The sequence below is a fragment of the Salvelinus namaycush genome, chromosome 1 (assembly GCF_016432855.1).
Source record: "Salvelinus namaycush isolate Seneca chromosome 1, SaNama_1.0, whole genome shotgun sequence".
Lineage (NCBI taxonomy): Eukaryota > Metazoa > Chordata > Actinopteri > Salmoniformes > Salmonidae > Salvelinus > Salvelinus namaycush.
The window spans coordinates 53,855,386-53,999,564 of NC_052307.1; the positions used below are offsets into that span (position 1 = coordinate 53,855,386).

At 42.3% G+C, this 144,179-nt stretch overlaps 2 protein-coding genes across 2 annotated transcripts in view; one reads left to right on the forward strand and one right to left on the reverse strand.

Annotated features, from left to right (window-relative positions):
* LOC120045752 (lysosomal acid phosphatase-like) overlaps window positions 1-12,403 on the reverse strand; it is a 13,818-nt gene extending 1,415 nt beyond the window's left edge. Inside the window, exons 1-10 of the mRNA XM_038990691.1 lie at window positions 12,233-12,403; window positions 11,564-11,659; window positions 11,004-11,090; window positions 10,574-10,726; window positions 10,331-10,429; window positions 9,195-9,284; window positions 8,413-8,545; window positions 5,114-5,202; window positions 4,471-4,577; window positions 3,961-4,136 (exon numbers count right to left, since the gene is read on the reverse strand). Of these exons, the coding sequence (XP_038846619.1) occupies window positions 3,961-4,136; window positions 4,471-4,577; window positions 5,114-5,202; window positions 8,413-8,545; window positions 9,195-9,284; window positions 10,331-10,429; window positions 10,574-10,726; window positions 11,004-11,090; window positions 11,564-11,659; window positions 12,233-12,319 (1,117 nt within the window). The 5' untranslated portion in view covers window positions 12,320-12,403. The remainder of the gene's footprint in view (window positions 1-3,960; window positions 4,137-4,470; window positions 4,578-5,113; window positions 5,203-8,412; window positions 8,546-9,194; window positions 9,285-10,330; window positions 10,430-10,573; window positions 10,727-11,003; window positions 11,091-11,563; window positions 11,660-12,232) is intronic.
* A 17,382-nt stretch (window positions 12,404-29,785) lies between these two features.
* On the forward strand, window positions 29,786-118,561 carry ambra1a (autophagy/beclin-1 regulator 1a). Its single transcript, XM_038990697.1, has 19 exons — window positions 29,786-29,958; window positions 30,659-30,856; window positions 30,963-31,021; window positions 31,133-31,316; window positions 33,241-33,413; window positions 33,564-33,630; window positions 33,713-35,226; window positions 40,397-40,483; window positions 48,915-49,091; window positions 52,810-52,890; window positions 53,570-53,673; window positions 70,704-70,814; window positions 84,685-84,873; window positions 87,695-87,849; window positions 93,005-93,144; window positions 105,869-105,979; window positions 106,300-106,496; window positions 114,390-114,524; window positions 116,646-118,561. Exons 2-19 carry the CDS (start codon window positions 30,725-30,727, stop codon window positions 117,278-117,280), a joined length of 4,251 nt encoding a protein of 1,416 aa, XP_038846625.1. The 5' UTR covers window positions 29,786-29,958; window positions 30,659-30,724; the 3' UTR covers window positions 117,281-118,561.
* The last annotated feature ends 25,618 nt before the right edge of the window (window positions 118,562-144,179 follow it).

Here is a 144,179-nt window from a genome sequence, read left to right on the forward strand (position 1 = left end):
TCATATTTAATAAATATATTGTCCTCTTTTAAAAAATATTTTCTAGCTGGTGGCTCAGCTTTAACATTGATGGAAGCTACAATCTATCTGCAATGTAATTGTCTGCATCATTTCCAATCCCCCATATATTTTTTAGGGGTAAAAAAATAAAATAATAATATACATACATTTGTTCAAAAGTTGAGTCACTTAGAATTGTCCTGGTTTTTGAATTTTTTTTTTTTGTTTTGTTCCATTAAAATATCAAATTGATCAGAAATACAATGTAGACATTGTTAATGTTGTAAATTACTAGTGTAGCTGGAAACAGCTGATTTTTATGGGATATCTACATAGGCGTACAGAGGCAAATTATCAGCAACCATCACTCCTGTGTTCCAATGGCACGTTGTGTTAGCTAATCCAAGTTTATAATTTCAAATTGATCATTTGAAAACCTTTTTGCAATTATGTTACCACAGCTGAAAACTGTTGTCCTGATTTAAAGAATAATATAACTGGCCTTCTTTAGACTAGTTGAGTATCTGGAGCATCAGCATTTGTGGGTTCGATTACAGGCTCAAAATGGCCAGAAACAAAGACCTTTCTTCTGACACTCGTCAGTCTATTCATGTTCTGAGAAATGAAGGCTATTCCATGCGAGAAATTGCCAAGAAACTGAAGATCGCGTACAACGCTGTGTACTACTCCCTTCACAGAACAGCGCAAACTGGCTCCAACCAGAATAGAAAGAGTGGGAGGCCCCAGTGCACAACTGAGCAAGAGCACAAGTACTTTTGAGTGTCTAGTTTGAGAAACAGTCGTCTCACAAGTCCTCAACTGGCAGCTTCATTTAATAGTACCCGCAAAACACCAGTCTCAACGTCAACAGTGAAGAGGCGACTTCATATATATATACATACACACACATCTGTTCTGAAAGGCCCCAGAGTCTGCAACACCACTAAGCAAGGGGTACCACCAATCAAGTGGCACCATGAAGACCAAGGAGCTCTCCAAACAGGTCAGGGACAAAGTTGTGGAGAAGTACAGATCAGGGTTGGGTTATTAAAAAAAAAATCCAAAACTTTGAACATCCCACGGAGCACCATTAAATCCATTATTAAAAAATGGAAAGTTTATGGCACCACAACAAACCTGCCAAGAAAGGGCCGCCCACCAAAACTCACAGACCAGGCAAGGAGGGCTTTAATCATTGAGGAAACAAAGAGACCAAAGATAACCCTGAAGGAGCTGCAAAGCTCCACAGCGGAGAATGGAGTACCTGTGCATAGGATCACTTTAAGCCGTACACTCCGCAGAGCTGGGCTTTAATGAAGAGTGGCCAGAAAAAAGCCATTGTTCAAAGAAAAAATGTAGCAAACACGTTTGATGTTCACCAAAAGGCATGTGGCAGACTCCCCAAACATGTGGAAGAAGGTACTCTGGTCAGATGAGACTAAAATTGATATTCTTGACCATCAAGGAAAACACTATGTCTGGTGCCATCCAAACACCTCTCATCACCCCGAGAACATCATCCCCACAGTGAAGCATGGTGGTCGTAGCATCATGCTGTGGGGATGTTTTTCCATTGGCAGGGACTGGGAAACTGGTCAGAATTGAAGGAATGATGGATGGCACTAAATACAGGGAAATACTTAAGCATACTGCTAAAGCAACACGAGTGGTTTAAGGGGAAACATTTAAATGTCTTGGAATGGCCTAGTCAAAGGCCAGACCTCAATCCAATTGAGAATCTGTGATATGACAAAGATTGCTGTACACCAGCAGAACCCATCCAACTTGAAGGAGCTGGAGCAGTTTTGCCTTGAAGAATGGGCAAAATTCCCAGTGGCTGGATGTGCCAAGCTTAGAGACATACCCCAAGAGACTTGCAGCTGTAATTGCTGCAAAAGGTGGCTCTCAAGTTCTGTTCTTTTGTCTTAAATCTTGTTCGTTTCACAATAAAAAATATTTAGCATCTTCAAAGTGGTAGGCATGTTGTGTAAATCAATTGAAACAAACCCCCCAAAAAATCAATTTTAATTCTAGGTTGTAAGGCAACAAAATAGGAAAAATGCCAAGGGGGGTGAATACATTCGCAAGCCACTTTACATCAAAAATCTCTCCAACTATTTAGCAATTTATATGACATAGCTGTCCATTTTTTGGTCCTTAAATGAAACTGGTATATTTAAATGTATCACCATTTTCTTTAACCAATTTTGGTCTTTAATGCAGGGCCGACAGATGAATTCCTTACTTTTTCCCCCTTCCACTTGCCTCTTCCATTTTTGAGGTAATGCTGCAATTAGTAGGTTGTAATTTTGGGAAGAGCAGACATTTCCATATATCTGTGTTAGCTGCATGTGTGACGTAACTCCACCAGTCCTATTTATGATAATAATTTTACTAAGATACTTTCCCCCCCCAAAAAAACAAAATTTTATCAAAAAATAGTATATTTGAGTTTAACCACAATATTTGTTGTATTATTTGTTCTCTTTTCAGGGGGATTGCAACTTTCTATGGCTTGTTAAAAAATAAAAAAAGTCATTTTGGAGATTATTTCGTTTTCAAATAATCGAAAGTGAGCGGTTATAATCTGAATAAAGGGAAAAAAGGCCATTCTTGAACATGGGGTGAGACATACTTACTAATTTGCTAGAGAACCAGTTTTGATTTAAGAATAACTTTTGTATGACTGATGCCTTTAGTGAGAGGTCTAATGCTTTAATATTTAATAATTTCTGCCCTCAGAATTCATATTCATTATATAAATAGGCCCGTTTAATTTATGTCCCATCATACATACTGGTATTAACAGGAATTTATTGCAGCTTTGAACTTGCTCTTTAAAGTTGTAATAGTAGAACGCAAAAGGTGCAATTCCGAAAATGGGTAGTGCATCATCTGTTTCTCGTGTCAGTCATTACATACGTTAGAGAGCCATTTATAACTTGTCAGAAATGTAAAAATCAACTAGCTCATGCCAGCTAACGTTTTTTAGCTAGGTTTTTTAACCCATAGATTTTGTAATGTTTGAGTCACTCAAACATCCCATGAATACACACATGGCAAAATGTATAGAATTGCAAAAACAATGAGCGTTTAACCTGCAAAATGTTCTCTCCACCAACAAGAGGGGTGTGAACAGTGTGTCATGAACCGTGCTTAAGCAGATAGAAATAGACGAGGCGTGTGCAGGGGGGGGGGGGGGGGGGGGGTTGAATGTTCCCCAATGCTGGAAGGGGGGCCTGAGTGAAAGAGTTTGGGAACCCCTGCATTAATACATCTCAAAGAAAAATGCATTCTGGTTGTTGGGGGGGAAGGGGGGGGTCTATAGGAGGCTTTAGACAATTGTTTTGAATTCCTTACTCATTGGAAGGAAGAAGTTTGGTCCAAGTTGGATGTTGGGTACTATATTGAATATTATATGAAACCTATAAATTAAAATTGCCAATTTAGGTGCAATTTAATTAGGCTAATTTCTCAGAGATCGAATGACATTTCAACAAAATAATGTTGACTGAATGCTTATCTTCTCCATTTCTAACTACAGAAACCATTTCAGAACAATCTGAGACAGTGGGTGTCAATCTTCTTTCTTACATCTTTTTAATTTAAAGGGATACTTCGAGATTTTGTCCCTTTATCTATTTCCCCAGAGTCAGATGAACTCGTGGATACTATTTTGTGTGTCTAGTATGAAGGAAGTAGGAGGTAGTTTCGCAAGCCAATGCTAACCAGCGTTAGTGCGACGACTGGAAGTCTATGGGTAACGCTAGTTAGCAACTTCCTTCAAACTGCACACAGAGACATTAAAATAGTATCCACAAGTTCATCTTACTGGGGAAGTAGATAAACGGCTTCTGCCAAAATCCTGAAGTATCCCTTTAAAAGTGGAATGACTCTTCTTCAACACATTCTATGGCTTCAAGGCTCTTTATCAAACGGCCCTTGATACTACCATCATACCTGTATCCTTTGTAGGAGACTCCACCATGCACTCCTTGTCCCAATCCTCTGGGATGGATGGTTTGGTGAGGCGCACAAAGTCCTCCAGGGGGCAGAAGAGGTCACAGCTAGGTACAGCCAGTTGGTAAGGCGCTCTTCTGGTGTCATTGCGGTAAAACATGGCCACTGTGAATGATCTAAAGAGGAGATAAACTTTCTATATCAGACTGACAGCAGATCTCAAAATCGGATATATATTTATTTTGACTGAATTTAGCTTATCCGAGATTTACATTTTACATTTAAGTCATTTAGCAGACGCTCTTATCCAGAGCGACTTACAAGTACATACATTCATACTTTTTTGTACTGGCCCCCCGTGGGAAACGAACCCACAACCCTGGCGTTGCAAGCGCCATGCTCTACCAACTGAGCCACACGGGACCGAGATACGGGACCGAGATAATACAGTATAACTTCACAAAGCTTGGAATAGCTATTTGGGTCTTATTCCATCACAGTACAACCTACCCGTTGTCTTCCTGATAGAGTTCAAATATGTGGCAGGAGGCATAGGGCGGCTGCTTTCCATTGAAGACACTCAAACTCGACTGCAAAGCCACAATGGTGGTGTCATGCTGAAAAGTAACACAAAAGACTCATGCATTCGATTAGGGATAGGCAACTTTGATGGGGGTGGGGGCCACACACACACAACAACAACAAAAAATCATGAGGGGCCACAGTGGCTCGTCGGTATGAGTACCCACATTTACACTGCCCCCCCTGCAATTCTACACATTTTGCCATGGGGCAGAGCAATGGCCCCACCCCGGTCGATAATTCGGCCATGCTTACTACAAGTTTAGATGACTGGCCACTAGACTAAATTACCACAAAAAAAATTTGCTAACATGGGCTAATTGAGTGACCGCTGATGCACAACCAAATTTCAAAAGTCCACCATGTGTATTTTATTATTCTAACTCTAAACAGTAAGATGAGACCCCAATTGAGTTCTCCTCCCCCAAAATTGAAATTGATCCGCGGGCCTACAAAACAGGGGCTGCATGGGCCACCAGTTACCCGTCCCTGCATTAGATGAACAATTTCCAGCAAACAGGCTAAAGCATCCACATAAAAAGGAGATCATGCACAAGATTTAAAAGCTTACCGCAGAGAGCATCATCATCTTCAGACGGCGATTAGAGTCGGGAAGTGCAGACTCTGAGATGTTATTTACAATGCTACCCAATAGGACACCTATTTGATGGAGTAGTAAAAGCATATAAGTGAGCAGTTATCTAGACAATTTGAGAAGATTTACCATCTCTTATCTCATTCCTTCAGTGCTATTGGCATTACATAAAACATCAGATGACATCAAATGGTGGGTGTGGGGTTACTCTTATCTCGATGATGTGCAAAGTAGTTTAACCGTTTGGCTTAGTATGCTCAACTCAAAGATGTATGAGTGCATATTCAAATCTCTAGTCACTCTTCCAAATATTTGATGGCCATACGAATAATTGCAATAACTAAACGGAGTGGCTGCCGATCCAACTTTTATGGACCCCTCTTCCCGACAGATAAAGGTCCCGAAGCTTCTGCGCATGTGCAGGACCCTCTACTTTACGCACAGTCTGTGCTCTACCCGTAGAGAACAGGCTACTCTGGCAAATGGTGCTTGTTTACTAAAGTAAGATCAAAGCTGAATCAATGTCTGCAAGAGCACAGAATGATAGTATTCTACATAACAATTTAATACCATTGTATTGCAGTTACTGTAAGACAACAAACACAACCTCATTTCTTTTGTGATTTTAGGATGATTGTGCAAATAGTCACATTTCTCTCATGTTGCCAAGGATTTGTGTGAGGGCATTTTCTGTTAAACCTTACCAATGCTTTTGTACTAAAATAACTGTCTTTAAGCCTAGGCATTGTGCTTGAGTTCATTTCTTTAAACTCATAAGATAGAAAAGAGTGTGCGCATTAATAGAGGCCTGTTCTAACTGTTCTGTGTGTCTAGATTGACCCCATGATGTCTGGGCACTCAGCCAAGAATTGACAGAAACAGACTGGTTCCTCTTAAGTTAACTGGCGACAGTAAAGGTTATATCCTGCACACCAATGATAAAGCTATTCTGTTTGGAGCCTGTTTCAGGGCGAAATATTCATGTTTTGTGTGTGTGTGTGTGTGTGTGTGTGTGTGTGTGTGTGTGTGTGTGTGTGTGTGTGTGTGTGTGTGTGTGTGTGTGTGTGTGTGTGTGACCAGTACAACCATACATCTGGACCGACAGTGAAAGGCACATGCTTTCCCAATTTGGGGGAACCGTTGAGCTACTGTTAGGAAGTAACTCCAGACATACTTCCTCTGTCATTCTGGTCTCTACCTTTTCACCCAGTTGTCTCCCCTCACACACACATAGTGGCTTGTGAAAGTATTCATCCCCCTTAGCATTTTTCCTATTTTGTTGCCTTACAACCTGCAATGAAAATAGCTTTTTTGGGGGGGGGGTTTGTATCAATTGATTTACACAACACGCCTACCACTTTGAAGATGGACATTTAAAAAAAAATGTGAAAAACTTGAGCGTGCATAACTATTCACCCCCCCAAAGTTAATACTTTGTAGAGCCACCATTTGCAGCAATTACAGCTGCGTATCTCTTAGGGTATGTCTCTATAAGCTTGGCACATCTAGCCACTGGGATTTTTGCCCATTCTTCAAGGCAAAACTGCTCCAGCTCCTTCAAGTTGGATGGGTTCTGCTGGTGTACAGCAATCTTTGTCATACCACAGATTCTCAATTGAATTGAGGTCTGGGCTTTGACTAGGCCATTCCAAGACATTTAAATGTTTCCAACTTAAACCATTCAAGTGTTGCTTTACCAGTATGCTTAGGGTCATTGTCCTGCTGGAAGGTGAATCTCTGTCTGTCTCAAATCTCTGGAAGACTGAAACAGGTTTCCCTCAAGAATTTCCCTGTATTTAGCGCCATCCATCATTCCTTCAATTCTGACCAGTTTCCCAGTCCCTGCCGATGGAAAAACATCCCCACGGCATGATGCTGCCACCACCATGCTTCACTGTGGGGATGGTTTTCTGGGGGTGATGAGGTGTTGGGTTTGCGCAAGACATAGCGTTTTCCTTGATGGCCAAAAAGCTACATTTTAGTCTCATTTGACCAGAGTACCTTCTTCCACATGTTTGGGGAGTCTGCCACATGCCTTTTGGCAAACACCAAACATGTTTGCTTACTTTTTCTTTAAGCAATGGCTTTTTTCTGGCCACTCTTCCGTATAGCCCAGCTCTGCGGCGTGTACGGCTCCAATCTCCACTGTGGAGCTTTGCAGCTCCTTCAGGGTTATATTTGGTCTCTGTTGCCTTTCTGATTAATGCCCTCCTTGCCTGGTCTGAGTTTTGGTGGGCGGCTCTCTCTTGGCAGGTTTGTTGTGGTGCCGTATTCTTTCCATTTCTTAATAATGGATTTAAATGGTGCTCCGTGGGATGTTTGTTTAGGAATTATTTTATGCTTTTTTTTTATAACCCAACCCTAATCTGTACTTCTCCACAACTTTGTCCCTGACCTGTTTGGAGAGCTCCTTGGTCTTCATGGTGCCGCTTGATTGGTGGTACCCCTTGCTTAGTGGTGTTGCAGACTCTAGGGCCTTTCAGAACAGGTGTATATATACACACTGAGATCATGTGACACTTAAATAAAAGTCCACCTGTGTGCAACCTAACTAATTATGACTTCTGAAGGTAATTGGTTGCACCAGATCTTATTTAGGGGCTTCATAGCAAAGGGGGTGAATACATATGCATGCATCACTTTTCCGTTTTTTAATATTTTAGAATTTTTATAACAAGTTATATTTTTCATTTCACTTCACCAATTTGGACTATTTTGTGTATGCCCATTACATGAAATCCAAATAAAAATCTATTTAAATTACAGGTTGTAATGCAATAAAATAAGAAAAATGCCAAGGGGGATGAATACTTTGCAAGGCACTGCACATAGGGTCACGTGTTTTTGCAGATGCTTGAATGGGATAACTTGACTATATAAGGCTGGGTACTCTTTGTACAGGAGGCTCTCACTCCATTTCACCTGTGTGGGTGGTGCAACCAGCCTCCTTATTATAATACGTTTTTAATAAAAAAGTGATATTTTGATTATTGACTTTGCCTCTCCTCATTATTAGTTATAGATAGAATTTCCACCACATGTCTGTTCTATTCATTCCATTTCTATGCATTTAAACCTATCCGACAGGTGAAATCCAGATAGAACTTTTGAAAAACTGGGCCCAGGTGTGGGGAAAAGGAAACCAGAGAGGTGGGACAGGACAGTTACCTACAGCTCCGCAGCCTTGGCCATCACTAAATAGCACATACAAAGGGAATGTAGATAGCTAAGCTAAAACAAGTTTCTGCCCTTCCCATTCTGACAGTTGGCATTACCTCCTTGGAGCCGGCTTTTCTCCTGATGCTTGTAGACCTCAAACATGATTTCAAAGCCAAAGTCCTTGAGCTTCCTCAGATCATCCATGATGTTAGGGGTCACCCAGTCAGGAGCGGTCATGTTGTGCCTTGCCTGAAATTACATGGATGGAGAATGAAAACTAAAGCCCAATATAATCATGACATTGCATCAAGGTGAAATTACACAACTATGTTTGTAAGATAATACAATTCAATCTACATGCTGTTGTCTCTAAAGTAAAATAGCATGATATTGCTACCATTACAGTGTAGAACATTGAATAAAACAAGGTTACCACCAATAAAATGAAAGTAGAGGCTACATTTCTTATTGAACACATTTCTTGATATACAAATAATTGTTTTGATCTGTCCGGAAACAATCTATGACCACATTGCTGCATTTGTCTCCCCAACCAGTTCCAAATGTCTTTACATGGCAGGTTGATTTCAGCTGACCAGAGTAGACTGACATATGACTTCCCGCACCTCTCAACAGTCTTAAGGCTGAGTAGCACCAGCTCACAGTTCTGTTTTCACTTTCATAAACCACTGTGGTTCCTCGCTAGCAACATTTTTGCCTGTGGTAACATTTCACATACTAACTTAAAAGTTTAACATTCACTTAATCTGCATGATTTATGGCAAACTGTACGGTGGAAATTCTGTAACATTTCGCAAAATATATTCTGCATGGATAGTAAGCAAAGTGATAAAACTGTAAGGAATTATAGCTATTATAGCTAATATAAGCTGCTTACCTCACAGAAAAGGGTGTCATAGACACTCCAAACAGTCTCAATGTTGGTGTTCTTCAGACCAGTTCTCTCCTGTATCATCGTTATTAAGTCCTGTAAGAGCAAAGGATCAAAAATTGATAATCTAGACAAGGGGCATTCAAAGTTAAGATTGATGACCTGTGTCAACATGTGTGGTTGGCAAGTGATGGAGAAGAAATTCAAAACAAGGTAAAAACAAGGCAACAGCAAACATGCCGTCCCCCACAAATTATGCAGCGCCACCAAGGCCAATCAGTGTAATTTTGTAAATGACGGATCTCTATGGCAAGACGCATTATTCACCCAAGTCTCGTCAAAATCGGGCAAGTGGTATCTGAAATATCACGTGGGTTAGCTAGACTTGTATCCCTGAGCACGTGTACCGAAATTAACACTCGGAGTCAAACAGATCAAGAGATGTAAACGTGCCCATTCTAGCGCCACCTTGTGGTCGATATGAATGTTATTGTATATGTTGAGTCTTGACAGTGTTTGAAACGTGTACTAAATTTTGTTAAAACACGAATATCCTTGACTGATTTATATGAATTTATGTGACAGACCACACCCATATGAATGTTTACTGGGCAATAGCGGCCATGTTGTTTTAGGTACTAGTCTGGAAAGTATTGCGTTGAGAGACCTTTGTCCATAGAGGCCACATATCATGTTTCGTGCTGATCATCAATCGGTGCCAGAAGAGTAGCGTTTTTCAAAAATGTCTTAGTGGCAGAAAATTCATCTTAGGTCCCTGAGGCAAATTTGATCCTTGTGAGGAGAGGCACCCATGTCCAGAATTTCATGACTTTAGGTCAAACGGGGTTAGAGACGTGACCTTTTAAAGTTAGCATTTTTCAATCACTTGTTATAGCGCCACCATCTGGCCAATCAGTTTAATTTTGTAACTGCAGATCTGGCAAGATGCATAATTCACAGAAGTTTCATCAAAATCGACCCAGAGCTGCCTTTGATATTGCGTGTGACGAACGAAAATACAAATGTACTAACGGTTTGTGCCTCACAAACCATAGACAGTTAACGAAAAGGTAATCACTTTTCATAGGAATAAGTCTCTAGCCTCATTAGCCAGTCTTCACCTTAATTTCAGTGACACTTACTTTGTATAGAAATGTCACGTTGAGGTACTTTTCTGAGCGTTCCGTCTCATTCATGAGGATTTTATAACGAGGGCAACCCGGAATGGGAAACGACAAAAGCTGAAATATAAATACATTTTAGATGGAAACATTAGTATGGAGGTAGTCAATAACTTACTCTTTAAAACAGAATCATATTCAGAATGTATTTTGTGGCAGCAGTCCATCTTTGGATGTCACCCAAGACCTCAGCACCCTGCTCACCCTCTCCTCAGCCTGGGGTACAGTGTGAACAGGAATAGGCTGCCACTCCAGTGTTGGGTTGAAGACCTGTGATCCATTGGGAGGGTACAATCCAGCCAAGTTGGCCTCTGCACTCATCAAGGTCCGGTCATAGTCTGTGCTTCTCACAGAAATCTAGACAATGAACAATAGGAGGGTTAGTGGTTATCACTGAAACAAGATACTTATTTTTGCAGTTGTGGCTACAGCCTAGAGCTGGTTTTACTTACTTCAAGATCTAGTGCATTACTGGAAGAGAGTCCATTATTTGGACAGAGTGCACAGTTTGTTTAACATGGGCGATACAGACAATACAATTTGCAAATCTTTATCTTCACTTTTCTCATTGAAATGATTGTGTGACAGAGATAGTACCATCATAGTTTCAACAAGGAACTAAACCATAAATTACCTCACGTCGGTCATAGGTATCATTAAGAAAACCCTGATAGCGTTTCTGCAGCGCCTGTCCCAGCTCAAAGTGCTGCCTCATTCCTTCCTGTAGGGATCATAGAAACGGTGTGCTATTAGTACAACAAGAACCACACCCGTCAGTGCATCAGGATCCTTCCTCAACACTCATTCTAGCTTAGGTAAAAGTTAGTTTGAGGTATCATTCCACTCCTTATCAAGTTGGCAGGTAGCCTAGTGGTTAGAGCGTTGGGCCAGTAACCGAAAGGTTGCTGGATCGAATTCCCAAGCTGACAAGGTACAAATCTGTCCTTCTGCCCCTGAACAAGGCAGTTACCCCACTGTTCCTAGGCCATCATTGAAAATAAGAATTTGTTCTTAACTGACTTGCCTAGTTAAATAAATAAATCAAGGTTAATGGACTTGCCTAGTTAAATATAAAAGATGAAAAGCTAAAGATGGCATTAGCATGACACTGAGTACAAGTAGTGGAATGTTAGCTAAACAAGTTCTGAAATTTAGGCTAGTGTTATTCAGTCAGAATACATTATTGGCCTTTACCTGCGAGAGCTGTCCAAAGCCCTGAGGCCAAGAGCTCTCCTGGTAGCGATCAGTAGGGTAGGCTTTGACAGGTGATCGGTCACCATGACGGTAAAGCTAGGTACAAAATGTAATAGGATACAGACAAAGTTCAACATTTAACATCTATTAAAGTCACCCAAACATGATATTCTAGGCAAGTGACAAACTGGTTGGACTAGCTGTTCCATTTCCAGCACAAGCAGCATAAAGAAGTTCAGCGAAACCCACACCACAATTAGGCTAAACTCAATAAATGTGTATTTTGTCTTGCATTAACATCGCCACACTTACTAAAGCAAACTCAACATAGTAACAATCCAGTATCGTGGTTCATCCAATAAAAAAAGTAAATCTTATTTGTGACCTTATTAGTCAGTTGGTTAACGTTACGTGAAATAGTCATTGGGGTCACACAATTAACGTTAGATTGTACAGACCTAAAACAGGCAACGGTGAATCCTTATTAGCTTAACGTTAGCTAGATACAAAGCACTAACTGTCCAGACTCGATATTGTTTAACAGAGCCAAGGCTAACCAACAGCAAAACATGTTTTGCTAGCTAACGTTATTTCCTCTTGCTGGCGAACTTCATCTAGACAAGTCATCTTGCATTTCAACTATATACGCTAGATAACTAGCATACTCACCACAGTTACAAATGTCAGTCTTCTGTCTCCAACAACTTTGCCTAATACAACGAACAGTGTCAATAATAGCAATACAGTGGAGTTCATCTTCAACGGCTGGTCGGTTAGAAACTGTAGCTATAAAACAACCATTCAGAACAGAGTTGTAGGCACAAACAAGCTAGAGATTAACTTCTTCGGTGGGGTTTATCGGCGGTTGGCATCCAACGTTATGGTGCGTTACCGCCACCTACTGTACTGGAGTGTGGGCCAGAGACAGGGAGAAACGAAATCCTACCTGCAAGCCCCGTTGCTCTTAAAAAAGACAACATATTTTAGACTATATCTAATGATGTGCCTACTCAATATACTCTTTAAACTAATTTCCTGTATCCCCTTCTCCCTCATACCCTTCTCCCTCATATCTCATGCTCTCCCTTTCCCTCCAATAAATGTCCACACTGTATCAATTCATGCTCCACGGTCTCTGTTTCCTGGCAATACTCACATTTTCCTGTTGGATGCTTTCCTATCACATGCAAGGTCTTATTAAACTGGCTGTGTCCCACCCTTAATCTTGTAAATATAGCCTCCTCTCTTCTGTCCCTTCCTGACGTTCTCCCCTCCCCAACTTTTCTCTGTACTTGAAATAAATGCCTGCCATTAGTATCTCTATTCCACTGCTCCTGCCATTTCGCCACCATCACTGTCCATATCATTCTTTTTGCCTCTGCCTTGCTCATTGAAACTACCACATCAACATCCTCACTACTTAGTGCTTGTTAAGCCAGTACATCGTCTGCCTCGTTCCCCTCCACTCTCACGAGCTGGGACCCATGTAAATATTATCTGTATACCCATTTGTTTACTCCTGCCATGGGTTTGTAGCACCTCATAAAGCAGTTTGTCTGCTACATGATATAAAGGACTGGAGACTCCTTAGCACTGTACATGAATCTGAGCAAATAACTACCCTTTCTGGCTTAACTTCCTCCACCCACTGCAAGGCCAACAGTATGGCCATCATCTCTGCCGTATATACAGCCAGATGATCTGTAATACGTTTCCTAACTCTCACCCCACATTCCTGCACTACAAATGCTGACCCAGTACGTCCTGTCCTTGGATCCTTTGAACCATCTGTGTATATGGCCACAAAAGTCTGATACACAGTATTCAGACGTCTCTTAAACAAATCAAATGGATCAACACCCTCCCCATCTTTCCCTAGTCTCTCCAATACTGCTAGATCTACTACTGGAGGTGGGAGTAGCCATGGTGGATTCACAGGGATAGCTACCGTTGGATTAAACTCCCTTCCATACAGTCCCATCTCCTTCGCCTGGGTATTACCCACCCACCCAAAGCTCGTTTTCTGTCTTCGCTCATGTTTCCAGCATGCCTGAAATCCCTTTCGCAGGATGAGATACCCCATGTCCCTGTAGGCTGACCCAATAATTCATTGCCAGCTGCTGTCTCCTAATCTGCAATGGCATTTCCCCCATCTCCACTTGTAGTGCAGCCACTGGGGACGTCCGAAACGCCCCACTACATATTCTGAGTCCTTGTCGCTGTATGACATCTAGTCTTTCCAATGATGTACGGGCTGCCAAACCATACACTATACTTCCATAGTCTAATATGGTCTTCAATGAGGCACACCCAGCCCCCCACTCTTTCCCTGTCAGACAGCGCATCACATTTAGTATCTTCTTACACTTCCCACCACTCTCTCAATGTGTTCTGCCCAAGTCATTCTAGTATCAAAGTATACCCCAAGGAACCTGAAGGCCCCCACCCTCTCCAAGTTTCTCCCATATAACCTCAAGCATACATCATCTCCCACCTTTCTCCTGGTAAAGAACACTGTCCGAGTTCTCTACAGAAAACCTGAATCCCCACATTAATGCCCACCGCTCGACCTCATCAATTGCTTCCTTTACCTTCCTGACTATATATGGCACATTTCTTCTAGCTCTTCCATAAGGCCCCATCATCTGCAAATAACGACCTCCCAATATCCAGCTGTGCCGGAGAGTAAACACCATTGATCATGATTGAGAACAACAGAGGACTAATCACACTCCCCTGTGCTGTACCATTATCCACCATGTAGCTGCCTGAGAGACTTCCCCACCCTCACCTGGATAGACCTTCCAAACAGGAAATCCTTTATCCAGTTGTACGTTCTTCCTCCTACCCCCATAATATCAAACTTGATTAACAACCACTCCTTCCACATCATACACTTTCTACACATCAAAAAATACAGCTACAACGGTCCTTGTTCACCTGAGCCTTCCTGACCTCTGCTTCTCAGCAGAGCACTGGGTCCATTGTTCCCCTACCCTTCCTGAATCCGCTCTGATGTGGCGATACTAACCCCCTGCTCTCCAGGAAGTAAGTTAGCCTCTCCGTTATCATACGCTCCATAATCTTACATACATGTGATGTTAAGGCTTTTGGCCGATAGCTTGTATGCCTCGTTGGGTCCTTCCCCGGCTTCCGGATTGGTACCACTACTGCCTCCTTCCAGCTGCCTGGTAGTTTCCCCTCCTCCCACACTCTGTTGTACAACACCAATACCTTATCCAGTACCTCATCACTAAGATGGGCCAGCATAACACAGCACACCTCATCTTTCCCAGGTGAAGTTAACCCAGCCTTACATATTGCCCTTTTCACCTCTGCCATTGTAAATGGTGCATTCAACGCATCATTTACATCCTCCCTCCTATCCAGCACTCAAGGATGCTTCTTTCTTGTTCTCGCTCTGCCCCTCTGACAAATTTGCCGAGATATGCACTTGGACAAACGCTTTGGCCATCATCTCTGCCTTCTCATCTGTTACTGCCACATCCTCCCCACTCGTCAACACTGGATAATCCCACTCCCTTCTGACCCCACTCATCCTCTTAAATCATCCCCCACACTTCTACCACTGGTGTCGCCCTTCCAATGGTGTCACAGAACCGATGCCAACATGACCTCTTTGCCTGACGAATTGTTCTCCTCAGAGCCTGGGCCTGCTTATACTGAATCAGATGTTGGAAGTTGTCCTTTTCAGTGCTCTAAATGCCCTGTTCCTACTCCTCACCATTGCCCCACACTCCTCCGTCCACCGTGGGACTGCTTTCCTCCTCCCTGAACTCTTAGGTATCACCTCAGTAGCTGCCTCCACTAAAGCTGCTTTCACCCAGTTATTCATACTATCCACTTCCCCTCACAAATCCACCCAAGCCATCACCCGCTCACTTAACTCCTGAAACTGATCCCACTTTGCCCTTTCAAACACTACTCCATCCACTGATACCTCCTCCTCCCTCTGGCTTACTGTGCATACTATGGGGTAATGATCACTTCCTACTGTCGACTCCTCCCATACCTCCCACTCACAGATTCCTGCCATCGCACTAGATACCAGAGTGAGGCCCAATGCAGACTCTTTCCCTGTAACTACATCAATCCTAGTCCCTCGGCCATCATTCAGGCACACCAGATCTTTAACTTCGATCAGATTTTCCATCACTTGGCCATTTCCACCCATCCAGAGCGTGTTGTCCGTCCGTCCCCCCAGAGTGTGTTGTGGGCATTAAAATCCCCACATCACATGACCTTACTTCTATCCTGGCTCTCCACCCTCTCCAACTCTTCTAGGTCCAATACCTGACACGGATTATAGTAGTTCACTACCACTATCATCCCTACTCTCAACCACACCTCCACCACCACATATTCCTGTCCAATACCTTCGCCTAGCATCCTGTAGGGAAGTCCTTGCTTTATGAAGGTGGCACCCCCCCCCCCCCCCCCCCCCAGAATATACAGGCTATCTGCCCTAACTCCACCCCTTGTTGCTTGCAATCTATGAACATTCACTAGAATGCCTCCTCTCAAATGGTCTCTTACCTCTTGAATGCTAATGCTCACAGGCACTCCTGTTATCACCCCTTCAATCCACTGCTTCCCTGTTTGATCATTCCATCTGCTCGACACCACTTTACACTTCCCTATTTGCTTCACTCCGAGAGCTTTCTCCCTCTGCGTCATGTCGTTACAGAACACCAACTCCTATCTCTTAACACTTTAGCATTTACAACTTCCCCTATCAACTCCTTTATCACAGCCGTCAACCTTTATCGTACTCATCGCCCCTACTCCCCCTTCCTCCCTAAATTCAGAATCACTTGATGCTCCTCCTCACCTCCATGCTCCACTCGCGTCTGTCTAATCTTCCCCTTACTCTACACGTTCTACCCCCAGCGTTAGAAACTATGTTGCTCTTCTCAAACTTCCTTTTCTGTCTCCATAGACCGCTCGCTCCCCTACTCTCCCGCTTTCTTTTTCTTACTCCCTCCTTTATTTGTACCACTATGCTCCATATTTGCTTCACTTTCTTCTCCATCACTATCTCCTACCATCTCTAACCCAGTCACAGCACAGCTGTGCCGAACCGCCGCCACACGAGTAAAGTTTGATTGTTTGTTTTTCCTCCAATTCTAACTGTTCACACAACGTAGTTTAGAAAACGCCGTCCCCAGCGAGTCTTCGTTCTTTGCTCGCAACTAGAGATTAAGAGAAGGGGCGGGTGAATTATGAAAAAACTATGGAAGGCCCTTCCATAGATTTCAACCTTTTAGACTTCCATAAAAAACATGTATGTAACATCACACTTTTTACTGGAGTCTTGACCAATCCCCATTATTTGACTCGTCAAATAAATAAGCTTTTAATTTGACACGTCAAATAACACAATTATATTATAGAATGTTGTGTGTGATGAATTTGCATGTGCAAGCCAAGCGCCACCACTACTATCAGTAGCACTGTCAAAGCTGTACAAAAAAAGTATGTAAACAAGCACACACTGGCCACGAACGACGTGTTATCAATACCGCGTTGGTACCTAGCTAGCACCAATACAACAAGCCTGAAAACAATGACCAGTAAAAACTGCAGTCATTTTCATTATTCTTAACAATGATTTAGGAATCCTTGTGAGTAAGTATTAGTTAGATGACCACTTATTTGTTCGCCAGCTACTTAACCCTGTTGCCCAAAGCTAACGTTATAATCAGCCAGCTAGCTTCATCTGGCTAGTGGGAAATCCTATGCATTAACATTACTTGTATATTTCCTCAGCGTAAACAATCTACTGAGCAAATAGGCTTTTTACCAAATTACCATACGACAGAACACGTATTCACCCTGCACACCCTAATTGACAAACCAAAACAAAGGCAAAGTCTTCATGATTTGTTGATTTCAACTCAATTTGGTATGAGGGCCTGCTATACAAATGGATGGAAAGTGCTGTTGGGGGCTTAAACACAAATCCATGTAGACAAACAAGTGTACGGTTACAATTGGCAAAAAAGCACTTCTTTCCACAGGGCCAGGGGGGGGGGGGGGGGGGGGGGAGACATGGATGCAGCTTATGCCCCACCCTCAACATATATCAATGAATTGGCGAGGGCACTAGTACCGTCTGCAGCACCCCGCCTCACCCTACTAGAATCTGAAGTCAAATGTCTGATGATTTGAGGCTTCTGTCCCCAACCAAGGAGGGCCTACAGCAGCACCTAGATCTTCTGCACAGATATGGGGGATTTTCCAGTGCATGTGTTGTGCGTCTGAGTGGTGAACACAATCAATGTGGTCTTGGGGGGAGGCCATTGTGTGTTTGTGTGACTGAGCCATTGTGGGCTTGAGGGAGGCCGTTGCCTAGTCCTGTGATTGTCCTTGGACATGCATTATGAATGTCTATTATCATTTGTATCGTTGCTATGGTTACGCCACCAATATAATCTATTCCCTGAAGTATGTGCCAAGAAGAGGAGGAGACCAAGTAAAGCTGGGCGCAGACAGACTAGAAGTAAGATTAGGAAACAGTGGCGGCAGACTACCAAAAGATGTGGATCATTTACAAAGAGAAGTGAATATGTATGTTGTCTCAAACTGAAACTGTATATAAAGTGATCCGAGTCTGGTAGCGGCAGTTGCTCCATGGACCAGCTCGGCTTGTTACTTTGTAATAAAGTCTATTGAATTCACAAGCTCTGGTGTCAGATGTTTTTAAGAAGTATTTCCATGACAGATTGTCAGACCTGACAGTAAATCTCAGTAAGACAATGGTGTTCCAAAGGTCCAGTTGCCAGGACCACGAATACAGATGCCATCTAGACACCGTTGCCCTAGAACACACACACATTCAAAAAAACTATACATACCTTGGCCTAAAGATCAGTGCCACAGGTAACTTCCACAAAGCTGTGAACAATCTGAGAAACAAGGCAAGAAGGGCATTCTATGCCATCAAAAGGAACATCAAATTCAATATACCAATTAGGATCTGGCTAAAAATACTTGAATCAGCTATAGAACCCATTGCCCTTTATGGTTGCGAGGTCTGGGGTCTGCTCACCAACCAAGAATTCATAAAAAAAATGGGACAAAATTGACTATATGCCGAATTTTGCAATAATATCCTCAGTGTACAACATAAAAACACCAAATAATGCATGCAGAATTAAGCCGATACTCGCCAATGATCCAAATCCAGAAAAGAGCCGTTAAATTCTACAACCACCTAGGAAGGAAGCGACTCCCAAACCATGCATAACAAAGTCATCACCTACAGAAGATCCCCCTAAGCAAGCTGGTCCTATGTTCACAAACAGACACCAGAGTCCCAAGACAGCAACACAATTAGATCCAAACAAATCATGAGAAAACAAAGGGAATTACTAGGCACATTGGAAAGAATTTACAAAAAAAAAAAAAAGAAAGTCAAATCAAATGCTTGGAACGGAGACGATGGGAGTCGAGAAGCTGGTGGTGAGTTTAATGCAAACATGGAACTAAGGATGCACGATAGACCGATTAGCTAAAAATGACAACATTAATATCGGCCGATGTCTAGTTTAACGCTGATGTGCAAAACCGATGTCAAATCTGACATGCATACCTATATAACGTAGGTACGTGACAACACCCTGTATACTCCACCACGGCCGCACTGCTAATGCACGCACATACACACACGACCAGCCCCGAATACAACCACCTAGCTGCATCACAACCATTGATCACTACTGCAGTACTACTTTAAAAAGGCTGCAGAACACAAACACTGCACATTGTTATAAAACTTCTACAGAACACACTGAATTTGTCATGATTGAACTACCTCACAAGAAGGCTAGAGTGAAAAAGAGATTCTAAAATATCCACAAAACTCACTGAGACAGAACTGTCCAACTGCTGCTCGGGGTCAGCTGGCTGGCTTTAAGTCATGGGAGTACACCTTTAAAAAAATTAAAAAACAATGGTTGAACACCTCTCCAAAAATAGAAAGTAACCTGTAAGAGAGCAGCACAAGCCATCACGAGTCATCTACATCACCTGAAGCCTTGAGAAAAAGATGCTATAATATCCACAATACTCACTGAAACAGAACTGTCTAACTGCCGCTCAGGGTCAGCTGGCTGGCTTCACTCTGTCAAAGTACTGGACAGCAACATTAGACAGGAAAAAGTGACATTAGAAATATAGGAGTAAAATAATGGTAAGTAAGCAAGTTATAAGACATGTCTCAACTTCCTTATTGGAGGAGCAATTTTCTCAACAGCTCGCTTTTCTCTGCAACTCTATCGATCACCATGTCAGTATCCAGGGCCATTAGGAAGTCCTTCTCAGTGGCCATCAGCATGAAGGCCTCTAGGTGTTCTTGTGAGAGAGTACTCCTGAGTCTGCTCTTGATATACTTTAAGGTAGAGAAACTCCACTCACAAGCTACCTGGGTAACTGAGAGGGTGAGTAGGAATCTCAGCATCTGGTAACACATTGGACATTATTTGCAGGATGAGCAGCATGTATTATTCATTTCCACCACATATTAATTTCCATTAGGGCCATCCTCCACTGTTCCTGGTCATGTATTCCTCAAATCCTGAACTTTTCAGTCGTCTATTCAACTGCACAGCGAGGCTTCTCAGCTCACACTGCAAATTGTCAGTTGCTCGGCTATCATATCGAAGCAAACATTTGCTGAGTGTCACGCCCTGGCCTTAGTTATCTTTGTTTTCTGTATTATTTTAGTTAGGTCAGGGTGTGACAGGGGGGATGTTTGTGTGTATTTGTCTCGTCTTGGGTGGTTGTATTGTATAGGGGGGTTTGTAGAGTTTATGGGGTTGTGTTCAGTGTAGGTGTCTAGGTATGTCTATGGTTGCCTGAGTGGTTCTCAGAGACAGCTGTCTTTCATTGTCTCTGATTGGGAGCCATATTTAAGGCGGCCATAGGCATTAGGCTGTTGTGGGTAATTGTCTATGTCTAAACGTTAGTAGCTTGTGTGTGCACTTTCGTTTTGTAGCTTCACGGTCGTTTGTTGTTTTGTTTGTTTGTAAAGTGTTTTGTTTTTCGTGTTCATCTTCTTCGTAAATAAAAAGAGGATGTATTTATATCACGCTGCGCCTTGGTCCACTCTTCCTCAGAAAGACGATCGTGACACTGAGCTCTTGAAGACCATTGGATGTTATTTGGGAGAGGTTTCTAGGGTCCAGAAGGGTGTCATGAGACAGAAATCACCTGTGGATACTATCTGTGACTTTATCCATAATTTGATTGTGGACCTGAACTTTATAGGTACTATCTGCCTCTGTCAAATTTTCATCTTGAGCCATCTCTCCAGACATGATTTTCTTCTTTCTTGCCCTTTTCTGTGGCAGAGTGGCTTCCACCTCCTCCAGCTCTGTGTCCTCATCCTGTTCTTTGATCTTCTTATTTGCAAACTGAACAAATGTGTCTGTGGCTGCCTTAAGGGTGTCAAAGTCACTTGACATGCCTTTCAGGGTTCCTGTGTAGCCACAACCATTCGATGGGCAGACAGGATGTCCATCCCACTTGTCTGCAGGTATTTGGACAGCGGTGACGTGTTCTCAAATATCCAAAGAAATATTTGAGCCGTCAGTGTCGTCTCATACCGGAGAAGAGCCTCAGTAAATCCGCTTTCCTTCACCCAAACAGTTGTCTTCATGTTGGCATGTCCTTATATGGCTGATAGTGTGAGGAGTACTTCAACATAGAGACCCTGGTCTGGTTTTCCAAAGACCATCAAAGCATCCATCCGTAGCATTGCCAATGCACTTGCTCATGTCTAATTTGATTTTATCCACGACATCTGTCAACAACCAGACAAAGTACTGTCCAGTGGATGCCTCACACTTCACAACAGCCACAAGCCTCTCTTGTACGACATCTGTCACATCTCAATGACAGAGCACTGGTCTTGAGAAGTTATGTCCTGAGTTGTGTCGATCTGGGCAGAGAACATTCCAGCTTGCTCAATTTCACTTAACATGGTCTCTTGGATAATGCTCTGAATTGTGTGAATGACAGTTTTTTTGAGAGGAGTGTGACTAGAGAACCTCTTGCCCCAGACTGATGTAGGTTCTTGCTTTTCTCAATGAATTCAGTGAGATGTTCTTTCAAGCACACGTCATACTTTCCCAGCAGTATTATCATCTCCAGGGAATTACCGTGATCGATACTGGTGTCCTCTAATGCATACGCAGCCTCAGACTGCATCCCCCTGTAACTGAGCCCCCTCTTGCCAATGACTTTCACTATGTCTACGACAGGTTCCAGCACTGCTTCCCCTGCGTACCTGCTCTCTGTGGGCAGACACCTGACTGTCACTGAGCAGACTTTGAATGTCTGCTTTGGAGGACCTTAAAAAGTATGCCTCTGCACTACTTCTGTGGATGTTGCTCTTCTCAAGCTCTTCTACCCTTTGGGGAACATGTTTCCAATCCGTCATTCCACTCATAAAAATACTGCTGTTAGTAGGCATCGCAAATGCCATACAAATTGAACAGGTTTACACATAGCTTTGATTGTATGACAGCCATTTTCGATTGGTACCGTCTTTAAAACAGAAAACCCTCTGTACCACAGAATTTTTGGATTCCTGCATAGGGTAGAAACAATGTTTAGGTCATCTGACTTTGGTCTCTTGAAATAATCAAAAGTTGGTCTAACCTTCCCTGGCTCCCTCTTCCACTGAAACGGACCTATCATCAACCTGGATATGAATAAAATAATATAAAAGGCCCAATTTTGAAAAACTAAAAACACAGCCCCACTATTTCATATCAAGTGATTGAATGACAAACACACAATTTTTTTGTGTGACTTCACTCGCCATTCACACCGTGAGTTTCAATGCATTGTCTAGAAAGAGGGGAAGTGGTATTAACCGGTGGCGATGAGGATCATAGTTAGCAAATCACTGTTACCATATTCTCCCGCACAAAATATGAATTTGAGAGGGAAAGGACTTGATTGGTTTTACAATATGTACACTATTTGCAACCAAAGTTGGCGAAATCTAGGGATCCAGAGCGTTGCTAGGCGTCAAATTGAGTTTTTCCGCTATCCGGTTTTAACACCCAGTTACTGAACGTCTTTACCTCAATTTCTTCTGGTACATTTACACAGCAGTAGCTGACCAATAGTATTTGCATTTCACTCAAATTCGGATATAACATGTTGTATTTGGAACACATTTAGTGCAGCCGAAACGGTAGATATGTGCCCATCTTTGGCTTCGCTGTCCTCTGTCTACTCTTTCACCCGCAAACCGGGTTGTGCCATCTTCCTCTTGCCGGTCTAGCACTTCAATGTTAGCGTCCGTGTCAATAGTACTACTACCACCGAATAAGTCGGTTCGTTTTTTTACATTCACTTGCATTTGAGTGAAGACTTGACTCGTCTCTTAAAACCTGTTATGGCTGCAAGGGGCAGTATTGAGTAGCCAGTTAAATCGTGCCCATTTCAAACGGCCTCGTACTCAATTCTTGCTCGTACAATATGCATATTATTATTACTATTGGATAGAAAACACTCTCTAGTTTCTAAAACCGTTTGAATTATTTCTCTGAGTGAAACAGAAGTCATTCTGCAGCACACTTCCTGACCAGGAAGTGGAATGTCAGAAATCGATGCTTTGTTCAACTTCCTGCCTATACATGGGCATGATACGTAAGAGTCTACATACACTTCATACACCTTCCCCTGGTTGTCAAGAGGCGGTGAGAGAAAAAATTTCGTGTTTATCTTGGTCTGAGGTGGAATTAAAGCTCTTTGTTTGACGTGACCGTCCACTTCCTGTTTCTGGAGCGCGCGAAAGAGGACATGGATTTGCCTTCTGTTTTGCTCTCGTTATGGACGACTAACACCTCCGTCTTAGATTTTATTTGATACATGTGACCATATCATCGTAAAGTATGTTTTTTCAATATAGTTTAATCAGATTATTTAAATTTTTTCGGGAGTTTTGCCGTGTTCCGTTCTCTGACTTTGTTGATGTTGGAGAGATCCGTAGCACTTGGCAAGTGCCCATGCTAAATGAAGAGGGAAATTTGCCGTTCCAGATCCAAACAACGACTGTTCTGGACAAAGGACACCTTGTCCAACATTCTGACGGATTCTGACGGAAACATTTTATGATGCTATTTCTAATATCTGTCGTGCATGTGAACTGGTCGTCGGCGCCCAAGTGTTTCTGGCTATTGTGGCTATGCTAATATAACGCTACATTTTGTTTTCGCTGTAAAACATTTAATAAATCGGAAATATTGTCTGGAATCACAAGATGCCTGTCTTTCAATTGCTGTACACTATGTATTTTTCAGAAGTGTTTTATGATGAGTAATTAGGTATTTGACGTTGGTGTCTGTAAATATTATGGCTGCTTTCGGTGCAATTTCTGACTGTAGCTGCAATGTAAACTATGATTTATACCTGAAATATGCAAATTTTTCGAACAAAACATATGCTATACAATAAATATGTTATCAGACTGTCATCTGATTAAGTTGTTTCTTGGTTAGTGGCTATTTATATCTTTATTTGGTCGAATTTGTGATAGCTACTGATGGAGTAAAAAACTGATGGAGTAAGAAAAGTGGTGTCTTTTGCTAACGTGGTTAGCTAATAGATTTACATATTTTGTCTTCCCTGTAAAACATTTTAAAAATCGGACATGTTGGCTTGATTCACAAGATGTGTACCTTTCATATGCTGTATTGGACTTGTTAATGTGTGAAAGTTAAATATTTAAAAAAAATATCTTTTGAATTTCGCGCCCTGCACTTGAGCTGGATGTTGTCATAAGTGTACCGGTGTCGGGCTGCACCCCAAACAGGTTAACTTCTCAGCCCCACCCTCACATTATTCACTCTGCTTTTCCATTTTCAAATCGTACCTAGTTTGAGCTGTCAGTGTCAACGTGAGCGAGACAAAAGGGGCGTGGCTAAGGTTTGCATAGACGTTCGTTTGGAATAGACCAACGGGCCCGTGTCGCTCAACCTTCTGCCAACTTTTTGACAAGTAGTATAAATATATATATATTTTTTAAATAAATCCGGCCCAGAGGATGACTTGCCCACCATAAATTCTCCTGGGGCTCAGTCCGCTACTGCTTGGTACCTAGCTAGTTTCATCTGGCTAGTGAGGATCGACCGGGTTGTGAAGCTAGCCACAATAAGGATAAGGCACAAGTGGAATTTGCTTAATGCCTTCAAAATAAAAGTATTGTAACGACCCTGGGTTTACAAGCGCGGATATCGACTCCGCCGCAGGAGCATGCTTTTGGGGCACAGTCGATGGCGCGCTGGACTTCGGGCTAGAAGGTCGATGGTTCGAGGCCTGCTTCCTGCCCGTTTCATTACAGTATGTAATTGACAGTAATGCAAATAGTAAAATTATGCCATACTTTTAATTTGAAGGCTAACCGCAAAGTCCACTATTGCGTCTAATCCTTATTGTGGCTAGCTTCACAGATGGGTCCGACCACCATTAATCAAATAAGAAATATCTTGTAAATTAGGGTTATTTTAGATGACACCTAGCTATATAGTTGCTAACTAAAGCTACTGTAACAGATGTAGTTTTGCTGTGTTTTTGGGAAAGAACATTGTTTGCATCAAATCCATCAGCTTGCTAGCTTTTTTTACGACCAGCACTGTTCAGAGCTTGAGGAAGGGCAGGTGCGCGCGAGAACTTTACCAGCATCATAGCATACGTATCGATGAATCGTTGCGACATGAAATACGAGTGATAATTTACGTAGTTACACTAATGAACGTGTTAAATTATGTGACGTGCAGTCAGTCAAGATCCTGATTGCGTGTCAAATAACACTTGTTGACCAAAGACCCAAACAGCGTCCCATAGAAGTCCTGTTTGAGGATGAAACGACTACGAAACAGCACAGCAAGTAAGTGAAAGAAATAGGTTTTGATTATGTTTAACTTGTAACGGGGACATACAAATGCCAAGAAAATACTTTTTTTGGTTAGTATGGTGTGTGTAACCTTTAACTAGGCAATTCAGTTAAGAACAATTTCTTATTTACAATGACAGCCCAGATGATGCTGGGCCAATTGTTCGTTGCAATATGGGATTCCCAATCACGGCCGGATGTGATACAGCCTGGATTCGAACAAGGGACTGTAGTGACGCCTCTTGCACTGAGATGCAGTGCCTCAGACCGCTGCATCTGTGTTTTAACTATACTAGAACACTTAACTGCCCAATTTTAAAATAGGTATCGTTTTTTGGCAAGGAAAATATCAGTAAAAAAATGTAATATCAGTGCATCACTACATGGGACAGGAGTTAACATGGCGAGGGATGTGATTCACTAAGGTTGGCCACCAATACTTCTTGGAGATGGATTGAGTAGTACGAGTAAAACCTGGATATCCAGCGACAACGTCACTCCTTGCGGGTGGTTCTGGTTGCCTAGAAAAGAGACAGTTCCTGATGAAATTGTCAATGCTCTGCCTTGACATATAGTTGGTTGGCCAGGAGACGTTCCAGGACTACTCGGATGTGAGCCGCCAAGGTAGCCGAGCAGACCAGGATGTCGTGGATATAGACAACCACCTGGCGTCCGAGCATGTCCCGGAACACCTCGTTGACGAATGCCTGAAAGCCGTCTTCCATTCATCCCCCTCCCGGATGCGGATGAGATTGTATGCACTCCGCAGGTCCAATTTGGTAAAGAACCAGGCCCCGCAGAGCTGTTCGATAGCTACCGGCACCAACGGGATAGTATTGGTACTTGGTGATCTCATTCAGTACTCAAATCAATACACAGGTGTAATCCTCCACCACACAGCAGCAGGAGAGGTGGACGTGTGGATGAAACCTTGGTGGATCGCTTCACAGATGTAATCCTCCATGGCCTAAGCCACAGACAGGATAGATGCGTCTGCGCAGAGTCCGCAAGCAAGTCAATGGCACAGTCACAGGGACGATGAGGGAGACAGGTGGTGCGGGTTTTGGAAAAAACCTCCCACAGGTCCTTGTATACCTCCAGGATGTTGGGCTAAAAGGCAACCACAGGACTCAACCGACATGGAACGGGAAAGCAGGTCCTCCAGCATTCGGGTGCCCAATACGTGATGGTCATCCTCATCCTTCACTAATGAAGGGAATGTTCTCATGATGGACTCCACGGTGAGGGGTCCCAGATCCTAGTAGATGCGCCGATCATCAAGGTCTTGAACTGGAAACAGAGGAGAACGGGTATGAGGTGACATTCAGAGAGGGACTGTAGTCAATAAAGATCCTGGGCACCGGAATCCACTAGCACTGTATTTTTAAAATACATTTTTATTTAACTAGGAAAGTCAGTTCAGAACAAATACTTATTTTCAATGACGACCTACACTGGGCCAATTGTGTGCCACCCTATGGGACTCCCAATCACGGCAGGTTGAGATACAGCCTGGATTCAAGCCTCTGGCACTGAGATGCAGTGCCTTAGACCGCTGCGCCACTCGGGAGCCCTCTAGAAACAGTACATGAGGGACAGCCAACTTGTGGGATTGACACAAAAAAAAGGGGTTTGGTAGAAAGCGATAAATGGAATACTCACACCTGCCCCAGGAGGTGGAAGAGCACACGTTCGTCCCTCTGCTCTCGTGGATCCCGAGTTGGGACGTACCGGACACTGTTGAAGCTCCCCTTAACGACAATAGGGACAAAGCCCAAGCGGTTGCCGTCTGCATCACTAAGCCGCGGGGGAGGCGTGTGACCACTACCTCCAAGGGTTCAGGCTCTGATACAGAGTGGTCACTGAAGGAAGGACAGAAGCAATGGCACCGATGCTCCCGAAGTTAGTTATCCAGACTGATGGCTATTGCAACGAGTGCATCCAAGGAGGTTGTCTTCCCGACATGCAAGTTCCGTCTGGACCTCCTCATACAGTCCTCTTCTGAAAAGCATACGGAGCGCCGGCTCATTCCATCTGCTGAATGCTGCTACTGTCTGAAAGGTGAGCGTGTACTCAGCAGCGGTCTGGGCATCCCACCATAGTCGGAGTGAAGGTTCCTCTGAACAGTGCCATGAACCCCTCATAAGAAGCCAGCGCAACTTCTCTCCCAGATGGCCGTAGCCTACACCCACCCAGTAAGCAGAGAAATAACAGTGGCAACCGTCGACCTCTGTGGTGGGGGCTCCCATCTGGTGCGCAAAATAGAGGGAGCACTGGAGTAGGAAGCCACAGCATTTAGATGGGGGGTTCTGCCATTTGTCAGGGAGGGACAAACAGGCATCGCTGACCTGGGCAGACTGTTGGATGGGCTGGTGTGCTGGCTCAACTGGTGGTACAGTATCCTCCGCTAGTATCCTCAGGTATGTTTGAGATGTTGAAGACCACAAAGAACCTCATCCATAGCTGTCCCCAGTTGCACCAGCTGGTCATGGTGTTGACAAAAAAAGAAGAGAAGAAGAAGAGAAGAAGAGAAGACATGACAATGCTTTTTGGCCCTAAACAGAGAGTACACAGTGGCATAATACCTGACCACTGTGACTGATCCAAAATTAAGGAAATCTTTGATTATGTGCAAGAGACACTTATATTCCTCATTACACAGACCCACAAAGAGTTTGAAAACAAATCTAATTTTGATAAACTCCCATATCTATTGTGTGAAATACCAGCGTGCAATCACAGCAGCAAGATTTGTGACCTGTTGCCACAAGAAAAGGACAACCAGTGAAGAACAAACCCCATTGTAAATACAACCTATGTTTGTTTATCTATTTCATTTGCTTAGGCAATGTAAACAAATGTTTCCCATTCCAATAAAGGCCTTAAATTGAAATTGAATTGAAAGAGCACAGGGGTTCCAACTGACTCAAACAGTTGAATTTGAGATGAGGAAGACTGTTTCAGGCCAACCAGAGTTACTCCTAACAATACAATGCTTATCTTTATAGAAAATATTATGATCGAAAATTAACTAATTAGCCTCTTGAATGTCTATAACTGTATACCAGACAAAGTGACCATCTCACATAAAGAAATGCATGTCGATGTCTGCTTATTTATATCTAGCTCTCTGGGGTTAGGCCTAAGCTTATCTTCTTTCAAATAGGCTATATATAGGCTATACATTAAAATGTAATATTATACAGTGGACACCGAAGCCCTGATACATGTAGTGCTCAAATCCCTAACAGCTGAACCGGAAGGTGCAAAATTATTGTTTTAGGAAAGTAGCATAAAAACAATAACAAATAGGCTATAACGTTTTGCATCGATACACAAGGAATAGTATTTTGGTAATTTGTTATAGGCTGTTTTTAACGACACTTAAATGTGGCTCATTTGGCCAAAATCTTCCCTGTCACGTCCGGCGCTAAAATTTCCTAAACGAAACTCTGAAATATTGTTTTTAAGAAGATTTTACAATATTCGCATGAAAATCTGTCGCCAATTGGATGGAAACCTAGCTAGTGCACTAATCCAGTGTCACTTTGACCATGTATGCACATCATGGCTCACCAGCAGCCCCAAACATCTCAAGAATAAGCTACCAGCCAAACAAGCTTGTAAGAATTGTATGTTAACTCCTTTGATACTCATCTGGAGGTTGAGCATTTTTTCATCTATATCTGTAATTTGTCTGTATCTATGTAATTGTATATGTATTTATGTTAAAAATAGGGACCACAATGGAAATAAATCCCCGACTATATTGTGCAATACCGGTCACTTTTACAAATCTTTGTGTATATGTATTTTTTTTAACTGTCAAATCAATCAATCAATCCAAACTGTGCAGCAGCTAAAAGGTTATGCTAGATCAGCGTCCAGTGTTTTAGTAGAAAACGTGTTCTCTTTGAGATTAAAGCTTTTTATAAATCATTATAGCACATATGACAACCATAAGGACCATTATTGTATATTGTATACACCGTTTGGATGAGGACCAGGATCCTATGGCCCAGACCCAGTTTGGAAAACGCTACGTTGTATAATCATGAACTTATATGTATTCATGTTTTCTGTAAAACATATAGAAATAGCGATACATGTAGATTATAAATACATTGCTTACTTTAAAGCAAAATTGACCCTTTGTAAGCTAGCTATTTCTTGCACTGCAAAAAAGCTATCGGTTTTGTGGCACCCAGCTATGTTCCTGTGTTCAACTAGTAATGCCTGATGAGCTGTGGCTGGTCTGGCCAGCTGGCTAATGTTTTGGAGAACATAGCTAATAGCTAGCCTAGCTACACTGCTAGCTTGTTAACCACAGTTGGTCAACACAATATAAAACATCGGAGAAAATAGACCAGAATTATACGAGATAGTTTCAGGTGCTAGTAAAAGTCGAATATATGTAACTTGCTAAGTCGACAAGAACATCCAACCGTAGCAGTGGGAAAAGGTAGGGACATGGTCGAGTATCGCTAACGTTAGCTAGTTATGTTAGGCCAATGCAATGCCTTGATGGGGTTGGTTGTCAACGCCAGCTCTTGCTTGTGTTGGACAAACGCTGGCATGTTAGCTAGCTAGTTTATTGGGAGACGGGTAGCTACAGATTGTAACACAAGATAATGTGATTTAACCAAAAAATATATTGGTAGTTAGATGCCTGGTTGTACAAAACGTTGTCATATTTTTCAACTAATAACCAACCTGTTATTGTCGATACTATCTTCGTCTTCCAGTATAATGGCCCACATTTGTTGGGTTAAATCACATTATCTGGTTTTACAATCTGGAGACAGGTAGTTAACTATCATTTTTAAGTTTCATGACAGCCTGTTTTGGTTGTGGTTCTCTGTATTTCGGGTGTTCTGGCTGAACCCACACCACCACAGTTGTTTTGCCATTAACGTTATGTTATAATTGTGTAAAACTAAAAGATTTTCATTATTCATGCCACTTATGGCAACGTTTTCATCAGCACCTCATGGCTGTTAACAAATGAGAACTGCAGTGATTAGGTAACTAATAATAAACAATTATTTTTAGCTAGCTAGTTAGCTACAAACATGGTTATGTCATCAACTGCTGGATTTGGCAAGGTAAAGGTGTAGACTACAAGCTAGCCACAGACACACTTTCATATGGCTTTTGCTTAGACCCTTTGGTGACTGAGCCCAACAAACACCAGTGTGAAGGAGAGGAATGAAGGTCTGATCTTTGAGATGACTGTCTACCCAAATAATTCGGTGCGGATCTTATCTGCCCGGGAGCGTGGGGCCCGTGGTCTTGGCTCCCAGCGCCTCCTGCAGCAGCTTGTTGAGGAGAAGACCCGGCGGATGAAATGGCAGAGTCAGGTAAGGAGCATCCTTTGCGAGGCATGGATGGAAATCGTGCAATGTAACAAGTTTAACTGACATGAGTGGGCACTGTTTTGATGTGCTCTTATTTTATTTTCCTCAGAAAGTGGAGTTGCCGGACAGCCCTCGTTCTACCTTCCTGTTGGCTTTTAGCCCGGACAGGTCAGAATGTCATCCTATAAAATGTTGTATACATTTTTTGTCTGGAGGAAGTAGAAAGACACCAAGACTGGAAGATTGTATGTTAACTGTTAATGTTTTCCTTTCATATAGGACCTTAATTGCCTCCACTCATGTCAACCACAACATTTATATCACCGAGATTAAGACAGGGAAGTGTGTTCACTCTCTGGTGGGCCATCGCCGCACTCCTTGGTGTCTGACCTTTCACCCTACCATCCCTGGTTTGGTGGCTTCGGGATGTCTGGATGGAGAGGTTCGCATCTGGGACCTGCATGTGAGTGGCTGTCATCTTCTCATGCAAAGGAACCTCAGGGACTACATGTGCTACCATAGACTTAATTAGACGACTCATCTTTGGGAGATTCTCCTAGACTCCTCCGTCCTCCTCTCCTCCGTGAACTGGAAACCGATATGTGGTTGAGGACGGTGTCAATTAATTAGTAGGCGAATGGAGGAGTTTGCTCACTTCCTTGATACACAAGAGTATTCCACTCAGCAGCTAGTGCAGAAGTGTTTTAAAATCCACCACACCCCCTTTGAATCAGCTGTTTTCTCGAAGGAGAAAGCATGCACACATTTAAAAAGGATACGCCACTTATTTAATCTTCAAAATGTCTTCCACAACTAGCTGTATTTGTTATTTTGGGATTTCACCCCTGTAAATGTAATTTGCCTTATGGAGTGGGGAGTCTCATTTCATACAAGCTCATTTGTTTCTTCTCTTTGCCTCCACTCCTCGATTACCTTTTACATTTTTCAAAAGCAGGACAGAGGAGTTGAGCAAAGCCAATTGAGAATCTCTAATTTTATCTGTCCCATTATGGCACCTGTAAGAGCATGTGCAGCGCCATTGAGGCCATCTCCATTTTGAAGTAGTCTATTTTCATATTTTTTGTGTGTTTGAAAATAGCATACAACGTATATTGGTGTTTTACGGCCACCTGCAGTGCAGGAGTCCTGACCCAAATCTTGTCATTCATTTATTGTGGCCACAAGATGACGGTGATACAGCTTAAAGCCATTTACAAACCAGGTAACCCAATTTGAAGAAGAAGCCTCTGAATGAAGAAGAATGCTTTGAGCATTGGCTGATCACTCCCAGCCCATATGAATCCTCATCCTGTTGACTACTTTAAAGTGGTGGAAGCCCTCTATAGAGTACCACAATATGAGTCATAATACCCATAAAACCTAGAGGTCAAACAGGAAAATGGGTCCAATTTTTTTATTTTCTCCATTACTTCATTTTTCCTATAGGGGATTTTAGAAACACTTAAAATAAGGGATGTTTTGTTTAGGCTTTCCCCGGTGTGATGTTTTGATAACTAAATCTCTCAAAGACAAAGTCACTTGTATCAATATATTGGCCTGTATTTATCCCCCAAAAATGTAATACTAATGTGGCTATCATAAAGAACTACAAATGGCATGATGATCTGGATTAGACTGCCGAATCGAGGCAAAGGTAAGAATCTCTGGATTAACTATCTAATGTTAGCTAAATGTAGTAATGAATAAATTGGTAAGATTTCTTTCAATTGACAATTCTGTGAACTGTCTTGTGCAAGTTTTAAGTTGTTATAATACATGTTAGCAAAGGTGTCAGCTAGAGATAATGTGCAGAAACTTGCAGGGATTTGTAGTTTTGCATGATGTCTACTTTGATGCTAATTAGCATTTTCGAATCTGAGCATAAATGGAGCAGAATATATTGATAGAAGTTACCTTGTCTGAGAGAGATTGTCTGAGAGAGATTGTCTGAGAGAGATTGTCTGAGAGATTCTCTGAGAGAGATTTACACGGTTATCAAAATATCACACTAGGGTAAGCCTACACGAATCATAGCCCTTTAAGTGTTTCTAAAATTCCCTATGGGAAAAATTAATGATGGAAAAACTTTAAGAACCATTTCCCTGTTTGACTACTAGGTTTTATGGGTACTATGACACCTCCACTGTGGGGCTCTATGGCAGTGTCCATGCAAAAAGGGGTTATATCCAACTAGAGATCTCTAACTATCTCTGTGTGGTGCTGGTGTAGGTAACATGTCCTCTCTTGCATCACAAGTTTTATAATTTACCAATCGATTTCTGTGCATTCTTTTAAAAATAGTTGGATGACATTCTGGGTTTTTGTGCATGTGCATAATATTGACACTAATCTTCTTTTGAACATTGTGTGGCCCCTGTGATGCCCAGGGTGGCAGTGAGAGCTGGTTCACTGAGAGCAATGTGGCCATTGCCTCCCTGGCCTTTCACCCTACTGCCCAGCTCCTTCTCATAGCAACAAACAATGAGGTTCACTTCTGGGACTGGAGTAGGAGGGAGCCATTTGCCCTGGTCAAGACTGCCAGCGAGACAGAGAGAGTCAGGTCTGACAAAAAGCTCCACCTTCTCGATCTCCCTATCATTTCCACAGTGTTCGATTATTTGACTTGTTGAAACTTTGCTGCAATATCTGAATTTGGAAACCGAGTCAAAGCCAAACGTAGCCAATGACACATGCAAATGCTCTGTTGCAGACTGGTGAGGTTTGACCCACTGGGTCATTACCTGTTGACTGCTATAGTGAATCCCTCTAACCAACAGGTGAGACTGTTTAATACTTTACATTATTTGAGGTCAGTTGTGTCATATCAAGAACATTGTGTTCCTGTTGTGTGCTTTTCAGCAGAGTGATGATGACTCTGAGGTCCCCATGGATAGCGTGGAGATGCCCCACTTTCGCCATCGATCCTTCCTACAGTCCCAACCGGTCCGCCGTACCCCCATTCTCCACAACTTCCTGCACATCCTGTCATCGAGGAACTCCGGCTCACAGTCTGAGGAACAGCATCCTCCTGCACCCGCTGCCAATAGTGCTGCTGAGTCTCCTAGTCTTCCCTCTGGACGTTATTCTGCCCTGCAGAATCGCTCCCGACCCCCCTACCAGGGTTGTGTGCAACACCTTGGTATGGTTTGCTTCTGCAGTCGGTGCTCTGCCACCCGAGCCCCTTCACCATCTGGGGAGGACCCCTCTGACCCTGAGAGCCTGGAGGCCCAGTCTCATGCCTCCACCTTCTCCTCTGCTCGCACTGAGCCCCGACAGCCCTCTGAGCCTCGCTCCTCACACCGTCCCTCTGCCTTCAGCAGTGTGTACGGCAGTGCTAGAGGACACTCTTTACGCACTCCGTCTTCAGGCCTTGGCCAGCGCAGCATCCCAGGCCTTATAACCAACCAGGGCCACCAGCAGCCAGGCCGGGAGTGCTCTGGGCGACTGGCGGGGGCAGACTGGATGGGCAGTATGCTCAACATGCGGCCTGAGCGTAGTGGGGGTCTTGGGGTATCTCCACCCAGGACTAATGCATCCTCTGTCAACCTGCTGTCTGTGCTGAGGCAGCAAGAGGGCTCCTTTCAGTCGCCTGTCTACACCTCTGCCACAGAGGGAGGAAGCTTTCCCCCAGCAGTAGTGAGCCCTCACACCAGTGGAAACAGCTCTGTAGATGGACCCAGCACTAGTAGTGGACACCACTCTCTTGGGGAGGGAGGGAGCAACAGCCCCACTTCTATCCGTAACGTGCTGCAGTGCAACTTGAATCGCTACTTCATGGAGTATGATCGCATGCAGGAAATGGAGCAGTCAGGTGGTGCTGGTGGAGAGAGCAGCCAAGAGCAACAGACACGGGAGATGCTCAATAATAACATAGACTGTGAGCGGCCTGTCACCCCCCATTATCAGCCCCCCAACAGCAGTGATGGTGGTTCTGGTCCCTCCCGTGGCCATATGAACCGCTGCAGGGTCTGCCACAACCTGTTCACGTTTAACCAAGGTACGCAGCGCTGGGAGCGCACCGGTCAGACCCCATCACAAGAGGGGAGCACCTCATGGCAGCCCCCAAGCCCCAACCCTGCCTTTCACACAATGAGGCAGACGGTGCTACATGTTCCCCAGACCTCTGACAGGAGACAGTTAGCACAGCCACAGGCCAGTGCTGATGAACCTGGAGGGGACACAGCCTTCCCTCACCGGGGAACCCCTAGCTCACAGAGAGAACAGGCGGTGGGGTTGGTGTATAACCAGGAGACAGGCCAGTGGGAGAGAGTTTACCGACCGTCTGCCAGTCCAAGTCCAGCGGTGAATGTACCACAAGAGGCCTTAAACCAAGAAATGCCTGACGAAAACCACGATGACGATTACCTGAGAAGGTGAGAGAATCAGGTGTTAAGTTCTGTGTTATTGATATTTTGTGCAATTTGTGAAATGAAAAATATAATTGATAGCATAGCTTTTTCCAATATGCTGGAAGTAGCATGAATGGCCTGATGGCTGAACTCTGACTTTGAGGCAGTACCAGATGCAACATTCAACACATCTTATAAGCTTCCAAGTCTGCCCTACCACAAGACGTACACATCATCCCAAGTCACCCCATGCTTGTCATTAGTCTAATCATACAGGCAGACTTTGCATGTCTTGCTTTTGTGCTCATTCAACTGTGCATCTCACATCAGTATCCCAGATTATTATTTTTTTGATTATATCCCTTAATATGGTAATATTTCCCCCTCGTTTTAAATGCTTTTTTTTTTTTTTTTTTTTTTTTGGATATAAGGCGTTTTCCAAACTTGTGCAGTCATTAGGGCATTTTTTTTGGTAAGTATGTTGGACAATTAAAGTATGCTGTACCAGTCAAAAGTTTGGACACACCTTCTCATCCAAGGCTATTTCTTTATTTGTACTATTTTCTACAGTGGAGAATAATAGTGAAGACATCAAAACTATGAAACAACACACATGGAATCATGTAGTAACCAGAAAAGTGTTAAACAAATAAAAATATATTTTAGATTTTAGATTCTTCAATGTAGCCACCTTGATGTCAGCTTTGCACCCGTTTGGCGTTCTCTCAACCAGCTTCACCTGGAATGCTTTTCCAACAGTCTTGAAGGAGTGCCCACATATGCTGAGCACTTGTTCGCTGCTTTTCCTTTACTCTGGGCTCCAACTCATCCCAAACCATCTCAATTGGGTTGAGGTTGGGTGAATGTGGAGGCCAGGTCATCTGATGCAGCACTCAATTACTCTTCTTCTTGGTCAAATAGCCCTTACACAGCCTGGAGGTCTGTTGGGTCATTGTCCTGTTGAAAAACAAATGATAGTCCCACTAAGCGCAAACCAGATGGGATGACGTATTGCTGCATAATGCTGTGGTAGCCATGCTGGTTAACTGTGCCTTGAATAAAAAAACACTGACAGTATCACCAGCAAAGCACGATCACACCATCACCTCCATGCTTCACATTGGGAACCACACATGCCGAGATCTTCTGTTCACCTACTCTGCGTCTCACAAAGACATGGCGGTTGAAACCAAAAATCTCAAAATTGGACTCATCAGACTCATCAGACCAAAGGACAGATTTCCACCAGTCTGATGTCCATTGGTCGTGTTTCTTGGCCCAAGCAAGTCTCTTGTTCTTATTGTTGTCCTTTAGTAGTGGTTTCTTTGCAGAAATTCGACCATGAAGGCCTGATTCACGCAGCTCCTCTGAACAGGGGATGTTGAGATGTGTCTCTTACTTGAACTATGTGAAGCATTTATTTGGCCTGCAATTTCTGAGGCTGGTAACTCTAATGAACGTATCCTCTGCAGCAGAGGTAACTCTGGGTCTTCCTTTCCTGTGGCGGTCCTCATGAGAGCTAGTTTAATCATAGCGCTTGATGGTTTGAGCGACTAATGATGGACTGTCATTTCTCTTTGGTTATTTGAGCTGTTCTTGCCATAACATGAACTTGGTCTTTTACCAAATAGGGCTATCTTCTGTATACCCCCTACCTTGTCACAACACAGTTGATTGGCTTATAGAAGGAAATAAATCCCACAAATTAACTTTTAACAAGGCACACCTGTTAATTGAAACACATTCCAGGTGACTACCTCATGAAGCTGGTTGAGAGAATGCCAAGAGTGTGCAAAGCTGTCATCAGGGCAAAGGGTGGCTACTTTGAAGAATCTCAAATATACCATATATTTTGATTTGTTTAACACTTTTTTGGGGGGGGGGGGGGGGTTATTACATGAGTCCATATGTTATGTCATAGTTTTGATGTCTAAACTATTATTATACAATGTAGAAAATAGTCTAAATAAATGAATGTGTAGGTGTCCAAACTTTTGACTGGTACTGTGTGTATGAATTTACTTCTGCCAAAATGCCTTTAGTGAAGTTATTACACCGAAGGCCATTGGGCTAAGTTTTTGCAAATTGAATACCATTCAAAAAGCCTACAAAAGTTCAAAAACTACAAGGTCGACAATGTGTCGCTTTTCATACAGTTTTTTTGCGTAGAGCTTTCTTTTGGCTGATTGTGATACTTAACAAGTGGGAAGCTCGGACCTCATCTTTCCACAAGTTTCCAAGTTGGAAATGTCACAGTTGTATTGAATGCAGCATTACCCTCAATCTCGTTAATGCTGAGTTCCAAGCAGGGACGCATCGGGTCCCATTTTTACAGTCTTTGGTATGACTTGGCCGGGGATCGACTTCCCATTGTTCCAATCAAATGGTGGACGGACACAAGCTAATTTGTAATGGACCTGTAGAAGCAGGACTGTCTCCGTGTTGCTTCTCAGTTTTACACTTGGTGGCAGTATGGTACTGACTAGATATTTAGAGATGATTGCCCAGACAGCTCTGCCTCTCCTGTGGCAACTACCATTGACAACTTTCTAGAATAGGAGTAGTTAGACACAGGCTATTAGGATTGGTTTGGGAATTAGCATAGGTATTTGCTGTGAACACTTATAAAAGCTATTTAATGAGCAAGTCATTTTATTTGTATTTGCACAAACTATGAGGATATGAAGGGCTCTGCAAAACACGACACAAACTGAATTCTTCCGCTGCTCTATTGTTCGCAACATAATTCAGTCTTTGACTGGTTTTATCTTCATTGATGGCAGTGAAGTATTAAAGACATTGACAAATTTTCGAAATGCCACTTTACCCATGTGTGCGCTGGCCCAACCCATCAGTTTCTGGAACCAATCAGATGGTCTAGAATGGATTTCCATTCTACAAATCGTCTGGAAGGTACTCAGATCCAGACTCATTGCGGAGAAGAAACTAATGTCCTTGGGCGTGGCGTTTTGGTGGAGCAAGGAGTTTGAGTAGCCAGGCAAGAAAGTAATGCCTATTTTAGGAAACAGTGAAATATTTGATATCTTAATATTTGCATAACATTTAGCTACAGTCATTGAAAACACACACGGTAATTGTTTTTTTTCCCCTCTCATTTTCCTTCTCGCTTCAATCCCAATCCATCCCCTGTGCCCTGGAAGGTTGCAATTAGCCTCTGTTTCAAGGGCAGTGTTGTGAACTTTAACAATGTGAAGTTGCCCTTCCTGCTCAACCCCTCATTATCTAGCCTAATACTGGGGCTTGTTGTGTGGAGAGCTCTCCAGCATCCTGAGGGTGCTGCTCTACTTTGTCTGACACGAGGCCAAAGCATTGGGTTTAATCTGTAGGCCGTCAAGAAGCGTCTGGAAAGCAAATGACCAAACTGAAGTTTGGTTCTCTGTTTTGTTCACGTCTCTTTTAGATTCCAGTCTAACTCAAAGACTCACAGCTGCAGGTTACCCTAAATGGAATATGTTCAAGGTTTTATGTGACTATATTAATGATATTTGAGCTTTAGGCTACTTTGTGTTGTTGAGCCTACATGGGCACAATGGGTTCTTTCTTGTGTCCACATTCTGAAGTCAACCTTCTTTGGGCAAGGCATTGATATAGCAGATTTAAAAGTGATTTAACAAAATGAATAGGCCTAGGCTTATATTAGGCTGCATTTATTGCAGTAATTGCTTTTTCAATGAGGTGTTGGCTACTGTATTCTTAGACATTTTCTGACTTGTTTTGAGGACAAAAGACTAGAGCAGTTGAGGTTATAATCTAACAATTCAATATTTAGTGCTTTTTTTGCATACCAAACTTTCTTCAAAGCCACAAAAGTATAAAGGCCATTTGTTATATTAGTTGCCTCACCATCCTCTGTATAGGAATGGCATTCAAGTCCCGGCTCAGTAAAAGACTGGACTAATTTAATGGGTTGTTAGACAGGGCTGTGACATTTCACATCACTATCATTTTTTTAACTTGATGTGCTGCCGATAATGGGCAAATTAATGTCCCTTAGGAATTGAATGAGTCTTTTTAATGACTAAAATGGGGGTTATAAAAGACTATCCTCCAATGAGCAAGCTGGCGAGGATGTAAATAAATGTGAATCTCAAGGAAGGGAATGCTTTCAGTTATTCCAGTAATTTGGCAATTGTATCCCTCACGGTAATGAGCACGTTGTTTTGTGACTTTGGGGTAAGGATTATGGCAGGAGGGTGGGAACTGCATGTTCTGTCTCATTAACATGTCAACCACACAATCATTTACAAACTTGTTTTAATGTTGACAATGTTGGGCTAGCTCTCCAGCCAATCACTTGAAATAGTCTGCACTGCATATGTGCTATTTTAAAACACCTTTTGAATCCAACAATATATATATATATATATTTTAAACTTTGCATTCTAAATCTGAATAAATGATTGCCGCCTTTCCATATTTGGAGTCACTTTTTGTCTTAAGGGACACAAAAATGTCAAATTCAAGATTGAAATTGTCACGTCGTGTCTCCGTTGCCACACACACGTCCCTGAGCTTTTCTATATTCACTCTATTTCAAACGTTTCAGCTTTAATGGCCTGAATAACACCCTAAAGCCAATCTTTCCCTATGAAACATCCAGTTTCATCCAAACTCCAAACTGAAAAATAAGAACTGGACTGCAGAATGCAAGTGGCGAATTGAAATGTTGGCATTGTTCATGGTCTTTGCAACATCCCTAGTGTGGGAATACTGGGTCTTGATACAGGTTCAGTGCGTCGTCACATGTTTTATTGCTGCCATTATCAAGCATAGTTGATCGGGCTGTTCAGCTGTAGTGCAATGACTCCCATTGTAAATCTATCCCCCAAATCAGCTGTCCCTGGACACAGGTGGTTATAATGAAGAGCTAGGAGACATTCGTATCCATTGAGGAACCTGATATGTAAGGCTCTCTGGTGTGTGTTTTCATTGGGGAGGTATTCATTCTCTTAATTATACCTCTGAAAAGTAATGAGATAGGAGAGAAACATTGTTTGGTTGCGTCACTCACAGAAATGGATCATTTTTTTCACTGGAAAGCGGTTTAGACTAGTTGGTGATAATGAATATGGAAAATATTTGAGCTGCTCATTAAACAACAGGTACAACAACTTTGTGGTGTTTTCATTAGTGGACATGAAAATCTAACCATCCCTTTTGCTCGGTTTCATAGGAGGCTTTTGGAGTCATCTCTTATGTCGCAGTCTCGATATGACATATCTGGCTCCCGGGACCATCCTATTTATCCAGATCCTGCCAGGTGAGTCTTGTGGTCAGTGCTATTGATGTCTTACTTGTAATACGTAATTTATGAGAATACAAAAAATGTCCACCAAGCATACTAGATTAGCATATAGCACACACAACAAGGACCAACAATAATTTGCCACTTCGATAAATGGGGGTGTAAAACATAGTCGATTTGCCCTCAGGTGGTTTGAGTAAAAATAAATCGAAACTGCAGAAATTATATTGGACCTAAATTTATACAGTCTCTTCATTTTGTCTTCTGTCTAACAATCACTGAACATAAGGGATACCGTCAGGGAGCATTGACAATTGTAAAAACAATGGATAGAGCACCATTTTATGGCAAATATTGATGCCAAGGAAATATGAGACATTTTCAGTTCGGACCTCGGTGTAGTGCTCTAACAGGTGCAGACATGCTAGCAAACAAATGGTAAATGGTCCCACTATCAACATCATCATTTCACTAGCCTCATAGAGAACCAGGCTTCCCTAATCCTGAAGTCTGGCCTAAATTAGCTAAAAGGGGGTGGAGACTTGGTCTAAATCTGATGCCTCACAACACGTCAAACCAATCCAATGCCTTGCTTTGGTTGAGCTGAAGAAGCAGCACTCCCTCAACAGTCATGTGGGGAGGGTTCTTGGAATGTAACGTCCAATAAAAATGGAGCTACTGGAAGCCAGCGGACCATTCAAACCGTTTCGGCTAATACAAAATTCTTCAGACCTCCAAAGGAGGCGTGACGAGAACAAAATGTTTGGAGGACTAACATTTCACTAACCTGTGCACACTTGTCTCTGTGGTTCTCAGTCAACAGTATGTCATAGCATTGACATTATATACTGTAAGACAAACTAGACAGTTTAGCTTCAAGCATATGATGCTTACATGAACTCTTGTCAAAGGTAATTTCCCTTTAACATCTGCCAGTAGGCCAACCGTGTAGCATATATTAACTTATTCTAATGCATGCTGTTCTTTGAAATCCATTATCACTGCTATAAATGGAATTGTAACTGGTCGTCGTTAAATATAAATGGAACTAGGACATGGTGTTTTCATGGTAATACATTTTTATTCATTGCAGCCCCACACAAGTTGTGATGTTTCTTAGACCTTTGAGCGAAGTGGTGACGTTATTAACATCTATCTGTGTCTTACCTTTCTGATACTGCCTTGCTGAAGAGTGATTCATTACACCGGGTCTGCTCTGAGCCTAGAGGTTTTGAATTTAGTGTCTGGGATTGAATGCCAGCTGACCTCCAAGGTGGTGCCTTGTGAGGTGGATAGTAGGGCCTAGTCCTCTCAGTAAAAACACATTCAACTAGGGACAGAGCTGCTCCGCTTAGAACCAAGGTGCTATATAGAAAATCAATGTGTGACCCAGAGCAGGGACATAATGATCAGTACAGCCAATTTTTGTAGAGAGTGGACAATTGACTACTCACTCTCTGTCGTCATTTGCTTTGACCTTTGATCTTAAACGCCTATCTAGTGGCGAGGATAGCGCCGACACTTCCCTCTCACCTCGTTATTCTCTCTCTCTCATGTATTTATTTCAACTTTATTTAGTCAGGGTGGAGTCCCATTTAAGACCAACGTGTCTTTTACAAGGGAGCCATGCATGACTAACGCTTACACAATCAAGTCAGCATAGGCGCATAGAAAATACAGAACCTTCAAAAACACAATCATAAAAAAACAACCACATTCCTCAGTTAAGAGGTCCTCAACCAACAATCAGAATTTCCCAAAAGGCATATTCAGACTGAATATAAGGATCCGTTAAAGGTTTTCTACTTTGAAAATCCAAATCTAGTTCCTCTTCCATTTTAATATCCTCAAACATTCAAGAGTAAGAAGTAGCCTAGGCCTATCTGCAAGAGTAACAGTTACAAATAGTTCCCACATGAAAACATTTCCCATGTGTTCTGCCCATGAACATTTTCTTACATGCTGTCAACCATTCAATACATTGCATTGAGACCGCTGAAGTATCTGAGGTGAAAATGGGTCCTTTTTATGGCCAGTTCCTAGAAAGCCTTTTCTAGGGAATTACAAAAAATAATTTCCATTGAACATTGTGAGAAAGCTAGTGGGGCTTTGTAGGTGCTTTGTCATTTTGTAATTTGCCAGTATGGCTTGCATCCAGGACAGAACTACATTGAGAGTAGGTAGTGTCCAAACTCCGATATTCTCTGCTGGTAACCTGTTTCAGCGCTTGACAGTGTCTTTGATAGTGTTTCCTCGTGGACAGAAACAGATATTCATGGCCACTGCTGTTCACCTCCTGGAGTATTGGGAACTCCATTAAAAAAGAACACTATGTACCCTGTTACCTTCTCTTCCCATTGCATCCTGAACTCCAGAGTAGAGATTTATGATTTTAGTTTCTAAGATATCAAAAGATGCTGCCCTGTAATGGAACCTGCCTCCTTTATTTTGGACATTTTGGACATGTTTGTCCCCTGTCACATCAAATTCATAAAGCTTCAGTGGAATTGATGCCAGATCTGAAAAAAAACGAATTTGTAGAGTCAATTTAGTAGCACTTGTGATACTTGCGAGGTGTTGATTTATTTCCCTGTACTCGTTTTCATTTCCAAGCCAGAATTTTGCATTGTAATCCATTTGCTGACCCTCTGGGCATCATGCAATAACTTTTGATTAATGTTACTCAGGTTTTTCCACCTATAAACTCATTTGTGACATGAACAGCTATACAGAGATTGCATAGCAGGTTACACTATAACTTGAAGGAAAATGTACTTAATACCAAAGTATTGCATGCTCCTTGAGCCCTGGTAATACAGTACAATCACTGGGAAAGCTAGACTGAGGTGTGCACACAACTTGACTAGTGATAATTGCATGGATGGGTGTTGGTTTTGAAAAACCCTAAACCCTTATCTTCTGCGAGGTAAGTCATCTATTTATATTTGTGAAGTGTCAACATTGACTGTCCCAGACCACCTTGTCTGCTGTCAGCAGCAAAAACGAACATATTTACTTTACTGATTTAGCGATATCTCCTCATTCACCTCTTCTGACTCTTGAGCTTTGTTTACTCAAACCAACATTTTGGATTAAATCGAAATACTGTAGTCTGTGGCCCTAGCCTATAACGTTCCAGTTTAGGCTATTATGTATTTAACATCATACATTTTCCTTGATTTGGGTACTCCGACTAGGCTGTAGATATACAAGCTTTTCAGATTCCAAAACAATTTCCACACAATGTTCTCAGCTTAGCGAAGCCCGATGAAGACAATTGATAGGTTAGCATTTACACTTTACAAAAATGTCTACTAGATTTTTAAAAAGATTTTACAGAGTCTTTCAATCAGTCAATTGAAGTAAATTCATTAGGCCCTAATCTATGGATTACACATGACTGGGATATATATGCATCTGTTGGTCACAGATACCTTTTTAAAATAAAAAAGGGGACGTTGATCAGAACTATTCAGTATCTGGTGTAACCACCATTTGCCTCATGCAGTGCGACCTCTCCTTCGCATAAAGTTGATTAGGTTGTTGATTGTGGAATGTTGTCCCACTCCTCTTCAATGGCTGTGCGAAGTTGCTCGATATTGTTGAGAACTGGAACACGCTGTCGTACATGTCAATCCAGAGCATCGCGCACAGGCCATGGAAGAACTGGGATATTTTCAGCTTCCAGGAATTATGTAAAGATCCTTGTGACATGGGATCGTGCATTATCATGTTGAAATATGAGGTGTTGGCGGCCAGGTAGGCCAGTTGAGAACAAGTTCTCTTTTACAACTGAGACCTGGCCAAGATAAAGCAAAGCAGTGCGACAAAAACAACACAGAGTTACACATAAACAAACGTACAGTCAATAACACAAAAGAAAAGAAAAATAGAAAAATCTATGTAATGTGTGCAAATGTAAGGAGGTAGGCAATAGAAAAGCCCTAGAGGCGAAAATAATTACAATTTAGCATTAATACTGGAGTGATAGATGTGCAGGTGATGATGTGCAAGTAGAGCTACTGGTGTGCAAAAGAGCAAGAGGGTAAGTAATAATATGGGGACGAGGTAGTCGCGTGTGCTATTTACAGATACAGTGATCGGTAAGCTGCTCTGACAGCTGATGCTTCAAGTTAGAGAGGGAAATATAAGGCTTCAGTGATTTTTGAAATTCGTTCCAGTCATTGGCAGCAGAGAACTGGAAGGAAAGGCGGCCAAAGGAGTTGTTGGCTTTGGGGATGACCAGCGCAATATACCTGCTGGACCACGTGCTACGGGTGGGTGTTGCTATGGTGACCAGTGAGCTGAGATAAGGCAGGGCTTTACCCAGCCAACGAGAGCATACAGGTTGCAGTGGTGGGTAGTATATGGGGCTTTGGTGACAAAACGGATGGCACTATGATAGACTGCATCCAATTTGTTGAGTAGAGTGTTGGAGGCTATTTTGTAATTGACATCGCCGAAGTCAAGGATCGGTAGGATAGTCAGTTTTACGAGGGTATGTTTGGCAGCGTGAGTGAAGGAGTCTTTGTTGTGAAATAGGAAGCTGATTCTAGATTTAATTTTGGATTGGAGATGCTTAATGTGAGTCTGGAAGTAGAGTTTACAGTTCAGCCAGACACCTAGGTATTTGTACTTGTCCACATATTCTAGGTCAGAACCGTCCAGAGTAGTGATGCTAGTCGAGCGGGAGGGTGCGGGCAGCAAATGGTTGAAGAGCATGCACTTAGTTTTACTAGTATTTAAAAGCAGTTGGAGGCCATGGAAGAAGTGTTGTATGGCGTTGAAGCTCGTTTGGAGGTTTGTTAGCACAGAGTCCAAAGAAGGGCCAGATGTATACAGAATGGTGTCGTCTGCGTAGAGGTGGATCAGGGAATCACCCGCAGCAAGAGCGACATCATTGATATATACAGAGAAAAGTGTCGGCCCCAGAATTGAACCCTGTGGCACCCCCATAGAGACTGCCAGAGGTCCGGACAACAGGCCCTCCGATTTGTCACACTGAACTCTGTCTGAGAAGTAGTTGGTGAACCAGGCGAGGCAGTCATTTGAGAAGCCAAGGCTATTGAGTCTGCCAATAAGAATGCGGTGATTGACAGCGTCGAAAGCCTTGGCCAGGTCGATGAAGACAGCTGCACAGTACTGACTTTTGTCGATGGCGGTTATGATATCGTTTAGGACCTTGAGCGTGGTTGAGGTGCACCCATGACCAGCTCTGAAACCAGATTGCATAGTGGAGACGGTACGGTGGGATTCTAAATGGTCGGTGATCTGTTTGTTAACTTGGCTTTCGACGATTTTAGAAAGGCAGGGCAGGATGGATATAGGTCTGTAATAGTCTGGGTCTAGAGTGTCTCCCCCTTTGAAGAGGGGGATGACCGCGGCAGATTTCCAATCTTTGGGGATCTCAGACGATACGAAAGAGAGGCTAGTAATAGGGGTTGCAACCATTTCGGCGGCTAATTTTAGATAGAGGGGGTCCAGATTGTCTAGCCCAGCTGATTTGTAGGGATCCAGATTTTGCAGTTCTTTCAGAACATCATCTGTCTGGATCTGGGTAACGTAGAAGTGGGGGGGAGGTGTTGGGCAAGTTGCGGAAGGGGGTGCTGAGATGTTGGCCGGGGTAGGGGTAGCCAGGTGGAAAGCATGGCCAGCCGTGGAAAAATGCTTATTGAAATGATCGATTACGTGGATTTATCGGTGGTGACAGTGTTTCCTATCCTCAGTGCAGTGGGCAACTGGGAGGAGGTGCTCTTATTCTCCATGGACTTTACAGTGTCCCAGAACTTTTTGGAATTAGTGCTACAGGAAACAAATTTCTGTTAGGAAAGCAGAGGCTAGCTTTTTCAAACTGACTGTATATTGGTTCCTGACTTCCCTGAAAAGTTGCATATCGTGGGGGGATATTCGATGCTAATGCAGTACTCCACAGGATGTTTTTGTGCTGGTCAAGGGCAGTCAAGTCTGGGGTGAACCAAGGGCTATATCTGTTCTTAGTTCTACATTTGAATGGGGCATGCTTATTTAAGATGGAGAGGAAAGCACTTTTGAAGAGCAACCAGGCATTCTCTACTGACGGGATGAGGTCAATATCCTTCCAGGATACCTGGGCCAGGTCGATTAGAAAGGATGAGGGGTGGTTGTTTGACCGCGGACCCATTACGGACGCAGGCAATGAGGCAGTGATCGCTGAGATCCTAGTTGAAGACAGCAGAGGTGTATTTAGAGGGCAAGTTGGTCAGGATGATATCTAAGAGGGTGCCCATGGTTACGGATTTAGGGTTGTACCTGGTAGGTTCCTTGATAATTTGTGTGAGATTGAGGGCATCTAGCTTAGGTTGCAGGACGGCCGGGGTGTTAACCTCTCTGGGATATTCGGGACGCTAGCACCTCAACGACAGCCAGTGAAATTGCAGGGCGTCAAATTCAAAACAACAGAAATCCCATAATTAAAATTCCTCAAACATAGAAGTATTTTACACCATTTTAAAGATAAACTTGTTGTAAATCCAGCCACAGTGTCCGATTTCAAAAAGGCTTGATGACGAAAGCACACCAAACGGTTATGTTAGGTCAGCACCTAGTTACAGAAAAACACAGCCATTTTTCCAGCCAAAGAGAGGAGTCACAAAAAGCAGAAGTAGAGATAAAATGAATCACTAACTTTTGATCTTCATCAGATGACACTCATAGGACTTCATGTTACACAATACATGTATGTTTTGTTCGATGAAGTTCATATTTATATCCAAAAATCTTAGTTTACATTGGCGCGTTATGTACAGTAATGTTTTGCCTCCAAAACATCCGGGGATTTTGCAGAGAGCCACATCAATTTAGAGAAATAGTCATAATAAACATTGCTAAAAGATACAATTGTTATGCATGGAATAATAGATTAACTTATCCTTAATGCAACCGCTGTCAGATTTCAAAAAAACTTTTCGGAAAAAGCACACCATGCAATAATCTGAGTACGGCGCTCAGACACAAAAACAAGCCATACAGATACCCGCCATGTTGTGGAGTCAACAGAAGTCAGAAATAGCATTATAAATATTCACTTACCTTTGATGATCTTCATCAGAATGCACTCCCAGGAATCCCAGTTCCACAATAAATGTTTGTTTTGTTAGATAAAGTCCATCATTTATGTCCAAATACCTCCTTTTTGTTCACGCGTTTAGTACACAAATCCAAACTCAGGAGGCGCGGGCAAGTCCAGGCGAAAGTTCAGACGAAAAGTCATATTACAGTTCGTAGAAACATGTCAAACGAAATATAAAATCAATCTTTAGGATGTTTTTTTATCATAATCTTCAATAATGTTTCAGCCGGAGAATTCCTTCGTCTGTAGAAATGCAATGGAACGCAGCTAACTCTCACGGGAGCTGGCACTCTGTAAATTTAAAAAAAGAAAATGAGGCTGTCTGCTTATTAAGATTTTTATTTTTATTTACAATTTTACTTTTGATGCTTAAGTATATTTCCCAACCAGTGTTGGGAAAATTTACCCAATTGTCATACTTGAGTGAAAGTAAAGATGCTTTAATATAAAATGACTTGAGTGAAAGTCACCCAGTAAAATACTACTTGAGTAAAAGTCCAAGTATTTGCTTTTAAATATACTTAAGTATCAAAAGTACATGTAATTGATAAAATATACTTAAGCATCAAAAGTAAAATTGTAAATAATAAAAAAAATCTTAATAAGCAGACCAGACAGCCTCATTTTCTTTTTTTAAATTTACGGATAGCTAGGGCCAAGGTCTAACACTAACATATCATTTACAGAGGAAGCATGTGCTTATTGAGTCCGCCAGATCAGAGGCAGTAGGGATAACGAGGGAAGTTCTCTTAATAAGTGTGTGAATAAGACCATTTTCCTGTCCTTTTAGCATTCAAAATGTGTTCAATTACTTTTGGGTGTCAGGGAAAATATATGGAGTAAAAAGTACTTAAAGAAGATTAGGAATGTAGTGAAGTAAAAGTAGTCAAAAATAAAAATAGTAAAGTACAGATACTACTTAAGTAGTACTTTCAAGTATTTTTACTTAAGTGCTTTACACCACTGTTGGTTGTGAGGCCTAAAATAACGTTGGAGGCGGTTTATTGAACCACACTGTAACTATGGCCATCAGAGTTGAAGCATGGAAGATAGGGAAGTTAACTTTTTTGAAGAAGAAGCCTGCTCCATTTCTACAGTATTTGGGCTCTGACAATACATGGTCTTGGGTTTGTTCAGGTTTTTCTGGTATTAGCACTGCTTTCTGCCTGCTTTGCTTGTTTTTATTTGTCAGTTCAAAAAAATACATATCTACACTATACATACAAAAAGAACGTGATTGGGATAGCACAGAGTCAGTCTTATTTCCGTTGTGTTCTATTGCTCCTGGGTTATCTGATCACCATTGATTTTAGTTGTGTGTCCTTGCTGTGTTCACAGGTTGTCCCCTGCTGCATATTATGCCCAGCGGATGATTCAGTACTTATCTCGGCGGGACAGCATTCGCCAACGATCACTGCGCTACCAGAGCCGACTGCGGCCTCTCTCATCCACCTTGGATAGCCCAGGAAGCTCCCCCTCCGTTGAGAACAACGAGGTGGACTTTGAGGAGTTTGAGTGAGTCGTCATCTACCTACAACATCCAATGCCTTTTGTATCCCTTGACTATTGATTATGAAGACATTTACAGGACATATTATGATAAAACATCCTACAATTGTTGAGAGCTTTGGGTTTTATTCATGGAATAATTTGCATGAAACCATAACATAGCAGAATGCTGTGATTTCTCTGTCAGTGGATTTGGCTGTGAAGTTAGGGCCACACACCCTCGGTATGATCTGGAGTGCATAATGACTAACAAAGCAAACAGCTGAAAAACACTCCTAACAAAATAACTTGCGTATCGAATGCCTAATGTGTGGCTCTCAAAGGTTGAATTTGTGATGTATTGTTCAAATTGATTAGTTTTTTTTTCTTTCCCCTTCAATATGTAAATGTTAATTGCCTCTGGCCTGGCTATGATAAAGGTGCAGCGGGATGGTGTTGCTTGCAGGGCCTTGATACTCCAGGGTCAGTGGTTTGGAACACTCAATGCTCCCAGGTCTTATTTGAGGTCATCAGTCTTCTCAGGCCTCTGCAGACTTTGTACTGTAGCATCGTTGGCCGAATGAGGTCAAAGGAATTCCCCTGGCGCTATTTCCTCCCCAGCAATTGACGACATATTATTTATAATGATGACAACTGTTTGTCAGAATGAACAGCTAAGTTATTCATCGCTCTATCAGCTCTTTTAGAATGCCTTTTATTGTCCTTTGGGTTGGATTCAGAGTTACATCAAACCAGCAAGGACATTTTCCTCGAGCATGTAAACGGTCCAATCACCATGTTGCTAGTTATAACTGGGTCATTGCATGGTGTGGCGTCAGCTCCACATCAGTGCGAGACAGTGTCTGTTTTCTTCCGACAAGATTAGACATGTGCTGCCACCCTCTCGTTCGTTATTGAACCTGGTGGGATTTAGGGACTTTTAACAAGACCACTTGCCCTTATCCCCAATTCCAGATTTACGCTTCTGCTTACTAATTGTTTTAGATGATTGGCGTGGATCAGAACTTTGCAGCCATAGTGAGTGCAATTAACAGTATGGGGGGATGGCTCTATGCATCAGACACAACACTGTTGTTAGTTGAAGAGAGGGAGGTCTCAGATTTCTGCGGGTATGACGTTTCTCAACTTTCAATAATGAGTGATTGGCACTTTAAAAAAAAAAATATTTAACGAATTTTGTGGTACTGTATGTCTTTGAGATGTGGAGCCTTGTCCACGTTGGCCATTTTGCAGTCTGTGCTAGTATCACTAAAGTTTTTAGGACATTCAATTTACAATTAGATTGATCAATTGCACGGCTAACTATGAGCAATATTTACAGTTAGCGATCTAGCTAATGTGTTTTGATTTCCACTTCCTCAGGTGGTGAATTAGCACCAAATGAATTAGCCTATTAGCTAGTACACACAATCATGTAGGCAAATGGATCTCTATTGATCAAAACATTTGGAGAAGTCAGGAGCCCTATTGTGAAAGTAAAATATAGCAATAACTACCTAATTGCACATAATAATTACTTGAATCATGCATTCCTGCTTGGACATGTTTGAAAAAACGTAGTTCTTTAATCACACCATCTCAACAGTCTATTTTCCTCAATAAAGCACCGCGAATGACTTGATGATTTTTTTTCTATTGCGTTACACAAAATGTTGGTGCGACCAAATCATTGGGCTGGTGCCACCAGGGTCAGACGTTAGTCTGCAGCCAAGTCTGAGCTGTGTTATTCTGGAGCAGGATGCTACGGGTGATGAAACAATTCATTCTTAACACAATGCACACTCGATAGGTGTTTTTGTTTGATTTTCACAAAATCATATATTTTAACGTGCAGAATAACTGAGAACAGATTTTCACTTTTTCTTTAAACTGGTCATGATGTGCCAGTTGCACAGTGAAAAAACATGCCCTTATAGCCAGCCAAACCCTATGGCGCTTTTGGAATGACGTAAGAACTCGCTCATTGTAATGGAACCAGCAAACAGTGAAAGTAAACCTAGATTACAGTCCTGTGAAAACATATACAGCAGCAGACTCCGACTATAGATGATTCAGGATTATGCTCCCCTTGAGAACTGCACAGAGTGACAGTATTTGGTATTTTAAAAGGGTGTACTGAAGAAATCATTTTAGAGCTGTAGCCTAATTCTCTTCCAAACTCTCACCTTGTTTTGTAACATGCTGATCAGAGAGAGCGAAGAGAACAGCAGTTTAATAATGACACCGCTGATGACGCTGTTGCCAGTTTCCACAGAAAGCAGCTGTCACTTGACCACTTATTAGCTCTCCTTCTCATCTCCTTTCCCAAATGAATTGTGGCTTAATCTAAATGAGTTATTCTTCGCAAGTGTAGAAAACTGAGGCTGGACATTTCTTCAACTTACTTACGGGTGCGTCTTGTCCCCATTTTATTTTTAGTCTGTTTGCAAGTTTGAAGTCTTCCTAGACCAATTAACTGGTTCCTTATTTGCTGGACATTTTATAACATGGCTAGCAAAATAGTTTTACTTTCGACTTGAGCTTCATACACGGAATGAAGTTATACGGCCAGTCGGCCACAGAGTATCATTGCAGTCGAAGCAAACAACAGTTTGCCGGTATTAAAATGCAGTTCTGGATGACTGATGTGAGATGGGCTCATCCTCAAAGCCAGAATATGACCTCACCGATTTGGTTTATGAATTATTCCGCCAACCTGACTGCCCGACTTAGAAATGAATTGTGGAGGGTGTAAGTGTTAGCATATTTCATATCAGTTATTGAAATGTATATTTATGAAAGCATCTCTATTTCCGCCTGCTTTCCGATTTAGAATACTTTCAGAGGCTCCTCCACGTTTGTCCGATTTCCTCTCACATCCTTCACATTGTCACAGTTTTCAGGAAGTGTAAAGCAAATTCTGAATATGAAACGCCCAGTGGATCACAAAGAGGCCGTGTCCTCTCAGCTGATACTCTCTGATGGAAATATGATGCATATTTAGTTCCTCCTGGGGTCCGTGAATAAATGACAGGAACCAATGTTCCTGTTATGGCACAGTCTTCCTTTGCAAGTTTAGATATTAACATTTTAGCAGATGCTCTTATCCAGAGCGACTAACAGGAGCAACTAGGGTGAAGTGCCTTGCTCAAGGGCACATCGACAGATTTTTCACCTAGTCTGCACAGGGATCCCAACGAGCTACCTTTCGGTTACTGGCCCAACGCTCTTAACCGCTAGGTTACATACCGTCCTGATTCTATACAGTGTCTCAGGCTGGAAATATGTTGTCTTTGTTTTTCCTCCTTTTGAATGTGTCCGGACTAGAGTGTACGGTGTTGTAAAAAGGGGCCTACTTACGAGCAGTTTTTCAAACCTGTAAATGGAGAAACATTGGAGCCATAAATGACCATCTTTACCATAAATGACCATCTTTACCATAAATGACCATCTTTACCATAAATGACCATCTTTAGGCATTGCAGCATTTCAAACTTTTGCAAATCTTCTCTGGAGTTTCTGTTTGGCTGCTTGGTTTTTGAGGCTGCTGGATAATCACAAGCAGTACTGCAACTTTCTCCCTTTTGGTCTGGGTCTCAAGCCACTAATAAGTTAGGCTAACATCAAACTTTTAAGTGAGCCTGCACTATATAGTGAGCCCAGCTACGGTCTCTCAGTTAAGCTGAGGCTTTTAATTTGAAGTACTCCTTGTATATGTTTGTCTGTTATCTCCCTCTCTTCACAGGGATAACGGTGATCGCGCCAGACACAGAGCTCCACGCAACGCTCGTATGTCTGCCCCCTCGCTTGGCAGATTTGTTCCCCGGTGGGTGGCCCTGATATGATTAATTGATTGATTTTATTAGGAAAAAGATGCACAGAGTACAACCCAAGGGATAACGCATTAAAGCGATTCCACTGGTTTCCCTGATGGAATACACACAATGCAGAGAAAACAAACAAAAACAGCCACCCCTACAATAAAAAAACAGCTCCACACAGCATACAATAAATACTGTAAATACTTAACTAAAAAAGAAAGATACGGGAAAACAAGAAATAGTCAACCTATCCAAACTCATCAGTTGTGCTCCTGGACTCTGAATACATTACACTTATTGGCTCTTCATATTCCAATGGATGTTTTTTTGGAGGGCCAAAAATATGAGCTGCCAATGACATAATGGGACTCTGTGTCCCGAGATTTGGATACAGGAAATGTTTTACATATTCTCAAACTTTTTCATAAGTTTGATTTAGAATCTGTCTACCCAAAACCAGTGGTGATCATTAGCATAATCATACAGCACAATCATCAGTTTGTGCAACAATGTAGAGTCAGGTAAGGCTATTATAGACTTGCCTATGCTTTTTAGTCCCATATTTTAGTCCCCTATTACGCGACATGGATGGTCTCCAATTTTCTCATGTCATCTTAGTTATGGGGTGAGTGAACTCTCAGTTGTGTGATTCTATGTAACTTGATGCTTCTCTGTTTGTTCAAGGAGGTTCCTACTGCCTGAGTATCTGCCATATGCTGGGATCTTCCACCATGAGAGGGGCCAGCCTGGCCTGGCCACCCATTCCTCCGTCAACAGGGTCCTAGCAGGTAGGCAGAGTTATCCCTCGTGTTTTTATCTCGTTTTCTGTTTTGGTATCTAGGCTGCAAGCAAAGCTGGCAATTCCTATAATATTTCAGATCACGTGGGTGCTTTAGGACCTGGTTGCCCACACAATGTACCATTTCAGATGGATGAGCAGTTCAGCCACTCATGAGTACTAGTGCAGCAGCACAGGTAAGTGTTTGCGAAGAGGGCCTCTGCGTAATGACTGCCCTGTGCTCTCCACCCACGCTTTTGGAGCACAATCCACATGCTCCAGTGGTATTGATGTGGACGTTGCAGGTAATGAATTCGTCAACGAGAGTGCTTCACAACCTCTTTCCCCTGCCGCCCACACTCTTGCAAACATGCTGGAACGCCCACACCAGCCCCAAAGAGCAAACTTACCAAACAATTTTTTTCCCCTGACATGATTCATGTGTTAAAAATAAAATAAAATAAAATAAAAAAAAGTGAGGTTCTCTGAAGTCCCGTCTCACGCGTGCTTTTGCATTCTTAATGGTTTCTGACTCGTCATATCCAAAGGTAGAGCACATTCACAGCTCATGTCAAACCAAGCCAAATAGTCCCACTCACCCTTTGCTTCCATTGTCCGACAAGGACCGATAGTCACCGCGAGAAATTAGAGTGCTGCTGTGGCTTCCGTGTTGTTTACGGTGTTGTTTCTCATTGTACTGTATCACTGTCATTGTGTGTGTCTTGCCCACTGCTGAAACCTACAAATATCAAATGTTTTACAATTAGTGTTTCCTTTCAACTTGCATGAAAAGTGTCTCCGTTTGTGTGTGTGTGTGTGTGTGTGTGTCGTCAAGTTAATAAATGGAGAAATTACACCAGGTTCCATGCCTCTTGAGTCAGGAGAGATGTTCTCCGCCCAGCCCTCCATTTGCTTCCTACGCTGATTACTGTGACACCTGTGTTGATGATGGTTTGTAATGTCGCTCTTGAAATGCCACAGCGGCGTATGGGGTGTTTGACTTTAAATTACCTTTCACAGCCATTCAGCATAGCTCCGTTCATAGATGGTCTAGTCTTTTGTTTTTGGATGATGTGTAAATGTAGTGAAAATTGAGAACTGGCATTTTTATATATTCATATTTATAATTTTCACCAGCAGAGGACAGTAGTAACCATATACTTGTATATGTGCCTTTTATGTAAGAGATAGAAATGCTAATCTTTAATCATTCCAAAAATAAATGATGCAGGTTCACATTTATATAACTGGCAGTTATCTTTTTTTCCATGACAGGGTTTTGTCTTTTAGGGGTTCACTGTTAAAATTTTTGTGATACAAAAAGTGCATTTTAATTTAAACTTGCGTAAAGACACGAGGTACAGTGGACATGTCATTCAGAGTTTAAGAGACAGTCTAGACCCGGTTTAGCCGCTCAACTATGTCCCTTCCCATCTTGGTGGCCAATCGGTGTCTGAGCAGAAAGAGAATTTGTAAATGGAGAAGGTGACCTGCGATGACATGTCATTGTCACCCCAAAGGTCAGGAGAGAAGGGAACCGACAGGGTGATATTATCTGCTCAGTCTGTAACCCTGAGTGAACCCACTGCAATTACCAATCCCAGTGGAGAAGAACCATGGAGACTGACTGTAATGGAGTGGACAGAGAGGGATACGGGTTCAGTCAGCACACAAAATGGAAATGATCTGATAGAAACACAGACAATGGTTCTTCCGAATATTTTGGCTCATTTCCCCACTATTTTCATCGTACCAGTAAATCATACATCATTAGTCTCTACCATCTCCTGTCTATGTCCAACTTCCTTTCAAAAATCTTATTAGCACCATATTTTCGATGCCAGAAACCAAGTTGCAAGTGTTGTATTGCGACGCAGTCTATAGAGAAGTTGCTTTTAGTTCTGCTCTACCTCTCTTGTCCCCCTCTGGTGTTTTCTCCTTTGACTGGGCTGGTGGCAGATGTGTCAGCTTTTCACCCCTCTGTACATTGACATGTTGGTCGTGGCATCACAGATATGCATGCAACATCGATATTGCTGGAACTGATGACACCCTTACATAAAGGCCCTCAGCCGTACAGCTTTTAATGCATAACACACAATACTTCACATCTGTACACTGCTTTTTCATGGCACTTTTTTTAATGATGTCTTTCTCTATTATGTGAAAGTTCTTCCCGTTTCGATAAATGTAGTATTTTCTTCAGTTTATTGCTCGCAGGCCACGGCTTATAGTCCTGTGAAATTTTGATCATGTGAGATCTTGTTAAATGTTTTATGGCTGAGTTTTCAACGGCCTGTGGCCTGTGACCATAATCTAAATCAAATTTTATTGGTCACATATGTTATTGCGGGTGAAGCGAAATGCTTGTGTTCCTAGCTCCAACAGTGCAGTAGTATCTAAAGATTCACAACTATACACACAAATCTAAAAGTAAAAGAACGGAATTAAGAAATGTATAAATATTAGGACGAGCAATGTCAGTGGCATTGCCTAAAATACTGTAGAATATAATACAGCATATACATATGAGTAAAGCAGTATGTTAACATTATTAAAGTGACGAGTGATTTAAAAAATATATATATATACACACTGCTCAAAAAAATAAAGGGAACACTTAAACAACACAATGTAACTCCAAGTCAATCACACTTCTGTGAAATCAAACTGTCCACGTTGGAAGCAACACTGATTGACAATAAATTTCACATGCTGTTGTGCAAATGGAATAGACAACAGGTGGAAATTATAGGAAATTAGCAAGACACCCCCAATAAAGGAGTGGTTCTGCAGGTGGTGACCACAGACCACTTCTCAGTTCCTATGCTTCCTGGCTGATGTTTTGGTCACTTTTGAATGCTGGCGGTGCTTTCACTCTAGTGGTAGCATGAGACGGAGTCTACAACCCACACAAGTGGCTCAGGTAGTGCAGCTCATCCAGGATGGCACATCAATGCGAGCTGTGGCAAGAAGGTTTGCTGTGTCTGTCAGCGCAGTGTCCAGAGCATGGAGGCGCTACCAGGAGACAGGCCAGTACATCAGGAGACGTGGAGGAGGCCGTAGGAGGGCAACAACCCAGCAGCAGGACCGCTACCTCCGCCTTTGTGCAAGGAGGAGCAGGAGGAGCACTGCCAGAGCCCTGCAAAATGACCTCCAGCAGGCCACAAATGTGCATGTGTTTGCTCAAATGGTCAGAAACAGACTCCATGAGGGTGGTATGAGGGCCCGACGTCCACAGGTGGGGGTTGTGCTTACAGCCCAACACCGTGCAGAACGTTTAGCATTTGCCAGAGAACACCAAGATTGGCAAATTCGCCACTGGCGCCCTGTGCTCTTCACAGATGAAAGCAGGTTCACACTGAGCACATGTGACAGACGTGACAGAGTCTGGAGATGCCGTGGAGAACGTTCTGCTGCCTGCAACATCCTCCAGCATGACCGGTTTGGCGGTGGGTCAGTCATGGTGTGGGGTGGCATTTCTTTGGGGGGCCGCACAGCCCTCCATGTGCTCGCCAGAGGTAGCCTGACTGCCATTAGGTACCAAGATGAGATCCTCAGAGCCCTTGTGAGACCATATGCTGACACATGCACATTTGTGGCCTGCTGGAGGTCATTTTGCAGGGCTCTGGCAGTGCTCCTCCTGCTCCTCCTTGCACAAAGGCGGAGGTAGCGGTCCTGCTGCTGGGTTGTTGCCCTCCTACGGCCTCCTCCACGTCTCCTGATGTACTGGCCTGTCTCCTGGTAGCGCCTCCATGCTCTGGACACTACGCTGACAGACACAGCAAACCTTCTTGCCAGAGCTCGCATTAATGTGCCATCCTGGATGAGCTGCACTACCTGAGCCACTTGTGTGGGTTGTAGACTCCGTCTCATGCTACCACTTGAGTGAGAGCACCGCCAGCATTCAAAAGTGACCAAAACATCAGCCAGGAAGCATAGGAACTGAGAAGTGGTCTGTGGTCACCACCTGCAGAATCACTCCTTTATTGGGGGTGTCTTGCTAATTTCCTATAATTTCCACCTTTTGTCTATTCCATTTGCACAACAGCATGTGAAATGTATTGTCAATCAGTGTTGCTTCCTAAGTGGACAGTTTGATTTCACAGAAGTGTGATTGACTTGGAGTTACATTGTGTTATTTAAGTGTTCCCTTTATTTTTTTGAGCAGTGTGTGTGTATATATATATATTTTATATAATATATATATATTATATATATATTATATATATATTTATATTTATATATATATTTATATTTATATATATATATATATATATATATATATATATATTATATATATAATATATATAATATATATATAATATATATATATAATATATATATAATATATAATTATTATATATATATTTATATATATAATATATATATTATATATATATATTATATATATAATATATATATATATATTTATATATATATTTATATATATAATATATATATATATATATTTATATATAATATATATAGCAGCTTCTAAGGTGCAGGGTTGCGTAGCTGGCTAGTGATGGCTATTTATTGGCTGCTCCTATTTTATGAAATTAAAGGCACAGTGTCGTCAGCAATAGGGCAGTGGATTTAGCCCAGAGCTTGTATTCTCATCATTGGTTAAATGTGGTGCACATTACTCAGAGGTCAAACCATTGGCATGTGTGTGATGCAATATAGAATGGTTTGTGCTTTAATCCATACTGTTATAATTCAATATTATTGTATCAGGCTCTAAGTGCGTGTTCAGATGTGGCAGTGAGAGTATCTGGAGGCATGTTTTATCAGTGAGACAGGAAGTCTTAATTCATTAAGGCAGCTAGCTCTAAGACAGTCCGTCGGTCATGTTGGCTCTTTCCCAGAAGTTGAACAGCAAGGGGCCCGATGTTCCTCTTCCCCCACTTGGGCTTTGTCTTGGGACTGCCGCCAAACATAAAAATATGAACTTCAGGGAAATCACATGTGCAGCCAAGTGGAGAGAGGATATGCCAGGTGTATTTTATTATGTGACGCTCCAGCTCTCTGACATACTGTGAAAAGAGGGGCTTGTCACTCTCTTGTCACTTTGCCCTGCTTCAGTCCCCTATAACCTCATTCCCCTCTTCGGTCTCTGATCAGTCTCTCACTCGGTTTGCCTTCTCTTCACCCCCACCCTGTTTCTGCTTCACCCCTCTTCCCTCTCCTCCAACCCTCCGCTGTTGTCTTTCCAGCTTATCCGTACGCTCTTTTTCTCTTCAGTCCCTCCATCTTAAATCCACCTCTCCTCCAAAGTAAATCTCTTGAGCTTCTCTTCTGTAGGGAGCTACTTCTTGCTGATGTGTAGAAGAAAACAATTCCCTCCTTTTTAATGTTCACCCTTTGAATAAGTCATATAATTTATTCTCATGTACCTTGGAATTTGCAGTAGCAGCTCCCATGCTGATAACAGGTGGGAGGGTTGAGAACCGCATTATACATGTTAAAGAGCGCCTCATGGTTCTTCTTTGATACCTTCCTGGCAAAAGTAAATATGTGTAACATAAGGCATATTTTGAGGTGTAGCTTATGTACACGAACAAGTCCCAAACTGATGTGTGTACAGTGTACCGCCTCCTCATTTCCAACACCTCTTCCTGATCACTGCTTCAATTGTTTCTCTGCTCAAGTTATTTTCTTTAGCTGTGCAATTGTGGCCCCTCATCAGGAGTAAAAAAAAAAAAAAAATGGTGCCCCCCCCTACCACCATCCTAAGTTGCCCATCCCTTTTCGAAGTACACCATCACCCAGTTGGCTCAGGCTCTGTCAAACCAAGATAAGTCTGACTGTCATCTCCATGTACTTTGTATTGGGAAAGCTGTTGAATATGCATTGCCTGCACTTTATTAGCCTTCCAAAAATATGTGTGCGTAGGCTATCCCCCAAAGCCCAATGGGAAAACTGAGCCTCCGATTAGAAGTTTCCTGTGGAAATGCATTAGCGAAGAGTAAACCATACTGTTTAAATGTTCATATAAAATTTAGTTTTTGTCATTTGCATTTTTCACATGTATTTGCTCTTCAAAATAACAAAGATACGGTTTGAATCAAAGCGTCCCGGCTGGGGTTACTGAGTGCTTGAGTGGCTGCGTTAGAATATCTTAGCGGGTCCTGACTCAGTAATGCAGTAGTCTCTCTTTATAGATGGAAGGGCGACTACCTTTTTTATTTCCATTATGGGAGCTCTCTTGGAGGCATTTGACGCTGTGGTTGATGGACACTCAGACAGAGCAGTGTAGTGGTTTTAGTGTGGGAGAGCCTGCCAACATCATGCCTGTCATTTTAATAGGTGTAACTGTTGAACCCCCTCTTATAAGAGTGGAGTGGATTGTCATGGTGTTGAGCAGAGATCTCCAGTATGGCTGATTGCATCCCCACTCCTGCTATTTTCCTCCTCTATTTTACGTTTCCTGTTTGGGTAACTTTCAGCGGATATAGAAAGTGTGAAATGCATTCGGCTTCCTCTCTGTTGTCTTGTTTCCCATTACAATTTTTATTGTTCTCTTGTCAATGCTCTTCGGTTTTGCTGAAGTTGTGCAGTGGTTGTCTGATGATGATGTTCCGACTACGGTCAGGGAAAGTTATGTAACAGGATGATAACAATGTTAGAATATCTGAATTTTCTTTTCTGTGATCAGACTGCAGATCGGGCTGTTACTAGCCTAAATGCTGACTGGATACTAACGGCCTGCTGTCTGCTACCCGGTTGTCACCACTGAATGCTTATGTGCACTCACCATAGAAAAGTGGAAGTTTCCAGCTGTCAGCATTACGCTCAATACATTGGGGATTTAGGAAATGTCCTGCTTTTGGACTCATTTCTCCATTGCCAGACGGGCAACAGAATTTCTGTTGTGCAGTGTGTCATATCCCAGGAAGTGTACCCAGCTGAATTCTATGTGCACAGGGCCTGCACAAGATGTTGTACCCTCCTAAAATAACCCTAAAATATCTTGGATATTATTAGACTGTATCATTTATTCTCAATGTTTCATCAGGATGCAATAAAGCAAGACTTTAGAGCAGGAGGTCTTCAACCTTTTCTTGCCCAGGGACACATGGTAAACCTGGCGACCAAGGGACCCCCATCATAACAAAACAAATGTTCTCGATCTTTTCTTATCAGGTGAATAGCAAGGAGAAGTAAGCAACATTATTATTTAAAACATTTGTTTGTATTTTGCCCCACTTTTTTTCTCCCCAATTTCGATCTTGCCTCATCGCTGAAACTCCCCAACGGGCTCGGGAGAGGCGAAGGTGGAGTCATGCGTCCTTCGAAACATGACCCGCCTAACCGCGCTCCTTAACACCCGCCAGCTTAACCCGGAAGCCAGCCGCACCAATGTGCCGGTGGAAACACCGTTCAACTCGCAAACCGAGTTCAACTCAACTCAGCCTGCAGGCACCCGGCCTGCCACAAGGAGTCGCTAGGGTGCGATGAGCCAAGTAAAAATCCCCCCGGCCAAACCTTCCCCTAACTCGGACGACGCTGGGCCAATTGTGCGCCGTCCCGAGCTGTGCCACGGCCGGTTGTAGCACAGCCCGGGAATGAACCCGGTTCTCTAGTAACTCCTCTTGCACTGTGATGCGGTGCCTTAGACCACTGCGCCATTCGAAGGCCAGCAATTTTTAATTAATAGATTTGGTACATTGTTTTTATTTTGACCTCCCCATTATTATAAATGGAGTAGGAAGTGTAAACTCTAACATAGCCTATTAGATAGAAACGTAACTCCAAACACATTTTCACAAATAGCAGCAGTCAAGAAAGCTTACCAGTGGCAGTGACTGGTACTCGCGGGTGCTTTTTCAAAACAAAATGTCAGATACTCCAGTTTGTGTAATAGGCTCCAATGAGTGTAATTAGCTCAATATTAGGAGTTGACATCATTTAGAAATTATATTCCCTTTTCTACTGAAGGTATGTAATTCAACATGTTATTTTGTTGTTGCTAGCAATATTCATAACATTGAAATACATGCTTTTTAGTTATTATTATTATTTTTTTTATTGGACCAACTGCAGTACCTATGGGTCTGTGGACCCCCGGGTTGAGTACCCCTGCTTTAGAGGCTATGGTGTATTGTGCATGTTGTCTAGGGGTAGTGTTGAGCTGTGGAGCCAGTGATGGTGGCCATTACTTGAAGATGTTTCTCAACCCTCCTAGGTCTTATGAAGGAGGGACATTTTATGGGGATAATTGAGGATGAGCTGAGTCAGGGTCTATGGCAGGAACACACCAGTGCTCCCTCATACTGTTATGGGCTCTTTAAAATCTTGCCTGGAAATTCCCAAAGGATATGCATTTGGATTTTGTAATACTTTCCCGAGAGCTGTGTCGGACAGCTGGCAGCAGCTTTCTCGTCACCAAATGATTAAAAAAAAGTACCTACTTACTCCATGAAGTATTTTTTTAATGAAGTAAGTAAGTGCTAAGTGTCGTCAGAGGCCCCAGTGGTTAGAATAGAGTGTGTCTACAGTATTATGTGAAGTTATTGTTCAGAAATAAAGTAGTCATACACAATCCCTTTTGAAGAATTCACTCTACAGAGACTCCATCTCCTCTGCTCTGCTCTTCGATATTAAAAATGGGTTTCTGGAAGGCATTGGTAATCACTCTGCTATGCTTTAGGCTCACTTCCACTTTTGAGTAAAGCACACTGGCAGTGTGGTGAGTGGCAGATAATCCTTCTTTTTTTTTTTAGTAGATGAATGGTTTGTTGATTTGCAAAACACAGGTAATGCTGGCTCAGTCAAACCTTTACTTGGCGGAGTCTCACAAAATGTAAGAACGCTCAAGCAGTAGTTGGACACTGGACTCTAAAAGCTACACCTCTTCTGCCGAAAAGTTCTTCCCTGTCCAGTTATTATGGCCTCTGCATAATTCATTAATCGTTCTGCTGTTTATGGTACATTCAAAATGTGTACATCTCTTTGCAGGCTGTGCTACATTCCATCTAAAGGCCAGTTACAGCTTATATGGACTTTCAGAGCATGAAGAATGGGTATAGACCTAATAGTTTGTAGTGGGGAGCTACTCTTTTAGACACATGTTCACACTGACTCAATCATGCACACGCACACAGATCTCAACCACATTAGGCTCGTTTTGACTATTGTAACATTTGCTTGCTTTCGGATTCTGTCAGGAATGGCCGACCTTAAGGTATGTGGTTGAAGTTAGAAGGGATTGACTTTTCGACTGGCAAAATTTAAACAGTTTAAACTGTCAGAATAGAGACTGACTGTCGGTCTGATTCCATTTCTATAATGCCCCATCTTGTTGCATTCCTTACATTATTTCATAGTGTGGCAAATTAGATTAGCATTGCTCTTGTATTAGGGCTGTCATAAATATTCCCTGGTTTTATTTGGAGTATTTTAATCCTGTTATCAGCCTTTAAACATTATTTTATATTCAACAAATCATCTTGGCCATTAACACTGCCTCGTCTCTACGTTTCATCAGTCATGCCCCAATGCACTGTGGATGTAACCACAGCAACCAAATATGTTGTGATTTCATGCTACTTTGATACGATAGTGATTACACTGTTGGTCAGTTGTCACACCTCAAACTCTAGCTCCACTTGACATGCTTCCATGCTGCTGCAGCACTACATTGTGTTTCATGTGTTAGTGGACCGACTGTGATTTTAGTTTATTTTCATGTATTGTCCCTTTTTCTCTGCCTTGAACAAACGCACTCACACTGGGTAGCTTGAAGCACCTACTGAACAATTGTAGCTCAGCCACAAACAAACACCACTAGCTGTATCCTGACAAAGAAAGCCATAAGCATCTAGCATGCAAGCTTGCTGGAGAAATGTCATTTTCATGTACGGAACAAGATGTGCAGTAGAGTTTATCTGGTTTGTGGGAGGTCAACCCATGTGGGGATATGAGTGGCCAGGAAGGGGCCATTTTATTTCAGACCTCCCTATGTGAACCAAATACCAACAGTAGCAGCCATTCAGACCCCAACTGGTATACAAATAGCTGTGGGGAAAAAGCAACAAGGTTCTTCTTGTTCCCTCTCCTTTTTAAAGTGCAAACCACCCCAGCAGAGACATTTCTAAGTGATGTTGGAAAATGACTGTCCTTATTCTGGCTAGTCTGATCTTACTCTCCTAATAGGGCGTAATAAAATGTTTTTTCGAAAATGCGTTCATGTACTAGTTCTTCTCGGAATTTACAGAGACTCATAAGGCCAGTGGTTGCGTTCGCATGACTCAATATAACCCAGGGTGCTTGATCCTCATATGGCTGATCCTCTGTGTATTATAGTGTGACTAACAGGGGTCTTCTCCCTCTGGTCTAATAGACTGTAGCTACAGTTGAAGTCAGAAGTTTACATACATTTAGGTTGGAGTCATTAAAACTTGTTTTTCAACCACTCCACAAATTTCTTGTTAACAAACTATAGTTTTGGAAAGTCGGTTAGGACATCTACTTTGTGCATGACACAAGTAATTTTTCCAACAATTGTTTACAGACAGATTATTTCACTTATAATTCACTGTATCACAAATCCAGTGGGTCAGAAGTTTACATACACTAAGTTGACTGTGCCTTTAAACAGCTTGGAAATTCCAGAAAAAGATGTCATGGCTTTAGAAGCTTCTGATAGGCTAATTGACATCATTTGAGTCAATTGGAGGTGTACCTGTGGATGTATTTCAAGGCCTACCTTCAAACTCAGTGCCTCTTTGCTTGACATCATGGGGAAATCAGCCAAGACCTCAGAAAAAAACTTGTAGACCTCCACAAGTCTGGTTCATCCTTGGGAGCAATTTCCAAATGCCTGAAGGTACCACCTTCATCTGTACAAACAGTAGTACACAAGTATAAACGGCATGGAACCATACAGCCGTCATACCGCTCAGGAAGGAGACGCGTTCTGTCTCCTAGAGATGAACGTTCTTTGGTGCGAAAAGTGCATATCAATCCTAGAACAACAGCAAAGGACCTTGTGAAGATGCTGGAGGAAACAGGTACAAAAGTATCTATATCCACAGTAAAACTAGTCATATATCGACATAACCTGCAAGGCCGCTCAACAAGGAAGAAGCTCTGCTCCAAAACCGGCATTAAAAAAGCCAGACTACGGTTTGCAACTGCACGGAGGGACAAAGATCGTACTTTTTGGAGAAATATCCTCTGGTCTGATGAAACAAAAATATAACTGTTTGGCCATAACGACCATCTGTCATGCCCTGACCATAGTTTGCGTTGTATGTTTCTATGTTTTGTTTGGTCAGGGTGTGATATGAGTGGGCATTCTATGTTGTATGTCTAGTTTGTCTGTTTCTATGTGTTTGGCCTGATATGGTTCTCAGAGGCAGGTGTTAGTCATTGTCTCTGATTGGGAGCCATATTTAGGTAGCCTGTTTTGTCTTTGTGGGTTGTAGGTGATTGTTCCTGTTCCTGTGTTTTGTGTTCACTATTACGTTTTCGTTCGTTCACTTTGTTGTTTTTGTTCAGTGTTCATCTTCTTTATTAAAATATGGACACTTACCACGCTGCGCATTGGTCCTCTGATCCTTCCTACTACTCCTCCTCAGAAGAGGAGGAAGACGAGCGTTACACCATCGTTATGTTTGGAGGAAAAATGGGGAGGCTTGCCAGCCGAAGAACACCATCCCAACCGTGAAGCACGGGGGTGGCAGCATCATATTGTGGGGGTGCTTTCCTGCAGGAGGGACTGGTGCACTTCACAAATAGATGGCATCATGACAAAGGAAAATTATGTGAATATATTGAAGCAACATCTCAAGACATCAGTCAAGAGGTTAAAGCTTGGTCTCAAATGGGTCTTCCAAATGGACAATGACCCCAAGCATACTTCCAAAGTTGTGGCAAAATGGCTTAAGGACAAAGTCAAGGTATTGGAGTGGCCATCACAAAGCCCTGACCTCAATCCTATAAAAAATTTGTGGTCAGAACTGAAAAGGTGTGTGCGAGCAAGGACGCCTACAAACCTGACTCAGTTACACCAGCTTTGTCAGAAGGAATGGGACAAAATTCACCCAACTTATTGTGGGAAGCTTGTGGAAGACTACCCAAGACGTTTGACCCAAGTTAAACAATTTAAAGGCAATGCTACCAAATACTAATTGAGTGTATGTAAACTTCTGACCCACTGGGAATGTGATGACAGAAATTAAAAGCTGAAAGAAATCATTCTCTCTACTATTATTCTGACATTTCACATTCTTAAAGTGGTGATCCTAACTGACCTAAAACAGGGAATTTTTACTAGGATTAAATGTCAAGAGTTGTTAAACTGAGTGTAAATGTATTTGGCTAAGGTGTATGTAATCTTCCGACTTCAACTGTATATCATTCCACTTTCATTTTATGTATGAGTGCAGTAAGTCCGTGAGTTGTAGTCAATCTCCAAACCCACCATGTGGTACTATTATGAACCGAGGTCCCATGTGAGAGAATTAGTGTCCTCTCTGTCATCCATGGTTCCATGTGACAGTGGTGTAGTCTGCATGGCCATGGGTTTAGAACCAGTGACTCCACTTAGTTGTGACCCCCCCCCTGACCCCTCTACCTATAAAAGGGTGAACTGTGAAAATGTATCTGGTTTTATATATGGACTGCGAGACCAGGGGGAATAAAATGCAGCCTATGATTAATATGCATCAAATAATGCCACTTATGCTCTCTCCATCCCTTGTTATCCCACTCCCTTTTTTGTCCATTGTCCCCATACCACCTCCATGCGTACTGCTAGCTACTCTTCTTCCCACACTGGCCCAGACACTTCCTTTCGATCCAGTTCAACTCTCCAATCCGTCTCCCCCTCCAGTTTCATTCCCTAGTAATCATGAACTTTTTATCTGATGATGGTGTGAAAATGGTCGAGGCTATTTGAGTATCAAATCAAATTGTGTTAGTCACATGCGCCGAATACAACAGGTGTACATTGAAATGCTTGTTTTTTTTAAATATACGGAAAAGAATAAGAAATAAAACTAACAAGTAATTAAAGAGCAGCAGTAAAATAACCAGGGGGGTACCGGTACAGAGTCAATGTGCGGGGGCACTGGTTAGTTGAGGTAATATGTACATGTAGGTAGAGTTATTAAAGTGACTATGCATAGATGATAACAACAGAGTAGCAGCGGCCTAAAAGGGGGAAGGGGGGGCAATGCAAGTAGTCTGGGTAGCCATTTGATTAGCTGTTCAGGAGTCTAATGGCTTGGGGGTAGAAGCTGTTTAGAAGCCTCTTGGACCATGACTTGGCTCTCCGGTACCGCTTGCCGTGTGGTAGCAGAGAGAACAGTCCATGACTAGGGTGGCTGGAGTCTTTGACAATTTTTAGGGCCTTCCTCTGTCTCCTGAGGGGGAATAGGTTTTGTTGTGCCCTATTCACAACTGTTTTGGTGTTCATGGACCATGTTAGTTTGTTGGTGATGTGAACACCAAGGAACTTGAAGCTTTCAACCTGCTTGGCTGCCACCCTGTCGACGAGAATGGGGGTGTGCTCGGTCCACTTTGTCCTGTAGTCCACAATCATCTCCTTTGTCTTGATTACGTTGAGGGAGAGGTTGTTGTCCTGGCACCACACAGTCAGGTCTCTGACGACCTCCCTATAGGCTGTCTCGTCGTTGTCGGTGATCAGGCCTACCACTGTTGTATCATCGGCAAACTTAATGATGGTGTTGGAGGCGTGCTTGGCCGTGCAGTCATGAGCGAACAGGGAGTACAGGACGGGACTGAGCATGCAGCCCTGAGGGGGCCCCGTGTTGAGGATCAGAGTGGCGGATGTGTTGTTACCTATCCTTACCACCTAGGGGCTGCCGTCAGGAAGTCCAGGATCCAGTTGCAGAGGTAAGTGTTTAGTCCCAGGGTCCTTTAGCTTTGAGGGCACTATCTGTGGATCTGTTGGTGCGGTATTGCAAGCCCTGCCACATCCGACGAGCGCCGGGGTAGTTCGATCCGATCTTTGTCCTGTATTGATGCTTTACTTGTTTGATGGTTCGTCGTAGGGCATTGCGGGATTTCTCATAAGCTTCCGGGTTAGTGTCCCGCTCCTTGAAAGCGTCAGCTCTACCCTTTTAGGTCAGTGCAGATGTTGCCTGTAATCTATGGCTTCTGGTTGGGGTATGTACATACGATCACTGTGGGGACGACATCATCGATGCACTTATTGATGAAGCCAATGACTGATGTGGTGTACTCCTCAATGCCATCGGAGGAATCCCGGAACATATTCCTGTCTGTGCTAGCAAAACAGTCCTGTTGCTTAGCATCTGCTTCATCTGACTACTTTTTTATTGATCTAGTCACTGGTGCTTCCTGCTTTACTTTTTGCTTGTAAGCAGGAATCAGGAGGATAGAATTATGGTCAGATTTGCCAAATTGAGGGGAAGGGAGAGCTTTGTACGTGTCTCTGTGTGGAGTAAAGGTGGTCTAGAATTTTTCCCCCTCTGGTTGCACATTTAACATGCTGATAGAAATGAGGTAAAACTGATTGAAGTTTCCCTCCATTAAAGTCCCCGGCTACTAGGAGCGCCGCCTCTGGGTGAGCGTTTTGTTTGCTTTTGGCGGAATACAGCTCATTCAATGCTGTGTTAGCCTCAGTCTGTTGCGGTATGTAAACAGCTACGAAAAATACAGATGAAAACTCTCTAGGTAAATAGTGTGGTCTATAGCTTATCATGAGATACTTTACCTCAGGTGACCAATAGCTCGAGACTTCTTTAGATATCGTGCACCAGCCGATATTTACAAAAATACATAATCCGCCCCTTGTCTTACCAGTCTGGGCTTCAACTGCTTTTAGTCATTAACTAGCTAACTACGGTGCTAGTCTAGATACTGTAGTTTGTAATGTTTGCCACGTATGATTCTAAGTGTGATTTTCCAACGATGATTTATCAGAGTTTCTAAACCCTGAAATTATTCGAAATGTTTAGCTTATTGAGTGCCATTTATAACATTTGTCATAAAACATTTAAGGGTTCGATCATGTACTATATTTATGGTGTATAGGCCTGGTACAAGTGTAATCCACTCTTTAAGATCCACTTTGTTTCAATCAGTCAAGTGCAGCCAGTGCACTACAGATGGTATCTTTAGTTATAGCTCCCCTCTTCTTCTGAGAATAGGTAGTTCGGTCTATATTTATTTTCCTCAATCTAGCAATCATCCGTCGTAGATAATTCTGCCATGAGGTTTTTGGGCATTGTAGACAATGATGCATGGAAATAGAGTAAGACGGTGGCTAATTAGAATTTTTTGGAATAGAAAACGAAATGGGGTGAATAGAGCATAAAGGCAGATAACTTCCCAGATTAAACATAATCAAATTTAATGTGCAGTAGGGGCCCTTTTTAATTGGTAGGTTTTTCATTTAAAAGTCATTTATTTTCGTTGTTGATGGTTTTCCCACATATGCAGCTGACTATGTACAAAGCCTGCATGAGTCTAGGCCCCTTCTCCCCCCTCTGACATGAGTCATGATGGGTCTGTCAGAAATGAATGGAACAAGTGCTCCTCTTCAAGTGCCCCTCTACATGTAATTTGCTCCAACACTTCAGTGACGTTATAAATGATGCTCTCTTAATGACTTAAATAAGAGCAGAGGGCAGACGGCGTACCATATGTAAAGTCCATCATACTGTAGTTCTGTATGGCTGCATTGTTGACAACATACCGTAGAGGCAAATTGCAACTGTGTGCAAGTACAAATTGTAACATTTAAGCCAACCAATCGAAGTTTGCCACATTACGAAGGGGGTAATTTCTTTCACTTTCGTGAACATTTTACTGTTGCTCAGCAAACTTGATGTATTCCTGTAAGAAGGGAAAGTGCAGCCTTGAAAGAGGTTTAGCCCATTACCATGGCGCAGCAGATAAAAACATTAAGCACTTAATCCCTCACACTGCAGTTTCAGTAATTTTTTGATAAAATTGTGTCATGTAAGCGTAGCTAATTATGGCAAACTCGATCGCTTTTTAATCTACTTTGCTTTTTGAACACCTTGAAAGTAGAAGAAACACTCATTGTCTCTTGTCTTTATCATTCGTTTATTTTGCCGTCAAGTCAATACAGCAACTTGTTTTTGTCTCACAAGCCTGAGGCCTTTATCTCCATTTCAAATGAACTGTGAAAAAATGATTGCGGTTGCAGACAGTTGCAGTTTGTAAGTGGCCTAGACTCTGACTTGGGGAGTGACATGCACACATTCTGCCACAGACAGAAGATGTGTCAATTGTGTAATAATTTGTGGCATTTTAATGTAGAATAAGGGCAGTTTCTATTGATGTTGCTGCCACTGGGTCAGTTACTACAGACATTTTACTATGTACTGACTGATGGAAGTTTGTTCTGAAATCAAATTAGAACCAGTAAATGCGTTTGCATATATGATTAAGGCCTATACCTCATCATTCATTAGGACCTTGCAATTGGCGATATTGCAGTATTATTAATGCATTTATCATATATTTTACAGCATTTTAGAGCAGTTCTTTGCCTCTTCGGTTTAGACATTCTTATGAATAGTATTTGTACTAGATTGCCCATTTTGGTATAACAGCGTACAGCGTACCCTCTTTTGATGATTATTAAATGGTTTTGTCTACTATAGTTTTTCACCAGCACCCTTTTGATTTGCCATTAGTCCCACACTGACATAAGTGCACCTGGTCAGGATTCCATTATCATCAGCCACGTTTATGTGCATCCTATTAACATACCACTCCAGGAAAGCGTCAACATAATGGACTTAAAAAAAAGAAGAAGCATTTACTCGTTTACTGAGAATGACTGGGCAGACAGGAAAAAGTGTGGTCCTGGACCACTGCTGTTATCTCTAATTTTGGATGACCGCTCAACAAAGGCTTGACCGAATTACAAAACTGTATAATAGAAAACACTTTTTTCCCCCCATAACCTAAGTACATATTATAGAAATGAAGTGACTCTTGCAGTTTTTTTGTTTTTGCTCAGCGAGATAAAGCTACATGATGACCTTCTCTGTTCTCTTCTCCTAGGTGCGGTTATTGGTGACGGTCAGTCAGCTGTGGCCAGTAACATCGCCAACACCACCTACCGCCTCCAGTGGTGGGACTTCACCAAGTTTGACCTACCTGAAATCAGCAACTGTGAGTGGTCCAACATGGTTGAACTTGTCGATTTGTTGGGATGAAACAAGAAACTTAGGCCTACTCATACAGATCTGCCCTGCCTTTTTTCCATCTTTCATTCCTCTGTGGGGATTGTTTCAGATCCAAGCCTAGCACTGTCTGCTATTCTAGGATGCCTTCTCTCTCTCTCTCTCTCTCGCCTGCCGCTGGTCTTAATGGTCCGGTTCATTTCACAGTAGTCTCCCTGCAGGACCATGCTGAGTGCATTCTACTTTAGTATTTTGAGATTCAGTGGCTCTGTTTATCATCAGGCTCACATAGTGTCGTGGTCTGGTTATTACTCTGCTTCAGGCCAAGTTATTCCTGACGTCAGGTCACAGGACAGAGAACAGAGCCCCGCTGCTTAGAGCACCACCTCTAAATATAAAACCCACTGGGTTATTCTGCTCTAATCCATTCAGTGCCCAACCAAGCACTTTTTCTGGGTTTAGTTTTCTTTAAACGTACTGTGTTTGACAAACTGTTCTTATAGAGGTTGTAATATGATATGTAATAGTGTCTATTTAAATCAAACATAATTGTACCTACAATAGACATTGGGGAAGGACATTATCCTCAAACTACGCCATGACTTTTATAGAGGATTTCACATTTCTGTACGTACCTGAAGGTCAGTAACTTTTGAGTGTTTGGTCGTCCAAACTTGAGCAATGTGAAAAGATTGTTATTTTGGGGGTAATCAAATAAGAATCCAAGAAACTCATTCCAGAATATAGGAAGCAGAAGCCTATGGTATTCCCTAGACCAGGGATCAACAAACTTTAGCCATGGGATGTTTTTTATGAGAGCGAGAATAGTCAGAGGGCCAGAACATAATTACAAATAATTTGTAGACTGCAAATTGACCACAAGAAGCGCGAACGGATATTATATTTGACTAAATAGTAATAATAATTTCAAACCTTGCTTATACGATCACATATGCAGTGCCTTAAGAAAATATTCATACTAGAGGTCGACCGATTAGGATTTTTCAACACCGATACAGATTATTGGAGGGCCAAAAAAAGCCGATACCGATTAATCGGCCGATTTTTCTTTTTTTTCCTTTTTTTTTAATATATATATTTTTTATATTTTTTTAAATTGTATTTATTATTATTATATATATTTTTTAATTTGTAATAATGACAATTACAACAATACTGAATGAGCACTTATTTCAACTTAATATAATACATCAATAATATCAATTTAGCCTCAAATAAATAATGAAACATGTTCAATTTTGTTTAAATAATGTAAAAACAAAGTGTTGGAATAGAACGTAAAAGTGCAATATGTGCCATGTAAAAAAGCTAACTTTTAAGTTCCTTGCTCAGAACATGAGAACATATATTTTTATTCTGCACAGGCTTCTTTCTTTTCGCTCTGTCAATTAGGTTAGTATTGTAGAGTAAGTACAATGTTGTTCATCTATCCTCAGGTTTCTCCTATCACAGCCATTAATTCTCGAACTGTTTTAATGTCCCCATTGGCCTCATGGTGAAATCCCTGAGCGGTTTATTTAGGCTTGCCATAACAAAGGGGTTGAGTACTTATTGACTCAAGACATTTCAGCTTTTCATTTTCCAACAAACAATTTTTTTTGTAAAAATGTTAAAGAACATAATTCCATTTTGATATTATGGGGTATTGTGACAAAGGCCAGTAACAAAAAATATAAATGTAATACATTTTTAAATTCAGGCTGTAACACAACAAACTGTGGAAAAAGTCTAGGAGTGTGAATACCTTCTGAAGGCAAGTCTTTGAATGAATGTCCTTGAGTGGCCCAGCCAGAGCCCGGACTTGAACCCGATCGAACATCTCTGGAGAGAACTGAAAATAGCTGTGCGGCAACGCTCCCCATCCAACCTGACAGAACTTGGAAGGAACTCCCCAAATACAGGTGTGGCATACCCAAAAATACTTCAGGCTGTAATCACTGCCAAATGTGCTTCAACAAAATTAAAGGGTATGAATACTTCGGTACTTTTTTCTTATTTTTTTTATTTTTATATATATACATTTTCAAAAATGTCTAAACCTGTTTTTGCTTTGTCGTTGGGGGGAAAACGATGTAATCCAGTTTAGAATAAGACTGTAACGTAACAAAATGTGGAAAAAGTCGAGGGGTCTGAATACTTTCCGAATGCACTGGATCTCTCTCTTATGTGTGGGAATACTTTGGAATAAATTTCCTAAATTAAAATAACTTATAGCTGATTTGCTGCTCTTCTTACTGTTTTTATGTCCAAAAAAACCAAATATTATATAATGTTTTGCTCAGAAAACCAAATAAAATCCCTGCCCTAGGCATTATTTTATTTTTTATTTTTTGCCCAGCAATGTACCTCAGGTTGGTGAGATGTGACTCACCCACTCCCAACAACGTGATTTTTAGCTCCACTGTGTGGGTTTGTATAGCGATATCGGAGGGCTTGCAACTCTTGTCTCCATTTACCAATGATTTGAATTGACAAAGTAAACAGTTTTGGTTTCTATGCTCGTTAATCAATATCTGGTGTTTTTGTTTGAGCATTTTGAGCCTGCAAAGCCTGTTACTGAGTCTTTATGTGGATGATTTATCAGATTCAGAGTGTTAAGTAGTCACGTACAGGGTTGCAGGTGTGATTGCAGGGTACAGTGAAAATATTAGAGTCCGAGCTCCAACATGCAGGACTAAATGAAATAAAATAATGAAAATGGTAATAAAAAAACAACAATAGAAATAGTGCTATATACATAACAGTTGTAGGAGTGATGGATAAGTTAATGTCCATTGAGGTGGAAGCAGAGTAAAGACTCTGGAGGGGGTGGGGGGGAATTACTGTAAGGGGGTGCAGCATGATCATTGAGGGCGTGTAGGGACCAAGTGAAATAAAACCAATTATAATTAAATTATACTGCACTGTACATATTAGCAACAGTGATGAATGTCATTGGAGTTGGGGCAGAGTTAAAGTCAGTGGGGGGGTGGGGGGGAAATGTTCGTAGAGGGAGCAATAGGTAAGGTAACTGACTTGGGAGCGGGGGAGGAGAATGTCCATGGGGGAGTAGCGAGGGGGAGCGGGTAGCTGACTAGTGGTAGCTATTCTGCAGCCTGATGGTCTGAGGGTAGAAACTATTTGCCAGTTTTCCGGTTTTTGCCATGATGCTCCTGTACTGCCTGCGTCTGAGTGATTTGAAGCGGGGAGAACAGGGCGTGGCTGGGGTCCCTAATGATCTTCTTGGCCTTCCTGTGACACCTGGTGTTATAGGGTTCCTGTAGGGCAGGCAGTGTGCACCCAATGGTGCTTTTGGCTGCACGTATCACCCTCTGAAGCGCCTTGCGGTCCACGGCAGTGGAGTTGCCGTACCAGGCTGTGATGCAGCCCGAAAATATACTCTCGATGGTGCTCCTGTAGAACACTGTGAGAGCCCTCGGGGACAGGCCGAATTTCTTCAGCATCCTGAGGTTGAAGAGTCGTTGTCGTGCCGCCTTCACCACGGTGTCTGTCTGGTTAGACCATTTTCAGCTTCTCTGAGATGTGTACGCCAAGAAATTTGAAGTTATTGACTGTCTCCACGGCAGCCCCATTGATGAAGATGGGGGCATGTCCAGCCTGGGTCCTCTTGAAGTCCACAGTCAGCTCATTTGTTTTGCTGGTGTTGAGGGAGAGGTTGTTTACCTGGCACCACGTCTTCAGGTGCCTACCACCTTCCTGTCGGCTGTCTCGTCGTTGTTGGTAATCAGGCCTACTATTGTTGTCGTCAGCGGACTTCATGATGCAATTGAAACTGAGAGGCCACTCAGTTGTGGGTATACAGGAGGGGACTGAGGACGAACCCTTTTGTTGAGAATCCATGTCAAAGAGGTCATGTTGCCTGTCTTCACCACCTGGGGGCGGCCTGTCAGGAAGTCCAGGACCCAGTTGCCTAGGGAGGAGCTCAGACCCAGGGCCGTGAGCCATGTAATGAACTTATAGGGCACTGTGGTATTGACATCTGATCTGAAAAGCTATTTTTAATACTGATACGTTATAGAACTCAAGCAACTATGCCCTGAATTGAAGTCAACAGTTAAAACGTGTAAAAGTAAAACAATATTGAATTAATCTGACCTATGCATTTCTAATAATAGTGCAACACCTACAGTCCATTCGGAAAGTATTCACACCCTTTGACTTTTTACACATTTTGTTATGTTACAGCCTTATTCTATAATGGATTAAATTACTTTTTTATCAATCTACACACAATAACCCATAATGACAAAACAAAAACAGTTTAACATTTTTTTACCGTTTTTGCAAATGTATTAAAAATAAAACACCTTATTTACATAAGTATTCAGACCCTTTGCTGTGGTACTCGAAATTGAGCTCAGGTTACGTCCTGTTTCCATTGATCATCCTTGAGATGTTTCTACAACTTGATTGGTCCACCTGTGGTAAATTCAATTGATTGGACATGATCTGGAAAGGCACACACCTCTCTATATAAAGTTCCACAGTTGACAGGGCATGTCAGAGCAAAAACCAAGCCATGAGGTTGAAGGACTTGTCCGTAGGCACAGATCTGGGGAAGGGTACCAAAACATTTAAGCAGCATTATAGGTCCTTAAGAACATAGTGGCCTCCATTCTTAAATGGAAGACATTTGGAACCACCAAGACTCTTCCTAGAGCTGGCCCCTGGTCAAACTGAGCAAACGGGGGAGAAGGGCCTTGGTCAGGGAGATGACCAAGAACTCGATGGTGAATCTGACAGAGCTCCAGAATTCCTCTGTGGAGATGGGAGAACCTTCCAGAAGGACAACCATCTCTGCAGCACTCCGCAAATCAGGCCTTTATGGTAGAAGGCACATGACAGCCCGCTTGAAGTTTGCCAAAAGGCACCTAAAGGACTCTCAGACCATGACAAACAAGATTCTCTGGTCTGATGAAACCAAGATTGAACTCTTTGGCCTGAATGCCACGTCTGGAGGAAAGGTTCACCTTCCAGTGACCCTAAGCACACAGCCAAGGCAATGCAGGAATGGCTTCGAGACTGGTCTCGGAATGTCCTTGAGAGGCCCAGCTGGAGCCCGAACTTGAACCGATCTCTGGAGCGACCTGAAAATAGCTGTGCAGCAACGCACCAAATCCAACCTGACAGAGCTTGAGAGATTTGCAGAGAACAATGGGAGAAACTCCCCAAACACTGGTGTGCCAAGCTTATAGCGTCATACCCAAGAAGACTTGAGGCTGTAATCACTGCCAAAGGTGCTTCAACAAAGTACTGAGTAAAGCGTCTGAATACTTGTGTAAATGTGAGATTTCAGTTTATTTTTTTTTGTATTAGAAAAAATGTCTAAACCTGCTCTGCCATTATGGGGTAGTTTGTTTAGCTTGAGGATTTATTTTATTTTTAAAATACATTTTAGAATATGGCTGTAATGTAACAACAAAATGTGGCAAAAGTGAATGGGTCTGAATACTTTACGAATGCACTGTATATAATGGAAAAAGACTAGGTAAATCTCTGAATGAATGTAAATAATAAAAAATAAAAAATGATAACTTTGCCTCCTGATAAGAACGCTAGCACAGCAGATGTTCCTCCTCTCTGTGAGAGTAAGTTGTGAACAGTGTGATGTGTATAGCTCTCCACTAAGCTCCACAGACAGACTTGGCTATGGGCCCTCTCCGGAATGCTGCTCATATATAATTGATGTGGGTGGTGCCTTTAACAATGAACTGTAACAGCTGTTTAGGAAAGAGGAAGAGATGTGTTATCCGGGGTGGGTGTGTGTGGAGTGGAGCATCTCAGCAATGATTAAAAGCAGAGGGTCTGAAATACAATCGGCAACAATGCAAATGACTCTCCCCATCGTGATCTTGAAGTTCATGCCAAATGCAGACTGACTGATATGCTAATGCACATATATTCAGCGAGACATATTGCAAAGAGAAAGCTTTGCAATTAAAAACAGTGTGGGATGTTTCAATTTAAAATCCTTTGTATTTGAACTTAACTCTACCATAATCTTATTTGTCATATGTGCCGAATACAACCTGTGTAGACCTTACAGTGAAATGCTTACTTACAAGCCGTTAACCAACAATGCAATTTTAAGAAAATACAACAACAAATAAGATGAGAATAACAAGTAATTAAGGAGCAGCAGTAAATAACAATAGCGGGGCTATATACAGGGGGTACCGGTACAGAGTCAATGTGCGGGGGCACTGGTGTCGAGGTAATGATGTACATGCAGGTAGAGTTATTAAAGTGACTATGCATAGATAATAACAGAGTAGCAGCACCGTGGGGGTGGGGGGGCGTGCAAATAGTCTGGGTAGCCATTTCATTAGCTGTTCAGGACTCTTATGGCTTGGGGGTACAAGCTGTTTAGAAGCCTCTTGGACCTAGACTTGGCGCTCCGGTACCACTTGCAGTGCGGTAGCAGAGAGAACAGTCTATGACTAGGGTGGCTGGAGTCTTTGACAATTTCTAGGGCCTTCCTCTGACACCACTTGGTATAGAGGTCCTGGGTGGCAGGAAGCTTGGCACCGGTGATGTACTGGGCCATACGCACTACCCTCTGTAGTGCCTTGCGGTTGGAGACCAAGCAGTTGCTATACCAGGCAGTGATGCAACCAGTTAGGATGCTCTTGACGGTGCAGCTGTAAGACCTTTTGAGGATCTGAGGACCCATGCCAAATCTTTTCAGTCTCCTGAGGGGTATAGGTTTTGTCGTTCCCTCTTCACGACTATCTTGGTGAAATTGGACCATGTGAGTTTGCTGCTCCATTACAGCCCTGTCGATGAGAATGGGGGCGTGCTCGGTCCTTCTTTTCCTGTAGTCCACAATCCTTTGTCTTGATCACATTGAGGGAGAGGTTGTTGTCCTTGCACCACACGGTCAAGTCTCTGACCTCCTCCCTATAGGCTGTCTGGTCGTTGTCGGTGATCAGGCCTACCACTGTTGTGTCATCGGCAAACTTAATGATGGTGTTGGAGTCATGCCTGGCCTTGCAGTCATGAGTGAACAGGGATTACAGGAGGGGACTGAGCATGCACCCCTGAGGGGCCCCGTGTTGAGGATCAGTGTGGCGGATGTGTTATTACCTACCCAAACCACCTGGGGGCAGCCCGTCAGGAAGTCCAGGATCCAGTTGCAGAGGGAGGTGTTTAGTCCCAGGGTCCTTAGCTTAGTGATGAGCTTTTGAGGGCACTATGGTGTTGAATGCTGAGCTGTAGTCAATGAATAGCATTCTCACAAAGATGTTCCTTTTGTCCAGGTGTGAAATGGCTGTGTGGAATGCAATATAGGGATTGCATCATCTGTGGATCTGTTAGGGTGGTATGCAAATTGGAGTGGGTCTAGGGTTTCTGGGATAATGGTGGTGTGAGGCATGACCAGCATTTTAAAGCACTTCATAGCTACAGACTTGAGTGCTACAGGTCGGTAGTCATTTAGGCAGGTTATCTTAGTGTTCTTGGGCACCAGGACTATGGTGGTCTGCTTGAAACATGTTGGCATTACAGACTCGGACAGGGAGAGGTTGAAAATGTCAGTGAAGACACTTGCCAGTTGGTCAGTGAATGCTCAGAGTACACGTCCTGGTAATCCGTCTGGCCCTGCAGTTTTGTGAATGTTGACCTGTGTAAAGGTCTTACTCACATCGGCTGCGGAGAGCGTGATCACGCAGTCATCAGGAACAGCTGATGCTCTCATGCATGTTTCGGTGTTACTTGCCTCGAAGCGAGCATAGAAGTTATTTAGCTCGTCTGGTATGCTCTTGTCACTGGGCAGCTCTCGGCTGTGCTTCCCTTTGTAGTCGAATAGATTGCAAGCCCTGCCACATCTGACGAGCGTCAGAGCCGGTGTAGTTCGATTCGATATTATTCCTGTATTGACGCTTTGCTTGTTTGATGGTTCGTCGGAGTGCATAGCGGGATTTCTTATAAGCTTCCGGGTTCGAGTCCCGCTCCTTGAAAGCGTCTGCTCTACCCTTTTAGCTCAGTGCGAATGTTGCCTGTAATCCATGGCTTCTGGTTGGGGTATGTACATACGGTCACTGTGCACTTATAGATAAAGCCAATGACTGATGTGGTGTACTCCTAAATGCCATCGTAAGAATCCCGGAACATATTCCAGTCTGCTAGCAAAACAGTCCTGTAGTTTAGCTTTTGCTTCGTCTGACCACTTTTTTTATATAGATTGAGTCACTGGTGCTTCCTGCTTTAATTTTTGCTTGTAAGCAGGAATCAGGAGGATAGAGTTATAGTCAGATTTGCCAAATGGAGGGCGAGGGATTTTTTTTGTATGCGTTTTTGTATGCGTTTGTATGCGTGTGTGTGGAGTAAAGGTGGTCTAAAAATGTTTTACCTCTCTGGTTGCACATTTAACATGCTGATAGAAATTAGGTAAAACTGATTGAAGTTTCCCTGCATTAAAGTCCCCGGCCACTAGGAGCGCCGCCTCTGGATGAGCGTTTTCCTGTTTGCTTATGGCGGAATACAGCCCCTTATGTGCGGTTTTAGTGCCAGCATTGGTCTGTGGTGGGATGTAAACAGAGTTTCTGTAAAAATACAGAAACTCTCTAGGTCGATATTGTGGTCTACAGCTTATCATGAGATACTCTACCTCAGATGAGCAAAACCTTGAGACTTCTTTAGATATTGTGCACCAGCTGTGTTGCCCCCCCCCCCCCCCCCCCCCCCCCCATATATGCATTGTCCCCCACCCCGTGTCTTACCAGAGCCTGCTGTTCTATCCTGCTGACAGTGTATAACCCGCCAGCTGTATGTTGATGTCGTCGTTTAGCCACGACTCGGTGAAACATACGATATTACAGTTTTTAATGTCCCATTTGTAGGATATACGTGCTTTCAGTTCGTCCCATTTATTTTCCAGCGATTGAACGTTAGCTAGCAGGACGGAAGGCAAGGGCAGATTAGCCACTTGTCGCTTGATCCTCACAAGGCATCCTCGTAACTTTCGTGGAAAGAGATGTTTCCTTTTCCAGCGAATCACGGGTGTCTGTAGTATATCCCTCACGTCCGACTCAATGAAGAACAACTCCTCGTCCAATTTGAGGTGAGTAATCTCAGTTCTGATGTCCAGAAACTGTTTTCGGTCATAAGACGGTGGCAGCAACATTATGTACAAAACAAGTCATGACCAACGTGAAAAAACAAACAAAATAGCCTGTTTGGTTAAGAGCCAATATGACGGCAGCCATTCCCTCCAGCGCCATCTTTTCTCCAGGCGTTGCTGCATAATTTAGTCATAATCCTATTCTGGATCTTTATCTTCTTGGGCAACCAGTAGCAGGCCTGCCAACATGCACGCATGTTGCGTATCAACTACGCAATTCTCTGTCCATTTACGCAGGTACGAGATCCAAGTTAAAAGTACGCAGAAATTAATAGGGCCTGATCTGAAATTATGTATGCCCTGCAAAGAAATACAATAAGCACCTTTTACGTAGGCTAAATTTAAGCTTTGTGTAGCCAGTTTGCGGTCTGTGTCGATGCGATCATTTGTTTATGTGTTTTCAAAATGATTTTGCTTTGAGTTTTGATTATGAACCGTGTCTAAAAAGCCATCAGACTCACAAACAGCGAACGTGCGGGGGAAGAAACCCCCAATTCGGCTCGTGCTACATCTCCAATTTGCCACGTGCTTCTGGTACTACTGGCATGATACAGGGTTGGCAGGTGTGCAATAGGTAATTTTTTAAGCGCTTAGGTAGGCAATTGGTTCTCGACCAACCCACTAGTACATCTGCAGCAGCAGGGGTTATTAGTGTGTGATGCATAGGCATGCACATCAGGGTTTCCGTCAGGAAAATTTGGAGCTGGACAACGTGACCGGCAAGATTTTATTTTACCTGACATCCATATGCATTGGGTGTGTAATGCATTAGTGTGTCCACCCACTGTTCTCCAAATCGCATGTGGATTATTGTAATTCATTTGAACAGAATAGAAATTAGCCTGTTAAATTGTAACAAAATAAAGTATAACGATGTTCTTATACCAACAAGACATGTTTTTATTGAAAAGCAAAGCATTGCCCATTGCATTTCCATCCCTGCTGCAAATCATAATTGAATATAATTTATATTTATATCAGGATCCCGAGTGGAGCAGCAGTCTTAAGGCACTGCATCTCAGTGCTAGAGGCGTCATTACAGACACCCTGGTTCACTTACCCGGTGAATCCCCTCTCGGCAGGCACACACTGAAAACGGGGATAATCAATACAATCTTTGCCAATTTTGCCCAGTCTGGGTACACTTAGCTGAAGTCCCTTATGAGAACCACACGTCTTTTGCGGAAGTAAAAATAGAAACACACACACCGACACTGATTTCCAAGCAGCTTGTGGATTTATTAGCCTATGAAGTATATTTGCCTTTGAAGTTGGAGCACATCGACTAGTATTTCCATCAATGGAAAAAATATATATATATTTTGCAATGTATTCTTTTTTTCTTCCAGACAATTTGTCCGGCAACAATTTTATTTATCGACTTTTCATTTATTTTATCGGCCATAAGCCGACATTTACCGGCTAATGGAAATCCTGCCGGGACGATACCAGTATCGTGACACTCGTTAGTGTTGTTTTCCTTGCCAAGATACTAAGCGGATTAAACTTCTTTAGGAAAAAAGCCCTAATGTTGATATTCAGTCCTTTTCCAAGCTATTAGCACACAATATTTTACATACAGCAGGTTTTTAAAGGACCAAAGAGTTTGGTGTCCTTTGTGTTTTCATTTTTGCCACCGAAAAAATATTGAGATACTGCTATTGTCACAGACCTAGTTCAGATGCTAAGATTGCGTGATGTATTTTCACCCTTGCAGAGTAATTGGTGGTTACAAGCAGATTGCATTAAGTGTGGAACCATGCCGATATCGTGGAACATTTTCAAAGGCCCCACTCTCTCTTCTCTTGCTAAATTAATTGGTTGTTGGAACAGTGCGTTCACATCAAGACTCTTGCACTCATGGAAAGCTAGCCATATTCTTACAAAAAGTGTAAAACAAATGTGTCCTCAGATGTCTTGTAGAGTGGTTGGGGCATGGAGGAAGTGTGATAGTAAATGTCCAAGGAGCGATTACATTGCCCATCCTCCGATTTAGTTATTTTCCCCTATTAATGACATTTGGGATGGAAAAGGTGGCACCTCTCTTCACTGTTACAGTGAAAGTGACGTATTTTATTCCCCTGACATTTCTATCACAAAGTTGGTACCAGACATGCTTTTCATGCAGTGTTATAACTTTGTTGTTTTCAGTTTAAATCTGTCTGGTACTTTTTGACCTTGCTTGCCTAGACTTATTTGTTCTGTGACACACATTGTCTGCTGTCTTTCGCAAATCCAACCCATATGCCTGCTGGGGGAGTAGAGATCACAAGCCAGCATCCTCAAAAAAACTCAACTGAATGGCCAGGAAGCTCCCATCTTCTCCTCCCAGACCTGTCCCAGATTAGGAAACATAAGGGTGGGGGCACAAAAATTGCTCTCCTCTCATCCCGACTTAGTCAGAGCTTTGCACCATTACTGGCAGAATATCCCGCCTGAGAGTGGCTGAAGGGGAAAGCTAATTTGTAGTGTGACGCAAACTGCCAGATCATGTTTGGAGAGAGGGCGAGGGAGCAAGAGGAAGCTGGCAGAGGGGCATCCTCTGTCCTCAACGAAAATTTGATTTTACCAGTCTGGGAGTTGAGTAATGGGTGGTTGAAATTGTATGGCCATGCCGGACGAGTGATGTCGATTTGATCGATAACAGGATATGGCACAACAGAGTGCCTTTTTAAAAACCCAGGTCAGCTATAATATTCACGAAGCCTAGAACAGTTTAAGAAAGAATGTCATAGTTCCATCACCTGACTAAGCCATCCGTCCTATGGATGTTTGCTATAGGACTGTTCTCTTAAAATGCAAATCACAGTATGTTGGCAGCGATGGCAGGAAGCTGGGCCAATTTTATTGCTGAGAGGCTTTGAGGTTTAATTTCGCAGTAAATAAATGTATTGGTTTAGCGTTTGAATGTGAAAGCATATTGACAATAAAAAGTATCCCTTTTAATTTTGACAATCATCCACTTATCCCACATTCTGTGTATGAGACAAATAAATAAATCTTACGCAACACACAACATTTTGATTATTGTTGTTTTAGATTGTTGTTTGTCAGAAAGGCCAGCCATTCATTTTAATTAGGCTACTTAATAGTAAGGAAAAATGTAATAATGGTTTTTTGCTACAGTAATATGGTTACTCCACTTACATTAATGTATTTAGCTGTTGATATTGTTGTTGTTAAAACATTTTCATGCTTAGAGTCATGGGAATTGTACTGCTTTTTGGTAGTATTTTTTATTTATTTTTAAATGTAGTCTACATGTTTTAATTTATACGGAGCCACAGGCGATAACTGAAATCTGGAACCGTGTAGACAAATGTTATCTGGAGGCTAGTGAACTTTCTCAACATTTGAATCGACAACTGTGCTCAACTCTCTCAATTACTCATACATTGCACATTGTGTACCCTATACAAGTTAAGTGTATTTGTTTGTGAAAGCACAAATGGACTTACACAAGTCGCTGCTTCACGCCTACTCTGTCCATTTAGCTTTGCTTGACGGATTGAGCTCATAAAGCTGAGAGGGAAAACACCGGGTCTGCCCCCAAGGCCCCGGCCCTACATTGCTACTACTTCACTGCTTTACTTAATTGACATGGCCCACCTTAAATCTTCCCTGCAAGCAGCTTTGATCACCCCTTGTATGGGCCATACACTATGCAGTGTCCACCCCTCCCTCACCAGCCATCACCATGGTCCTCACTGGACTCAAGTAGACCCACTGGTATTGGTTCCATAACAGACATCCTTGGACTAGGTTATTGGAAGGAGAACGGCTCCCTCAACCAAGGTGTGCGCAGGGAATGACCAGCTAGAGGAGCTGGAGCATGGTCTGCTTGCAGCTAACTGACGATATCCCTCTTCTGCCTGCTGTATGTGACCCATTTGTTCACTTTGACACAGCTTTGCCATAAGGGTACTCTTTCTTTGTATAAGAAACACTAACACTTTTATACTCATATTTGGGACCCTTTGCCTTTAGAAATGCCTCTTGTTGTTGAATGGATAATACAATATCAATACAATGACATTGCCAATGTACTTGTTGATAGTTACCCCTCTAAAAATGGAATGCATTTTATTTAGCCTGTTTCCATCAATACATCAAGTTGTCAGTATAGTCATTACCAGTATTACTTCCTTTCTTACAGTATCTCAACACTTGGAGGAGAGTTAGGTGTTAATATAGCCGCTGGTCTGAGCCTGCTTTGAGAAATGACTTAATCATGTTTTGGATTGTTTATTCCTCTAGGGAGACAGGAAGGGATTATGCCGGGTGTTGGAATGTAACATTAAGATCAATGCCAAAATAAGTATTCCAAAGTTTTTTTCCGTTTTTTTTTTTACTTTAGGTAAATATTTTGAACAGACTGAAATTAGCATTTGTTTTCTTTGCAATGCTGTCTGATAGTTTATTGGCAGTGGGAACTATTATTTTTTTTATTTGCAGGTGCAGCTCATACAACATACTAGATATGTAAATGATCAATTTACTATGTCAATGCAATGTGGACTAGCTTAGGGGTAAAAAATATGACTGAATGATAATGTGAACTTTTCTTCTCCTTGCGTTCTCCCTCCAAGCTTCTGAGACATTCGCCTATTTACAATGTGGGCTCTTTGTATAGCTGATGTGCACCAGACATGTACACAGTAGGAGATGTGTGAAACTGAATGGTCATATGTCAGTGCCTCTCCTCCTGCCACTGCAGCCTCTGTCAACGTGCTGGTGCAGAACTGCAAGATCTACAATGACGCCAGCTGTGATATCTCTGCAGACGGGCAGCTCCTGGCCGTGTTCATACCCAGCAGCCAGCGGGGCTTCCCAGATGAGGGCATCCTGGCTATCTACTCTCTGGCGCCTCACAACCTGGGAGAGATGCTCTACTCCAAGAGATTCGGTGAGTCATTGTCTCTCTAAATCACGTGTCAAACTCATTCTACGGAGGGCCGAGTGTCGCTCCTCCCTTGTACTTGATTGAAATTGAAAGGGAAAAAACAAAAACCAGCAGACATTAGGCCCTTCATGGAATGAGTTTGACACCCCTGCTCTGAAGTAACAAGGTGGTCCGTGAGCCAGGCCCCCGAATTTGGGTCGTCAGGCTCACGTGGGCTGTCTCATAGTGATGTTTTGAAGGTCTGTGTCCCTAGAGTTGGAAAATGGGTGTTAGCAGTGCAGCAATGGTAACTTTCTGTGTGTTATTACTCTTTCTTTAATCCCTCCATCCCGGGGGGGGGGAGCAGGGGCTGGTGTGTCTGACACAGAGAGGAAGAAAGTAGCCAAACCGACTCGCACAAATTAGACAAACTTGTTGCTGTGATAGGTTGTCTATCATCTCATCTGGAGGTGTCTGTCTTGACTTCATCAAATCTATTTAAAGAAGCTAGCTTGCTAGCAAGGATAATTGATGCTAGTATGGTGTGATCCTCGTCCTTGTCTACAACAACTCCATATTAAACAGCCTACCTGTTGGCTGATCATTGTAGCCTGCTCCTCCTCATTTAGCCAACTTCATTCTGTAATTGTAATTTCATTTAGCATTGATTAGAACTTCACTTCACTTTCTACACATGGAGCCGCTGACTGCTGCTTTGATTGACAACAGTATATTACACTCTTAAAGTGTGTAGCCTAGGCTACTGGATTTGTTTTGTTGATGGGGCGCACATAAAAAAACTAACTTTGTTTTATAAAAATGTTTAATGTTAAGGTCTATCCTTGTATGTTGCAATGTTACATTTATAATTGCATTTTAGACAAAGCCTTTCATTAAAATAGGCGTATGTTTTTTTTCTCTCAAATGAATACTCTCCCAAGTAATCAAATACTAACGGCCGTTCGGATTTTCGAGTATTCAAATAACCGCGCTCATCCCTAGTAATAGGGCCGCTATGTTTTTGGATTGTAACTTTGGTGATAGAGGCACCAAATTGCACACACAGCAAGAAAAAACGGAAGCCTTTTTACAATATGGCCGCCAAACAACTCAATGGGATCTTCTTGGATAATTTCACATGACCATACCTATATGAAATATAATTGTAGTAAGCCCAAAAATATCTTCAAATGTTCATAGTGATGTAGAATACACAACCTTGTGAGCCAGATATATAAACATTTTAAATTATTCACATAATTCTGGCAAAAATTTGCCCAAAAACCTTTCTGAATTGCTGATTTGGGAAGATATTATGATCAATAATGGCAGTATTAAATCTTCAAACATGTAAAATGGATATGTACAGTACATGTGAATAGTTATGGATGTGAGCCGATTACAATGATATACTATGTTATCCTATTAACTGTTTTCATAAAACAGAGGACCAGAAACTTGACGCATACATTTAAAATTCCGTAGGAATGCCAATACGTTTTCACCTGATGATGAGAGCAGCAAACCATTACACGCAGTTACTCTAAATGAAGATGTATTCTTACCATAGCAGATTGGTCTGTAACTAGAATAGTAAAAGTAATATAATTGGCCTCAACAGGCCCAACATTGGATTTTACATCATTGTAATGGAATGTTTGGGGCAGGTTTATAGTTCTCATAGTAAAAGCAGCTACTAGGATAACATTGTATATCATTTTAATCAGCTCACATCCCATGACTATTCACATTTTATATTTTTTTATTCAACCTTTTATTTAACTAGGCAAGTCAGTTAAGAACACATTCTTATTTACAATGATGGCCCGGACAACGCTGAGCCAATTGTGCGCCGCCCTATGGGACTCCCAATCACGGCCGGGTTGTGATACAGCCTGGAATCGAACCAGGGTCTGTAGTGCCGCCTCTAGCACTGAGATGCAGTGCCTTAGATTGCTGCGCCACTCGGGAGCCGAGTAAAATGTACATATCCATTTTACGTGTTTGAAGATGAAATATAAAGTCCATGTATTGTGTAAGTGTTATATTAATTAAGGCGTATTAAGCATGAAGATTGATAAAGGCAAATTAAAGCTTTAATCTAGGCAACACTTTTTTGGTGGTAAGTAGATATGGGAATGTGGGAGGCCTACTTATTTAGCTTAGCCATAAATACAGAACAAATTATTTAGAGCAGGTCTAGGCCCAAAGTAGTTGTGAACACCGTAATTTACAGTTCAGCTACTCTCACGAGCAGTACAAACACTTACCGGTCATTTAAGACTAGGCAATAGCTTAATCAAGTACACAAATATAGTTTTTAGATTTTTACCAGGTGCAGGCTGCATTCAACAGAGGGAGACTCTCCATTTTGGATATACTCCAGATTCCTAACTGGATAATAGCATCGGTTTCCAAATGCTTGCCTTTTTAATTAGAGTTTGTTTTACTGTATGTTTCTCAAGTGGGAACAAACATTCAACTGTCGTCAAAAACCATTAATTAAGAAATACTTAACTGGTTTGTTAGGAGATTCAACTGACTTGCATTAGCCTGCTTGTACAGTAGCATGCATCAATCTAAGGCACCAGGGAAGGCAGGAAAGTTTAATTTAATGGTTCCTGTTGTCTGTTATTTATAGGTGCTGAGTCAGAGACATTCAGAATACAATCCCAATTATGTATAAAGCAATTTACACTATGGAGTGTTTCAGTCAGACTTTAAATACTGTTTTTAGGCCCTCATGTAAAACCGTGCCAAAAGGTGTTCAATAGTTGCTTTAAGTTTATATGCCAAACACATCCATGCTCAACATACGTAGCCTAACCATCTCTTCTTTGTCTAGGTCCTAATGCCATCTCTGTCAGCCTGTCCCCGATGGGCCACTACGTGATGGTGGGCTTGGCCTCCCGCAGGATCCTGCTCCATCACACTACAGACCACATGGTAGCGCAAGTGTTACGCCTGCAGCAGCCCCATGGTGGAGAGACTTCCATGAGGGTGAGTTTGGCCAATGTTAATCCTTTGGAATTTCATGGGACAACAACAGTATTATGCCATTTATTTGTGCTTTCATCAATGCGTCTTGATTCAGGTTTATTTGAATTGAACTTGAAAATGCCAGCAAGAACCTAGACCCACATCATCTGTGAGCATCCGCAGGGTGACAGTAACAAAATGAAACCGCCCACATCTGGAGGTAAAGGAGAATGTAAATGATGGGCTGCTTCTGGCTGGCAAAGAAGTACGACTCTTTATAAATAGCTACTTTAACGCCGTCATTTTTGGGGATGAACAATAGATTTTCACCCCATTTATCTAACCAACTGAGGAGGAACGTGAGACACAGACATTACAATTCAGTACAGCACAGTAGCTCAATAATACCCTCGCAGTTCCAGCCCTCTCACAATGGCCAGCCAGATTAGCAACCCCAAACAAACAAACCAGCGCTGGCAGAGCCTGCATGGACTCTACTTTAACTGGATTCTGAAGGTACCAAATATCTTTATTGATCTGCCTTAGAATGTTTTTGCTCCAACAAGATGGGAATAGAAAATGGGCTTACAATCAATGAGAGGATTTTTCACATGCCTCCAGGTGTAGACTCTAGCCTTTTATATTCCAGCAGTACAAAGTGGTCTAGTGTAATGGAGAAACTTATTTGGCTAGACCCCAAGTAGAATCATGGTTATGCACATTTAATTTAAGTCTTAAATCTACCCCGTGATCTCTCATGGCCCTTTGGCAGACCACAGTACAGTGTGTTCCCTTTCCTCTTTCAGAGGAACTTGTCTGCTGATGGTCTTGATGATCTATGATCAACAGCACTGTGAAACATTTCATTCTCCCTTTTTTAATTTGTGTTTTTTATAGTCATGATTACCGTTTTAGAGAATGTACCACACCGTTTACACAGTCTCACAAAGTGCCACACTTAAATAGTAATGAAGAGTCTTTGAAAGTGTTCTGTGTTTGGTGGCTCAGTATGTGACTCTGTTTTGGCTGTACATGTATCAGAATGTAGCAGGGGATGTGGTAGGTGGTGTGTGAAGGATGAGGGGTAAAGTGTTTATGATGCAGGGCTTGGAGCCAGGGTTCCATCTGTGACATCCCAGTGACCCAGAACACAGCCCAGTGTCCCATGGCCACCCCAGATCCAGCCCTCAGAGGGCCTGATGAAACCAGGAAGCAGAACCCACTGCCTGGGCAGCCTCTAATGACTTGGCTGAGTAAACAACATCAGGGTGCCACTTTGATGTTGTCTTTCTGTCTTTCCCACTGCCTCTTGCTGTTAGTGAGACTGTTCTCCGTCCCTCCCCATTTTTGAAGATGCCATGCAGCCATGGCAACTAGGCTAAATGATCATTGAGATGACGTTTTAACTTTTTGGGGCGGGGGGGGTTGATTTAATCAAGGCCTATTGGATGATAACTTGTTTTAGGACAATCATTTATAACTGACTTTTTCCCATCATAACATAGGTACAGCAGATCCCATTATTGAATGGGACACTTTTAAATGTGCCTTTAGAGGCCATGCAATTCAGTACTCATCTCTAAAACAAAAGCAATTTAGGTCAAAAGAGTCCATATTAACAAAGGTAATGGAAGGACTAACAGCACATATAGCAAAAAAAACTGTACCATAGAAGGTCACAATAAGTTGGAGGATAAACAAAAATAAATGGAGGAACTTATTCAAGAAAATATATTATTAAAAAAAAGCGAACTGGATGGATAATGGCGAAATATGCAGCAAATTATTATTATTTTTAAATCTTCAACATAGAAATGCTACCAAAAATAATTTACTGAAACTTGTTACAAATTACTGATTCACCAAACAATATTTTGAAAGAGGAAGTAAAGTACTTTAAGCATATGTTTTCATTTAAGTCTCTTCCATCTCCATTAACTAATTGTATGGATTTTTCTTTCAATTAATAATGTAAAATCAACATCTGTACAGAAAGACTCATGTGAAGGCCAAATTACAGAGGAAGAACGTATTGATGCTATTAAAGCCTCTAAGTCCGGGGAAAAAGTCTGGGCTGAATGGCATACCAGTGGAAGTATACCAAACTTTTTTGATATACTCAGAGGACTGTTATTAGCATGCTTTAACCACTACGATATGAATGGTAGATTATCAGACACACAAGGTCAGATTTCATTATTACTGAAATAGGATCCAAGTGGTAAATGTTAAAGATCCAGTCCATTTGAAATATTGGAGGCCCCTTACACTTCAGTGTTCTAGCAAAATGCTTAACGCGTAGAATTAAAAAGGTATTGTCGGAAATGATTCATCTTAATCAGTACTGGAAACAATATAACACTATGAAAAATCTGGGAAACCAGGCCTGGTATTCATAGCTAACTTTGAAAAGGTCTTTGATAATGTACAACTAGAGTTTATATAGAAATGCTTGGAATATTTCAATTTCGGAGAATCTCTACTAAAATGAGTTAAAGTTATGTATAGTAACCCTATGTGTAAAAAGTCAATAATGGCTACTTCTCAAAGTTTTAAACTGCCACGAGGAGTGAAATAAGGTTGTCCACTATCGGCATATCTATTTATTATTGCAATCAAAATGTTAGCTGTTAAAATCGGATCCAACAATAATATTGAGAGGTTAGAAATTCAGGGCTTAAAAACACAAGTGTCATTGTACGCTGATTAATGTATTCTTTTAAATCCACACTTTGGATCCCTCCACAGCCTCATAGAGAATCTAGATACTTTTTCTAACCTCTCTTGATTAAAACCAAATTATGTGTACTTTATTATGTAATGGATCACAAAAAAATACAACTTTTACATTACCGTGTAGTTTACCAATACAATTGTCTGACGGGGATGTGAAATTCTCACTCCAATGAATTTTAATAGAAAGTAGATAAGATCTTGCTACCATGGAAAGGAAAATACCTGTCTATTTGTGGAACAATCACCCTGATTTAACTCTTTAGTCATATCACAGTTAACCTGTTTGCTTATGGTCTTGCCTACAACTAGCGACCCGTTTTTTTTATTTCTATGAGCAAAAAAAATGTGTCTGTTGCCCCTGCATTAAAGACCAAAATTGGTTGAAGAAAATTGTGATAAATATACCAGTTTCATTTAAGGACCAAACAATTGACACCTGTGCCATATAGATTGCAAAATAGTTGGGAAGAGATTTTCGATGTACTGATTCCATGGCACATGGTTTATGAACTGATACGCAAAACAACGCTGAATTCAAAACTTAGAATTTTTCAATTTAAATTATTGTATGAAATTCTTGCAACCAATAGAATGTTATGTACAGTGCCTTTGGAAAGTATTCAGACCCCTTGCCTCTTTCCGCATTTGGTTACGTGACAGCCTTATTCTAAAATGTATAAGAAATGTTTCCCTAATCAATCTACACAAAATACCGCATAATGACAAAGCAAAAACAGGTTTTTATAAATTTTTGGAAATGTATAAAAAATGTCAAACTGAAATATCACATTTTACATAAGTATTAAGACCCTTTATTCAGTACTTTGAAGCACCTTTTGCAGCGTTTACAGCATAGAGTCTTCTTGGGTAGGACGCTACAAGTTTGGCACACCTATATTTGTTTGACACCTATATTTGATCAGTCAAGAAGTTGAAGCTTGGTCGCAAATGGGTCTTCCAAATGGACAATGACCCCAAGCATACTTCCAAAGTTGTGGCAAAATGGCTTAAGGACAACAAAGTCAAGGTATTGGAGTGGCCATCACAAAGCCCTGAACCTCAATCCTATAGAAAATTTGTGGGCAGAAGAGAAAAAGTGTGTGCGAGACCTGACTCAGTTACACCAGCTCTGTCAGGAGGAATGGGCCAAAATTCACCCAACTTACTGTGGGAAGCTTGTGGAAAGCTACCTGAAACGTTTGACCCAAGTTAAACAATTTAAAGGCAATGCTACCAAATACTAATTGAGTGTATGTAAACTTCTGACCAACTGGGAATGTGATGAAAGAAATAAAAGCTGTAATAAATCATTATCTCTGCATTTACTCTGACATTTCACATTCTTAAATAAAGTGGTGATCCTAACTGACCTAAGACAGGGGATTTTGTCATGGATTAAATGTCAGTAATTGTGAAAAATGTATTTGTCTAAGGTGTATGTAAACTTCTCACTTCAACTATATATATATTTTTTTTTAATGGGATTGGAAATGATGCAGAAAATTACATTAGAAGCTACAATTTATCTGCAATATTTAAGCTTATCTACCACCTAAAAATAATAAAATAACTTGCTGTTTTTTGTTCCTATCAAATTGGAAATTATGACTCTTACATATAGCAAACGGGGAATGTGTTAGATGTGTTCTCAATTTGTAAGTTGAACATTTTGCATTCCCTGCGAGCACATCTGACACACCGCCCAAGTTATGGCAGCATAGACTGTCCAATAAGGCTCTCTGAGCTGACAGCTCTTATGCAGATCTCCAATTATGCTGTCTTGCTCCTACGTTTGGAGATGAATCAAACAACTTTTTACCCTTCTCCTTTGTTATTTCTCCGTATTTTGTCTCGGAGTGGTGTAAAATGTATGCAGATGTAGACAGACGGGTATATGTGGTCATTCATCTTCGCTTCACAAGGTAAGAGGCAGACAACGCAGAGGCAGGAAGTAGTACCCGTGTCACTCACCTGATATGGTTGTCATAGCAGCAGTTTTGGCTAGTCATATTGAGAAGTGGTGTGACAAGCCAAGGTGACTGCTCTGAAATGGGCACTCCAACAACGTCTCTTCTGAACTTGATTCATTGAGGGAACAGCCAACCGTTAAGACAGGGAGCTGCTCGACTCAACAACTCTAATCAGCATTTCAGCAGACAGACTAAAGTTCTAACATTGTTCTGCTATTCCCGCACTAGTAACGGATTATGTCTCAGGTTCTGAATTCTCGGGTTAATTGATAACCAATATATTAACATGAAATTAATAAGTTATAACATGCTAATCTAATGTGAAAGATAAAGCTCATTAGAAGACGGTGCTAATGCAATAAAATGTATTTGAGTACTTTTGTTGTTAGGTTGTATCATATTGGGACAATAGTGGTACTCTGCTCTGTCTGTAATTGATTTATTTCCGTATGTCCCCATTCCCCCCCTAGAGAATGTTTGATGTGGTGTACCCCATGGCTTCTGATCAGCGGAGACACGTCAGCATCAACTCGGCCCGCTGGCTCCCAGAACCTGGCCTGGGGCTTGCATACGGTACCAACAAGGGAGACCTAGTCATCTGCAGACCTGTGTAAGTCTGCACTACGCACTCTATATACCTCTGTTTCTCTCTTTCTTGCCTTCCCTCTCGCACAGTGCAATCTGCCCCTGGCTTAGAGACCTAAGTTTGTCCTCACTACCTCTTCTCTCACTACCACAGTATGTTTACATCAGGAGTGGCCTGTGGCTAGATTTCTCCCTAAGCACCTTTCTCTATATGTCAGGTATTTGTTTTACATTTGTACGGAAACAGTGGAAAACTAATAGCCAATTAGTGTATTTTCTATCCCCGCTTTAGATATCTGTTTCTGTTGAGGACAAGAATCCCCTCATTTGTGTGGTTACCTAATGGCCCTTAAGAGAGTCCCAGTGCTCATGGCTTTAAAGCCTTTGGCATTCGGGAAGGCAGGCAGCAGCTCCCACCCACCCACGGCAGGCAGGCAGGGCAGGGAGAGTTGGATCGATGGAGCGCCCACTGACTTATTCAGCCAGCTGTCGTCAGCTAAGTCAAGTCAGAGGAGCGTGTTCAAACTCAAGTTCAAAAAGTTTTTCAGTTATGTTTTTCTCTTATGTCTGGCTTTCTGAAATAAATTGTCTCGTGTTACAGAGGAAGGATGATTTGTTCTCCCTAGCCCCCGGGCCTGCATTGTTACTTCAAAGAACAAAAACTATAGCCAAGTTATCCAACACCAGTAAAATGTGCATTATGACCAAACAGGGTTTTCTACACATAGAAATTACAAACCTTACTAACGGCGATAGTTAAGTCTAGACAAAGAATGTTATGTGATTTTGAAGAGGAAAATTTTGGGAATTTTTAAACGTACCTAAAGACATTGCAATTCATCAACAGCCAAATTGTCTCTCATTTATGTCAGTCGTTTTAATGATCCAACCATAATCGTACCTTTACCCAGAGAGTCACTGTACATGCAAGAGACACTTAAAACCGCATCTGTATCGGGAAGCCCTAATTGTGGTCTAAAAAATACATGAATAGCGTTCCTACATACAGCACCACAGGTGCATAATAACCAAACAAACATCACAAGAGGATGAACACACACAGTGCTCTCCATGGACATACTGTACAGTATACCACTGCAGCATAGACTCCACATTCCCTATTGGGGAAAGCCTATTATATCCCTGTGTGTTTACTAATGGTAGAAACAGTTGTGCTGCAATCAGTGGCTCATCTACTACACTGTTGAGCAGGGATCATTAAAGAGGGAAATGAAGACCAGAACCCCCGGATGTGTTTGTGTTCTCTAGTCTCTTTAATTGCCTGCGTTGTGTAAATTACATGAGCAAACATGTCTAAGGGTCTATAGAAGGACCTTGTGTATATGGCCGGACCTTGTATAGCAGCACTACCAACAGCAACGATGCACACGTCTTCTTTCTGCAGAAAGCTGCATTTTTAAGCTGCATTTGAATATCTGGCATCTCTCATATGTGTTGGCAGCGTGAGAAAAATGTTTTCTGATTTGCCCACAGGCAGTCTTCTGAGGTGAAGAGGCAGTTTCCTCGCTCTGTACGTATTGACGAGAACTCTGAAATCTTTAATCAATTTTGTTTTTTCTTTTCCTACAATATTACATTTTCTGCTTGGATGAAAAACTATTTAAGGCTGCTTGTTTAACTCGTAGTGAACTTTTTATCCACATTTCGGTTTTACAGGTGATTTCCCTCCTAGCCAAAACAGCCGATCGATGGTGGCTAACTGCGTTCAGTTTGACATTTGAATCAGAGCAAACGATGATCATCAGCCATTTTGGGTGAACAACTGTTTAGAGGATTAGTAATTCAGTCTACCCTTTCTTTGATGATAACCATTTAATATTTGTTTCAACTACAGTCTACAGGTTTGTACTGATAGCCACCTTTTTTACCTTGACCAAATACCATTTGAGTGGAAAAGTGGTCGCTTGCCCCACAAGTGGAGTACGGTCTAGCGGAGTTCTGTTGGTCATTGTGTGGTCAAAGTGACCTCTTTAGCAACAGAAGGCACTGGGACCAGTTGGGTAGCCTAATCAACCCATGAAAGCCTAATCGAACAGCGGTGTTCTAACAGCAGCCTGTCAAACTCGGCTGTTACCCAGAAGTCTCACTGTCTCTGGCTGTCTGATTTCTCAGTATAGCGGTCATCCCACACCAAAATTGCTCACATTCCATTGTCTTCCATTGTCCTGGTTTCGGGGGATTTGGGTACGACTTGTTGTGGATGTTTTCTACCGCGGGATAGATTTTTCAGCCCCGTAATTCAATTTTGCAAGTCTGGCTGTTGCAGCCTTTCTGTTTTATTATATAGAATAACAGCATGAAAAATAATGCAATGTAACTCTCTTTTTTTTTTTTCAAGCATGCTGTGCTATAAGCAGCTTTGCTTCGGTGCAGGGACGTGTTGTTGCTGATGAAACTGAAATGAGATCAGGACAGAGAGAGATAGTGGCCTTGTTTGGGAAATAGTCTCATAAAATAATAACTTTCTCCCTCTTGGTCCTAATACTGTCGATATTATTTCTTTATCCATCTCCTGAAAGTTTGACCCAACTCCCACCATGTATTCTGTTCTTGGCAGCTTTTCTTGGATTGTATACTTGAACTTCCTTTCAGATTCACAGCTAGTGTGCTGGGGGTCTAAAATGTAAGCTTTTCAGGCCAAATACTCTAATGGTACAGGTAGGAATTATAAATCAAATCAAAATAAATCAAATCTATTTGTCACATGCGCCGAATACAACAGGTGTAGTAGATATTAGTGAAATGCTTACTTACAAGCCCTTTAACAACAATGTAGCTTTTAGAAAAACAAGTAAGGGATAAGAAAAACAAATAGTTAAGGAGCAGCAGTGTAGTAACCTGGTATTTGCTGCTAATGAAATAACTGATGCCGCTATACAGAAATCCATACTCATAAGCGTTGTCGGTGCACAGACGTACAGCTTAATGAGAAACCTGTTGAGCCCAGATAAACCAGGAGAAAAGTCATTCATAGATTAAAAAATCACTTCAACCCCAAACCCAGTGAGATAGTACAAAGATTCAAGTTTGATTCACGCATGAGAAAACCTATCGAATCAGTGGGGAAATATGTGTCTGAGTTGAGAACTAGCATTGGACTGTAACTATGGGAATACATTATCGCAAATGCTATGCGATCGGCTGGTGTGTGGGATTAACGATGACAGGATACAAATACACTTGTTATCAGAGCCTAATCTCACGTTTGAGAATGCACTCAAACTGGCCCAGGCCATGGAGTCTACGAATAGAAATGCACTGGATTTGCAGGCAGGGGGCGCAACTGCGTGCCATACAATAAAAGAGAGGCGCTCTGAGCGCGCTGAATTTCAAAGAACGGAAAGCCGTGGGGCAGCAGCCAATAGACTGTTATCATTGCAAAGGCAAACACGCAGCGTTTGACTGTAAATTCAAACATGAAAAGTGTTATGCATGTGGGATAATAGGCCACATTGCGAGGGCGTGCCACAATAAATTAAAAAAAGCCACGGGCTGCAGAAAAGAGAACGGACAGAAAACCGAATACCTCCAGAAGCTCTAGCTACCGCTCTAATCAAGGGATAGAAAGTGAAAGTGAGTGCAATGTACAGTGCACAGGGGGCAAATATGAAGAAGGTGAAGCCTTTCATTGTGGAAATGGGAATAAATGGATTTAATGTACCGTTTGAACTAGACACAGGATGTAGTGTCACACTGGGGAACAGGTCTCAATTCTACATGAAGTGGAAAAATGTTGAAGTGCCTAAACTGAGAGACACCCCCATTAAACTCAAAACGTACACTGGGGAGAAGATCACTGTGATTGGAGTTGCTGATGTTCAAGAGGAATATCAAGGACAAAAGAAAAGTCTGCCTCTCTTAGTAGTGGAAGGTACTGGCCCCAGTTTACTAGGAAGAGGGTGGTTGGAGGAAATAAAATTGAACTGGGATGAAATCAAACATGTCACCACAGAGACATTGACACTACAGCAGGTGCTTTCAATGCTTGAGTGTGTTTTCAAAGAAGAGCTAGGGACATTAAAAGGGGTCCAAGCTACCATTCATGTTGCTGCTGATGCTACTCCCAGATTCTATAGGCCAAGATCAGTTCCAAATGCCATGAAGCCTAAAGTGGATGTGGACATTGACAGACTCTTAGCAGAGGATATAATTATAGCTGTCAAGTTTTCTGAGTGGGCAGCACCGGTTGTTCCTATACTAAAACCAGATGGTTCAATCATATTATGCGGTGACTATAAGCTGACTGTAAATAGTTTCCCCTCTGGAGCAGTACCCCATACCCAAGGTGGAGGATTTGCTTTCAATGTTAACCGGAGGGCAACAGTTCACAAAACTGGACAAGTGCTAATGGATAAACTTCACAGAAGTACCCGACCATAAACATCCACAGAGGGATGTTTACCTATAAACGCTTACTTTTCGGGGTGTCTTCTGCACCAGCTATCTTCCAAAGAACTATGGAGGGAATTCTGCAGGGGATACCCAAGGTAACGGTTTACTTCGACGACATTCTTGTCACGAAGGAGGAACGTCTCAGAAACTTAGAGGAAGTTTTGAGGAGGATGGAGGACGCCGGTCTCCGGCTGAAGAGGAGCAAGTGTACACTGTTAGCTGATGAAGTGCAGTACCTGGGTCACAAGGTCGATGCCAAGGGGTTACACACTGTCAAAGCTAAAGTGAGGGCTGTTGTGGAAGCTCCAGCTCCGACAAACGTTACAGAGCTCAAAGCCTATCTAGGCTTACTGAATTATTATAATCGCTTCCTCCCGAACCTCTCTACCCTCTTTGCTCCTCTATATCAACTGTTAAGGAAGGACGTGGCCTGGAAATGGTCAGAAAGAAGCTTTTGCAAAGTCAAAGGTGTTACTGCAATCAGCTGAAGTGCTAGTGCACTACTAAGCAGACAGAGATCTCATCTTATCATGTGATGCCTCGTCGTATGGTGTGGGGGCGGTGCTATCACACCCAATGGTGCAGAGAAACCTATCGGGTTCATGTCAAGAACGTTGTCGCCAGCGGAGAAAAAGTACTCTCAGCTGGACAAGGAAAGACTGGCTGTCATATTCGGAATACAGAGATTCCACAAGTACTTATACGGGAGAACATTCACTATTGTGACCGACCATAAGCCTCTGATCTCTCTGTTCCATGAACAAAAGCCAGTACCACAAATGGTCTCTCCAAGAGTTCAACGTTGGGCTGTGTGGCTCAGGGCCTACGAGTACAGAATAATTTACAAACCAGGTAGATACCATGGGAATGCTGATGCTCTGAGTAGGCTGCCCATTCCAGAAATCATCATTCAGGAAGAAGAAAATGACCAGGTTTTGATGATCGATGTGTTGGATGATGCACCGGTGAACACGGCACAAATCAGACAATGGACTTCAAAGAATGTGCCGTTATCACAAGTGCATGAATTTATCCTGAAAGGATGGCCTACAGTGACAGAGCCTCAGATCATGCCTTACTACACTCGCCACTTGGCATTGAGTGTTCGAGATGGATGTGTTCTGTGGGGTTCAAGAGTAGTTATCCCACCACAAGGGCGGGGTATGCTACTGAAGTTGTTGCATCAGTCGCATCCAGGTATGTCGAGAATGAAAGGCCTAGCGAAGTCATAAGTCTGGTGGCCAAAGATGGACCACGATGTGGAAAATGAGGTTAGCCGGTGTGCAGAATGTCAGAGTAGCAGGAAGTCACCCCCCACCATTACATCCATGGGAATGGACAGAAAAACCATGGACACGACTACATGTGGACTACGCTGGACCTTCCCTAGGAAAAATGTTCCTTGTGGATTCCAGCTACCATTGAGGATTGCTCAGGACCAGTATCCTATACTGTGATCATCGAAAGTGAACAAAGACTAAGGAGACACGTGGATCAGATCCGAGCTCGAATTCTAGTTCCATCCGGGGATCTGGATCAATTATTAAACGGACAGGACAGGACATTGGAACGTTCCCCAGAGTTGCAGTTGGACAAACCACCTGAGACCAACAATCCTCAACTTCCTGAGACCACCAGTCCGTGACGACCTCCTGTGAAGTCTCCACAAAATGACTTTGTTTCACCATCAAGGGGTGAAGTTCTGGTGGCACCAGCTACACCACCTCTGAGACGCTCTATTAGAGAGAGACGTCCGCCAGACTTTTTCAGAACAGATGTTTGAAAAAATGTAAATAAGAAAATAGCATAGCTCATGAGTCATCAATCTAAGAAGCCTCTAAGGATACTACAAGCAGTAAATAACAGTAGCGGGGCTATATACAGGGGGTGCCGGTTCAGAGTCAATGGGTCAATGTGTGGGGGGCACCGGTGTTGAGGTAATTATGTACATGCAGGTAGGGTTATTAAAGTGGCTATGCATAGATAATAACAGAGTAGCAGCAGCGTGGGGTGTGCACATAGTCTGGGTAGCCATTTGATTAGCTGTTCAGGAGTCTTATGGCTTGGGGGTAGAAGCTGTTTAGAAGCCTCTTGGACCTAGACTTGATGCTCCGGTACTGCTTGCCGTGCAGTAGCAGAGAGAACAGTCTATGACTAGGGTGGCTGGAGTCTTTGACAATTTCTAGGACCTTCCTCTGACACCGCCTGGTATAGATGTCCTGGATGGCAGGAAGCTTGGCCCCGCTGATGTACTGGACCGTACACACTACCCTCTGTAGTGCCTTGCGGTCAGAGTCCGAGCAGTTGCCATACCAGGCAGTGATGCAACCAGTCAGGATGCTCTTGATGGTGCAGCCGTATAACCTTTTGAGGATCTGAGGACCCATGCCAAATCTTTTCAGTCTCCTGAGGGGGAATAGTTTTTGTCGTGCCCTCTTTACGAGTGTCTTGATGTGTTTGGATCATGTTAGTTTGTTGGTGATGTGGACACCAAGGAACATGAAGCTCTCAACCCGCTCCACTACAGCCCCATCGATGAGAATGGGGGCGTGCTCGATCCTCCTTTTCCTGTAGTCCACAATCATCTCCTTTGTCTTGATCACATTGAGGGAGAGGTTGTTGTCCTTGTACCACACGGTCAGGTCTCTGACCTCCTCCCTATAGGCTGTCTCGTTGTCGGTGATCAGGCCGGCCTACCACTGTTGTCAACGGCATACTTAATGAATGTGTTTGAGTTGTGCCTGGCCGTGCAGTCATGAGTGAACAGGGAGTACAGGACGGGACTGAGCACGCAGCCCTGAGGGGCCCCCGTGTTGAGGATGAGTGGCGGATGTGTTATTACCTACCCTTACCACCCGGGGGCGGCCCGTCAGGAAGTCTAGGATCCAGTTGCAGAGGGAGGTCTTGAGTCCCAGGGTCCTTAGCTTGGTGTTGGTGTTGAACGCTGCGCTGTAGTCAATGAATAGCATTCTCACATATGTGTTCCTTTTGTCCAGGTGGGAAAGGGCAGTGTGGAGTGCAATAGTGATTGCATCATCTGTAGATCTGTTGGTGCGGTATGCAAATTGGAATGGCTCTAAGGTTTCCAGGGATGATGGTGGTGATTTGAGCCATGACCAGCCTTTCAAAGCATTTCATGGCTACAGACGTGAGTGCATCGGGTCGGTAGTCATTTAGGCAGGTTACCTTAGTGTTCTTGGGCACAGGGGCTATGGTGGTCTGCTTGAAACATGTTGGTATTACAGACTCAGACAGGGAAAGGTTGAAAATGTCAGTGAAGACACTTGCCAGTTGGTCAGTGCATGCTCGGAGTACACGTCCTGGTAATCCGTCTGGCCCAGCAGCCTTGTGAATGTTGACCTGTTTTCAAGTCTTACTCACATCGGCTGCGGAGAGCGTGAACACACAATCATCCGGACCAGCTGATGCTCTCATGCGTGTTTCAATGTTACATGCCTCGAAGCGAGCAATTCCTTGCTAGTTAGTACAGGGTCTATGTCAGGTTAACTGCGGACTTTGATTGGTTATCTGACTGGAACCAGGGTTTCACATGTACAGTTACCTGAGGAAATCTATCCTCAAATTGATTATCCCACTCCTGCTTCTCACTTTACACAGTGGCTTTCTTACATTTGAAACAGAAAATGTAGGAACTTGTAAACCAGATGCACACTCATGATATCCAGCACCTTCTCTCTCTATAGTACTGTATGTGTATCCATCATCATCATCATCATCATCACACACACACATTGATATCCCATAAAAGCCTCTAACTGTAATGAGGTGGAGTGGTTCTGTGCCCGCCGGAGTTTGGAACAGCTGGAGGAGAACAGGCCAGTCACCCAGAGACTGCTGGGTAAAGGAGCCCTTTTGGAAGAGCTCTCATTATCCCTTTTATGGAGGCATTTTAAGACCTTTGGCAAAACAGTCGATGCTTTAGCTCTGGCGCATTCTAGTCCCAAACATCTCTGTCCAAACTGTCTCTATTCCAGTTCTTAGTGTTCTTCTAAGTGCTTTAAGGAGTTTCTAGCAAATCTGCACTCACTACAGCTGGATGTGGTACTGTACTTGCTAATGAACCTCGTCTGCTACATATTATCCAAGACTGTGATGAATAAGCAAGCAGTGCCCATATCCAATTTCTGGCTCAGACACAGGTTTGAGTCAAAATAAGAGATGCATAACTTATGCATGTGTCTGTTTAATCATCCTGGTGATATTTGCAGAGTTCAATTTTAACACCCGCCCCTGGATTTACACGTACATACAAACACACTTTAGGTTGGAGAGGCTGGAGCAGAGGGCAGCCGCAGTGCCCGGTGAGCAGTTTAGGGGGTATAAGTTCCTTGCTCAAGGGAACATCAGCAGTAGGTGGCACCTGAAGTATTGATGCCAGCAACCCTTACTCCCTGCCATCAGCCACGCTGAAGAAGCATCAGTGTCGGATTCATGCAAATGAGAGACGACATGGATTGTCTTCCTCCTTTGGGGATTTGAGCAGGTCTCTTCTTCTGCCTGGTGTGCTTACTGTAAAGAGCCAAGGTAAAGCAGACAATCTGACAGGATTTGAAAGCAGTAGCATGTCAGGGGCCGCCGTTCCAGCGATTTAAGTGTCATGCATTCAATTTGTCTCTCAGATTATATTATTTTTGCCTGAGGGAGTGAGTGAAAAAAATATCCCCTCTTTCTCCTTCTCTTTCATCCATTTTTCTTTTCAGCACACCAGTCCATTAACTGCACTGGCTTACACACCAGAATATGGTCTTTGGAAATATACACATACTGTTTATCTACCCACCGGCGTGAGAACAGTCCTTATAAGATATCCGCTTTTGTGCTATTGAAATGAATATCTTCCCAGTTTAATGCCTGCCAGCAGTTTTCCTAAATCCATGGTAACTACCCCAAAAAGAGTGCCATGGCTCAGTTTCTTATCAAGTATCTCATTTCCCTGTATCGCACTTATTTTGATAAACGGTTGTAGTGGAAGGGTCGTTAAGTGTACATGATTTATCAGTGTCTCTCACAGGCTGCTGATTCGCTGACTCTGCTGCCTGTCCACTGATGCCGGGGATTAATGGAACATAGAAACTTATTTTGCTCGTTTCCTTCTAAGATGTAGCTGATGGACACATTTGAATGGTGCGGTCTTCACAGAAACCAACTGCTTGACTATCTCTAGCTATTCAATGTCACCTTGGTTTACGGAGCAGCTTGCATTCTCCCAACACTCAGGCCACATTACTATTTGGGTGTGACTTAAAGACATGCTCTGCAACTTTGGCCGACGACTAAGTGTTTTTTTAAACCTCCCGTTTAGGGCTGAATGTGTCAATGTGTAGTTCATACATGCATAACCTATGAGCAGAACTACTGTTTTACCTAAATTAGCCACACAATCCCAATTTTTATTTTGAAAGCGACTGTTTTTCTGGAAACTGCTGTGCCCTTTTTCCTACATTTTCCCCTACGTGGGCCAGCCCCTTAGCAATTCGAGTTCTAGCCAATGAGCTTCAGCCCCTCGCTATTTGAGTGTCAGCTAGCAAGATTCCCTCACAGCAAAGCAAGAGAGTGCAATGTCCGCCATTTTCGCGACCACTTTTGGCTCGTGAGCGCTACTTTCAGAACTAATGGATAACAATTATACAAAAGAATCGGAGAATGTCTTTCAATCGAGATTATAGTAGTAATAACACATGTAGTGCTTTTCATTACTGTGTTATCACATAGATCTACATAGGCAAAGATTTTTTTTAAATACAATAAAAATATCATACATTTAGAATCAAGGCAGGAAATAGCAGTAGTAGGCTAGGTGCTAAAAGGACTTTCCAGGTTAGGACTATAAGAAAGACAGTCTGTAGAAACGTGTTTTTAAGGCCCATATTAAACGTTCAGATAAGGCTGCAGGAGGGCATGCGTTTTAAGGTGGTTGATGGTTGAGAACAGGATTCTGAGGTTAGCCTCGTTGTCAATCATGGTGGCGTAGAAGGCTGATCGTGCTGCTTTTAGGGCAGTAGAATAGCTTGCTTTGGTGGTCTTTGTAGGGCAGTAGATGGGTAGTGAAGCCGTCCTTCCTCCCAACGCCTCTCAAGCTTAAGGTCATGAGTCTTCGTTCTGCGCAGTTCATCAGTGAACCAGGGTGAAGAGTGTTGGGAAGTTACGGGAGCAATGATGTTCAGGGTATTACTCAGAGTGCTGTTGTACAGGTTGACCATGTCGTTGAGGGTCGTTCACTTGCATCAGACACAAAAGTGGGCTGGATGTGTTCCAAGAAGAGGGATGTGTTAAGTTTCCTTAAATTGCAGAATTGAATGGCCCCCATTTGGGCAGTGGAGCGGAGTGGGAGCATTCAGACCGTGTCACAGGCTTGTGGTCAGATATACCAAGTTCGAGGACATCCAAGTCAGAGGCAGGGGCATCTCCAGTGATAATGTATTGTGTGTTGACGGTGGTGGGTGGGGAACATTTACATGTTGCACATGGTTTAGACAGTCCTGCAAGTTGAGGAAGTCAACAGCCATAGAGCCCTTGGGTGAGTCAACATGGATTTTAAAGTCACCCGAAATGACTGTGTTGGAGAGGGTGGAGCATACAGAGGTTATTAGTTCACAAAACTCAGGAATTAAAAAACTGCTTGTCTGGAGGGGATTGGGGGCTGTAAACCAGGATAACAAGTGAGAGGAGTTGGTTGTTTACATTTTAAAAGCAAGGCACTAAAATAAAGCACTCTTTATAAAACAGTAAGGTCTCCACCACGGCCGTGGCTATGTGCCTTTTTCAATGTATTTATATCCAGGCGGCGCTGAAGCATTTACATTGTAAAGGTCCCCCACTTTGTGCCATTTTTCAGTGATGCAGATCATGTCAAAATCATTGTCTGAGATAAAGTCATACAAAAGAGGCGACTTGTTAAGGATTGAAGATTGTAGAGTGCACGACGTCTGAAGGCATTGGTGGAGACACTTTCATTGCATTTTGGTTGGTCCACTCTCTGTATGTATTGGCTTGGAATGGGTGACGTAATTTGCCTGAGGGTCAGACTGCAGAAATGGCCAGGCCCTTTATCACCTAACTCCTGTACTCTCATTGTGAGTGCATACAATTGACTTTAGTTTGTTAATTAGTCTCCTACCGCCTCGTCGTCCTCACCATGTTGTCCGTAGGAGCCTGTATTGAAAGAGGCTGTTCTTCTGAGGATTTCTTCTGTAAAGTAAATGAAGGTTGCTGCCATTTCAGAATCTTTTCATCCAGCCTTTGGTCGAGGAGATGAGGATCTAGAAAGATCTAGTTAGGCTGGTATTTGAATCCAAACAATTTGCAAGTTCTAGCCAAATATGTTAACTAATTTAACGTTGATGATAAAAAAATAACGAGATTCTTATGTTCTATACTTGATAAGCTATCAAAAAAAGGAACCGCTTCTCTTTAATTACTTGTTACTTTTATCTCTTATTCTTATCCATATTTTTTTTAAACCGCATTGTTGGTTAGGTGCTCGTAAGTGAGCATGTCACTAAGGCCTACACCTGTTGTATTCGGCGCATGTGACAAATAACATTTTATTTGATCTTGGATCTGTTAAAAACAATGCACTTAAACACTTAACAAATAATGATGGATCATTTTGCAGGATTAAAATACCAAGGCTACCTCTAGGTGCCATGGCAACAATGGAACTCCAGTGCCATTCTGTCTCTGCTTCGTAAGATTTAATCCAATCCTGCTGGACAGGAATGTTTTCGAGATGAATTGAAGGTCTTCAGGTTATTTTATGGTTCAACACCAATTGAACAGACACTTATTGGTAAGATTCACAGACCAGAGCAGTATTATGAAAACAATCTCAACTGTTCCACTGCAATTATTGTATTTATACTCTACCGGAAGATAGCCGGAGTGCCTGCCCTGAATTGATTTTTTTATGAGATTAAATCATAATTGTGGATGCATCCAGGACTGACAACCTCCCTCAGTCAACATTGTATCATTTTTTGAGCTATGACGCAATGAAGCAGTACTACAGATTTGTCATCTTAGTGCTGGGGACCATTGTGAGGGATCTGCTTGTGCTGTACATCCTTTTTTGATTGATTTGAAATACTGTAACTTATTGAAAGCTTTAGCATATCCTGCTGTATAGGTCTGACATGACGAGTGGAACATTGTAACTTAACGTTTTTAGTTCTCTGATTTAACATACAAATATGACCAAATGATGAAACATGAGCAACAACATGACAGTAATGACTCATTGTACAATGTCCCTCTTTTTTCTTCTCTTTGTTTCTTTCTCTCCCTCTCTCTCTCTCTACTTCATCTCTCCCCTCTAGAGATGCCCAGTCAGACGGAGACGGCCCCGCTGAGCACAGTGAGCCCATATTTGCTGTCAACAACAATCGAGGCAGTGGTACCGGTGGGAGCCGCGATGGAGAGCGACCAGGGTGAGAATTGGCTGGGGCAGGCCTTTGAGGATGGTGTGTGTGAGAACACTAGTTAGGTATATGTGGCTTTCAGGGAAGGGGGGTGTGCAAGTAGAGTTTTTATTTTTTTCTTCAATGGAGATATGAAAGTCTTCTGTCTAGCAGGCATTCTCTGAACTGTGTTTACACGCTAGTTCTGTGTGTTGACATTGGACTCTCCCCTTTTGCTCACAACAATATGTTTACTTTCAACTAAATGCAATGCCAACGCTAGTCTCATACACACACACTTACATCCATATGGCCTTTATCAACATTTACCATTTGGCTGTGTTTTGCAGGAGCAGCAGGGCCCCCTTGAGGTCTGAAAGGGACATGGGACTTATGAACGCCATCGGTCTCCAGCCCCGTCACCCTACCCCCGTTGTGACCTCACAAGGCACACAGACACCCGTCCTACAGCTTCAGAATGCCGAAACACAGACTGACCGAGAGCCACAGGTTCCCAGCACCTCCCGGGCCTCCCAAGCAACAGACAGTACATCTACCTATATCTATACCTATTGCTCTCTCCCCCAATCCCTCCAGTATTTACCCTATCTACTAGATCTACAATGCCTTTGGAAAGTATTCAGACCCTTTGACTTTATACACATTTTGTTACTTTACAGACTTACTCTAAAATGGATTAAATAAATAAAAATCCTCAGCAATCTACACACAATACCCCATAATGACGAAGTCAAAACAGGCTTTTCAAATGTTTTGCTAATTTATACAAATAGAAAAAACAGAAACACTTTATTTACGTAAGTATTCAGACCCTTTGCTATGATCGGGAAATTGAGCTCAGGTGCAACCTTTTTCCATTGATCATCCTTGAGATGTTTCTACAACTTGGAGTCCACCTGTGGTAAATTCAATTGATTGTACATGATTTAGAAAGGTACACACCTGTCTATATAAGGTCCCATGGTTGGCAGTGCATGTCAGAGCAAAAACCAAACCATGAGGTTGAAGGAATTGTCCGTAGAGCTCCGAGACAGGATTGTATCGAGGCATAGATCTGGGGAAGGGTACCAAAAAAATGTATGCAGCATTGAAGGTCCCCAAAAAAACACAGTGGCCTCCATCATTCTTAAATTGAAGAAGTTTGGAACCACCAAGACTCTTCCCAAGAGCTGGTCACCCGGCCAAACTGAGCAATTGGGGGAGTAGGGCCTTGGTCAGGGAGGTGTCCAAGAACCCGATGGTCACTCAGACAGAGCTCTAGAGTTCTTCTGTGGAGATGGGAGAACCTTCCAGAAGGACAGCCATCTCTGCAGCACTCCACCAATCAGGCCTTTATGGTAGAGTGGCCAGACGGAAGCCACTCCTCAGTAAAAGGCACATGACAGCCCGCTTGGAGTTTGCCAAAAGGCATCTAAAGACTCTCAGACCATGAGAAATAAGATTCTCTGGTCTGATGAAACCAAGATTGAACTCTTTGGCCTGAATGCCAAGCATCACGTCTGGAGGAAACCTGGCACCATCCCTACTGTGAAGTATGGTGGTGGCAAGCGTCATGCTGTGGGGGTGTGTTTCAGCGGCTGGTAGACTAGTCAGATTTGAGGCAAAGATGAACGGAGCAAAGTACAGAGATCCTTGATGAAAACTTGCTCCAGAGTGCACAGGAACTCAGACTCGAGTGAAGGTTCACCTTCCTACAGGTCTACGACCCTAAGCACACAGCCAAGACAACGCAGGAGTGGCTTCGTGACAAGTCTCTGAATGTCCTTGAGTGGCCCAGCCAGAGCCCGGACTTGATCCCCATCGGACATCTCTGGAAATAGCTGTGCAGCGACGCTCCCCATCCAACCTGACAGAGCTTGAGAGGATCTGCAGAGAAGAATGGGAGAAACTCCCCAAATACAGGTCTGCCAAACTTGTAGCGTCATAACCAAGAATTCTCGAGGCTGTAATCGCTGCCAAAGGTGCTTTAACAAAGTACTGAATAATGGGTCTGAATACTTATGTAAATGTGATATTTCAGTTTAGTATTTTAAATGAATTAGCAAAAAAATCGAAAACTATTTTTGCTTTGTCATTATGGGGTGTTGTGGGTGGGTGGATTGAGGAAAATGTTTAGAATAAGCCTGTAACCTAATAAAATGTGGGAAAAGTCAAGGTGTCTGAATACTTTCCCGAAGGCACTGTACATCGTTTTCATAATACTGAGCTGTTCAACTATGTAATGTCTTAACGGGTAAGTCTGGTTAAATCGCCATCAAATTAATCCCAGAACTATTTAATATTCTTAACACAATATGCAGAGAGCCCAAGGCTCCCCTCAGGCATATTGTAAGGACTTTCACAAATGAGTAATTTACAAATTTTCAGGATGATACTTTCATTAATTGAACGAGTGAACTGTGGAAATCGGGTTCCATTTTACTGCACAACACAACAGTATTTCTACAATAGCTGGTTTTTTTCATTAATGGGGAATTTGTTCCTTGTTGCCGTCAGGAAATACAACCTGGCAAATTAGTAGCGTCATAATTTAATTCACTTTTTATGGAATCCTTTTCATTTGGCATTTAAGACTTAACCTAATTGCAATCAGTCTGAACAACCTCCTTGACCTCATTCCATACAGAGCAGAAAAAAAGACCTCAAAGGCATGCACTAAAGGCTTATACAGTACCTGGCAACAGGAAGCAAATACTTGTTTAGTTAGAGGTACATTTCACAATTTTTCAACTTCATATTCATAATCTCCAGCACCACCCCAACATCAACATACTGTATGTGAAAATGGCGTTTCTATATTTTGGGGTAAAAAAAGATAGAGGAAGATGGTGTGTTTCCAATGACATCATCAACCAATTAGTAGGCAATGCCTTCTCATAATTGGTTAAATTCACATGATGCACATCAATGATGTCATTGGAAACACGTATACTTCCTCTCTTTACTACAAAACAGAAATGAGGCATTTTCACACATGTTGGGGTGGTGCTGGAGATAATCAATGTGCGGTAAAAAAAAAAAAGGTGAAAAAAAGAAGTGAAATTGCTCGTTTAAGACACAAACCTCTTAATTGCCCTTGGTTCCTAAGTCAGGTGAAGTGGATCATTACTTGTCTGTTGTCCCAGTGGTAATATAGCAATACCAATTACCCCCTATCTCTGCATTAACTGTCTTAGTAACAGATCACAGAAATAGATGTTGTGATATTGGGTCTCATCCAAAACCCGTCTCTCTTGGGCCACTGAAATATAATTTTCATTACTTTATCTTCATGTTTCCTAGTGGCACATCTGGGAACGTGAGTGCTATCAGAGAAAATGAGACCTGCATAGTGCTCTTTTGTGTCTCTGGGCTTTGCACGGTTCTATCTAAAGGGGTTTAGACTCAATTTCATAGAAGTCAATATCCACAAACAGAGCACCAGAGTCCATTTTGGCTCAGCTGGAATGTTGTACACAATACATTATGTTGCGAGAGCATTAGCACAACTCCATTATACTAATTACAAATGAATGATTGAAACAATAAACACCTGGTGAGAAATCGAAAACGAGCTCTCAAGGCCCTTTCACCTTTCATCCAATCGTATCCGGCACTTAACATTTATCTCTGTTTCTACTCCCCTATTGTTGTTGTTAATGTACCAATGACTGGTATAATGATTATATAGCATAGCAAAGGGATAGAGATCCACTGTACTGTATGTAGGAGTGTACTAACTGTACCTCACTTGAAACCAGTTCTGACCGTGTGTGTGTGTGTGTGTGTGTGTGTGTGTGTGTGTGTTCTGCCATGGTCCTCGTCATACAGGTTGAGCTATGAGAGGATTCTCTGACAGGTGTCTAAGAGTTAGATGGTAATAAAGGTTGATTGCTTTGACTCCAACCCGCCACCCTTCAAAAGTTGACTGCTCAGACTCCACTACTCTCCAGTGAAAATGTGCCTATTTCTTGAAGTGGAGTGTTGTCCTTCCCATAAAAAAGACTTGACTCTTATATATATATATATTTTTTTTTTAAATAAATTTTTTTACCTTTATTTAACCTTTTATTGAACTAGGCAAGTCAGTTAAGAACAAATTCTTATTTACAATGACAGCCTACCCCAGCCAAACCCGGACGACGCTGGACCAATTGTGTGCCGCCCTATGGGACTCCCAATCACGGCCGGATTTGATACAGCCTGGATTCGAACCAGGGACTGCACTGGGTTGCAGTGCCTTAGACCGCTGCGCCACTCGGAAGCCCAAATATATAAGAAACACTGAAGGAGGTGAAACACTAAGAGAATCTTACATGATATCTACTCCCTCAAACCTGAAGTTAGGTTTCATAATATCTCATATTATCTGATATATAAACTCAGCAAAAAAAGAAACGTCCTCTCACTGTCAACTGTTTTATTTTCAGCAAATTTAACATGTGTTAATATTTGAATGAACATAAGATTCAACAACTAAGACAAACTGAAGTAAGTTCCACAGACATGTGACTAACATAAATGGCATAATGTGTCCCTGAACAAAGGGGGGGGGGGGTCAAAATAAAAATGTAATAGTCAGTATCTGGGGTGGCCACCAGCTGCATTAAGTACAGTAGTGCATCTCCTCATGGACTGCACCAGATTTGACAGTTCTTGTTGTGAGATGTTACCCCACTCTTCCACCAAGGCACCTGCAAGTTCCTAGACATTTCTGAGGGGAATGGCCCTAGCCCTCACCCTCCAATCCAACAGGTCCCAGACGTGCTCAATGGGATTGAGATCCGGGCTCTTCGCTGGCCATGCCAGAATACTGACATTCCTGTCTTGCAGGAAATCACGCACAGAACGAGCAGTATGGCTGGTGGCATTGTCATGTCAGGATGAGCCTGCGGGAAGGGTACCATATGAGGGAGGAGGATGTCTTCCCTCTAACACACAGAGATTGCCTGCAATGGCAAGCTCAGTCCGATGATGCTGTGACACACTGCCCCAGACCATGACGGACCCTTCACCTCCAAATCGATCCCGCTCCAGAGTACAGGCCTGGGTGTAACGCTCACCCCTGGTGAGACAGAACCGCGACTCGTCAGTGAAGAGTACTTTTTGCCAGTCCTGTCTGGTCCAGCGACGTTGGGTTTGTGCCCATAGGCGATGTTGTTGGTGAGGATGTCTGGTGAGGACCTGCCTTACAACAGACCTACAAGCCCTCAGTCCAGCCTCTGTCCGCAATAGGCTGAGAGTCTGAGCACTGATGGAGGGACTGTTCGTTCCTGGTGTAACTCGGTCAGTTGTTGTTGCCATCCTGTACCTGTCCCGCAGGTGTGATGTTCGGCTGTACTGATCCTGTGCAGGTGTTGTTACACGTGGTCTGCCACTACGAGGACGATCAGCTGTCCGTCATGTCTCCCTGTAGCACTGTCTTAGGCGTCTCACAGTATGGGCATTGCAATTTATTGCCCTGGCCACATCTGCAGTCCTCATGCCTCCTTGCAGCATGCCTAAGGCACGTTCACGCAGATGAGCAGGGACCCTGGGCATCTTTCTTTTGGTGTTTTTCAGAGTCCGTAGAAAGGCCTCTTTAGTGTCCTAAATTTTCTTAACTGTGACCTTAATTGCCTACCGTCTGTAAGCTGTTAGTGTCTTAACAACCGTTCCACAGGTGCGTGTTCATTAATTGTTTATGGTTCATTGAACAAGCATGGGAAACAGTTGTTAACTTCACAGATCTTCATTGTAAAGGGTTTATTTGGATTTTTATGAATTATCTTTTAAAGACAGGGTCCTGAAAAAGGGACGTTTCTTTTATTGCTGAGTTTATTATCCAAGCAGTTTTCAGAATGGTAGATGGACGTATTGTATGCAAGTTGTGTATTTGCCAATTTTCCCCTAAAATGATGGAGGTACGAAACACCACTATCAGGATGCCTAATATTACTCATCACATAGAAAAGGCTTTTAATGATTAAAACCTGAATTTATTCATCATAATAATATTTGCTCTGGGTGGAAATTAACTGTATGTCAAAATCATTACATCATAAATAGTCCCAACAAATGGACAACTTTGCAATTGCATTTGCCTGTTTTTGCGCTGTTATACAATGAGCCTGGTGCAAAGGGAAGTTATTTTTACGTATCATTCGGATCTGAATCATCCATCCACATACTGTGGGCTGGATGCTGATTAGTCAAACCAGCTCCATGGCTGTGATGCCTTAAGTGACTCTTCAGCTACCCTCTCCAGCGCATGGCTGATGGAGTGTTGCCGTTGGGAGAGCGAGCAGGCATTGGGAACGCGCCTCCGCACATGGCATTGAATTCATAACGGCACACTCCTCAGGCTCAACTCATGTTCAGCAAGTTGTATTCAAACATTGCTCGACGTGTTCATTTGAAATGCATTAGCGGCACTGTTGTGAGAAGACGATCGCATTTTATGAATATGGAGTCACTGCACACCTACAGTATTTATGTCTTGGCACTCGAGCCTTTGTGCTTCAAATAACACCTGGCTCAAAGAACACTCGGCATGACTCTTGCCTAGTGTCTTACTTTCCCTTTTGTGTAAGGCCTAATGTGTCATTTTAGTTAAGTAATTCTGATTTATCGTATTCCCGAAAGCCCGCTGTATTGAAGGATCCCCAAAAAATAATCCAACCAGCACCTCTGTTACACCCACCCACCTGGCAAAGTGACTTTAGCCAATCTTCTGTTTGAGTTGAGTCCCCTCCAGCCAGCCAGATACCCTGCGTTTTGTGTAGAGTGTTAAATACAAGGTGACACTTCCCACATGCTTTCATTAAGGCAGCGACACACCTCGGAGAGCCCTAATTTCCCGCTGGGGTCACGTAAATCAGCCGCCCTCAATTTGGCAGGACGGTGATTAAGCTAAAGCACCTGAGTTGCATTATTAGGCCAAATTATAATTGATCCCACGGAGAGCGATAGGAGAGCCAGAGACACTATAGGAAATGCTCAGCGCTTGTCCTCTGATGTACCTATGGAGGCAACTTTCCCTCAACACCTTCGGTATTTATGAGCAACGCTTGGGAGATGACACAGGGCAGAGCAATAAAGGAGACGCTTTCTTACTCCACGTAAAGATGATTTAAATGGAGCCTCCCGCTGTTCGATGGGGATATGGAGAATAGACTAGATATTTGACTAATCAACAGTAGCAATAGAGGACGACCAGGACTTAGCATTTACTATCAGGGTCCTCAAGAAACCCCTCCAGTTTAATGACTGGAAACTTTGTTTATTGAAAAGCTTGTAATTACACAGGTTATACATGTGTGGGGTGAGGGATTTGACATTTTTATGGTTTGAATGGGAATCATCTTAGATCTGAAACTTCCCCGTACAGTTTTTGTCATGTACATTGTTTATTTCTTTGTGGTTAACCAACCAAGGCTTGTCTGTCATCTACTTATTAAGAGGAAGCGTCATTAAGATATATGGGTGGAATCCATCACTGAAAACATCACTTCTAAGGCAAAAACCTTAAATGGATTTGTGTCTGTCAAGCTACTGTGGGAAAACCTCCACTCTAAAAAGGTTCTGCAGTTCAGTTTGCAGGTGGACAGGTGACTGACACAGAGAGTGCTACTCACGCTCTGGCCTTGTGGTGTCAAACAGTCAGATAGAATGCCACCCACTGACAGGTCTTATATCCAATTCCCTGATGCCATACGAGTTTCAGTATAATCCCCTAGCCTTGTCAGTCTCTGGTTTGATTGGATCTAGAGGTGACAATAGTCATGCCAATATTCACCTTTTGATGTCACAATCAGATATCCATGATTTTGGAGGTGTGAGAACATTTTACTAGTCCAATTTTACATACGAGGGACGTTTTTAGCTTAATTTTTTTTTTTTTTTTTACACACACTCCTCACCCACTCTCCTCACCGGGAGACGGCAGCCACCCAATGCAGGCTTTCATCTCTCCACCTCGCAGATGGAGCAACAAAATACTGCACTAATCCGATTCCTCTCCCCCTCACTGAGACTAAACATTTCTTTAGGGAGCGTGTTTGAGGGATATGGTTCAACATAGCACAGGTTTCTCCTAAATTCTATTTACTCAGAGTAAATCTATATTTCTACAAATATATCATTGTACAGAGTACTACACTCAGTACCGATCTACAGTATCTCTTTGAGGTATGTTTTTTTGGTACAGATCACCTTGAAGAATTCCCTTAATTCACAATGAGCTTGTTTTTTGGAGGATTTTAATGAGTTTGAATGTTTACCTGGGTAAACAGTTGTGATCTGACGATGTGGTTTTTCTCTTACATGATGAACATACGATTCTGTTGGTGTCACTAAGTCACGCATGTTTTCTAAAGTGTATAAAATTGCATAATTGCATCTTCTCTCCCAGCGAACAAGGTCTCAACATGTGCTGTGTTTTATTTTCTCCCTCCCCTAGTCGTTGGACACATAAGGGACCTTCATCCAGGCAGCAGCACAGAAATGGTGCCTGAGACGCCCCCGCACACACTGCAGGAGGATGGCGAGTCAGCCGAGGCCTTCACAGATGCCAGCACCACCTTGGCTAACCCAGGTAACCTCATCCAGCCCTCCTCCTCCACACCTGATTCTCAGTGTAAATAGACTTATCTCAATTTGACTGGCATTTGTGGGATCATTTATATGCCACAAAATAGTGTTAAGTCAAGACAATCTTTGCCTGAGAACAAAATAGCTGACAAATAGGAGACATAATGTAGCTCCAGGTGAGCCAAAGAAAACTCACATCATGAGGTCATCTCAGTTCTATATCTATGATCTCAACACCATTCCACCACCACCATCATTAGCAAGACCAGTCAGTCCACGGGAGTGGTTGGCTGTGATAAATGAGTTTGGTCCTTGTCTGAGGAGATTACCAGTACTCACTGTCTCCTTATCTCTGGGTTGGAGGAAATGGGGGGGGGGGGGCCTCCTTCCTTCCTCATATTCCCCCCTTCATTAATCCTATTAATGGCCTCTCCGTTGTAGGGGCAGCAGAGCATTATAATGGCTGGGGTTATTACAGCCTGGTTGTCGACCCACGCACACACATATGATCTATAGACCACAAATGATCGTAATTTGTGTATTGAATACAGTAGCCATAAACTGTGGAGTGGATGTGACTGTTGCCAGCAAACATGGTGTGAAAAATAAAGGTGGTGATTATGATATTGTACATAGTAAACAGTAGCTCTTTTGAATGTTTTACCAATGTACAGTAGTAGCCTCATCCATAAGAATAATGGAACTGCCAGGGCCACTGTCCTGCTGGCACACCCAGTGGTATTCTGCTGATTAACGGTATACTACCGTTGTTCATAAACTTTTATGGTTGCTTGGAGCCCAATTCAAATGAAGAACAACAACATACAGCCTGTGTTTACTCTTCCAAATTGACACATTTCGTTCTCCAACCATTTAAGTGCCTGACAAAAACAGCAATGCAGATACCTCCTGTTTTCAGTAGAAGGGACAGCCATAAGTACAATGTTTTTTTTTTTTTTTTAAGTACTATGTTCATATCCTGAATGCCTGAAGTTTTGGATGCTTAAGTTGCAGTGTTTCCACCTTACAGTACTGCCCTTGTTTTTTTCCCCTCTGTGTGCTTCTGACTGTGGCTTTGTTTTTGACACAAATTACATTATGAATTTCTTTGCGGAGTCCCAGGAGAGTTCGTGACTGACAGATAACACACAGTACTCTGATCTGTCAGTCTGGCTTTTCCATGCATCGCTAGAGGCCGCCTACTGACTCTCATTTTCATTCTCCGCATCACATTAAGTGCGATTGCAAAACATTTAGGCCGCTGACGTTCCCTCAGTGATCTTCATATACATTGTATTTTGCCTGTAGAGGAATATAAAAAATGTATTTATGGGTATAAACAGCCAATCATGTTGTGGCAAAGACAAATAACCATGTGTACCTGACAGGTAGATGTAACACTGAGTTGCACCATGTTCATACTTCACTGATGTCACAGTACACAGCTGTCTAGTTTCAAAGATTTATTTGGCTGCACTTCCTCCGAGATGTTGCTTAATATGTTTTTTTAGGCTCGTAAAATAATATTTGATTTCCTATCAATAGGTGATTGGGATAAGTTGAACACTACACCAACAGCAGCTGCCTGAGTAATATGATTACAGTATGCGGTATTATAGTAGGGGCTGGATGCTAGAGCAGGCTGGTCATGCTGTTTTAGGAGTGGCTTAATCCAGGGTAGTTGGACACTAAGACATTTAGCCAGCCTTGTAAGTAACTATATTCTTCCCCTGTCAGGTAATGTTGGCTTCATTAGGGCTAGCGCTACGGCTAACGCAGATATCACCGTGCCATGCCAAATCGCAGAGAAGAGGCCCACTTCGATCACGTCATGCTTGCCACTTCCACCTTCCCTCAAATAGGTTATACTGTCTGGTTACATTTATGGAGGGAGTTTCTCAACCGCCAAGCAGAGGACATGCATCTGTGTAGAAGTAGAAATTGTTTTCGTTTTTCATGTGTGTATTGTAGTTAGGCGCAAACAACATGTTGAGCAAGTAGAACATTGCGAAGTAAATCCAACATTGAGGAAATGAATGGAACCAAGTGACCAACTACAACCTATTGAAACTGTTTCTACTGTATGTTTTACAAAGCTCTCCGTGTCTTTTCCTCCTCTCCCCAGGGGAATCTCAAGATCAGGGCAATGGGGAGGACGCCGTGTCTCGGCTCCGCAGGCTGATCGCCGAGGGTGGTATGACGGCTGTGGTCCAGAGGGAGCAGAGCACCACCATGGCCTCCATGGGTAGCTTCGGTAACAACATCATCGTTAGCCACCGCATCCACCGCGGCTCCCAGACTGGGACAGAGGCTCAGGATGGGGGCAGAGACACTCAGGGCAGGGGTCAGGGTCTTGGTGGAGGTGGTTGGACGTCCGTCTCTTCGTCCCACCGCGGCACTCTGTCGTTCACAGAGCCCACCTCCCGTATTCTGACCCACCACAGCATGCAGCTGGGCGAGAGCTCAGGCTTCCTGTTAGAGCCCTCTGGGGCTCAAAGCCGAACAGTAGCACCTCTCCCCTCCCAGTACATCACAGTCTCTTCTCATCTCAGCCCTCAGGGGCCCATTGGGGTGGAGGAGGGGGCCGATGAGGCCCCTATGGACACCGACGATGCGTTTGAGAGTGTGGGACTTGTCGATGATCTAGATCTACACTTGCCCTCTGCTTCCTCCTCCTCTTCTTCAACCCTGTCCCCTGTTGTCTCCCCTCTTGACAACAACTTCAGCGCCAGTTACCATGGAGACCCCTACAGTCGATAGAAGGTAATGTGCTTTCCATACCCATCTGATCTCTACCTAGAAGACTCTCCTCCGTCTAGCCTTATTACATTGACTACTGGTTTTTCTGGAGGCTTTCGAATCCCGACAATGAAATTAGGCACTTAAAACTTCATCCCACTCCTCCATTGCCTGTTCAGTTTTCTATCCAATAGTAGGCTGGATGAGACTTATCTTCAACCTAGGATTAGGCTCGGTCTCTTTCTTGGATGTGGTGTTCCTTTGCGTGCCCTGACCACTTTCAGACTTTTGTCATTGCCTAATTAAGAGCAAGAATCCAAAGCTACAGTTTGACCATTCCATTGGAAAGAGGTGGACCTGAATGACTCTTTTACAATCCGGGGTTCAGATCGGTGGTTTTCGAATGCCACCTGGGACCAAATTCCATGATCAAATTGCAACGTTCTTCAAAACGTGTTAAGACTCTGCCCCTTGCTCACGATTAGCAAGATGCTGGTATAGTAGAAGCACATTTTATTAACCAATCACATTGGTACAATTTGATTGTGAAACTGGATGATTCTGTCTATAAGTTATATTTATTGTGTGTGAGAGAGGATGTTCTATGTCACCCTTGGTCGTTACAAAACGTTTCATTCTAGTCGTCATGGTGGATTAGTGGTTTGCAAAGATGTAGTTGACCCAAGATAACTATGAATCCCTTGTACTACATAGGAGAGCAGAATTACATTACAGAGTTGAATTTAGGGAGACCAATTCCACAATATGCTACTCCAAATATGAGCGATGTTCGTTATTATCGCGGTGCGCTGTTAATAACAAAATAATTCCAGACTTATTTTTTTGCTTATTTATGATATCATAATCACCTTCTCATTTAGACTTATTTTGAACACATTGATACTGCCTAACTGATAAACTGGTGGTAACCCTGGGGGGTACGCACAATGCCGTCGGGGGAACGCCTAATAATTTCTTTATTTCAAAATGTTCTCACATTTTCAAACAGTACATTTATATTTTCCAACAGAGCTATACATTTGGGTAAGTTTTTTTTCTCACTTGAGTAGCCTCGTTTCACTGAGTAGCCTCGTTTCACGTATTCACAAAAATACAATTAAACCATCTAGTGTACAGCGAAATAACAACACAATGTCAAATACAGGTAGCCTAGTCAAATCATTAACATCCAATCGCGTTAACCATTAATCTCTCGCGGGAAACCTTCACTCTTGCGCAGACATTTAGAAACGAAACATGACCATTTGAAGAATAAGCCACGGGAGTTTTTTGAGCGAGAATAAACGACGTTCAAGTAGTAAGACATGTATAAAAGCAACAGGTACATTAATAAGAAGGGTCTAGAAGCGTCTTATATTGTGAGCTACCGAGTGGCTAGGACAGGCAAGCCCAATACTATTGTGGAGGACTTAATTCTTCCTGCTGCCGCGGATATGGCTGGTACAATGCTGGGGGAAAAGGCTAAAAAAAAACTCTACAGACAATGACTTCATCAAACAACACTGTTTCACAACGTATCAGTGACATGGCATTGTTTTGAAGCAATTACTGCTTCGCATACAAGCCAGTGAATTATATGCGTTACAGGTGGATGAGTCAACAGACGTGGCGGGCCTGGCACAGCTCCTGGTATATGTCCGTTACGTTTATGGGGGGTCAATTAAGGAAGACATCCTCTTCTGGAAACCAGGACAACATGAGAGGATATGTTTTTAAAGTACTGGACAGCTTTGTGACATCAAATGGACTTTGGTGGTCAAGATGTGTTTGGTATCTGTACTGATGTAGCAAAAGCCATGACAGGTAGACATAGTGGAGTGGTAACGCGTGTGCAAGCAGTTGCTCCCGACGCCACTTGGGTACACTGCAGCATCCATCGGTAGGCTCTTGCTGCCAAGGGAATGCCTGACCGTTTGAAAGACGTTTTGGACACTAGTGAAAATGGTTAACTTTGTTAAAGCAAGACCCCTGAACTCTCGTGTATTTTCTGCATTATGCAATGATATGGGCAGCGACCATGTCACGCTTTTACAACATACAGAAGTGCGCTGGTTATCAAGGGGCAAAGTATTGACAAGTTTTTTTGAATTCAGAGACGAGCTTACATTTTTCTTTACTGACCATAATTTCCACTTGTCTGAACGTTTGCATGATGACGAGATTCTCACACGACTGGCCTATCTGGGTGATGTTTTTTCTCACCTGAATGATCTGAATCTAGGATTACAGGGACTCTCAACTATATTCAATGTGCAGGACAAACTGGAGGCTATGATTAAGAAGTTTGAGCTCTTTCTGTCTGCATTAACAAGGACAATACACAAGTCTTTCCATCATTGTATGATTTTTTGTGTGCAAATGAACTCAAGTTTACGGACAATGTCAAATGTGATATAGCGAAGCACCTGAGTGAGCTGGGTGCGCAATTACGCAGGTACTTTCCCGAAACGGACGACACAAACAACTGGATTCGTTATCCCTTTCATGCCCTGCCTTCAGTCCACTTACCGATATCTGAACAAGAGAGCCTCATCGAAATTGCAACAAGTGCTTCTGTGAAAATGTTATTTAATCAGAAGTCACTGCCAGATTTCTGGATAGAGCTGTACTCAAGAGTTTCTTGCCTTTGCAAATTGCGCTGTTAAGACACTGGTGCCCTTTGCAACCACGTACCTATGTGAGAATGGATTCTCGGCCCTCACTAGCATGAATACTAAATACAGGCACAAACTGTGTGTGGAAAATTATTTAGGATTGAGACTCTCCAATACAATCCAGCATTGCAGAGTTATGTGCAGCCTTTCAAGCACACCCTTCTCATTAACCTGTGGTGAGTTCTTAACAATTTTTGATTAACAAATAAGGTTTTATATGTAAGATGGCTAAATAAAGAACAAAATTATTGATTATTATTATTTGTGCCCTGGTTCTATAAGAGCACTTTGTCACTTCCCACGAGCCGGGTTGTGACACAAACTCACACTCATTCTTATGTTTAATAAATGTATAGTGTGTGTGGGCTTACAATGATGGCAAAACACAACATTTGAGAATGCGCTGACCCTGGTGCTAGAGGGGGTACGCAGCTGGAGGTTGAATGTTTGAAGGGGTACGGGACTATAAAAAGTTTGGGAACCACTGGTCTAGTGCGTCACAATATCTCAACCATATCGTTGACGGCAAATATTGCCGATATTCGAGATTTGTCATATATTAAGCCAAACCGAGTAGCATTACAAGATGTTGCTACCAGAGAGTTGCCAGATAATACCGTTACCCTTTCCACCCCAGTGTAATGTTTGTATCAGGTGTACAGTATGCAGTTGGATGTGTGTGCAACAATGGTTCATCTGTTCCATAAAAGAAAACTAACATTCATCATGATTACTTATGTATTTAAAAGGTTGATTAAATAATAACAGGGTACAGTACACATGTGCTACCGGCATTTAGATCATGAGCCCTAGATCCGCAGCCTCATAACTTCCCGACCTTGTCTTGAAAACACCCAAATGCTGTGCCAAGTATTTGAAGTGAAGCATTTTGAAACTCTTCTACGCTGTCAAACTGTCATCCCATGACTTTTTTATACAGTAGGATTCCTTCTCTACATCCACTGTGGTATGTTGAGCCCAGTCATCTAAGGCTAACTGGAATTTGAAAAAAGGAGATGCTATATAATGTGTTGTACATCCAGAAGGCTCTCTTTAAAATGGCCAGTTTCCCTCCCACTAGCCGCCCCGGTGCCTTGAGGGTTGTGTTGTTGTGACAGAGATGCAGTTGGAGACGCACAGGGGTGATGATTCGTATAGCATTCCGAGTCACCACAGGGGCAAAGCTCTCTAGGTTGAATGGACTTTGTCCTTCAAACAGCTTTGTCAGGTCTTAGTCCTTTTTCAAATTGGTTTGCCAATCAGCAGTAATCTGCATCAAAAAACAATATGTTTTATTTGTTGTTTTTCCTAACAAGGTGGTGGGTTTTGACAGTGAAATAAACTGTGTTGAATTAATGAATTTGGAACAGCTTACTGCAGCTCCATGGTGAGTGGGTTACTTTTTTGATCTTTCAGTGTGAAAAGGTATTGCGTTACGAAGAGGTTTTTGTTTCTCAGCCGCTGTTGGTCCAGCCAACTGGCAGTGCTTATTGCTCTCTCAAAAGTATATTGTGATTGTATCTGTTGAGTTTATTTCTGTTTTAAAGATAATGGTTCTAGAAGAAGATATGACAACTTAACCAATAACGTAAGGTTGATCCTATTTTTTCATATGAACTCACCAGTTGCAATAGTCATGTGATCCTTGCCGCAGCAACTGTCCGTCACTGTTGTTCAGATCACTTCTAGGAGATCAATGCACCATTTGTCGGTTCATATGCTGATCTTACTTCAAACATCTTCAGAAATTTTTCATTGTCATAAAGATAAATACATTTTGTTGTTCATTGTTTATCCTATTGTGAAATTGTTTAATCTTCCCAGTGTTTTCCTATACTGTATGACTGACCATTCACTTGTACAGTGCCGATCTTCATTTGAATTTGTCCTCAATTAAGGGGTCCCATTATGGCTTGTAATGACTCCTGTAAGGTTATGGTAAATACTAGATTACCACTCATAGCGTCAGAGTCTGAGTGAAATTAGATTTGGACAAATATATGCTTGTTGTTTGAGCATTCATGAGGTTTAATGTTAGCGTATGCCATGAGACACAATACCCTTCTGAATTTCTACAGAAATAATCAGTTTACGACAACTTCCGTCGACCCTTGGGAAGAGCAGAAGACCGGAGGCTTATTTACAGTGCTTGGGTTGGGATATCGGCGTGATCTGGGTAGGAGTAGAAGGGGTGGAATAGGATACAGTGTTTGCCACAGACAAACCAAGAGACCCATCAGGCATCAGAATGGTTCAGGCTAACCCAGATCTGTCAGACTCTCTGCTCCTGAAAAGATCCCCCCCCCCTTTGGAAACTGGAGCAGACAGCTGACACACTTTTCTTTTGTTTCCCCCCCTATTATTTCTTTTTGAGCACACTCATTTCATTTTATTGTTGTTTTTGGTTTTTGAACTTGTGGAATTGACTGTTTTCTGTTGTATTTGAAGAGGATATGATTGACTGCATTCTAGTGTCCTGTTGGTCAGGAGGATAATGGAAAGGATGGGTTTTAAACGGAAGGCAGGAGCTTCGAGGCTTCGTGGTGACTGTTGGGTGAGATGGAGAGAAATGGAGCAGTAGAGCTGAACACTGATCCCTGTGGGTTCCAGTCCTGCTGGGTTTTAAAGTGGGAGAAAAACAGTGAGCGAAACGGCAGCGTTGGATTTGGCCACCTTGATGCTCATACAGCATTGTGTTAGTAGATGAGCTCATCTGTTTCAGCTTTCACCTTCTATCTGTGCTTTTTATTACTCAGTTCACCAACATACAACAATCAGCAGCTTGTGTGTCGATTCAATCAAGACCATAGTTAAAGTGTAACTACAGTAGAAATATCCACATACAGTTCTTCAGTTTTTCTGCCGATCACTTTCCACAGCCAAGGACGTTTTGAGACTTCCAGGGTTTTTATTTTCTGTGCAATTTAAGGGCAATATGTATTCACGTTACATACTCAACATATTTAGTTATACTGCTTTACACTGACCACACAACAATAATCAAACTGCACAACTGTTCACAGATCATCACAAAATCATTGTAAAGACATTACACTCCAATATTTCCGTACAGGTGATATTCACATGTTTGTGCTTCAGAATAAAAATGTATGTGACCTTCTGGATATGATTGAATTTTGGATCAAATCTATTTTTTTTTTTTATACATTTGTAAGTCAGAAATGTGTTTATAAAATGAGTTTCCTAAACAATTACTTTATGGAAAATCCTAAAGGTCACGAGTGTATTTGTTCTGTTGTCACTGACTCACCATAGTGTCTTTTTCTCAGATTTATCAGTATGTGATCTGCTGAGTGTACGTGAACTTAACAAGGAAGTGTCTTCAATGGACCTGTTTTTTTTTGTAGGAGATTGTGATTTGAAGGGTTTTCAATCTACTTTAAAGGGTCAAATGCAGTATATTACAGTAGTCGATGTGCAACTAAGTGCTGCGGGAACACCAAAGATCCTAGAAAATATATGTTGATCATAAACAAATAAAAATGTAAAACCTAAAACAATACATTTTTCTTTTTTTATTCTCAAGGGTGAAAGACGATGTACATTTTTCTTCCATCCACTGTGCTGGTAAGAAGTGGTTATTTTACATGGTGAGCTGTTATGACTTGTTTGAAACCTTGTCAGTCTCTTGCTATTTTACAGTATGAGAATTAAGAGAATTTGTCTTATAAATAATGCATTCATTGATTGCATAACAGCAACATATCCTGCCAGTTGTTTATAATCCTGGAACATTTTGTATTCAGTAATTTGAACAATACAATGTCATTGGGGGCAGTCATGTTCACAGTACAGAATACTGTGCACAGGATCTTCAAGACTGACCTCCTGCTCTTGAGAGCTTGGACCTAGTGGTAACATTGGATGGAAATAATGATTTTTCTACGGATATTTTTGCTTCCTTTTATTTTTATCACATCTTTGTGGGTTTATTCATGGCAAATGGTTCTGGTAAACAACCCACATCCCCTCCTACAGAAATACTCACTTTTGGCCAGCAAAGCCAGGCCTTGAGCAAAAATAACGAGAGCAATCAAAATGAACAAATATTAGGATTGTTTTCCGCTTGGGGGTTTTCATGTCTTCCAGAATCATTTGCTTCTTGAGAATTACGTTTTTTATCATGAAACTGCATCCTTATTTGTTTAAAAAAGGGAACCATTTCTAATCTGCTGAATTATTCATATTTTCTTGATAACTACTCAGGGGAGATATATAATCAACCGAATCATTGGATTCCTCGCTGTTGCTGCTCTGCTGTATCAGATCTGACCAAAAGGTCCCACAATGATCTGACACATGGACGCCCTGGGGGTTTAAAGAGGTTGAGCTTTATCTAGTGTTGGTCCACCTGAACAACTGAGGGTGTATGTGTTTATACTAGAGATGAAGATTCAGACCGGTGCAAAGAGGTAGAGGGAAAACAAACAAACAAAGCCGTGCCTCTATATTAACTGAGATAATTACATAACGGTGTAAATGGATAGAAATTAGAACTGGGAAATTGATGAAAGCATTGCACTTAACTTCATAAATTACCCTGGAGAGTGCTGCTGGGAGTGACTGAGGACCTGGCACAGCTGAGCAAGTGGTTGGCTACAGGGCCAGTCTGATTGCCCATACAATCCCTCCCTTTGCCCCTGTCAATGTTGCTGAGGTGGAGTAGGCACAGAACAGAGAACTTACATAACTACTGTATGCTCCTCTGTGAATGGATACTCCCTCTTAAGCACCTACACAGACTAGCCTCTGACCCAGCACAATCATCAGAATATTCAGTCCGATAGGTGGCGGAACTAATTGGATGCTAGAGCTTAAGTTACAGCACTCTTATTGCAGTAGCCATCTTCCAGCCCCAAAATGTTCTCCCAGGAGTCCAACTCTGAGTTGCGGTCCATCTGCAGTGGCTGCTCATGTTCTTGACGAGGAGAGGCTTCAGTGGGGGAGTCGATGTGTTTAATTGTATGTCAGGTGCTCTGGGGAAATACTGCCACAAAGTCAGATGTTTTTAGGAGAGAAAGAGAGAAAGGCCTCCCACTTTTATTTCCTCTCTTTTGTTTGCCTCCTTTCCCTGTTGCTCTCTCCAGCCAAGTTTTTCTTCTCCCTCCCTCGCCCTCTTCCTTCCCACCTCCCCCCACTCTGTTCTACAGATGCTCTCTTTCCTCCCTCTCATCACCCCACCCATGGTCTCTCTATCCCATTATTTCTGCATGCCCCTCCACCCCCTGCCGTGTCTCCTGTGAATAAGAGTCTGGCACTTCAGTGTTAGAGGCCCTGTCACTTCAAAGCAATGCTTTTAATTAATCCAATTTGGTGAGAGGCAGTTCTAGGAGTGCGCCTACCGTTCAGGAGAGAGGGTAGCAGGATGGATGACGGGTGTCCTCAGAGGTGGTATGGAAAAAGAAAGCCATTGCCCATACTCCACCACTCCATAAGTGGGGCCTGGGGACGTTCGGGTGAACTCTTCACTTTGCGTGTCTGTAAAGACACCAGGAACTTGCACTACTTTAGTAATCGATGTGTGTGTCTTATCTTTAAAGAGTTCATGCTTATAATCATGCATCACCACATGCTCAAGTAACGCAAGCAACCCACAAATGTGCAAATAAGGAATTAGGCCAACATACAAATTTCATATGAAGACTATGGAAACCACAGAGTGCTTGACTGTATTTTAGCCTCGGATCCCCTCATAATTAATTAACTGTTGCAAAAAAAAAAGAAGCTTGATGCAAAAAATATCAGCACTGTCCCAGCTCCTAAATACTCCCCTTGTGGTTAAATTGGGGCACTTTTTTTTTTATCAGAGTAAACATGAAGACAGAAAACCGCTTTAGGACTTTTAAATGGGTGTGGAGTTTGTCCTAGAAACAAACACACACACACACACCAGCTGGCTTTGGTGCAGCTATGTTGTTGCTGGAAGAAGAAGAAATGCTGTAAAAAGCTGCACCGCTAAATGTCTACTACTACTACAGTCGTGGCCAAAAGTTTTGAGACTGACACAAATATTAACTTTCACAAAGTCTGCTGCCTCAGTTTGTATGATGGCAATTTGCATATACTCCAGAATGTTATGAAGAGTGGTCAGATGAATTGCAATTAATTGCAAAGTCCCTCTTTGCCATGCAAATTAACTGAACCCCCCCCCCCCCCCCCCCCTAAAAAATCCACTGCATTTCAGCCCTCCCACAAAAGGACCAGCTGACATCATGTCAGTGATTCTCTCGTTAACACAGGTGTGAGTGTTGACGAGGACAAGGCTGGAGATCACTCTGTCACGCTGATGTAATTGTCAATAAAAGCCTTTTACACTTATGAAATGCTTGTAATTATACTTCAGTATTCCATAGTAACATCTGACAAAAATATCTAAAGACACTGAAGCAGCAAACTTAGTGGAAATTAATATTTGAGTCATTCTCAAAACTTTTGGTCACGACTGTACATGGAAAGTTGAGCAGCAGGACTAGTCAGGGATGGTTCCTGATTCATTTTCATTGTCCTCACACAACGAGGAGCAGTAACATATGATACAGCAAAACCCTCTCATAATGATCTGCTGAACCATTATCTTCCCAATACATGAACTATCACAGAACACTGAGGTTTTGGTGAGATTCATTGTTAATGGTCTGTTGAGAGTAGAGGTCCATTATCTTATTCTCTCTCCTATGCATTCAAGTTTATCTGCTCTGCTAAATTAGTCAATATTCCCTCTAGCTTCACATTGTGATTTTGATGTAATACGTGTGTTTTATTGTTGTATGAATTACTGTACGTAATAAAAGGACACAAAGCACAAATCATAATCACTGTAATACATTTGTGCTGAAGAAAATAAGGTTATTGTGCAACAATAACGGGTAGAGCATGCTATGTACCAGTGGAGGCTGGTACATAGACTTGAAAAATTGAAGATGGGCGACCCACGGTATAGGAGCGGATCGCACGGAGATGACAAAGTGTGTTCCAAAAATCGTCAAAGACTATTTTAACCTAAAGCATTTAATAAAGACATTTAGAGTACAATATTATGGGGAATGAGAAGGCTACTTACACAGTTGGAAAGGGACCACAGCAGTGCTTGAATGAGGGTATGAGACATGAGTTGAGGTGTTCAGAGGCTTGACCAGTGCAGGATAGGATTTGACTGGGAAGACAAAAAAACAATACAACACACTGCATAGTTAGCCAAAAGAGATAAGAATGAGTTAGTCCAAGCAAGGTGTGAAATGATTGTGTAATAATGTGATTGTGTTTGTGAATGTGATTGACTACAGTTGAAATCGGAAGTTTACATACACCTTATCCAAATACATTTAAACTCAGTTTTTCACAATTCCTGACATTTAATCCTAGACAAAATACCCCTGTCTTAGGTCAGTTAGGATCACCACTTTAAGAATGTGAAATGTCAGAATAATAGTAGAGAGAATGATTTATTTCAGCTTTTATTTCTTTTATCACATTCCCAGTGGGTCAGAAGTTTACATACACTCAATTAGTATTTGGTAGCATTGCCTTTAAATTGTTTAACTTGGGTCCCACGTTTCGAGTATCCTTCCACAAGCTTCCCACAATAAGTTGGGTGAATTTTGGCCCATTCCTCCTGACAGAGCTGGTGTAACTGAGTCAGATTTGTAGGCCTCCTTGCTCGCACACGCTTTTTCAGTTCTGCCCACAAATGTTCTATAGGATTGAGGTCAGGGCTTTGTGATGGCTACTCCAATACCTTGACTTTGTTGTCCTTAAGCCATTTTGCCACAACTTTGGAAGTATGCTTGGGGTCATTGTCCATTTGGAAGACCAATTTGCGACCAAGCTTTAACTTCCTGGCTGATGTCTTGAGATGTTGCTTCAAAATATACACATAATTTTCCTCCCTCATGATGCCATCTATTTTGTGAAGTGCACCAGTCCCTCCTACAGCAAAGCACCCCCACAACATGATGCTGCCACCCCCGTTCTTCACGGTTGGGATGGTGTTCTTCGGCTTGCAAGCCTCCTCCTTTTTCCTCCAAACATAACGATGGTCATTATGGCCAAACAGTTCTATTTTTGTTTCAACAGACCAGAGGACATTTCTCCAAAAAGTACGATCTTTGTCCCCATGTGCAGTTGCAAACTGTAGTCTGGCTTTTTTATGGCGGTTTTGGAGCAGTGGCTTCTTCCTTGCTGAGCAGCCTTTCAGGTTATGTCGATATAGGACTCGTTTTACTGTGGATATAGATACTTTTGTACCCGTTTCCTCCAGCATCTTCACAAGGTCCTTTGCTGTTGTTCTGAGATTGATTTTCACTTTTCGCACCAAAGTACGTTCATCTCTAGGAGACAGAACGCATCTCCTTCCTGAGCGGTATGACGGCTGCGTGGTCCCATGGTGTTTATACTTGCGTACTATTGTTTGTACAGATGAAGGTGGTACCTTCAGGCGTTTGGAAATTGCTCCCAAGGATGAACCAGACTTGTGGAGGTCTACAATTTTTTTTCTGACGTCTTGGCTGATTTCTTTTGATTTTCCCATGATGTCAAGCAAGGAGGCACTGAGTTTGAAGGTAGGCCTTGAAATTCACCCACATGTACACCTCCAATTGACTCAAATAATGTCAATTAGCCTATCAGAAGCTTCTAAAGCCATGGCATCATTTTCTGGAACATTCCAAGCTGTTTAAAGGCACAGTCAACCTAGTGTATGTAAACTTCTGACCCACTGGAATTGTGATACAGTGAAATAATCTGTCTGTAAACAATTGTTGAAGAAATTACTTGTGTCATGCACAAAGTAGATGTCCTAACTGACTTGCCAAAACTATAGTTTGTTAACAAGAAATTTGTGGAGTGGTTGAAAAATTAGTTTTAATGACTCCTACCTAAGTGTATGTAAACTTCTGACTTCAACCGTACATACAGTAATGATAGATTATTTATAGGGGTACTCACAGTGCGTGGAGGGAAAACATTCAATGTGCCAGTGGATGAGTAGGCACATGAGATGTGGCTTCAGTTCATGTCATGAGAAAGTGGTAGTGGAGTGGAGTAGTCATCACCTCTTAATCAGGGAACAGGAGGGGACTTAGCTGTAAATACAAATAGCAGATACATTCCATTACAGCTGCGCCATCTTAGGTTTGGAAGAGTTTCTCTACGAAGTTAAACTCAGACATCTCAAAAATCATATCGTCAAACACAGACTGCGCATCTCGCCCACTTGACTCATCAAAGTATCCCAAGAAACGTTCCTGAATAAAGCCCTGATCATCCACATACCTGACGATCACTGACAACTGCAAGCAGACTGGTGGCACCATAGGTCCCAGAGCAGGGGGCCATTTTTACGCCCTGGGGCCTAGAGTTTTTTCTTATATGTTAACCTAACTAGGAAAACTGTGGACCCTATAAGGTATGACGGTGATTAATCAGTTGTAAAAAGGTTTTATATGGGCTATAATGGGACCAGTTTTTCCTGATCAGGTCACATGGTTTCCTGGCCCTGGGGGGATGAAAACCCTGTCAAACTGCAGCTACCTTATATTTGTTCATATAAATGATATCTAGACTAGATTAGGAGGGGGATTTCCTCTACCCAGACACATAGACAACAACTGATAGACAGTAGAACTCAAAGGCCTGAGCTTGCTTTATGCATGTTTGCATCATGCAGGCATATGCAACTGTAGACCTTTTTAAAATGTACTCACATCTCTCATCACTATTATGTTTATTGATTAATTCCAGTTAATAATTTTGGATTAAAAACGTATAGGCAGCATAGCCAGCCCATTTTTTTATATAAACATTCACATTCTCTCCTGACACACAAATGGACTATAAATACATAACGTTACCAATTAGTTTACCCTGACCAGATGGACAGGGCGCATAGGTTGTATGCAGCTGCTCTTATTAGTAGTTCACAGTTGATCAGACTGAAAAACAGTCTCTTTTTTATCCCATACACTGCATACAGACATGTCAGATTTCTAATGTTTAGGTGTGGCCTAGGCTGCTGCAACATTTATGTAATGAGTTTTTGCTTGTGTCTGTCCGGAGTGATTGTGTTACCATCTTTGCGAAATAAATACCGGAGAGTGGAAAGCATACTTGAGCTCACGTGAACCTCTCTCTTTCATCTAACTTTTAATGGATGATGCGATGGAAGCGATCACATCATTCGAAATTGTTTTCGACATCCCAGAAAATACAGTCGAAAGTTCTATATGTTCTATATGTTCAGCAAAAGCATCGTAACGTGCAGTTACCTCTGCAAGCTCCTTATAGTTGCCCTTCTTGGCGGAACTTTCCCTCTCGTCGTGTCCTCTAAATGCAAATCCTTGCATGCCCAAAAACGCAGTGGTGTTGATAAGCCGCTTGAGAACATCCCTGTTTCTTCTTACTTTATCGTTGTGTTGCGCAGTTTGAATATGCAGACCTTTGTCATAATCGATGCAGCTTTTTCCCAGAAGCTTGAATCTGATGTGGGCATTTATATGCTCCCTGCTTTTGTTTTGCCGTTTAGCGACTTCAACAAAAAGTCCACAACATTTTCGGCAACATTGGCCATTCTACGTACACCTGTCGCCGACAGAGATGGTTGCCTCGCTTAGCGTTCTTAGGAAACAATGCAGGATTTAGTTTTTTTAATGTATTATTTCTTACACTGTTACCCCAGGAAATCTTAAGTCTTCTTACATACAGCCAGGAAGAACTATTGGATATAAGAGCAACGTCAATTTACCAACATTACGAACAAATCTCTCTGGTAAGAAGAAGGGCGGGGGTGTATGCCTTATGATTAACGAGTCGTGGTGTGATCATAACAACATACAGGAACTCAAGTCCTTTTGTTCACCTGACCTAGAATTCCTTGCAATCAAATGCTGACCGCATTATCTACCAAGAGAAATCTCTTCGATTATAATCACAGCCGTGTATATCCCCCCAAAGCAGACACTTCCATGGCCCTGAAAGAACTTCATTGGACGCTATGTAAACTGGAAACCACATGTCCTGAGACTGCATTTATTGTAGCTGGGGATTTTAACAAGGCTAATCTGAAAACAAGGCTCCCTAAATTTTATCAGCATATCGAATGCCGGGCGTGCAAAATTCTGGATCATTGCTACTCTAACTTCCGCGACGAATACAAAGCCCTCCCTCGCCCTCCTTTTGGCAAATCTGACCGATTTTGTTGCTCCCAGCCTATAGACAGAAACTAAAACAGGAAACGCCCGTGCTCAGGTCAGTTCAATGCTGGTCCAACCAATCTGATTCCACGCTTCAAGATTGCTTTGATCACGTGGACTGGGATATGTTCCCGGATAGCCTCAGACAACAACATTGATGTATACGCTGATTCGGTGGGCGAGTAAAATCTGACCACGACTCCATTTTGTTGCTCCCAGCCTATAGACAGAAACTAAAACAGGAAACGCCCGTGCTCAGGTCAGTTCAATGCTGGTCCAACCAATCTGATTCCACGCTTCAAGATTGCTTTGATCACATGGACTGGGATATGTTCCCGGATATCCTCAGACAACAACATTGATGTATACGCTGATTCGGTGGGCGAGTTTATTAGCAAGTGCATCGGTGATGTTGTACCCACGGTGACCATTAACACCTTCCCCAACCAGAAACCGTGGATTGACGGCAGCATTCGCGCATAACTGAAAGCGCGAACCACCGCTTTTAATCATGGCAAGGCGACCGGAAACATGACCGAATACAAACAGTGTAGCTATTCACTCCGCAAGGCAATCAAACAAGCTAAGCGTTAGTATAGAGACAAAGTAGTCGCAATTCAATGGCTCAGACATGAGACGTATGTGGCAGGGTCTATAGTCAATCACGAATTACAAAAAGAAAACCAGCCCCCTCGCGGACACCGATGTCTTGCTCCCAGACAAACTAAACACAGTCTGCTGTTCCCACATGCTTCAAGAGGGCCGCCATTGTTCATGTTCCCAAGAAAGCTAAGGTAACTTTGAGAGACTAGTCAAAGATCATATCACCTCCACCCTACCTGACACCCTAGACCCACAACAATTTGCTTACCGCCCCAATAGGTCCACAGACGACGCAATCGCAATCACACTGCACACTGCCCTAACTCATCTGGACAAGAGGAATACCTATGTAAGAATGCAGTTCATCAATTACAGCTCAGCATTTAACACCATAGTACCCTCCAAACTTGTCATTAAGCTCGAGACCCTGGGTCTCGACCCCGCCCTGTGCAACTGGGTCCTGGACTTTCTGACGGGCCGACCGCCAGCTGGTGAGGGTAGGAAACAACATCTCAATCCCGCTGGTCCTCAACACTGGGGCCCCACAAGGGTGCATTCTCAGCCCTCTCCTGTACTCCCTGTTCACCCCATGACTGCGTGGCCATGCACGCCTCCAACTCAATAATCAAGTTTGCAGACAACACTACAGTGGTAGGCTTGATTACCAACAACGACGAAACGGCCTACAGGGAGGAGGTGAGGGCCCTCGGAGTGTGGTGTCAGGAAAACAACCTCACACTCAACGTCAACAAAACAGGAGATATGGAGATGACCGTGGACTTCAGGAAACAGCAGAGGGAGCACCCCCCTATCCACATCGACGGGACAGTAGTGGAGAAGGTGGAAAGTTTTAAGTTCCTCGGCGTACACATCACGGACAAACTGAAATAGTCCACCCACACAGACAGTGTGGTGGAGAAGGCGCAACAGCTCAACAGCACCTTCAGCCCCTTCTTCAACCTCAGGAGGCTGAAGAAATTTGGCTTGTCACCAAAAACACTCACACACTTTTGTAGATGCACAATCGAAAGCATCCTGTCGGGCTGTATCACCGCCTGGTACGGCAACTGCTCCGCCCACAACCGTAAGGCTCTCCAGAGGGTAGTGAGGTCTGCACAACGCATCACCTGGGGCAAACTACCTGCCCTCCAGGACACCTACACCACCCAATATCACAGGAAGGCCAAAAAGATCATCAAGGACAACAACCACCCGAGCCACTGCCTGTTCACCCCACTATCATCCAGAAGGCGAGGTCAGTACAGGTGCATCAAAGCGGCGACCGAGAGACTGAAAAAACAGCTTCTATCTCAAGGCCATCAGACTGTTAAACAGCCATCACTAACATTGAGTGGCTGCTGCCAACATACTGACTCAAATCTCTAGCCACTTTAATACTAAAAATTTGGATGTAACAAATGTATCACTAGTCACTTTAAACAATGCCACTTTATATAATGTTTAGTTGTTGTGAAATTGTTAGATTACTTGTTAGATGTTACTTCACGGTCGGAACTAGAAGCACAAGCATTTCGCTACACTCGCATTAACATCTGCTAACCATGTGTATGTGACCAATAACATTTAATTTTATTTGATTCTACCATTCTGGCTGAGAAAACTGCATACTCGCGCTGGTAGCTAGCTTGCTACTGAAGTTAGCAAGGCAAATTTAAGTAAATTGCACTAACTGTACACAAAAATAAAGTTCTAAAACCAATGAAACTATTTATAATATACATCCTCTGTCCCCTGTAATTTGAAAAAACGAATTTGAATTGAATAATATCCCCAACAAATGCTCAACTATCACACTTCACTCTTAATCTCTATCCAACAACGTCACCAAGGTTCTCAACACGTAGAACCCCCATAATGCTCTGTGGCACAACATAATAAGTTAATTCTTTGATCCTAATTATATGATTGGATGGACAACATGTCAATTCATACTGCATTACCATGTATTTCTATGGAAGGGGGTGAAGCCTACGAGCCTCCTAGGTTTTGTATTGAAGTCAATGTAGCCAGAGGAGGACAGAAGCTAGCTGTTCTCCAGCTACACCATGGTGCTACCCCAGACAGTGCTGTTGAATTTACTTTAGACCTTCATTGCAAAACAGTGTATTTTAATAAATTATTTGGTGACGTGAATATATTTATTATAGTTTTATCTGAAAAGGATTACTTTTTTAATGTTTCACTATTTTCTTTTTTAATTACATTTCACTGAGGAGATTGGTCCTCCCCTTCCTCCTCTGAGGAGCCTTTACTGCTGTGTACTGAAGTGTAACAGAGCAGGTGGGTGGGTCTCACAATGGCTGGGGAGTAGGGGACCTTCTCTCATGAAAGGCGCATTTGATATAATATCATTGGGTGGAACACGAGAGAATAGGAAAATGACAGTGTTGTGGCACATCACTATGTTGCGAAAGGAGGAACATGAATAAATAAAATTATAGAGGTGGGAATAAAGAATAAGCCCATTTAATGTGCATTGAAATATGACTAGCTATCCTTTGTCAGTAACTGAACATTAAAGAGATGTTACTCCAACATTTACACAAGGATATAAACCTGCAAATTGATTTTATTGGGTAGATGTAGCATGCCTACCACACTGCCACTCACCCACATAGCCTATGACAGGACAGCTCTAGGGCAGGTTCACAGAGAGGAGCGGAGGTGGAGAGGGAGGTAGAGAAAGCAAATTGACTGAGACTGAGGGGTGAGTGGTAGTTGAAGAATGGATGGACAAAAGGCACTGACCTCCAGGCTACATTAACTAGCTCATCTCACATAGTTTCCACCTTGATCCATGTGGTATCTTTATGTATTTGTTGACCTGTGTCGTGATGCAGGAAATCTCCCCATGCTGAGATAACTGAGCCATGGTTCTCTCTTATCTGGGTGAATGACCTTATAAATCTTTACGCCAATTCCTTACAGGCTTAACACCGGGGTGTTCGTCTTCATCCATAACACCCCATGTGGTCAACCTCCATCAGTGGAATTCTGACATAATTATGATGCTTTAATCAATACATAATTAATTATCTTTAACCTGCTGTCAAAGGCTCTTTAATGACCAATCCAGACCATTTTGGGGTTTTCTGGAAAACCTGATTTTATCAGATGTTCTATTTTGTCGTCGTAGGGTTTTGTAATATTGCATTCCAGAGGCACGACATGTAGAAATTCCACTTGGGTTGATTAGCTTATGTTTTTTCACTATACATTTACAAAATATTTTTGCATTATCAGCCAGAAACCATAATGTATAAGCCATGTGCTTACATGGAGGAGAGAATAAATTCCCTCTGTGTGTGTGTGTGTGTGTGTGTGTGTGTGTGTGTGTGTGTGTGTGTGTGTGTGTGTGTGTGTGTGTGTGTGTGTGTGTGTGTGTGTGTGTGTGTGCGCGCTTAGGGGAAGGAGGAGAGGATTTAAAGCTGCGAGGCACAGGACACGGCCCTTGAAGACCATCTCAATCCTGTTAAGCTGTATGTTTTTGGGGGGGGGTTTTGCATTCCAAATAACAACGTAATGCATCAGAGGCACAGTCTAATGAAAACCATTTCGCAAAGGACCTTGCAAAAAGTCATAAGGAATGTCTTGTATCTGCCGCAGCTAGAATTTATTTATCTTCACCAATGTCGATGCATTCGCACATAATGGACATAAACAGATTTGCATACTGTGTATGACTCTTTGATGTGTATGCAGTCAGATTCTGCTTTAGTGAGTCATGTCGAATGGATATTCATTGGGAATTCAAATCAGATTTTATCAGCACATGTTTAGAGCCAATCAAGTTCTACTAGCCTGTCTTATGTTATGGTGCCATGGTGGTGGTGAGCATCAGTGAAGAGTGGAATGGCAATCAGTATGGTCAGCTATTAGCAGACATACAGTTGAAGTCGGAAGTTTACATACACTTAGGTTGGAGTCATTAAAACACGTTTTTTTCAACCACTCCACAAATTTCTTGTTAACAAACTATAGTTTTGGCAAGTCGGTAAGGACATCTACTTTGTGCATGACACAAGTCATTTTTCCAACAATTGTTTACAGACAGATTATTTAATTTATAATTCACCGTATCACAATTCCAGTGGGTCAGAAGTTTACATACACTAAGTTGACTGTGCCTTTAAACAGCTTGGGAAATTCCAGAAAATGATGTCATGGCTTTAGAAGCTTCTGATAGGCTAATTGACATAATTTGAGTCAATTGGAGGTGTACCTGTGGGTGGATTTCAAGACCTACCTTCAAACTCAGTGCCTATTTGCTTGACATCATGGGGAAATCAAAAGAAATCAGCCAAGATGTCAGAAAAAACATTGTAGACCGCCACAAGTCTGGTTCATCCTTGGGAGCAATTTCCAAACGCCTGAAGGTACCACGTTCATCTGTACAAAAAATAGTACGCAAGTATAAACACCATGGGACCACGCAGCCGTCATACCGCTCAGGAAGAAGATGCTTTCTGTCTCCTAGAGATGAACGTATTTTGGTGTGAAAAGTGCAAATCAATCTCAGAACAACAGCAAAGGACCTTGTGAAGATGCTGGAAGAAAAATAGAACTGTTTGGCCATAATGACCATCGTTATGTTTGGAGGAAAAAGGGGGAGGCTTGCAAGCCGAAGAACACCATCCCAACCGTGAAGCACGGGGGTGGCAGCATCATGTTGTGGGGGTGCTTTGCTGTAGGAGAGACTGGTACACTTCACAAATAGATGGCATCATGAGGGAGGAAAATGATGTGTATATTTTGAAGCAACATCTCAAGACATCAGTCAGGAAGTTAAAGCTTGGTCGCAAATGGGTCTTCCAAATGAACAATGACCCCAGGCATACTTCCAAAGTTGTGGCAAAATGGCTTAAGGACAACAAAGTCAAGGTATTAGAGTGGCCATCACAAAGCCCTGACCTCAATCCTATAGAATTTTTTTTGGCAGAACTGAAAAGGCATGTGCGAGCAAGGAGACCTACAAACTTGACTCAGTTACACCAGCTCTGTCAGGAGGAATGGGCCAAAATTCACCCAACTTATTGTGGGAAGCTTGTGGAAGGATACCCGAAACATTGGACCCAAGTTAAACAATTTAAAGGCAATTCTACCAAATACTAATTGAGTGTATGTAAACTTCTGACCCACTGGGAATGTGATGAAAGAAATAAAAGCTGAAATAAATCATTCTCACTACTATTATTCTGACGTTTCACATTCTTAAAATAAGGTGGTGATCCTAACTGACCTAAGACAGGGAATTTTTACTAGGATTAAATGTCAGTAATTGTGAAAAACGAAGTTTAAATGTATTTGGCTAAGGTGTATGTACACTTCCGACTTCAGCTGTATACAGTATAGAAGGCTGTGCAAAATGACTCAGAAAAATATGTTGGGTGTTTTTCCTCGCTAATAAATGAAGGTATCATTTTTTCAAGGAATGATTTATAGAATGAGAACAGACGACATCCCATTTAGCCTCTTCAAGCTTATGTCAAACCTCCATCTCTAGCCTGTAATATAATAAGACATCTGGGAATGTAATATTTTGTGTCATAACTTTGAAGGATAACGACATAATGATTCAGTTTAGCCATTTTAGTGGCAAACTCCAAGACATATATTGATGTGAAGCAATTGTATCATGTCAATATATCCATGTTCTTCACAACACAACTTTCACAAAACTACATTGTGTCTCTGAGTCAAACTTTTTGTAAGTTTCAGTGTCAGATAACCTTAATTTCTCCCTTAAAGTGATTCTCCTCCTATGTTTAGGCAAGCCTAGATTACTGTAGTTCAGGATTAAATTTGGTTTAACAAATCACATTATAAATTACATGGACTCACTCTGTGTGAAGTAATAAGGCTTGACATTCATTTTAAATGACTCCCCCCTTTGTCTTTCCCCCATACATACAACATATGTAAGGTCCCTCATTCAAGTATTTAATTTCAAGCACAGATATGACCATACTGAACAAAAATCTAAATGCAACATGCAACAATTTCAACGATTTTACTGAGTTACAGTTCATATATGGAAATCAGTCAATTGAAATAATAAATTAGGCCCTAAACTATGGATTTCACGACTGGGGAGCCAGGCCCAGCGAATCAGAATTTGTTTTTCCCACAAAAGGGCTTTATTTATACTCCTCAGTTTCATCAGCTGTCCGGGTGATTGGTCTCAGATGATCCCGCAGGTGACTAAGCCGGATGTGTAGATCCTGGGCCGGTTGGAAGCTTATTTTGTCCAGAAATGTGTTTACGTCCTTGTTATTTAGCATTTCTCCTTTGCCAAGATAATCCATCCACCTGACAGGTGTGGCATATCAAGAAGCTGATTAAACAGCATGATCATTAGGTGCAGCTTGTGCTGGGGAGTAAATCTGAAAATATATTGCAAGACTTGAAAATGACTGTGTATCCATGACCCCCAATACCTTGACAGAGCATTATTGCACAATTTTATTTTTATTTAACCAGAAAGGGCTCATTGAGATTTCAAATCTCTTTTTCAACAGCCAAGATAGGCAGCACCAAGTCATTATGGCAGGTAGCCTAGTGGTTAGAGCGTTGGACTAGTAACCGAAAGGTCGCAAGATCAAGTCCCCGAGCTGACAAGGTAAAAATCTGTCATTCTGCCCCTGAACAAGGCACTGTTCCTAGGCCGTCATTTAATTTTTTTCTTAACCTCGTTAAATAAAGGTCAAATAAAAAAATGACACAATTACAGACAGACATGAAAAACTACAGGTAATCTAGTAAAAAAACATAATTCACAGGAGTATAACAAATCATAAAACAGCAAATTAAAAACATTGACAGGTCAAGGAATCAGTCTCAAAATTCTTCATCAATGATTTAAAAACACCAAATTGGGACAAGTTCTTTATCAGGTTTCGGGTATGACCCAGATGCAGACAGTGTCGAAGAAACAAACATTTATTTCTATTACAGGGACAGGCAAACAACATATCAAAGGCAGAGGTCAGTAATCCAGAGAGGGTGCAAAAAGGTCAAGAACGGCAGGCAATCTCAGGGTCAAAGCAGGCAGGGGTCAATAATCCTGTGAGGTGGGGCAAGGTATAGAACTGCAGGCAGGCTCAGGGTCAGGGCAGGCAGAACGGTCAAAACCGGGAAGGACTAGTAAACGGGAGCAAGAACAGACAGGAGCAGGAGAACAAACGCTGGTAGGTTTCACAAAACAAAACAAACTGGCAACAGACAAACAGAGAACACAGGTATAAATACACAGGGGATAATGGGGAAGATGGGCGACACCTGGAGGGGGGTGGAGACAAGCACAAAGACAGGTGAAACAGATCAGGGTGTGACATTCTTCCAGTTTAAAAGTATTTTGTAAGGTGTTCCAAGCCGATGGCGCAGGTTACATAAAAGCCCTTTTACCAAATTCAGTTTGGACATTTGGAATAGCTAGCAGGATAAAGTCCTGCGAACGGAGAGAGTACCCACCACATTTCTGAACAATAAATATTCCCAAATAAAATGGTAGTAAACCCAAAATGGCTTTGTAAATAAAAGTATACCATTGACTGAGCCTACGATTAACTAGAGATGGCCAGCCAACCCTGGTATAAAGTGCAATTTTGCGTAAGAGTTTTGCAGTTTAAAATAAATCTCAATGGTCCATGGTAAAGGGTGTCAATTGATCTCAAACACTAAGCGGAAGCATTCATATATAAAATATCACCATAGTCTAGTATCGGCATAAATGTAGCTAGCCTCCTTATGGCTTCAAAAGAAAAACAGGCTTTATTCCTAAAATAAAATCCCAACTTCAGCTTCAATTTTTTGTAAGTTGTTGAATATGCAATTTAAAGAGAGGCCGTCATCAATTAAAAGTCCAAGATATTTATATGAGGTTACAGCCTCAATGTCATTGCCCTGACAGGTTGTAATAGGTGAAAGGTTCAGAGGTCTATTTCTTGCTTGAGAAAACACCATTAGTTTAGTTTTGTCAGCATTGAGGATAAGCTTCAAGGGGACCAAGTACAGAGCCCTAGGGCACACCATGACAGAAAGACAATTTAACAGACATAAGCCCATCAAATTGAGTGCATTGAGTTCTATTAGACAGATAGTTAGCAAATATGTGGGTTAGAGACTAACCCAAGAAGACTGACAGCTGTAATCACTGCCAAAGGTGTTTCTAACATGTATTGACACAGGGGGGTGAATACATATCTAATAAAGAGTTTTTTTTAAATCTAATCAAGGTTTTTTATTACTTTTAATCCCACTTTGTAACACAACAAAATGCAAAGAAATCCAATACTTATGATACCCACTGTTCCAAAGTCCCACATACAACACGTAAAGGTCAACGCAACAAGAAGTCCTTGATAACGTCATTCTCATTTAAATGAAATTGAACTAAAACCTTTTGACACCATATAAATAATTGCTGGTAATTATAATAATTAGTTTGCACGTCATATACAGTACACCTACATATAGTACTCACTAGAAAAAGGTGCTACCCATAGAACCATAAGGGTTCTTCCTCTGTCATATTTGTATCCTTTTTTTTCGAAGTGCAGGACACATGTGAGGGTGAGAAAGTGGTAAAAGGTAGAGATATAAGACCTAAAGGGCAGATATATAAAGTTATAGGTTATAAAGGGCCCTGAAATACTGGTGGCCTTTTCTGCAACACCATCAAAATGTTCAGTAAATATTGTGCTTTATGAAGTGTGGTTATGGCTTCATAGAACTTTCAGAGAAGTGTTTTTCACCTTTTCACACAGACACCAGCTGCATTTTTTGTAAGGAAATGTCAAGGCACTCATGTCTTCATATCAAGGACTTTCACAGGGTTTTTTTTATTTTATACTACCCTTCATTCATACCGATGAACACGAATAGCACTGGTTTAATGATATTTAGTTTATCTCAGTATTTTAGTTATAGATGATACCCCTAATGCTCTGTTGGTACTATTCTTTTACAGTACTTTACTACAACCATTGGCAATAAAATAAATTCTTCAAAAATAAATGGCTCACACTTTGTCAGTGCAAGGTATTTTAAGGTTGTTGACGCAATGGTTCATTTTGTGCCTTCTTTGAAGCTACTGGGATTTCTTTGGTGTTTGAATCTACTCTGGTCAAATTTGCTCAGTTATTTCTGGGACAGGAAAAAAAATCCTGAACCGGCACCAACATTTCGTTTTCAACATGTGATGAACAGTTCGTTAGAGAAAGCACATATGTTTACAGTTTCATTTCTCTTGAAATCACTGAGTCAATTATCCAATCATTCAGAAGGCTGCTGTCTGTGCTATCCCTAAATTCTCTCCTGTCATCACAAGTGTTTATCTCTCTGTACTGGTTCCTGGTTGCTTGCTGCTAGCATCAGACTCAAAGCTCTAGTGGATTCCTCTCTAGTTAATCCATCTCTGCATGCTACAGCTTGTATGTTCCCACTCTTCACTCTCCCTTCTCCTAGCTCTAAATCATGTGAAAGCTCACTCTATCCTTTGTATTTTTCTTTGTGCGAGAGGAAATTCAGTTTTTTTTTCTCAGAAAAACCCTGATGAAGGCCAAGGGCCGAAACACACTGGTTTTAGTTTTAACAATAAAGAGGCTCTTTTATAAACGTAATGTTTTCCAAGAGTTGCTGAATTTCCTCTGCACTTCAGTTTGCTCCTCGGTTCATGCACCTTGGTTGGACAGCGAGGTAGCAGCGATTCCCTTCCCTTCTTTTTTTAAACACATATGTTGTCTTTTGAACAAACACTCGACCTGAGTAATAAACAACGAAGAGGATGTACTATTAGTTGTGAAACATCCAACTCCCTTACAGCAGCAGAACATCTTAATTCACAAAGGAAACCTTTTAGTTTGAAGCAACCTTCCGAACTACAGCAGCAAAGCCACAATATACACACACACATGAACAAATATTACCTCTCTGAAAATACTAAATGCCACAATACATGCATGATCACCCACATTGGGTGTCACCTTCACTCTAATTGTGCTGTTACCATTGCGCATCTTGCTCAATCACTAAGACATCCAGAGTGCTCCACGTGGTGAGAGGACAAATGGATGCAATAATAGAGAATATTGATTATTAATCAATATATTGATTGACAGCAAAACAATTCAAACAGGCCTTCTAAAGGTCACATCTATGGTATATTGTTTGTAGAGAGAAATCATGAGATACTGTGGCTCAGGAGGATAAGGTTAATTGTTGCATAGCTTCTCTACAGTATCATGTTAGTCTATGATGTCAATACTGCTTTAGGTTTCTGAATATCACCAGCATACAGTAGAACTACCTCCAATGCAATTTCCAATGGCTAATAATGTAGCCGATGGTATGGGGTCTGTTTCTTTGTATCATAGATGCTTGATTTGGTGATTAGCAGACTACAGTTCATAGAAGATCTGTTCATAGATCAGATCCGCTCCCAAAAAGCTAGCCCTTCATCACCCACAACCCACCACAAGTTGTTTTGACAGCGTTTGGCAATGGCGTCTGTGCTGTGTTTTCACATCTTCCCTTCTGTTTGTCAGATGTGTCACGGTTCAAATAGGCCAAGGTCGACACAGGGGGATTATGGAAGCTAATGACCCAGTAATCCTTGTGGGAAGCCTACAAAAAGCAGAGCAAATACAAACTGTATCCTGCACTGATTGCTCTACCTCCCTGCTTCTGAACAATTAGATCAAAATAGCATCTCTCTCTCAGTTTCCTTTTTCACTGACAGGCTTTTTCCTCTCGTGTTTCTGCAAAAGAAATGTCATTCCTGTGAACACAACTGCCTGGAGAGTTGAAAAGGTAATCATTTGTTTATAATGTGTCGAATAAATACATCTTTAAAGTGTCTTTCAAAACTTCTTTGCAGTTGATCTTGGTAACAAGAGGCAAATGTCTGAGAATTGTAGCGCATCCCAAACGGGGGATTAAATCTCTACATCCTCAGACCCATATTAATCTGCATTGTCCTCGCAAGTCAAATCAAATGTTACTTGTCACATGCTTCGTAAACAACAGGTGTAGGCTAAGAGTGAAATGCTTACCTAGGGGCCCTTCCCAATAATGCAGAGAGGAAAATGTCTAATAATAATAATAAATACACAATGAGTAACGATAATTTGGCTATATACAGTACACGAGATATGAGTACCGAGTCGATTTACAGGGGTACGAGGTAATTGAGGCAGATATGTACTGTACATACCGTTATGGTAAAGTGACTAGGCAACAGGATAGATAATAAGCAGAAGCAGCAGCGTATGTGTTGAGTCAAAAGAGTTAGTGAAAAAGGGGGTCAATGCAGATAATCTGGGTACCTATTTGGTTAACTATTTAGCAGTTTTATGGCTTGGGGGTAGAAGCTGTTCAGTTTCCTGTTCCAGACGTGGTGCATTGCTACTGCTTACCGTGCGGTAGCAGAGAGAACCGTCTATAACTTGGGTGGCTAGAGTCTTTGACAATTTTTTATGACCTTCCTCAATGGTGCAGTTGTAGAATTTTTTTGTGTATCTGAGGGCACAGGCCAAATCTTTTCAACCTTCTGATGGGGAAGAGGCATTGTTGTGCCTTCACGACTGTGTTGGTGTGTGGACCATGTTAATTCTGTAGTGATGTGGACACCAAGGAACTTGAAGCTCTCGACCCGCTCCACTACCGCCCTGTCGACGTGGACAGGGGGCGTGCTTGGCCCTCCGTTTCCTGTAGTCCACGATTAGCTCCTTGCTGATGTTGAGGGAGAGGTTGTTGTCCTGGCACCATACTGCCATGTCACTGACCTCCTCCCTATAGGCTGTCTCATTGTCGTCGATGATCAGGCCTACCACCATCGTATCGTCAACAAACTTAGTGATTGTGTTGAAGTCGTGCGTGGCCACGCAGTCATGGGAGAACAGGGAGTACAGGCGAGGACTAAGCACGCAACCCTGAGGGGCCCCGTATTCAGGGTCTGCATGGCGGAGGTGTTGCTGCCTACCCTCACAACCAGGTGGCGGCCCGTCAGGAAGTCCAGGATCCAGTTGCAGAGCTCAGGACACAGTACAAATACATCTGGAAAAGGGGAGGGGTCTTTTTACTACATCATGTGATTTGAATCAGATGCATTGTGGGCTGATGAGCTACATCAAACAGTAATGGGGGTAATTTGCACACCTCATGGACCATTCACTCAAGTCTTCCCTCTTAGCCTCATGCGACCTTTATTACAACACAACCATGCTGTAATCATACTGTACAGTTCTTTCAAGGTGAAAACCCAAGGAGCTGTTAAAATACATGATTCACTCAACTCTAAAATGTAAACGCATGCAAAAAATAGGTCCTCTTTTTTAGTTCGCGGACATTTGGTGAGTGATTAACTAGATTAATGTCAGTAGTAGCCCAGTAGGATGGATTTCATGTTCGTTTCAC

Bases quoted from the DNA above. Each gene is read 5' to 3' on its own strand.
- ambra1a (XM_038990697.1), top strand. From the start codon at position 30,725: ATGACTGTCTACCCAAATAATTCGGTGCGGATCTTATCTGCCCGGGAG. The intron at 105,980-106,299 runs GTGAGAATTGGC...TGTGTTTTGCAG, and splicing joins CGCGATGGAGAGCGACCAGG to GAGCAGCAGGGCCCCCTTGA. The intron at 106,497-114,389 runs GTACATCTACCT...TCCCTCCCCTAG, and splicing joins GGCCTCCCAAGCAACAGACA to TCGTTGGACACATAAGGGAC.